The sequence below is a fragment of the Anas acuta genome, chromosome 8, assembly GCF_963932015.1.
Source record: "Anas acuta chromosome 8, bAnaAcu1.1, whole genome shotgun sequence".
Lineage (NCBI taxonomy): Eukaryota > Metazoa > Chordata > Aves > Anseriformes > Anatidae > Anas > Anas acuta.
Window position 1 is genome coordinate 12,793,225 of NC_088986.1, and position 122,078 is coordinate 12,915,302.

General features: G+C 37.5%; 1 protein-coding gene across 4 annotated transcripts; it reads right to left on the bottom strand.

Annotated features, from left to right (window-relative positions):
• Nucleotides 1-1,128: 1,128 nt before the first annotated feature.
• Nucleotides 1,129-78,126, bottom strand: ADGRL4 (adhesion G protein-coupled receptor L4). Of its 4 annotated transcripts, XM_068690109.1 has the most exons (16): nucleotides 77,436-78,124; nucleotides 75,725-75,874; nucleotides 38,832-38,984; nucleotides 32,167-32,322; nucleotides 31,571-31,641; nucleotides 29,585-29,758; nucleotides 29,312-29,495; nucleotides 27,648-27,764; nucleotides 26,294-26,487; nucleotides 24,769-24,939; nucleotides 23,022-23,225; nucleotides 21,271-21,491; nucleotides 21,105-21,171; nucleotides 5,227-5,318; nucleotides 3,418-3,586; nucleotides 1,129-2,889 (listed from the first exon to the last, which is right to left on the bottom strand). In XM_068690109.1, exons 1-16 carry the CDS (start codon nucleotides 77,455-77,457, stop codon nucleotides 2,827-2,829), a joined length of 2,208 nt encoding a protein of 735 aa, XP_068546210.1. In that variant the 5' UTR covers nucleotides 77,458-78,124; the 3' UTR covers nucleotides 1,129-2,826. The 4 variants fall into 4 exon arrangements, with proteins under 4 accessions (XP_068546210.1, XP_068546211.1, XP_068546212.1 ...); XM_068690110.1 differs by lacking the exon at nucleotides 32,167-32,322 and having other exon boundaries at nucleotides 77,436-78,126; XM_068690111.1 differs by lacking the exons at nucleotides 31,571-31,641; nucleotides 32,167-32,322; nucleotides 77,436-78,124 and adding an exon at nucleotides 48,479-48,691 and having other exon boundaries at nucleotides 75,725-75,847.
• Between the last annotated feature and the right edge of the window lie 43,952 nt (nucleotides 78,127-122,078).

Sequence of the window (122,078 nt, forward strand, 5' to 3'; positions counted from 1 at the left end):
AAAGTAGTCATTTTTAATCCAGACATTATTTATTATATTCTGAAGCACACCTTGAAATGCAACACTGAGCACAAATTTCTCTTTGATTGGTTTAATGGAAACAATTTCTCTCTTCAGCAAGCACTTGCTTTCACAGTGAAACCTTAACATTTTACTTTTATCTGTCTTGTCAATCACTGGTATATTTTTTCTTGCTGTCGCCACCTGGAGGTGTCATATACCTCTCAAAAGAATACAATCTGAAAAGATGCTGAGCAGTTTTTATTTTTCAAACCAGACAACTACTTAACAGTCAATATGACAAATAGGTCACAGAAAAATAAACTGTTTTTCCATCAGCTGATGCATGGCACTTGAGCATGTTTCCTTAACTTGCTCATTACTAATGCCCAGCTGTTATTTTACCAATTCGATATTTCATATCCTAGACTCATAGAATAATTCAGGATGGAAGGGACCTCAGAAGGTCATCTCATCCACTTTCCAGCTCAAAGCATGATGTTTTATCCAGTCCTCCAGTCCTAAAATCTCTGAACCTTTTTTTTTTTTTTTCCCTTTAGTTTATGTCCATCATGTCTCCTTTCTGCTAGGGGCTTGTGTTACTAAGGACTGTGACAAATAAACCTTTTTATTTATCACCAGTATTTCTCTGTGCATTAGGAAGGACAGTTACACTATCCTGCAGACTCTAAGTTGATGAATCTAAGAAAGGTTTATTTGCTCCTTATGTACTGTATTAAAACATGAAAACTAATCTTTGCATTTAAAGAAAACAGTTTCAATGAAGATCTGACCCATAGACTGGAGAGCAAAGTCTTCCTATAAAAGATGTTCTTTTATTAAAAAGACTATTGTCACCTAAACACTTCATGATGTATTTTCTTTCCAAAGAACTTTTTCAATCTCACTGAGCACGCTGAACTCATTATATAGGGATGATTCTTTGTCCAGACAGCTTTACTATAGGTTACTTTTCTGCAGGAGATTAAAAATGATGCAATGGTAGATATCAATCTAAAAATACTCCTTTAAGTAACATATAACTACATTTTTGCAAACCTGGAAGAACATATAGAACATCGAAGGAAATATAACAAATAATTCAGGATGAATAATAGATAACCATGAGAACTTTTCCATTGTATTTATTTAAATCAAAGGAAGTATGTTGAGATGTGAAAGTTAAGCACTTCAGTTTATTCACATATTTTACATTCAAAGGACCAACCAAAATATGTTTTTTTTTTTTTTTTCAGAAAAAAAACAAACAAAACAAACTCTTGTGGTTTCCAAAATTTTGACAGAGACATGGAATATACTTAATGAAGTATGTCATTGCAGTATATAATGTGAAAACCTTGTGTATACAGGTAAAATCCAAACAAAATGACCATTACTAAAATAGGGTTCCATTTAATATAAATAAAATTCAGAATAATCCTTTATTTTAACAGACAAAACAACAGTGGGATTTATTAACAACTACATATTTACAGTGTTTGACTGGTAAATATACTGGGCTCCATTTGAGATCCTAGACACTTCCTGAGAAGGCCACATGGGCTAAGGATCGCTCAGCACTTCACATAAGTTATGTGCTAAAATGATGAAATTAAAGCGTACTTTTAAAAATGAACACAATGGCAAAATCAGAACTGCTGATGCAACACGTTCATGTCCTGATGCAGCAAAACTTGCATCACAACAAGTTCTCTCTTTGATATCAGCAGGTTTGTGTATGCTCCTAAAGTTAAACACAGGATAAGCGTTCCAAACTCAGGAGCCTTGGAGGAAGACAACTGCTTGAAACAGAGATGCTACAAATAGAGAAAACTGCTGTACAAATTTTGCACAATATGGACATACAAATTTAAATCTGTATTCTTCTCCATGGTTGATTTCTACCTCTTTACTTTTCATTTGATCCTACAAGGTCTGGATTCCAACTATCTCTATCATGTCAAACTTGTGAAAACGTCTCTTTCCCACAGCCTCCCAAATCATAGTGCCAGTTTAGCAGATCTCAGTCTTTTTGGCAATTAAATTAAATTAAAACAAGAAACAGATATTTTTCAAAGTATTCACAAAATAATCTTTCACTTACAGAATGGCTGTTCCACCATTCTTCTATCAGATCTGATCCCAGTTCTTTAGATCTAAACAGTTCTTTAACAGTTACAAAAATAATAATAAAAAAGATTAATATACAAATATATATTTCAGAGTGATAAGAGAATAATATTTTAAAAAATGTTGTTGTTTTTTTGTTTTTTTTTTTTTTTTTTAAATTCTACTTTAAATTAAAGGAAACGTTTTCAAAAGTCTGGACTGCAGCAGATCTTTATCTATTGACTCTTGAATGGAACTCATTCCCTGCATATGGCCATACAGAACTTAATGTAAGAAACTAATTACTATGAAAAGACAGTGAGCAAGTTTCTACTAGCAAGTGATTCAAAAAATCTGCTGTGCCAGTTGCTTTCTGGTATCTCTTGTTCAAGAACCTCAGATATTTTTTAATATCAGAAAGAAAATATAAGTCATGAAAAGTCCTGAGCTCCTTTAGAAACTTGCTTCTTTCCCTGGTCTTCATTAATACATGTTCTGCAATAATCCAGTTTGTTTTGTATACTCTTTGTATACAGCACAAAATAAATGCTTTGCATGAATGCACAGGTATGTACAAAACCAGTCAGTAATTTAGTTAAGTGTTCACTGGGTCATTTCATACTTTCACAATACCATGTTTTCCTGTAATATCCTCAATGACGTCATCTAGGTTGCTCCCTTTTAACACCATGATGCTCATGCAGGTTTTTCTTCTGTTTACCTTAAGCAGCCAAAACAGCAAGGGACATTTTTGAATAACCTATAATACTCTTCCTGAATCTGAAATGAAAATAAAGAATTGGAACATGAAACAGATATATTAATACGTCTATATGTGTTTTAACTAATTGTGCACTGATCCCTTTGCTAGATGTTTCAAGGTGGAGCTGTTTTATTTTTATTTTTTGTTTTACTTTAGGGCAGGACACTGAAAAAGGATAATCTCAAAATTGCTTGGGTAATATGAATCCTGCTACTAGCTGCAAAGACTGGAATTGAGCTTTGCTGAACCCATTATATTACTTCATCTGGTTAATGATGAGTTCTACATTTTTAAAAAGCATTTTTCCATGTTTCATATTTAAAAAAAAAGGGAGAAAATTTGTGCGAAGGCAAGAATTGGACAGTGGTTCTGCCTCTACCAAAGGCAACAGCAGTATATTTCCCCTCTTCCTTTCCCACCCTCATCAAGGGCACAAGGAATTCCTGCCTTGCTCTGATAAAGTGTTTGCACCACAACTTGGCTTCAAGGCTGAACATGTGCCTGCATGGTTATATGTGACTTCCCCCAAGGAAGGGGACACTTACTTTTCTAGACAACACACAAAGAAATATGAAGATGAACATCCCCTGAAACGCATTGAAGATTGTAAACAGATACGCAGTCACCACAGATCCCTGTACGACATGAAGGACGCCGAAGATCCAGGTAGCCCCAAGAAGGAACAGGAGAGCAAGAGCACCTCGGGCACAGGACCTGGGGAAACATTGCAGACAACATGCAGGCACATGCTGTTTCCCCCACTTCCCTGCTTGAAAAGGGGAATAATACCTAGACAATTGGTTTCAGCTGCCACGGCCTAAGTGCAAATGCATGGGCTGCTCTTTAGGGTGTGCTGTAGAACTGTGCCATGAATAAGCTCACACAATCACTGCAGAAGAGTAAAAGAGTAAAACTGGAGGGCCTTAACACACTGGCTTCTTTAATCTTCCAATATGTTTTCTCTGGTGTACTGCAGCACCATATGATTTTATTTAAATCTACTGTTAGTGTAATTCCCCAAGGAAAAACACATGTCTGTTATGAAGCATTACCCCACTTCTCCTCCCCCCTCTCATTGTCCTCAAAAAATAACCCAGAAAAATGTACAGTATGCTCTTAGGTCAGTACAATTGCGTGACATCAAAGGGTTCCCAGGCTGCCTCTCAGGTTCACTGTAGAAAACAGTGCAAGTTGTAAAACTAGACTTTCTTTCCATCTTTCTCTTTTTAAAAATATATTTTTTGTTTTTAGAACACAAATACTCTCAAATATTTCCTGGGTCAGTGTATTGATACTTTAAAATTATAGGAGCTGATTGGCTATGTTTTTTTGATTGTTTGTTTGTTTGTTTGTTTTTTCCAACATGCTGTAGAGCCCAGCTCACAGACTTGAGCAAATTGCAGCATGTTGTCTTGGAAATGAAACCACTGATTACTTTCTTATTCTTTCTCAGCCCAGTCATTGCAGGACTTCCTTTGAACAACAGCCATTTTTAGCCCCGTTCCTCTGAAAATGAATAATTTTCAACTTCATTAAAACCAGCTCACAACATGAAGCTATGAAGGGTGAGGAATAAGAGAAAGTAATCAATCAAACAATTGCTAAATCCTAACTATAAATCTAGTGCAATGCATTGAGACTGCAGAAGCGTTCCTAAGCAACACAAACAGTAAGTTGTTTTCAATGTTCCCTGTAGTACACTTCAGCTTTTCCTGCACAAACGGTTTTCAAGGTCCCTATAAATCAGTTTTAAAGAGAGTGAGTTGATGGAAAAATCATAGCAGCATGCAAAGTAAAAATCCTGGAGAGAAACACCCACACACACCCCAACACCGTAGAAGCACAATGTCCTATTGTAGATTTTTTTTTTTTTTTTTTTTTTTACAAAAAATATGAACGCCCTGATTCTGTTATCACTGGATTTTTACATGCCTTCTTACTTCAAGGCAAATATTTTGGTCCCAATTCAAGGATAAATTTTGAAATCTGTTTTGACTTTCACAGAGGCTGTAGGAAGTATTTAAGAAAAAAAATAAAAAAAAAAAAGGAAATTATTACTTTAACCTTTCCATCAGCCTTTACCCTTCAGTTGACATGGGCCACTTATTGTGTTCCTTGAACATCTCCCACAAGCCCAGTGTTACAGCATGAAGCACTGCTCAGAAGGAATAAAGATTGCAAAATCTACCTTTAAATCTATGAGGGAATAACAGAAAGAAAAAAAAAGGTGTCTTTTTTTTTTTTTCCCCACAAGTCTTCCAGAAAATTAAATTGTAATTTTTGAATCCTTGCTTTTGTCTCCATCTATATTTAAACTTACAGAAGGTAGAATTTGTATTAAATGGCAAACTTACCTTATATTTTCATAACAACTAACTTCTGGCTTTAACATTGCAGTGTGTCGAAATACTTTATAAATAATCACTCCGAAAGCCAGCAAATTAACCTGGGGGGAGGTAAGAAAAGACCTTTTTTTAGTTCAAACCAGGGTGCTTTTGAATTTCAGTAACTGTTACACATTTAAATGAAACAAGTCAGATATAGTTTCTGTATACATGAAACCTAGAGAATCCAGTGCCAGAAGGGAAAAAAATCCTTTTCTGATCCACGTCTATTAAAAAAATATGAGCCCTTTAATAAAGATTGATCAAACAGGGCTGTAACTCTACCTTATCTCAACAGTATCACTACCAACAGTCTGCAAATGTTTATTGATTTTATTGGTAAAGTTCTTCGATTTCCTGCTGAGATTTTTTCTTTTGTAAGTAGAGATGTTTAAGCAAAGAGAAGAAATGAGAAGAAATAATGAGAAAAAAATGAGAAAAAAATAAAAGAGCCCCCCCACCCCCTTTCCATTATACTGTTTAGATTTGACAAAATGCGTATCTTTTGTTTCTGAATCACATTAATAACATCATATGTTTGGAGATTTTTTGGGTTTGAAAATTTTTAAGTGGCACAAAAAACTTTGAGGTTACACCAAAAAAAAAAAAAAGAAACTAATTTTGGTTGAAATAGTCTTTGCTCAGTATTCTCTCCTCCATTTTATGTTTGTTTCCTTCATGAATAATATTGATGTGTGTATGTGTGCTTGTTTTCTGCCTCCTTTATAATGGCATTGTTTTATTTGAGTTTGAAACACAAAAAAGCAACTAAAAAAGCAGTTTCGTAAATTATGCTCAATTATGGTTCTGAACTTTGCTTGGATAGGATTCATTGGTCATTCACTTAAATTTCTACTGCATTCCTTTAACAATGTGAATGGGTTTGCTCTCTTGCTTAAAAAAAGCAAAAACAAAAACAAAAACAAACTTATTTTGGATCACAGCATTTAACATTAAAACCTATTTACAATGTTAATAATTGAACCAAATTTTATCTGGATGTCATCCAGATACTATTTGTAGATCCTTGGTTGTAATTCCTTGGTTGGTTCCTGTGGGTTTACATCCATAGAATGAATAGAATTAATACCTTCCCCAACTAGTTTCTTCAGAAAGACTGTGTGGTTTTCCTCCCTCCTTCTTTTTTTATTATTTAAAAAAAAAAAAAAAAAAAAAAAGCACCTCCAAAATGAAAACAAAAGCCTGCTATAGGAGCACAGCATCTCTTTAACAAGAATCACTTTCTTTTGTTAACACTTGTTATGTATGTCCTTAGAACGTTTTTGTTGTGTTGAGGGGGAGTATCTGATATTCAATTCAGGCTCTGCTTTAATTAGCTGCATGCTCATACTTTAATATGGCATAATGTATTTACAATTTGATAACACAGGAGATAGAGCTGATTAGCAGTTTAGGGAATTAATCCTTCACTGAATACCTTGTACTTGCACTGATCGTGAGAGCTATTTTGAAGCTCCTTGTATTTAAAATTGTAATCTATAATATCTCCTAAACCAGCAAGTTTTCAAAGTTAATTATAAGTCAGTCAGCAGTTGTGGGTAATTACATACAGACTTACTTTTTATCTTATATTTGTTGGTGAACAATATATTAAATAACATGGTGCGCACATTATAATCTGTGTAACCCAACTAATGTACATATTAAAATAATCTGGAAAAGGTAGGGTGAAATGTAATCAAAGCACCATGGGCACAGAGAATACACCCTGCTACTTCTTCAGAAGCTGTCAGCAAGACCGCAGCATGAACCACATAGCCAACTTTCCTCCCTGCCAGCCCGTCACCGAGATCACTAATGTCAATGAGAGCCTTCCTATTGCTGTTAATAGGCTCTTTATGAAGCTCTGTGGGCCAAAGTCCATTATCCTTTGGCCACAGAAAACAGCTGCAGAACTGGAGAGGTTTTTCTGAGTGAGGACTGGGCTGGCAAGGGGCAGATGTGGGGCCTTGCAGTAGAGGACTCCATTTCTCTTTATCCCAGTGGGGCTCCTTTACACAAATACTATTTACACTGTCTGTTGCACAGGATAATAGGATTTTGCCCTCTGCATTGAAGTAATACCCATTAACTATGATCTTTTCATTCATCAATTCATTCTGATGGGAATAATCTGTACATTTCAGGAGAACGAAAGAGGTTAACACCGGTTCTCGGAGTCAGCTGCCAGAACGCAGTCATGGTGCAATAAGTCTCAGGTAGCCTCACAGGAGGTAGTGTTACAGGGTAATGAAGGTGAGCTTAACTTCTGAAATACCCACTCATTTCCAAGATTTATTAAAGCCTTAAGTAGGTTTTTGCCCCATTTAGAAGCACTCCATTAATAAAAAATACCTAGAGCAAAGTGCATAGACTGTTTTATACAATGTTCAGTGTCTCAAAACGGTAGCTTTTAGACAACTTTTTTTTTTTTTTTTTTTTCCCCCTTTTATTTTCAACCTAAATTAGAGCCCTCTGGCACTGCATTTTGTCCTTTGGAGGACCTCGGTTAGGTAACAATAAAGTTGTTGTAACAGTCCTGAAGTGCAAAAAATCCAGCAACACTTAGGGGAAAGAATAACATGAAATCATGGGTAAAGCTATCAGAAAAAAAAAAAAAAAAAGTTAATGTTAATAATGTGTTAGGTCTAGTCTTTGGAGAAGACTAGAAGCCAAGAAGTCAAGAAGTTCAACATGCTCTGCTTCAGCCTGAGACCCTGCATGCTCTTTACCATGAGCAAACCAGTAACCTCAAAAATTGGATGGTTGGACTGAATAGTGCTAAAAGGGAAATGACCTTCATATAACTGATATCCTCAAAGACCCATTCAACAGCTGGGCCAGGAAGTTGAAACACCCCAAATGTCTGACCCAAGATATGACCGCTTAAGACATATTGCATTTATATTGAAAAGTGACCTTCAAGTGAAAATAAATGGAAGTAGATGGCTACAAAGGGCCTCCAAAATACAAATAGGCCCAAGAAATCCTGGATCTCCAAATTTTCTGTCTGGAATAAAGTGAGGATGAGAGACACTGATGCATCTAAAAAAGCCTCCAGCTGCTACTTTTAGCCAAATACCATGCTTTTTGCTTACTTCGGTTGTAATTGTGCATGTTCACTTTTTGCAGTTAAAGCACAATCTTCAGGTGCTGTTGCCTAAGCCTTTGATGACATTATAATTAAGGCTGCCTTGAGGTGACAGGCACGGTGAATGGGAATAAAATGGCAGGTCCAGAAGCAGCAGGCTGGAACGTCGCAACGTGTGCAGGCAGCTGTGACACCGAACTAGGGCAAGCATCGCACGGGCCTGGCAAGGGCCAGCCTGGGGACTGCTGCTGCCACAGGCTGACTTTGGGGAGAAGTTACCTGTATAATGAGCAGAGCCACTCTGCAGCTTTGGGCAAACCCAAAGTGTGAAGTGTTGCAGCACAGCCACAGTTGTATCAAGTGAATAACGATGTTACAGCACGACAGGGCAAATTCTTGTGCCTTTGTTTTCAGAGTTATTACATGGCTGAGCAGTCAGAGAGACTGCTGCATGTCCTGAGAGAGACTCCTGGGCAACTGTAATAGACTAAAAGGGGACTGCAGTGATTCCAAGCCCAGAACTGAATTCTTTATTTTTTATTTATTTTTTTTTATTTTTTAACAAACCACCTCAAACTGCTAATGAGTAAACACTGCATCCAGTCCTTATTATTTCACAAATCTCAGACTTTGTCATTGCAAGCCCAGTCCCGTGGGGTGCTGAGCATCCTCAGCCCTCCCCTTGCTCCTCTTCTCCCTGAGATATCGATGGAAATCAGATTTCACTCAGTGCTCAGGTGCACTACAAGACTAATTTCAATAATTAATCTATTCCTTTTTTTCTAAGTGGTTAATCAAAGACAAGGGTTGATATAGGAGCAACCTCCATTCTAAACATCTTGAGGGAATCATTTCTCCTTAAAGATATTTGTAAAGTGTTTTTAGCTTTCTTAAATTCTAGAAATGTTGTGGTACATTTATGAGCAAATGGTAGGAAACTTAAAATATGTTTATGTGAAATAGACATTGAATGGGGCAATTCTTAGGATCCCATGGAATCAGGATTTTGTACATATGGGCAACAACATTTATGTATCTATTTCACCCAGAATAATTTCCAGAGCCCCACACATCAGGACAAGCTAGGGTTTCTTGTATGCCTGTGACCATGTTTAAATGGAAGATGGTAAGTACTCAGTACACCTCTTTTCAGATAATCTTTGTGAGGGATCGTGAAGATTTAAGACTTTGGAGGGACTTCTGGCCCCATTTCACAAATGATGAAACTGTTTAATGGCAAAACTCTCATTGCCTCCCATGTTGTCAAGCCTTTTCCTCTACAGTTCACAGAGAGTGGTAGTCCCAAGGGATCTGTAGGCAACAGCAAGCACTGTCATGGGTTTCACTAGCATTTGCGTTTACCATGGATGCACACTGGTGTAGAGCAAAACAGTTAAATTTTCATGCAGTAGTGTTTTGGGGTTCTGCATGGTTCTGTTCGCATATTCAGTACTGTGGTTGTGGTGGGTACCACAAAGCAGGCATGTAAGGAAGAGTACACAGCTGTCTGAAGTGGTACAGGTCCTAAGATCTGATCTGACTCACAGCCACAAGTCAGACAGCATCAGTCTGGATAATTTCCTTTTGTAAAGAAATTCACAGGACAGAAAAAGCAATTGCAAATTCAAAGAAATTTCCCAGTGCTTTCCTAATAACCTTGTCAACAGCAAGGAGGTTTTGCCAAAGGAATTAGTCTGGGCAGCTCTGTTCAATCAATCAGTCACATATATTTTAGGATAGGATGAAAAAATCTGTGTGATGTGTACATCTGTGTACATTTCTTTGCTGATGCCTTCCTGCCTCTGTCTAGATATTACCACAGCTAATTGGACAGAGAACTTCTGCCTAAGCTTCTGTAATGAAGGAAAACTGCTCAACAGTGGGCACAGGTAGAGAAAGATGCTGCTGCTTTGGCTTCTACAGTTCTGGGACCACCACACTAGAATTTCACCCATCTACAATTTGCAGAAGGAAGTAATAGAGTTTTATAGATACCAAAACAAAATATTTATTAGGGTCTCTTTCCAAAGATGAGGATCCAGAAAAGCACTGAGAAACAATCTTGTCTATTGTCTGAGAAAATTACAAACTTCCCCGTTGATTACAAACTGTATTTTGCAAACTAAGTCATAATATAAAAATGAGCACATAGGTCCTAAAATGTTAAATGTTCCAAGCTGTTGGAGTTCTGCTAATAGCACATTGCTTAGCAACTGCTATATTTAAAATAGATCCTTAATTTCACTGTTAAATGTACGTATTTTACATACTGGAAGAGTAGCATAATGTTCTATCCTCAAATAAATATGATGTTAGTGCTTCACACTGCATGAAACACTTTCTGTGTAGGTACGGAATGATAGCTATTTTTAGTTGAGCACTGAATGGTATGAAATACACAAAATTTAATAAAGCATGCAAAACATCTGCCTGCAAATAAAAATATTTGCACTCATGTTGAAGAGTTGTAGTTTCTTTCGTAATTAATTACAATTAAATTGTAAGATACTGAGTGAAGTGATATATCATCATTTTGCCCCATCAAGGTAGCTGACAGCTGTCAAGTTTTGCAACAGAGATTTTTTTTTTCTCTTCCTTCCTTCCTCTCTCTCTCTCTCTTTTTTTTTTTTTTTTTTTTTTTTCAGCAAGACTAAAGAACTAAAGAGCACTTGAATGCTCAGCGGAAAATGGTCCATCTTTAATGGAGGTAGCTCACTTAGCACCTGGACATCTTGCAAACTGAAATAGATCAGGATGAGGTATTCAAGAAAATTTTGTCCAACAGTTTTTTGTTGAAAAATGTCAGTTCATCAGCAGTAAGATATTTATTGGTTTAGATTACATTTTCACCAGAATAGGCTTTCTGACCAGCATAGCTTTTCTGATTTAAACCAGAAAGGACAGTCACTTCTGAACAATGAAAAATTCCTGTGGATAGGACATTTATCCAGGGTATTATCCATGGGCACAATTTTCTGTTGTACTTAATATTCAGACTATAATATGACCCTTCATTCCTATAGCCTCTGTACCAGCTATTCACCACTATCGTTCCATTAGCCCTGCTGGATCCATTCCATGCCATATAAATAATTAAATATTCACTGGAGCAGGGAGACCTGGATCTCCCTCAGCCTGCAGTTTCTCAGCCAGGACTATCTAAAGACAATTCTTGTTTTAACAATGGAGTAATTGTTTAATATGAGACCAAGGAATTTCATGTAATTTCATGTACAATATTCTTGTGTAAAAGATACACTCCAGCTTTTCAAAAGTTATTAAAACACTTTAAACAGCAGCCTTTTAAGGCTCTCCAGTGTTACAAAGAAAGGCCAGTATAAGAAAGAGGCAGCTAATTCTAAAGATTCAGATATACTAGTTCTGATTCAGTCTGAGCACTTTACATTCAAACTTCAAAAAATGAAGCCCCCAAATCATTCCCTTTTCCTTTCTTAGTCCCTGTCTCAATAATTGATGAAACCATCTATATGCTGATGTCAGATCTCACAAAAAAAAGAATGAGAAAATTTCTCCTGCTGCTCTCTTAGGCATATACTTGAATTTTTTACATATATCATATTGAATTTGTCTCTTTCAAAAAATGTCTGAAGTTCAGAGCAGCTGTATCTGTATCAGTCTTTACAATGACCCTCATTATGAGCGTTTGAATTAATGAGCTTGTGATGGTCTGAATTCTGCCACAGAGAGCAATACATTTCTGTCTCTCTGTCTGTCTGGCTAATGGCTGGATAAAATGACAACATTCAGTGGGTCATCGTTATTTCAGTCAGGGGAGAACAGAATTAAGCTATTAACAATACAACAGCTTAAGCTTCAAAATGAAAATGTATGCCATATTAATTGCATAAAATTGGACACAAGCTGGCAGTCAAACAGTCTGGGTTTGTCTCCTCACTGATTTATCTCATTATCATGTCCCCAGTGAATATACCTTCTCGAATGCTTTAGGTATACAACAGCAGCCTTATTTGGGAGTAGAAAATGTAACAAAAACATTAACAAAACCCCTCTAGGCTGTATTTTGGGGAAATATTTTCAGCAATGCAGGATTAGATTTTTATGATTCTAAGATTTTAATACTTTCACTTGTTTAAAAGTGAAAACACAGCTAAATTTGTTTATTTCAGACCCTGTCTCAGGAAATACATAGTTTTCACATAGACTTACTCTTTCTATATGAATACATGAATATTTCAAAGTTGTTCTTTTACATACCTCAAGCTGTAGATTTAGACTCAATTTAATAACTAAGTAGTTTTCTTTATATTTTTAGAACACTTATAGAAAACTCTAAATATATAAATAAGTAGATGGGAGTTTATATTTTTCATCAGAGTAAACAGCTTCTCCCAGTCTTCTGGATTCAGTACTTTTTCTTATTGGATTGCAAAGCTAAACACATACCGACCTAAATATTTTAATTTAACCTCAGTTCTGCAGCCAAGAGCAGGAGAGATGAGCCAACATAGAACTGTGTCTGACCTTGGCCATAAATGTTAGCCCAAGTAGATACAGTGGTAGGACAGGGATCTGTCTTGCTCTCAGTATAATTATAATTAGATATGCTTTTCTCCTTTTCCAAGAAGCTCTGAGAAGGTGTACTTACTTGGGAGTTGGTAATTACATAAATCAGGCTGTTTGATGCACTCATTCCAGGTGCATCAAAGATTCAGACTACATCTTAGACCTCTCCCATGTACAAATGTAAACTTGTCTTACACTCTATCTGAAGCCTTATGCAGGAGCACTGCAGAAGCATTTTTTAGAGTTGAAAAGGACTGAAATAGTTGTATTTTATCTTTTAGCACAAGCAGCTCCAGTGAATGGAAGAGCTACCAGAATGTATACTGCAAGAGGAGTGTGACTGAGATATTGGGTCTGACAACAGGCTACTTTTGCCATTTTTGAGCTATGAATAGTGGGCAGAAAGCTGTCCATGCCTTCCACAGCCAACCAGATCCTGCGAAGGAGTTGGCCCTTTGCCTTTTAGAAGTATTTATGATTCTGCTGTTGATATGGTCACAAAATTGCCTGCTGTGGCTTATGGTTGTACTCAAAGTCACAAAAAGCTCTTTCAGTGACCACTTCTCTTCCAAAATGAATATTCACATGAAATTACTACTGTGAATATGAATTTACTTTTCTAAATGCCTGCAAATGATGAACCAAAGGGGCAGTAGAAGAGTGAAAGAAAATGTGATTTGAGTGAGAAAATATGCAGTGTGGATATAGTCAGTATGTAATTATTAAGTAAGTACAGAAAACATCAGTCTGTTAATTATCTATAGCAAATTTTGAGTCCTCTCAATGAAAAATTTAGGGTAAGTGTATGATTTATGGTAATTGTATTTATATCAAGGCAACAAAGAATCACTGAAAGCATATTAAGGAACATAATAATAATAATAATAATAATAATAATAATAATAAAACATATGACAGTTCAGAAAATTGTGGCATTCTTGCAAAAATCCACTGAGGCTGAAGATACACAGATACATTAAAATAGTGGGATGAGTTCGTTCCTACGTAATGACATAAGAGAAAGCAATTTTCATTTTGTGGACTAATGGTCACAGACTTTTTTCAGGTATTTCCAGGGACCTTAGATCAGGGACTTTAATGATGGTTTTGAAGGTCAAAGGGAAAGAAGGAAAAACCTCTTTCCTCTGAAGGTCCTGGCCTTGCTGAGAAACTGCATCCATTGGTATGGCAGTGTGGAAACTGTGGTTTAGAGACTAAAGCTGATCCTGTCAACAGAACAGGACCAGTACTTTCAGACTCAGTGACTGTTTAGCAGGTATTGCTGTTTGCTGAACAACATTGCTGTTTGAAATAATTTGTTTCAAGCAAAGTTGCAGACTCAGTCTCTAATGCCACTGTGTAATTAATTATTTCCACTTTATCCACAATGGCATAAGAAATGCCATGGAGACACCTTTAACTGAAGCCACAGAGGGACTAATGAAAAAGGACTATTATTTTTTCATAAAGAATAATAAAGCCATTGCTAGTCCCAGTAGGAAATTTATTTTCACTAAAAAGGCAGACTGAGGAACAAGAGTCGATATAAAAAGTGTTTAAAATAGCTATTTTCTAAAACTCATACACTAAACAGTACAGAATATATTTTCCTCATCTAGCTCAGAAACATAATGAGGCATTTGTTACAAGTAACCCTTAGGAAAAACAAAACAAACAATTATTATTATTATTATTAATAATATTAATATTAATATTAATATTAATATTAATAATAATAATAATAATAAAACAGAAAACAAAACAACAACAACAAAAAAACAGGCTATACAGAATTTCCCAAATCATAAATATTCAGTAAAAAGTATGAGATGGTGGTATGATTTATTATAACGGAGGCCAGAGGTCAAACAACTTTTTCCATAGTAGTCCTTAGAATATCAAGACATATCAAGAGTAATGAACATGACCTGCTTCACTGTGAACAGGAATAATAATGTGAAGGAGCCTAAGGAGACAGTGTACCTGATTGCATTCATGTGGGATTATTGGCTTTGAGGGGCTGTTATTTTTTATTTTTTATTTTTAATTAATTAATTAATTTAAAAGGGAGCAATGGACTGTCAGATCATGCTAAATATTGAAGTGTGAGAAAACAGAACAAACTCTTTGAATATTTACTTCTCTACAAGAAAGATGTTCATTTTGAATGGCCTAGATTAGAGTATTAAGTACATGAAAATTGTGATTATATGAGAAAACAGCAGAGTAATGGATTTGCCAGGAAATTTTTCTGCATTTATTGCAGCAGTATTGCTAATCCTGAGTCAACTGAAATGTACAGAACTGAGTAAGTATTAGAGCTGTCCAATAAGATTTGATGAATGCACTATTCCATTAATTTTACCTTTTTTTTTTGTTGTTGTTGAATAAATTATTTTACAAATAATGGTAAAATTAATCAAATAAATTATCTGATGAATATATTTTTTAAGTAATTGACTAGCTCTAATGAATATGCAGGCAGTTCCTTAATGAAAAGCATTACTCTACTGTTAACCTGCTTTCATCACTCATATGTCACTTCTTTTTTATATTTTGCAACTGCAATCTGTATATTTTATTCATTTACCCATTCATTTATAGGTGGGAAGTTCAAAACAGTCTGGTTAATCAATCACTGCAATTCTTAGAATATTTTTGCTTGAAAGTTGATTATTAATTACATTTATTGCATATAGGAATGCTTAATAAAAAGAACCTGGCTTTTTTAAGCCACCTCTCCCAACAAATACTCTTGGCTTGTATGTTCCAAGTCAAGTTTACAAGAATGCTCTGCAAATTGCAGAGTCCATTTATAAGCCAATTTTGTAGTTCCAAACACTACAATTACCAATTGTTTCAAGAAACTGGAGCTTGAAGTTGAGCCAGACACCTTCAAGGTCCCTGAAAACACATACTAGAGGAGTAAAACAAAGAGGAGCATACGAGAGCAACTCAAGAGCATCCTGCACAGTGCTAGGATGTTTGGATAAAAGCCACATACAGGATTATTTGGATGGTGTGCAATTTTGGATGTTCCAACCTCAAAGAACAAGTCTGTATTTTGTCATTACAGAGGTGGTCTCAACAAAAAGTAGTGATAGATTTATACTGTTAAATGGCAAATTACACCTGTTAATGTTACATGTCAAACTTCTGAGTCATGGTTCCTCACAGGGGTATGACAATTTATTGTGGCAGTGATAGTGGGTGGAACAGTCAAGTCTGCACATCTCTGTCAATACTGCAAAAGTGCAAATCAAGTTATCACGTGTCCCTTTGAAATTTTTGCACAAATCTCAACAAAACAGTTTTTGAGAGAATGTTGTAAGAAAGAGGCATATTAAAAGGGTCCTCTATCATTACAGATAGAGTAGCAGTGATTCTCTTCCAAATTTTCCTGTTAATGGCTCATTGTAGTGGGTTTACATGGCAAGGTTTTGGTAGCAGGGGGCCATAGGGGTGGTTTCTGTGAGAAGGATCTAGAAGCTGCCCCATGTTTGGTAAGGGCCCCACTGCTGACCAGAGCTGAGCCAATAAGCGATGTTGTTTTGTGACTCTGTGAGAGCATATTTAGGACAGGGAAAAATATGCTGCACCACATAGCAGCTGGGAGAGTGAGAGGAGTGAGGAACAGCCTTGCAGGCACCAAGGTCAGTGAAGGAGGAAGGGGAGAGGCGCTCCAGGCGCTGGAGCAGAAGTGCCCTGCGGCCTGTGGTGAGGACCATGGTGAAGCAGGATGTCCCCCTGCAGCCCATGGAGTACCACGGTGGAGCAGGGTTCCACACTGCAGCCCGTGGAGACCACAGTGGAGGAGGTGGCCCTGCTGTGGCCTGTGGAAGACCCCTGCGGGAGCAAATTCTGGGCCAGACCTGTAGCCCATGGGCCACGCAGGAGCAGGTGACCTGGCAGGAGCTGCTGCCCATGGGGGACCCAGGTTGGAGCAGTTTTCTCCTGAGGGATGGACCCCGTGGTACGGACCCATATCTGGAGCAGTTCTGGAAGAGCTGCTGCCTGTGGGAAGCCCACGCCGTATCAGTTCATCAAGGACTGCATCCCGTGGGAGGGACCCCACAGCACAGGGGACGAGAGTGACTGAGAAGGAGCAGCAGAGAAGAAGCGCTGTAGACTGACCATAAGCCCCATTCCCCCGTTCCCCTGTGCCGCTCAGGGGGAGGAGGTGGAAGAGGGTGAATGGGGGGGGAAGGTGCTTTTGGTTTCTTCCCTTTGTTTCTCACTTCTCTAGCTTGTTAGTAATAAGCAATTAATCTTACTATCTCCCTATGCAGAGTCTGTTTTTTGCCTGTTACAATAATTACTGTGTGATCTTCTTGTCCTTATCTCAACCTTTGAGCCCTTTTCATCGTATTTTCTCCCCATTCCTCTTTGAGGAGGGGGAGAGAGCAGCTGTGGTGGAGCTCGGCTGCCCAATTGAGCAGAACCACAACACTCAGACTTTGGGTAAGTACAGCTTAATAGTCTTTGTCCAGCCTTTCCAAACAGCATAATTTCTGCCACTGGTTGGACATCTACCATATAGCTGTTCCTCACAGTAGTTATGAATGGAGGTACATATCCAAGGTGTTTGAAAGACAAAGTTCCCACAAATGTCAGCGATGTGGAAGAAAGCCCTTACATGTGTCTGCCTGCACTCAATGCAGTGTATGCCGTCATGAGAGGTGGGAAAAGCCTTGCAGAAGGCCTATACAATGGGAAGGAGTCTCTTTTTGGCTGACATTACATGCTCATCAAAACTGCAGCTGCATTACCCTGCAAAAAAAATGGTTATTTCCATTCTAGACATTTCTTATTGCAGGGAGATTATTATTTTAAGAGTGTATTGCAAAAGAAAATAAAATGTTCTAGGGATTTTTTTTTCTCTTTCCTACCTTTTATCTCTGGAGCTTATATTTATATTTGCCTCAATCAGGCATAGGTTTTGGTGTGTGTTTGTCCCTTAAAGCTTGTGATAAATTCACTTTTCTATTAAAATTTTAAATACTTGTTATAAATAATTTCACCACACTTGTATGCTTTGATCTAATCTATTGCATAGTTTTAGCTAAAATGGTTGTGGTTCTAAAGATTACAAGTATTAGGAGAAAGAAATAAGTTGTGGAAATTATCTTCAGCTTGCAGCTTGCTTTACAAAGGTTTAAAATGCCCTTTCTTTGCTAAAGAGTTTCTGACCCACTCTTTTTCATGTAGTCACCAATCTAATAATAATTTTTAGATGGGATCAATAAGGCCATTGCTTTACACTTAAGAATTCTAATAGGACCATAATATTAATAAGCAAACACCTTCAGAAGTAGTCTTACTGCTTAGCAATCAGAGGAGAACTTAGTTTGTACTCCTGATAAACACTTGAGCTCCTTATGCTTTGCTATTACTGCAGATTTAAAGCCCAAGCATGTATTTGAAACAACGTGCCTGGAGACAGAGAATCCACTGGTTCAGAACCAGTTCTGTTCTTCATCATTTACATGCTGTTTCAACAGCATATTCCAGTACAATCCAAACCACAAATCTCCTGGGGCCCCATTCACAGAAACTGAAAGCACCATTTGAGTACGTGGGCTTTTGTGCTGACAATGATTTTAATGTTTTTTTTTTTTTTTTGTGGAAGAATCAGCTTTGCAGTGAGTGGCTCTCCAGAGTTTTTCTATCCAAACTCTCCAGGCTGTCTTGGAAAACCTGTAGAATCAATGCCATTAGCAGATGAATCTCAGAAATAAAGGTGAGCGTGAAGCTGCCGGAGTTCATGGTTTTCTACTTGAAGTCTTCTATCTGGTTATCACAGAATAAAAATAACATTCCTTTCCAAAGGAATTAGTCTTAATTAGTCTTTTTTTCTATTTTTTTTTTCTATTTTTTTTTCCCCTTCTTTCTCTTTAATTAGCTATGGACAAGTTGGGAATCTTAGAAAGATAGGCCTCTGTAATTAAAAGGACTTCCTGACTGGCACTACCTTGGAAAGAGTTTAGTCTTTGTCACAGCGCCCATGCAGTGAACTCAACAGGAAGGCTGGACAATGGAAACAGAAATAGTGTCACCAGCACACATTCCACAGAGCAGACATTTAACACCAACTTCATCTTCTAAAGTTAGTATCTATTTTCACAAGGTTTTCCGTATTTTCCACGGAGAATAACTTGGATAGGACTGAGGTAGCTCCCTGTTCTCTTTGAAAACTTCCCTCTTGCAGATTAAGCTTCCAGTTGCTATTGCCCCTTAAAAACAAGTACTCAAATCTCCCTCTGAAAAAAACAATCACACAGCAGGCTAAGCAGTTCGTTGAAAATGCGGTGTGTTTCCTCCCCAGTGTAGTAGTGCACATGTATATGGTTATGAAGAGAAATAATACTATGAAAACAAGTATTCACAAAATGTTTCCATTACAAAGCCAAACATAGAAAAACAACCGAAGGGCTGTTCCCAGTCCAGCTACAGCCCCTTTATGTGGCTTAACTTAGGCAAGGAAACCAGAAAAAGACACCAGTTGTCTGCTATTCTCTTCCATAGGAAGAGTTCATCTGTACATAGGACCTGTACCTACTTCTGTTACTTCATAACAGAAGTTAAGTTGTCTGTAGCCTCAAAGAAAGGCTATGGACCTCAAAGCCCAGCTTGCAGGATGTGCCTCTGCAGCCAGCTAGACTTATCTCAGAGCCAACACAGACCTGCTCTGCCTCTGTACTGTGTACCTAGGGTCCCATAGCGCACACAGCTCATCTGGAGCTGAAAACAAGGTTGCAGATGCATACATTTTGGCCATTTTTAATGATTTGATAGCATAGCTTTCTTGTACTAACAGTGCAGTTATATGTCAGTGATCATAAATCTTCACCTGAAGCCAGATGAAGTATAGGAAGGAAAGCAACAAGAAAATATCTCAACCCTGCAAGCTGACTTCATGGAAGAAAGAGATAAGGTCCAAAGATGTAAAAGGAAATTGCCAACTTAAACTTAAGAACTGTAAGAATTTTCAGAAAATGCTAGTCTTTCCCCATATTAACCTGTCAGTGCCATCTGACCCCAGAAGCACAAAGCGGAGGGAGGTTGCAGCACCTTGCCTCTCTGTAATTCTGCTGTGCTCACCAGCAGGGTGAAGTGGGGAGTCATCACCTTCTGGTTGCATCTGGCAGGTTGCTCCCAGCCTACCCCCAGCCTACAGTAGGAGCTTGGGATGAAATTGGACCAGAGTTATACCTGATACTTTATTTATCTTTGAAACATCTAATGCACCGAAATAAAACTGTTTTACTATCATCTTGTGTGTTTTGGGCCCTGTCACTTCTTCCTTATACAAATCCTCACATTTATCACCATCAGCTTAAAAAGGAAGGGTTATTATTGACTTGACCATAGATTTTATAAGGCTTCACCATTGTACCTTCTCCTTCTGTTAGCTCCAGCTATTGCCCAATCACTGTCAACCTAGTCATACAAAATAATGCCCCATTACAGTTCGAATGGTTTGTTAAACTTTATAGCACTTAGAAATGCTCTTGAGACACCAAAAATGTCTTGATTCAGAATGGAACATATAATACCTGCCAAATTTGCAGGTTTGAAACCACTTCCAATAAGAATTAAAAAGGCCTTCTTCACAGCTGAAATAGGGCTATCAATACTTGACTTGTCTGCCCATGTGAAATAGTGGGTTCTTTTCTCTGACGTCGCAATTTAGTTTAAAATAGCTTTGATGATGACAGGGTACATGCGAGTGATAAAACCATAAAGATGACAGTCTAATCTTACAAAGATGACCGATCACTGATAAGAGATTAAGTCATACAACATTTGAAAAACCAGATTATCTGTCTGCTAGTACAGTGTCTGTGTACACCTCCTGCCGAGCCATGCTGAGATGCCAATGACATACAAAGATACTACTTAAAAACTAGAAATGCTTTTCTCAAACCACTAGACTGAAAAAAAGAGAAAGCAAGTGAGGAAAAAAAGCTCTGATCTTATATTAAGCTTTTTTTTTTTTTCTTTTTTTGTCAAACATTCATTTTTTCAGGCTAGTGAAGTATTTAAGCTGTACAGCATATAAACAATTTAGAGACACTATAAAAGGGTCTAAATTAGCCAGTTCTGCCCTATAATTAGCACTCACAGCTATGCTGGCAATGGGTGGGTGATTATTAAACACCTTTTATTATTGGTTTTATGTACTACAATAAAAAATGAAAATTATACTTACAAGAATTATTAGACATGCTGGTCCTATAAAACTCCATATAAAGTTATTCTTTGTGCTGAGCCAACATCTGAAAAATAAACAGCACAAAGCATCTTGAAATGTGCAAGGCTGTTTTGACTATTGCCTTCTCACGTACGCTGATTTGAAATCAAAAACAGCAACTTACACTTCTGTGGTGCCATAGTACTTGTATCCCAGTGCAGCAGAGATCCCAACAACCACAGCTGGACTGACGTAGCCAAAAACATAAAAATTCTTGTGCAAGAAACCCTTGTTGTAGATGACTCCCACAACTATAAGGTAGAGGTGAATGCCTTCAATGCACATCCATGCAAAAGCAGCTAGAAGGAAATAATGGAGTAATCCAGCAGTAATTGAACAGAAGAGCTAGAAATTCAACCAGAGAAAGCAAGAGTTATAATTCTATTAGTATGTCTCTCTTAATATTACAGCATAAGCACAGCAACCTAGCAATGATCAAGTGGTGGCCCAACAACACAGATGTAAAGCTGATTGACAAGAATCTTGACCTGTACCCTCAAGAACACTTGTTCATTAGTGTTTTCACTGTAGTAAATAGTAAAATAAGAGGATAACATTCAACTTTTAAAATGGAAGAATGCCTTCCCAGAAAAACTGTGTAAATAAACTGACAAGGTGTGTTGGGTCTGTCTGAGCTGGAGTCACCTTTTCCCTGCAGCAGCCCACACAGTGCTGTGCTCCGCACTTGTAGCTGGAACAACACTGATATCACTCCAGTGTTGTCTGTTGCTGCACAGTGCTGGCACAGCATCAGGCCTCCTTCCAAGCCCCCAGGAGCCAGCAGGCTGGGGGTGGGCAAGTGATGGGGAGGGGACATTGCCGGGGCAGCTGACCTAAACCAACCAAAGGGATATTCCATAACACCTGATGTCACACTCAGCAATAAAAAGGGGGGCTCTCGTGGGGGAGGGGGCTGTTCCTCCTGAACAACCACTACACATTTTGAGGCCCTGCTTCTCAGGACGTGGCCCAACATAGCTCGTTGATGGGAAGTAGAGAATAATTATTTTTTTCCCTCTCTCTGTGCTTCCGCGCGGACTTATTGTTTCTTTTGTTTCTTTTCTTATCCCCATTCCCTTTCCCTTTAATTAAACCTTTCTCATCTCAAACCTCAAGTTCTCTGTGTTGTATTTTCTCCCCTTTCCTCTTTGAGGAGAGGGGGAGTGAAAGAGCGGTTGTGGTGGAGCTCAGCTGCCCACCTGAGTAAAACCACCACACAAGGTTGATTCCACAGTTACACCTTAGTAGTCTACATGCTTTGCTGATCTAGATAAAGCTTATTTTGATGATTTTGATAGTAACACAAATAGGCTTCACAAGTTTTTTATTTTTATTCATTCTTATTATTTTTTGATAACTTATGTATAATTAAATTTCCTAAAACTAATCTGAGATGGAAGAATTAACAATTCTACTTGTATGTAAAGTGTCAACGATTCAACCTTACATTTAGAAAGCAAAAGTTCCTCATCCAACAGTGCAATGTTTCAAAGTCTACCTTGAGACTCCAGCTCTGGTCTGGGTTTTAGGGAAAATCATCATCCAGACAGCCACCATCATTGGTTTATACAGCATTTAAACAGATGGGAAAATGCCAAACACATTGAGTCCACAGTCTCGGTTAAAGTGACAAAGTTTAAATGAAACCCATGGAGCAAAGTCAATTTACATCAGCTCAGATGACAGCTCTACTCCAGATAACAGCATGCTCAGGTGACTGTTTTATATTTCCTGTTACTAGACTTAAGAAGCCAGTGTCACTGGAATATTCATATTGATACTAGAAGGAACTGGAAATAGGTGGAAGATGGTATCTCATACAGTATATTTACTTTCCAGCACTAAGTCAAGCCACAACGAGTGAAAAATACCCACCTTATTATTGTTCATATTAATTCCAATCAGAAAAATAAGTTCTGCCAGGAAGAGGCTGCAGCAGAGGTTTTTGTGAATTGTCGTTCTAGTGCTTTGAATTTCACTGAAGAACCAGAATGTAAAAATGCACATGGAGAGGCAAATCAATGAAATAATTATTCCTAGCTGAGTGATTCTTGTAAGAATGTTATAATTTGTAACACCCTGGGGGAAAATTATAATATAATATTTAAAAGAATAGCTTTGTACATTCTCAAGAAAGACCACATTCTATAATACAGATTTTTTTCTTCTTTTTGCACAAAATATTAATCAAAAATGTTTGTAGAGCTTCATTGTAAATGCACATTTTGGATAATCTAATTTTTTTTTTTTTGTGAGGCAGATATTACTGTAGGGGAAATTAGTAATGAACTATATACGTTACTGTTCTTGCATTTTCTGATATTTTCTACCAAAACCTTATTAACATCAGTATCTCCTAATATGATTTTAAAATCAGATCATTTTACTGAATGACAAACATGCTGGCAGTAGGACATATATTAATATGACATGAACATTTTCTAATATAAAAAGACTTATCACAGCAGTGACTTAGATAAACAAAATTGAATAACCGTCTTACTGAATTTACAACATGATCAAAACAAGACTCCAAAATAACAATCACTTCAAACAAATGCTATTCCAGATATGTAACATGAATGTTCTCTAAACAAACACAGGCTATTTTAATATTGGATGTATTTTCTGTATAGAAACACAGTTACATTTGCTGCTTGGTATTTGCACAAAGAATCTCTGAAATACATGACTGTTCATCAGCATAAGGATAGCATTCAGCCATCCCAAAATACATCTAAGTATTTTTTTTTCCTAAATAAAGGACCAGAGATTATCCTCCTCCCATCCTTCCTTTTCCAAATAACTATATAAGTACCTGAAAAGGTCTTAAATTTGAACTGAAGACTTAGGATGCTATTTAGAAAGCAGGAAACAGCCTCTATCAGCATGAAATTCACAGCGTGAGAGAACTGTCTCAATACAGTGTATTCATGCTAATATTCTGCTTGCAGTCAGTTCTGATAACTTATAAAGCTGCCTCCTGAGGCAGGACCTAAGCTCCTGCAGATCCCCACATACACCTTGGAAATCTATGGGGCCTCTTAAAGTACGATGGTCAGAAACTGAGTACTCATTCTCACAAATTGTTAGTCATGAGTGCCCATGTTTAATGGTCATAAAATTCATTCCTTTTACTGTTGATTATGCTCTTCTGATAATGCTATTGCAAACTCTCAGGAGAGCATTTAAAGGAGTTTATAGATGCCAAGGTTAGACAAATGGGTGGCAAAGTTTTGTGCGAGAGAAATTGTGGACCATATGGTTACTGACCACCAATGAATGCCAGTTAAATCCCAAGATAGTCTTAAAGTGGGATTTAAAAATAAAAGCAGTGCACCAAAAATAAGCACAACAGACTGTGTATTTGGAACAAGATCCATTGCTGCATCATTGCTCTATAATACTGCAGAGAGGACGTACGGAAATTCAAACACATGTGGGAGGAATTTTGTTTGCCCTGTGCACAATAAATTGTGTGTTTGTTGAACAAAAAACAAAGAAACAAACAAACAAAAACAATCTAAAGGGGAAAGAGTACATAAATTGCACTGCAATAAAAAATAATGAATGAAGATGGAAGAAAGTTTCGGGTAAAACACTAAATTAAAATAGCACTTACAACAGAGCCACCTGAGGACATCAAAACAGCAAAATGAGTCAGATGATTACATTTGCATGAGATATGAGTGGAGTTGGAATGTGTCAGCTCACAGCCTTCTGTAGCCCAGTTGCCATTCATTGTGTCTGCTGAGTAGTTCCAAAACGCACATTTAATATCTTTATCTGCAGTCTGGAACAGAAACAAGATGTTTTACTGATGGCAAAAGGCAGGATATTTCCCACCAAGAGACCTTTCTTACATTACCCAGCACAATTCATTAAAAATTGCATGTTGCTATTGGAAGGTTGGGAAACAAAAAGCACATTCAGGAAGGCCTATTCCAAGCAATTAAAATATGGCTCAGAAAGGAAGCATTTTATTCACACAGCTAACATCCCACCAAACATGCAGGCTAATCAGATTACTGAACCCTTCTGGCACTTACCAAGGTGCTGGAATTTTTACCTACTGAAAACCATATACATGTATACTCCTGCACCTGCTGAACATGGACTAAACTGCAAGGTTACAGCCACATTGCTTGTCCTGTTTGTAGCCCCTTCCAAATGAGCAGTTCAAAAATTGAGACTTATTCTGTGCATTTTACAAAAGAATATGGGAGAAAGCCAGGGTCACATCACACCTGGTGTATCACACCTGGTGTATCAGGTGTGATGACAGGGATGAATAAGATCATTAATCTTAGGGATGAATAGGATGAATAAGATCATTAATATTATTTATTAATGATAGTGCATACTAACACTAATAAAAGATCAGGTCCCCACTGTAACAGATGCCATATAAATATATGCACATTTATAGAAATGTGATCACTATCTCAAATATTACAAGGCAAGTAACTCTAAAAGCTGGGCAAACAAGGTTAACACTTTGTCCTTATGTCCACCTCCCCGCATAGAGTCACTTTCTTGTTATGTTTGAGATAGGTCTTCATTCCATGTAAGAATGTTCTCCACATACAAGTAAAGCCAGAAAAATCTTTGTATACTGGAAGTAAAACTTTCAGTTTTAGAGTAATGTATTCAGATTTCAGAAGTTGCAACGGTGCTATACTATTGGTTTTGCTATTACCTCCTAGGTGCAAGATAACTTTTCGAATTAGTTTTGAAACATTACTTCTTTCCTTTTTTTTTTTTTTTTCCCCCCAGTATATATGTTTAATTATCTGATAAACTTTCAGGAAAAACAAAAAAAAAAGACCTACATAATGAGGAACCTGTAATATTCTCTGCTTCAGGCAACTACATTTTATTCATACTGCAGTCCAGCAAAGATGGTATTGTTCTCCTTGCTTTAGTCTAATAGAACCTTCCAGCAGTATAGTATTTAGTATATTGCACTTAGGATGCCGCATTTGAGATTATCATTATTTCTCTAATATGATTAAACTCACAAGAGCAAATAACAGAATTATGTCTCAATATATCATACACTGCAGGTATGGTTACATAACACACAACAATTATCTGTTGTTTTGTTTTGAAGTTGATAAAAAACAAACAAACAAACAAAAACTTACCTTGGCATACTTTAAGGTAAATGTTATTTTCTCGAGCTCATAGAGTGTAGGTGGATTTGAGCTAATTGCAACAGCTATAACTGATGAGCTTACTGTCTGCCTCTGTTCTGAACTATCTTTCAAGGAGCGGTTTTTAGGCGATGAAAGCAAAGAACCAATATTGCTATACCGCAGAAAGACAACTGCAACAGTGCCTATAAATCAAACAGACCATGTTTAGTAGTTTGTGGGTTTTTTATAGAAGAACAAAATTGAAGACATTAAGGAAACAATAAACAATAGACATTATTACTGCTATTGCATAAAATATGCAAAACAGATGGAATCTTTGTAGAATACTTATAAAAATGTTTTAGAGAATGAAATATAGCTTTATTTAAAACAATGCAACTACCATTAGAATTACAAATGTGTGTTCATGCTGGAAATTCTAATTAGATATATATGCATTTTTTTTTTCTAGAGTAATATATATGCTTGCTGCTGTACAACAATTCGATGCGCACGTGGTATCAGGTCCCATGAACCAAAATAGCTCAGACCTGGACCCCTCTGAAGTACATGGCTTGCTTTGACTTCCATTACAGTCAAGCTAGAAGATGACACAAGGAAACAGAAAGCAAAATTATTCTAGGGTGCAATACTGATCAGAGAAAATGTCATGCTTCTCTTCCCTATACCAAGATAAACCTTAATTGTAGGTGCTGATAGGTAGAGAAGCTTGGATTATCTGGAAGATTAAGAGTTAATATATATATATGTGTATATAAGTGTGTATATATATATATATATATATATATATATGGTGTTTATTGGTTTAGGTGCATTCATTCTGAAGCTTTTTAAACACATTCATTTTATTTTAGTGATAGACTATCATGAACGATAAGCCATTTCTGCAGTACTTGGAGGTCCAAGCCAAGATCTGAGCCTCTTGGTTTTAATACTGGGGAACACATTCTTGTATTAATGAGCTACTCTCTAAATAAAAAAGATGGTCCAATTTTTGGAGTGACACAGGGAGCTGAAGGGGCTGGTCCAAAGTTAGACAGTAGATCCCTGGGTAAGAAAAGGATAAAATTCAGAACCCTGGTACCGATATCCAGTTATAAAACGAATGGGTCATCCCTGTGAGACATTCATTGTGTCACTGGAAATAACAGTAGAAATAACAATGTTGAGATAAAAAAGGGGTAGGTGAGATGGTGATAAAAATGCCTTGACTGTAATCAACAGGGCTGCTTCTCAGTCTTGGTAAACTGCACATTTGGGTAGTAGGTACAATCTATCCAAGACATTTATTACCTCCCCCTTCCCCCCACCCCCCCCCAGCTCTCTAATCTTTGTTTCTTACCATTAGGATGAGATTCCTCTCTCTTTTTTGGGGAGATTTTTACATAATCTCCCCCCGTGTATACATGAGGGTGAATGTGTTTCATGTGGTGTGAATCAAAAGTGAAAACCTTGAGTGCTGCAAAAGAAAAAAAAATACTGTACAAATCACAGCTACATTATGGTCTAAGATAATTTACAGTTGGGTTAATAAATGTTCTATTGCATTGTATAATTACTGTGAATTTTAAGAATATATCACGGTGCCAAACTTTTCAAGAAAAATGCTATTAATATAGCATGTTTGCTTAAACCTCTAGATTTTGTGATTTCCATGCATACATTTTGATCTCATACTTTTTACTCTTTCCATGAAAAATATAGTCTTTTATTTACCTTGCATTAAATTAGGCACTGGAAAGAATAATGTAAGTTACTTTAGGAAGAACTATTGCTTTATTAAAAATGCATTTCTGAAAGGGACCACAAATCACAATTATAAAAAGCAAAGCATAAAATTCTCTACTGAATAGTAACTTTTGATAAAAGCCAATTTTTGAAATGTATATATTTTATAGTTATCTATCCATGATACCAAATGCACATTGCACCATGAAATAATGATATGTCTTGTCAAAAAGCAAACAAACAAGCATCACCCCTTAGGACAAAAACTACATTAGAAGACATCTAGCTCTTTACTTGGTTCATTATAGTGCTGAGTTTCAATCACCCAGGACAGGAACAAAAAAAAAGGCAATCAGGTCTTTTTTAAAAAACAAAATTAAATAACAATAAACAAATCTAAAACTTGACTGATGGAGGACTATCACTAAGCTAGACCATCTGCATTGCTTATAGCACAGCACACAAAAGTAATATGAACTATTCGATAGACCAGCTGTCAGAAAATGTTTGCGAGGACATAAGAAATATTTTTTTTTTGCAGTTAAGAGTTTTGAAAAGCTTGTAGTTCAAGAGCTTGCACCATAAAAAGTAATGGAGAGAGAGAGAGAGAGAGAGAGGTAACACTGTAGTCTTGTCCCAAAATAGATGTGTGGGACATATATGAGCCCCACAGAAAACATATTAATGCTGAGAATCAATAGCAAACAATTTTAGTGTTTGGGACTAATTTGGAAAAGAGAATAAAATAAACCCAAGATATATATTATATTAAGATATAATATACCCAATTCTTGTCCTCGAAATTTCTCTTACAATTAGAAATTTCTTTGAAAACAAGGCCACAAAAGATCTGACTCACATTCTTATTCCAAGTTTATTTAAAATTCTTTCAATGAACCAAAAAGAGCCAAAAAGCTTTAAAAGAGCAATTCCAGCTTCTGCTGCAGTTTCTCTGAATATTATGTTCAGGATACTTTTGTGTATGTAAGATGAATCCATACTTATTACAACAGTGTGACTATAATGAGAGATTGAAAGACAATCTGAAAAGACAACTTCCCACTGCCTCTCAAGGTTGTTTTTTTTCTGGGCTTAAATGTTCAATCTTTGAAAATTATGATACCTATAACTGAAAGTCAGGTGTTAGTTATGAAATTTATACAAATTAACACCTGTGTGTTTCACATAACACCATTTCTAATCTTATAATTGTGCTGAAAAACTCCTCAGTGTAATTCACATCTAAAGTATACCTTAGATTAATTTTCTTTATCTTACCTATGTCGCTTGCATTAGCATCTAGCTGTGTTGTCTTTTTGAAGTTCTGTGACATGAGAAGTGTTGCTTGTTCTGCAGTATGCAGAAGCTTAGTCAGGCTCTGTCTTTGGTTATCTACAGGAAGGGCTTCCCAGACTGTGATTTTGTCTTTTTGTAAAAAATTATTCACAGTGTTAACCAAAACCTGTAAATAAAATAGTATTTTTAAGTGTAAGAGTCATACACTACTTGTAAAGGAAAGAAGAGCACATCTTTAAGGCTTGATCCACTCACAGTAATGGTTGTATTACGAAGTGCTTCATTGTCAGGAACTGAGTAATGCATGGTATTCAGCGATGAATAAGATAATGCTTCAACATATGAAATCACATCTACAGGTAACAGTGGTCCCAAAGTATTCTTATTAATTTCTTGAAGCATTTCCAGGGGTGTTTTTAAATGACTAATCTGAAAAATACAGGAACCTACAAGTTAATAAAACAGGTAAAGCCTCTGTGTGTGAAAGTAAGCCCTGTACAAATAACTGATTTCTGAAAATTAAAAATAACAGAAGGCATTGTACATAAAAAACAACACTATTTAAAAAAAGAGTTTAACAAATTTGAAAAAGAAAAAGAAAACAAAAAAGAAAAAGAAAAAAGAAAAAGAAAAGAAAAAGGAAAAAGGAAGAAAAAGAAAAAGGAAAAGAAAAAAAAAGGAAAAGGAAAAGAAAAAGAAAAAAGAGAGACATGTCTGGTATAATCCTAACAAGCAACTATGGTAAAAAAAAAAAGAACTTGTGCGCTATCGTTACACTTTTTTTTTTTTCTTTTTATCACTACAGCAGCTCAGTTTTATTTAGCGTAATGCTCCAAAACGGACTAGTAAATGTTATGCAAAAATAATTAAATGTCAATGATATGATAACTTAGTTGACTCTTTTCTGTTAAAATTTAGTTGAAGAGCTGGGAGCAGATGGGCAGTATGTTTTTTTGTTTTTTATTTTTTCAAATGCAGATCATAAAGCATTGAGTTCAGTAGAACTCTACTGCCTGTTTCCCCCTCACCGTTTAAAATTTATGAGCTACTAAATGTACTTACATAAAATGATTAGTTTAAGAAGTAATAGGCTAAAGAGGGTGAGATGTAGATTGAGACTGCAATTTCCAGTGTCATAGATGAACAAGAAAAGAATTCATACTTCCTGATACTGAAATCTAATGAGATGTTATTGATCCAAAAACACTCTCAACATAGAATTTGCTAAGACCTAGTCTCCGCTACTGAGTAGCTTTTGTGGGTTTTGCTTTGTCTTTGGTTGCATCTGAGTAGAACTAGAACACAGGCTAAAAAACAGGGTAAAATCTGGAAGAGTTATTTACATAAAACTGAGGTATTTTGAGTTATTGCATTGATTTGACTTCAGTTTGACCACACATTAAGAAAAGTCTTACTCTAATGATCCTGATGTTGGCATTCACCATGTCTTTTCAAGTAAATATAGTATGCATATTAATATGATGTACTATATCCTTGGTTAACACACATTTTAAGAAAACATAGGCAAATAAAAGCTTTTAATTTAATATCTTTCTGAATCTGGTAACTTAGGCAAACAGCCTAATATAAAATGCAAACCTATGCAATCGGTTTTAATTTATTTATGCTTATGTTTCATTTATCATTTTAAATTAGACATTACTATAGTTGTAGACTAATAAATACTATTTTATTTATTTATTTATTGTATTTGCATCAGGAAATCTCAGTTTCTGTTGAAAGTATCTAGAATCCTGAGTCTTTGAGTCTATAAAGTCTGTGCCACTTTACATACTATACTTTGAGAAGGAAATATAGTAGCATACCAGAATGTTATTCTATTTTGTCACTTGTTGACATTGCTTTTGTAAGCTATCTTGCTGCCTTTCACTCTGAACAAGCAAATAATTGCACATCAGTACATGCAGCAATGTGTAACTTCAGAAATTACAGAAAGAGTTGAGTGATTACCACACTTCTGAATTTTTCATGCATCATGACTCACTTTGTTTGAAACTGAACACACAGATTCTGAGCAAGTTATTACCATGATTTGAACATGGAACCCAGTTCATAATAATTTGAAATTATTAAAAAGACTTCTGTAAACATGTTTAAGTTCAATTGTATGCTTCAAGCATTCATTAAATGCTCCTTAAGAACTACTATAATTGAAATAAGAGTTTCAAACAGAAACAATTAAAGGATTTGCAGATTAATCTATAAACCAATGTTACTTACTCCAGCTAAGGTTCTATTAATATGTTCAGATATACAGTCTTTGTATAACTCACACTTGGCCTTCGGGTTTTCTGTAAGTTAAAAAGAAACTAATTATATATTGCAGTTTAATTAATATTCAATATATACTCATCGTAAAAACTGTTGTCTCAGCAACTCCCCAAACCACCAGCATTCTGAATCCATGCACATGCTCTCCTTTCTCAAATTCAACCACTAAGACTTGGCCTTGGCCACATGTGCTACTTGTTCAACAGAAAGGAACATGGGGATGGAACCTGAGCTTTTGTTTTGCTCTGGTGGAGAGTTTGGCCCCTTTCTTTGGGACTCCCACAAATGAGAGAGAGCTCAGTTTTACAGAGGAATACAGGTTTGATGACTGTGAGGAGACATCCATTATTCCAAATGGATTTCACCACTCTGTTTAGCAAAAATACATTTATAAAATGATTCTATTCTCAGGAAATGTAGATGTGACTGCCTTGCCTCTTTTTTATGTCTCACTGATTAATCTAACAGAAGATAAAGAGACACTGGTGGGTTTCTCAGAAGATGTAGCTCTATAATAACACATAAACCTTTATAATATCATGTACCTTGGCAGGAAGTGCCATCACTTGGCTTAAACTGCAATTTTCCTGTGGATGGTTGATAACCTTCCTTACAGGAGCAGTTAAACCCTCCATCCACGTTTTCACATTTTGCATGAGCTCCACAGGCAACAGTTCCTTCATTGCTGCACTCATCTATATCTGCAAATATCGTAAGAAATTGAATTTTTTATTAAGTATTTACAGACTAACACCTTGCTGCTTTGTTGATAATAGCCCTGCATACTGCAAGCGGTTTCATAATAAAATTTCATGGAAGAAAAAAAAAAGCAAAAACTAAAAAGGAAAACTTAATGGCAAAACACCTGCCAATTATAATACTTACAGATTAGAAGGATAAATCATAATTGATCATATTTTTATACTACCACATTTATTACTATAAAATACTGTATTGTTCATATTTTAAAACTGTAAGTTTAAATGTTAATTCTATCGTAACAAAATGCTCGGCATGATGCAAATCATCTGAAATCCATTTTCCAGAGATTAGACTAAACAGATTTTCTCAGCCTTACTATTCAGTTAGTAAAGAGAAAAAAAACAGTTGTCTTTTCTTTTAAGTCACAGCTTTAAAAAGATGCTACAAAAGATCACTGTATACATCTCGTTAATCTAAGATTTAAGCTCTGCGCCCTTTAAAGCACTTGCCATGTCTTTTTTTTTATAATTTAATTTAATTTTAATTTAATTTAATTGCATATGCCTAAAATGGCTTTTGCCCTTCTAAATAATTTGCTGCTAGACATGTTCACTAACTGTGTGAGGCACCATCCAAGAGCAAACCTCATGAATTCTGGTAAGGGAATCCACAAACTGATCAGTTTAGAAAGGCTGGGCACTAACTGGCTGCAGTAGGGATTATTTTGCATTATTTGGTTGGCTGATGACAGAGATCAAATAACTCAATGGATTCACTGGAGAAAGTAAACTGGGAACAGCACCATATAATTCTGATGAGTGAAGTAATGGGCTGTGAAATGCTGTGCTGGAAAGGAGAAAAAAGTGAACAGTGTTGGGACAGGTATATCTGACAAAAAGAACGGAAAAATGAAGTGACAGATGAACAAATATTAAGGAGCAGACCGGGAGGAAAATAGGCTGAGAACTGAACCAAGACAAGGTAGAAGAAGAGAGAGGCAAACAGATGAACTGGAGAGGAAGACAAACCACATTAAGATCTGGATTGACAATGATCTTGGGTAAGAAATTGGTGGAAAAAAAAAGGAGAACTGATAAGCTGATTATTGGAGGATAATAGCTACATGAATTGATAGGAGGCCTTTATGCAGCCAGATGACTTTTAAGATCAAAAAAACAGAAGATACAGGGGGCTGGAAATGCACCATTTGCATACAGGAACTATTTTCATACTCTTGGTACAAGATTGCCGGTGGTTTTCAAAATGAATGTTCGAAATGTTTCAAAACAAAAAGAGCAATAATGTATGTGAAATAAGGTTGTTAGAGAAACAGAAATTGTGGGAGACTAGAAAAATATACTGCATGCCTGTGGATGTATCCAGGGAATGAAGAAAGATGTCTGAAGGGTACCTGGGGGCCATCTGCTTTTTTGGACAACATTTTTGGTAAGTTTGTAAAACATTTCTTACTAATGGCAAGAGAGCCTCCAGAAACAATCAGATTAATTTCCCCCCCCTAATATGAGGTAACTGCAAACTATGTTTGAAATTTTAGTGGAATATCCCAACAACCTGTTGTTTTGTGCTTACTTTTCCAGCTCCCTGTCTTCTGCTTTTAACCATATATGTCTCCCAGGGGTTCAAGGAGATGGCCTGAGGTCCCACCTCACTTTCACATCCCTGTTTTCCTCACTTAACGGTAGCTCCCCTTTGCACCTGAAATGCTGCATTTTCAACCAGGGGTTCAGAAGCTTCCCTTGAAAAGCTGTTGAGATGCCAGCATGGTGCAGCTGGAAGGGCACTGAAGATTGAAACATGGTAGGGCTGGAAGAGCATTTCCCTCCCCAGAAAACCACCTCTGCTCTTCTGGGAGAGTCACGAAGGAATCTGTACTTGAGTGGGTGGGCACAAGCACGAAGCTTACTGAATGAGTCTAAATTATTACTATCTGCACTAGGATAATAAGTTGTTTCGATGACCCCAGCTGCTTATGTTTCACTTCAAGGAGCTGAGTTTTTTATTACACATATCTGGACAGTTCCTGTGGCCTCAGTACTCATAGTCACAGGGCTAACCATGTTATACCTCAATGAATCTGGCAAAAGTGAAGAAAAGGGGGAAAAAATTATGACACAGGCTACCTCATAATTAAATGCTGCCATTTAAAGATAAAGGCTACAGTTCTTGCTCCTGGCATTTAAATAACCTCTCACATCAATAAATTATAAAGCTCCTTTTGAAACAATTGCCTCTCAGTGCCCTGTTGCATGACTCAGTGTGAAGCAGACAAACTTTGAGTGAATTGAAGTGCCAAGGGTGAAAAACATGACGATACCAGTTTGCATAACAAGGAAATACATCAGCTTTATGTTAAGATTTCTCTGGCCTTGTCAGCTATGTGAAGGAAGACCAATAGGTCTGAACAGAATATTCAGTATGTATGTAACACAGTTCTAAAACATCAGCAAATGAAAACAAGCTCTGCTGAAACTTAAAATGACTTCCAAATATACAAATATTTGGATACTTTCCAGATTGCCATTGCTAGGTATCAGGTTTCCGTGTGATTTAATGTTCCAAGTATTTCAAAATTATAATGATAATTTGTTTTTCATGAGCTTAGTTTGATAAATCATTTATTTGTCATTATTGGGCATTCATACAAATTACCCTTATTTTTGTAATTATTTCACATATTAAGTGTAATGGAGATTTTAATGAGAAAGCAGGATTATCCAAAATAACAGGAGAAACTCAAGCACCAAGGCACATCTCTGGCAACAGGATGGCTATTTAAAGTCAGATAGAGACACCCTGTCGAGTATATGCAAATAGACTTTCTGCAGTTGAGTTGTCCATATGGAATGAATCCATATCCTGCCTACCTAATTTACTATTTCCCAGAGAAAAAATCTTCTGGATGACAAAATTAAAAGGCAATATGCCTGATCTTGCAAGGCACTAATCAGCTTCATATTCGTTCTAAATCAATGAGATTTTCAGGGGCAGCCAATGATTTGTGACAGTTGCAAGAATGCTGCTTTTAAGTTCCTGCTTTGAAATATTCCATGCAGTAGCTGTAGTTTTTTGTTTCTTTATATTTTGTAGCTATGCCTTTTTAAAGAAATATGCAATTGTTGGACCACACATGGACAACAGCTTGTCAGTGCTTTCAGCAATTCAATTTCACTGGAGCTTTCAGGCTAAGATCTCAAACCATCCTCCTTGATCTACTATGGGAGCAGGACTGGGCTGCCAAGGCTTGTGTGAGCAGTCTTCACAGACAACATTCCTGAGCAAAGGTTGAAGAATAGCAGCTTTTGAAACAGAAGAGCATTTTCCATAGCTCTGCAAAAAGCCCTGGCCTTTTAGTAAATATTCAAAACAAATCCCGGAACTGAACTTTGAAGCTTTTATAATAGCTCTGATCAGAAAATGATATCACCAACACCACTTAGGCTAGTGTGAAAATAGATTTATAGCCTTTTATTTTATTTCTGTGCTTTGTCACTCCTCATTTACTGCAGCAGGCAAGGAAATTCCAATTAAATTAAAAGTACTGAGAACAGTTATTATGTTCAGTCTTGCCAATTACTGGATTGTACCTACATCGCTTTGATTCTTCACCAGTCAGTCAAGACAGCTTGATGTCTACATTATACCTTCTGCTTATTAGTAGCTTGCAAGCGACTGAAAAGTCTGATTGCAAAGCACTAGATGTCCCTCCCCATGTCTCCATACTGTGGACGGTAGCAGCATACACAAAGTAGAAATGAAAAAGCCTAAGAACAGCACAAGTAAAAGAAAACTTGGCAGTGTGGCGTAATGCTATATCCTATCCGCTGTACAACTCTCTTGTCACAGAAAAAGATGTGATAGAGAATGGCTGCCTTCCCAGTACTCTCAGAAGAAGCTGATAAAAAGCTGAAGAAAACTAATAGCACATTCCTGGAAAAGGCAGAGCGGCATGGATGTCATGTTCATTTTAAAGATGGCCATTTTCATATTTTTACTTTGATGACTGAGGTGAAAAAAGTAGGGTAGTAGTTTTTTAACTGCAGCTGAACATTCAATAAAATGTGACGTCTAAGAAAAAACATGGATTTTACACAGCAAATAGATTTTAATAGCTCATATTTAGGACAGCAGAAAAATGTCATCTTCAGCAATATCATATATTTGCATTTCTCCCCACCTCCCCAGCCCTTCATTTCCTTTCTCCTCTTTTTCCCTCTCACTCCCTTCCTACTCTCCAGTTCCTCCTCTATCTACATCTTTCATTGTCATCTCGTTACCAATTCTGCCTGATAACATATTGAAATACTGGCTGATGCTCAATGCAAAACCTAACGTTCTGGGGAACTGACACTTCCCAAAATTCTTGAACCGCTACCTTGAGATTATTGTCACTTTGTAGTTGGAAGATTAGTAATAATGACCAAAGAGTAGAGGAATGAAAATGCGTATGCACACAGATTTTGAAATGGACTCACGTAGTGATATCCCAGGGAAGTGGTCACTGCACCGAGCCTGTCTGAATTTAAGAAGAGATTGGACTGTGCACTTAGTCACATGGTCTGAACTTTTGGGTAGACCTGTGCGGTGTCAAGAGTTGGACTTGATGATCCTTAAGGGTCCCTTCCAACTCAGGATATTCTATGATTCTATGATTCTATAATATACCACAGTTGTACCACTAGGAATTCCAGACAGGCTTGATGTCATTTGTTTAGAAACAAATAGATTGCGTAATGGTGCTTTCTCCAAAATTGAATCACTGTATTTTTAAAGTTACTGCCATATACATTCTATATCTCTGTATGTATATACACATACACACTCAAATATTAAAAAAGAAAACTTAAAACTTTGCAGAATCTAAAAATACTTGAGTGGGATGTATACCTGGTACCTTTGTTGTTTTCTTTGTACTGTGTTACTTGTACTGTGGTAAGAATTATAACCTTGGTATCTGCTTCAGCTGTGTTCAGAACAGCCTGAATACACTTCTGTCAGCTGCAAGTCATATCTACTACCTGTAGCAGCAGATCCATTGGGTACAAAATATCTTTTTATGGTTTTCCTGACTGATAAAGTGGAAACTTAATTGTGGATCAAAAGGTTGTCTTTAGGACTTACTGCTTGGTAAAGTAATTGGTACACTCTTTTAATGAGAAAAGGTACCCACAGGTAATTTTTTATTTCAGTGTGAATTTTGGAAGCTCTCAGCTCCTCCCATATAAATTTGCAAAAAAACAAAAGAAATGTGGTAAACTAACCCTCAGTCTAAAAATATCAGTCTGTCTGGTAAAGGAAAAAGGGGGATGAAAAAAGGAAAAATCAAGTTAATGGTAAAAAGCTAATGTGACACAAGAACAGTCAGAGAAATAACTTTGAAAACTTCTGAGGCTGAGGAAATGTCATAACTGGTAAAAATCAAAGCGTGGGCCAGAAACCATGAGAATATTTACAGCTTGATGTGCTAACAGTCTCAATCTCAGCTAATTTATGAACGATTCATAGTGACTGGGTAAAGCAGAGCTCTTTTAGATGGATGTGAGCAATGGGCCAGAAATGTTGATTAGATCACTTTCTGGCTTAATATGCAGCCATTCTGCTGATATTAAAAACAGTAAGAAGAAGAGAGGTTGTCAGCGCTCACAGGAGACATATCTCGGATGAGAGACAGTCAGCATAAAGGTGTAAAGGGCAATAGATTTATTTCCCATTTTCCCATTCCCTGAGGACTGTTGCAACACATAGAGAAAATTACCAGGAGTTTGAAAAAAAAAAAAAAAAAAAAGAAATAGTTACAGTTCTTCCATTCAAAGGAAATCCTAAAGGATTGCATAGATGTTCACAAATAACATTTTTTCCAGAGAATTTTTCTTCCTCTTTAATCTTGAACATGATCCATCCAACTGTTATAGAAACAGAAGCTGATGGATGGATGGGACAGGAGGAAGGAGTACTACTGATTTATTTATTTACTGCTTTTGGTCAGACTGGAAAAATTACTGAAAATATCCAAAAAAGACCCAAACAAAAAAATATTGGGAGCAAGCAGGTCACATGTATAGGGAGTTTTGTTGGTCCAGAGTGACTTGAATGAAGAATACTTTGTCACTCTGCCTTTTTTTTTTTTTTTTTTTTTTTTTTTAAGGAATATGACCACCTATCAGTGAAACTATGGCTTAAATGGGAGGGGATTGGGGATTTCTATGTTAACTTAACTATATACCCATTCTCTAAAACTATGATAAGTGTATTAAAAATATTTCACGCGGAGTCAAGTCTGAAGTGTTACTGAAAACAGTCATAGCTGTTGTGTTATCAGTGTGCCTGAAAACAGGAATTTTAAATTTGTACTAGTCTAAATTGTGGGAATTTTACATTCAGACTCCAAACTTAATAAATCTGAATGCATTTTGCTAGTTTTCTATAATTAACAGAAGCAATAAGAGAAGAGTGACAATGTAAAGCTAGCTGGTAGACATTAATAACTTACCCACACAGGAGGTTCCATCATTAGGTACAAAAGTTTGTTGACCATTGCTAGATCTGAAACCAGGTGCACACATGCAGAAATAACTTCCCACAGTGTTTGTGCAATTGGCGTGTTCTCCACAAGGCTGAGTAGCATTTTCACATTCATTATCATCTGTCAAGACATAAATTACAGAGAAATATATTTGCATTTACCGATTGAAGAAAACAGCCAAGTAAACGCTTAATTTGGCCTCCGGAATTTTACTTATATAAGTTTTGAATGCTGAGCTGGCACTCTTGGTGTTTGTCTGTACAGGTTTCCCGTTGCCAAGGAAGTAAGCAGGTGTTCAGCAGCTCTTCTCTGCCCTCATCCTGCATGAGCCAACAAATGAGAAAACTGATGGGATACTGAAATGAATGTCTTAATTGGATATTCAGTTGGAATAAAGGATTATTGCAAATGCATATTCTGCCATGGTTGATTTTGATAACATTTTTGGTACCTGCATGGCCTTCACAAATGTAGAGGTAGGAAATCACACTGAGGATGCATCTGGGAATTCAGAATCATAGAAAACAGATATCAAAAGGACATCAAGAAGTAACCCACTTCACTCCCTAACACTAAAGCAGGATCAATGTAGCTTACTTGACAGTTACTTCATGAAGACTTTCTGTGGTATTTCTCAGCAATCCCAGACAATAAACTTATTATTTGTCTTACTTAAAATTTGTCTTACTGACTTGAGTCTTCATATATATATTTTTTAGGTATCCCAAAGATCTTAACAAATGGATGAGCACGATTCATGGCTTGGTCTTTACATTTTAGTGAGTACTGTGTAAATCATCAATTTTGTACATACAGAATTACGTGATCTATTTTACAGGGCTAGTCCCAGGTCTGTAATGATACATGAAAAAAGGAGCCATATGCATGAGTTTTAAGGCTACTTCCCCTCTGCAGAGTCTCTGCATATGCCATCTTTGTGAACATGGGGATCCACTAGCTTGATCAAAGGTCAAATGAAATCATAAAAACATATTTTATACCATACAGTTGATCTTCTGCAATGACTCAATAAAACTGTTTCCTCTCCAGAATTTTTCAAGGTCCCTGTTGTCTATTAAATAATTTTCAGACCAAACTTGAGAAAATTTCAAAAGCTTCTTTCTCCAGAAACACTATCAAACTAGGAATAACACTCAATACCAATAATGTCATCATTCAAATAGCCTGTTTCTCCCAAAGCACCCCCAAAACTCTGAGGCAAGCAAACAAACCAAACTCTCCCAAACAAGAAGACACTGAGTTCTCTATTTTCTGCATCCTGAAAAGGGAAGAGTTAAAGGCTTGTTGAACTCTGTTGGGATTTTGTTCCTGTTCTCAAGCAAAAGGTACTCGTAACACAATGAAGGACAGGAAAGAATTCTAACAGGGAGAGAAATAACAATTTATTGCAGAAGAAGAACGATTAAGGAGCATGACAGGGAGAAATATGACTTCAGAAAAGACACCCAAGGATGAGTATCAGGAAGGTGCCTTCTGCTTCCTGATGGCCAGTGTTCTTATAAGGTGTTTGCAGAGATAGGATACAGATAAGTATAGTGTCCTGTAAGTTAGGGAAGGTGTAAGATTAAAGTACATCAAACACTGTAAAGCATTACAGGAATACATTCCTGCAATGTAACTTAGTCTCAACCCACAGAGTAACCCTGGGACAGGACATTTTTCTGAACTGAAGTCTGACATGATTTTGAATGTTATACTGTTGAATCAAATATCAATTCACAATGTTAGCATTCCTCAGGAGAATTTGGGTCAACAATATTAAATAGATTATACTCATTATAACTAAAATTGAATATACATGTAATTTAATGAGAAATCCACTAAGTATAAAAAACACTCTGCCAACACATGCCATCAATGTTTATTTTACAGCTTTGATATTCATGAGAATGCAGCAGAGAAGGTATATAATTTGGATTTTAGAGAATGCCAAGGTAAATCCAAATTAGTTTAAATGAAAGTAAGACGGGAAGAAAAAATGGTACTAATCTAAGTTCAGAAACTGAGCATGGGAATACGGTAAGTCCAGTCTGGCATATGATGTTGGGAAGTTCATAGAGAGCAATACCTGCTGGCTTTGGAAAGCTCTTGGGATAGGAGTCATGGAAGACAAGAAGTGGAAGGACAGTGATCAGTGGCTTCATTCAAAGCAGGGAAACTATAGAGCTGAGGAGATAAAAGCTACAGGATACATTCAAGAACTCTTCTTTTGGATTTGTTTCCTAGGAGCTCAAATATAAGAATGAAGGTCCTCAGCCCATCACTATTACCTTTCCAGGTGTCCCAAAGAACTTACAGACAATATCAAATGACTCATGCAGTCATCATCAATAAAATCTTTACAATTCTGCCTAATTAATTACTGGATTATTGGTATTTTTTTCCTCCAAAATTAAGAATACCTGTAAGAATTTTATTGGTGACTAAATTGTCTTAGAAGGCTTATTGAGAGAACCTTAAGGAAAAGGTTTTTCTTATTTTCCTAGGAGAAGACAAGTATCTTCTACAGCTAACTTAGAAGACTAGCTTGTCTACATGCATGTTATCAGTACCAAATAGCAGGATACTTTATCAGTCTGTTCCACAAAACAATAATTCAGGGTATTTTATAAATGATCTTTTAATCCTAAATAGTTTATATAAGAGGTGGGATAGCAAAGGAAATATCAGTCATACACGTGTACCAGATAAAACAGGATGGATGGAGTCTGCACAACGTAAAATTTCAGCAACTCTTTACCTGCTTCAGTGGCTTTAAACCATAGAATTGGCAGGATTTAGACTTGAGGAGGAGCTTGATAGTTTATTCTGTAGTACTCTTATTAATGACCATGGATCATAGTTTCTTGTCATGCTAAGGGATTTATCCCCTTTTCATAATAAATATACTCATTGTGGAGGAACAACAATTAGAAGTCATACCATGAACTGTCACATTCAGAATATGTAGACAAATGCAATAAGGTATAATTAAGAAATACGGGGATATATAAAATGACTGAAAATTTGGGCACATTCAGAAACAGAATGGAATTTTATTCCATTTTCAGAAGTGGAAAATAAGATGTTTAAATAATAGAAAATGAAGTCCAGCACATCTTTACTATGGTATGATTCCCAGAAGCCAGCTGTACATACTGTTAAAGATGTGTGTTCTTGTTTATTATCAGACAATTTAAGAAACCTCAAAAACATCTGAGAAGAATAATAACTTAAACTTCAAGCACAAGAATGGATATTTTAAGGAGTTAAATTCAGAAGGAACTTTCTTTTCACTAGTCCAATGGTCTAATATTATACTGAGCAGACTGTGCTGGGGGATAATTTACTGGACCACATCCTGCTTCCATCAAAATTAATGGTATAAAAGTCACTGATGTAAGTTGGCCCAAAGTGGTGCTCACTGTGGAAAAGTACTGGGCTAATGAGAAAGGCAAGTAAGGGAAAGGTTTCCAAAAGAAACAAGTTTCATATGCAGTCTGACTAGATGTTTTTAAATAATCTGCCTGACTTTACACAAAATATTTTACAATGGCAATGATGACCATATATCTTCCAGTTCTCTATATAGACAAATAGATAATATCTACGCAGTATTTGTGCCAGCACTCATGGCAGGCAGCTTTGGAACCCATCACATTGGAAAGCCAGCTCTGCAGCTGCGCAACCCTTAACATCAATGCTCCTGGCTCTTCTGCAGGAGCTGGAATTCTCAGAAATCTTAGATCAAAGTTAGACCTACATCTCCCAAAGCTACTAGGGAGAGCTCCCATATACTAGGGCCTTGGCTAGGCTACAGGCTGAGCTCTCAGGGCTCTCTGGCCTGCACTACTTCTCTGGCAGAGGCCATATTCCTGGTTCCCAATGCAGGGTAATCAGTGCTGGTGACAAGGTGATTTGCAGGCTGTAACGTGGATAGCTGTGGTGGTTCCACTCGAGTGAGCAGCCGAGCTCCACCACAGCCACTCTCTCACTCCCCCTCCTCAAAGAGGAATGGGGAGAAAATATGATGAAAAGGGCTCAAATAGATAAAGACAAGAAGATCACGCAGTAATTATTATAACGGGCAAAACAGACTTAATATAGTGAGACAGATTAATTGCTTATTACTAACAAGCTAGAGAAGTGAGAAACAAAGGAAAGAAACCAAAAGCACCTTCCCCCCCCATTCACCCTCTTCCACCTCCTCCCCCTGAGCGGCACAGGGGAACGGGGGAATGGGGCTTATGGTCAGTCTACAGCGCTTCTTCTCTGCTGCTCCTTCTCAGTCACTCTCGTCCCCTGTGCTGTGGGGTCCCTCCCACGGGATGCAGTCCTTGATGAACTGATACGGCGTGGGCTTCCCACAGGCAGCAGCTCTTCCAGAACTGCTCCAGATATGGGTCCGTACCACGGGGTCCATCCCTCAGGAGAAAACTGCTCCAACCTGGGTCCCCCATGGGCAGCAGCTCCTGCCAGGTCACCTGCTCCTGCGTGGCCCATGGGCTACAGGTCTGGCCCAGAATTTGCTCCCGCAGGGGTCTTCCACAGGCCACAGCAGGGCCACCTCCTCCACTGTAGTCTCCACGGGCTGCAGTGTGGAACCCTGCTCCACCGTGGTACTCCATGGGCTGCAGGGGGACATCCTGCTTCACCATGGTCCTCACCACAGGCCGCAGGGCACTTCTGCTCCAGCGCCTGGAGCGCCTCTCCCCATCCTTCTTCACTGACCTTGGTGCCTGCAAGGCTGTTCCTCACTCCTCTCACTCTCCCAGCTGCTATGTGGTGCAGCATATTTTTCCCTGTCCTAAATATGCTCTCACAGAGTCACAAAACAACATCGCTTATTGGCTCAGCTCTGGTCAGCAGTGGGGCCCTTACCAAACATGGGGCAGCTTCTAGATCCTTCTCACAGAAACCACCCCTATGGCCCCCTGCTACCAAAACCTTGCCATGTAAACCCACTACAATAGCAAGGCCAGGAAGTGAACATGTTTCCTGAGGCAGCAGAAGCCTGGCTGCTCCAGGTGAACTCTTGACATTTTGAAGAAATATTTAAATGAATTAAAGACTTCTGACCAGAGCTTGAGTTTGTTTGGCAGCCTGAGTTTCCTAAAGCCATACCTGAACAAGCATAGGAGTGATTTTCAAAAGTTTAATGAACACTTGATGTTACTAAGGACCATAAACAGCTCATACCAAGGCCATTACAGTATACTATAATACATTCACAAGCTGCTCTATTCTTTGCATTCCCCAGGTGATGTAAAAAGAAGCAATTAAAACATCTAATTTTGCTCCAATCCAGACCTTTTAAAAACAGGGTGAGAGGCCTTTCAGGGATACCTGTCCATCAAGCTTGGGAGTGGCAGCACAGGGCTGGGGACCAGTACTGCATATAGTAGTCTGAAAAGTGGACAGCCCTGGGTAGGAAGAAAATGCAGCTGGAGCAGCTGGGGAATACATTGATTCATTGCATTTGGCTGTTCTCTTTCGACAGCAGCCTCTGCTGCCAAAGCTGCTATGGAGCCCCTGGGGGAAACTAAAACTACCCTTCCCTAGTGTAACTCTCATGGGAGAACAGTACTTGAAGTGCCTCACTTAACCCCTCAAAAGCAAGGAAATGAAAGGCTTCCTGTAAAACAAATTCCAGTGCTACTCACCCTGCTGTGCTTAGCTTGTCTGGAGGTCTCAGAACAGTGGGTGATCTTACATACATTACTTCTGTGCTGCAGGACTGTGTGTCTACAGCCATCACAGCCTGAGTTAAGAACAGCAATACCATTAACAGCCTTGCCTTGCCTTCCTTGTGATGTGTTTCCATTAATGGTAATTTAACACAATTTGTTTATGATTCTCCAAAGATTCAGCATTCAAGTTTGGTCTAAATCAGCATGAAAGAGCAGATGCTTAGAAAAACCACTTGAGACTGCAGAACTGGGCTGAAAATCTCATTTAAATATGAATTGCTTTCATAATGGGCCCGATTCATCTTTGTCCTACCCCGGGGCAGGGGACCATGCAGTTGCTGAACAGGAAATCTTGCCACAGAAAACTCCATCTTGCTTGAATTTCATAGCTCTCTACCTCCTTGTAAGAGCCCTTCACAATGCCTTCTTGGGACATTTGAATAGCTTGATAGGAGTTTTTGACTGGTTTAAACTTGATGGCTCTGCAGCTAGCTGGTACTCCTAGAAGTCCTTGGATCAGCAAACACACTTTCTTTCACACTCTTCACAGACTATGTGTATATATAGAGGTGATTTCAGATAAAGAGTTTTTGTGTGTCTGGATGAACTACAAGTCCTCACAAAAAAAGTAAAAAAAAAAAAAAAATATCTTATGGCCCCATTTTAAGGAATGGGTCAAAACAGACTAAAAGGAGCAAAGACATGTTCCTACATATCAAAATACACTTGGGTTGAGTTTTAAAGAAGGGACAAGGTAAATATATTATTTAAGCTGCTTCCTTCATGTCTTGCTAGTATTTTCAGACATTACAAATTAAACATGAAAAACTATTATTGGGTAAGTGCCAGTGATGAGATTGTCACTTGTTTAGCCACATAGAACAACCTGCTTTTTCAATGCTTGTGAAGTATCAAAAAAGAGGAGAAAAAAACATAAATCTGTAATTTGTGATCACTCATATGTGAAGAACAAGAGGAGGAAAAAAAAATGTCTTTAGAAGTGCTAGTCATTGACTGGAAACAAAACATATACATACAAGCATCTGTAGGATTTTGAGAACAAAAAGGAACAGGGTGCTCAGATCAGTGAAACAAAGGGAAAATGGGGATAAATAGCTCTTGAGAGGCCCTGTCAAACCCTTTTCCCAGCATTGTCTCCCCTCCTTCTTTGGAGAGCAGGAGTCTTCAGGCATATGCCTTGCAGACAGCAGCAACGTGACCCACCACTCTTCCCATAGGAGACCTCAGAGCTGCAGTGACTAATGGAGATTCAGAGTTGTACTGCTGCAAGTGGTTAGCTTCAGGTTGGGTGTGCAAACCCCAGATCGGTGCAGCCTATCCAGATCCTCCTGCAGAGCCTTCCTACCCTCAAGCAGATCGACACATGCACATAGCTTGGTGTCATCTGCAAACTTACTGAGGGTGCACTCAATGCCCTCATCCAGATCATTGATGAAGATATTAAAGAGGACTGGCCCCAGCACTGAGCCCTGGGGAATGCCACTAGTGACTGGCCTGCAACTGGACTTGACTCCATTCACCACGACTCTTTGGGCCCGGCTATCCAGCCAGTTTCTAACCCAACAAAGCGTGCGCCAGTCCAAGCCACGAGCAGCCAGTTTCTTGAGGAGAATACTGTGGGAAGCAGTGTCAAAAGCCTTGCTGAAGTCAAGGTAGACCACATCCACAGCCTTTCCCTCATCCACCCAGCGCGTCACTTTGTCATAGAAGGAGATCAGGTTTGTCAAGCAGGACCTGCCTTTCATAAACCCATGCTGACTGGACCTGATTGCCTGCTGGCCCTGCAAGTGCTGCGTGATGACTCTCAAGATAATCTGCTCCATGAGCTTCCCTGGCACTGAGGTCAAACTGACAGGCCTGTAGTTTCCCGGGTCTGCCCTCCGGCCCTTCTTGTAGATGGGTGTCACGTTTGCTAGCCGCCAGTCAACTGGGACCTCCCCCAATAGCCAGGACTGTTGATAAATGATGGTAAGCGGCTTGGCCAGCTCCTCTGCCAGTTCTCTCAGTACCCTCAGGTGGATCCCATCCGGCCCCATCGACTTGCGCACATCCAAGTGCCGTACCAGGTCACCAACCATTTCTTCGTGGATAGTGAGGGCCACATCCTGCTCCCTATCCCCTTCCACCAGCTCAGGGTACTGGGTATCCAGAGAACAACCGGTATTGCCGCAAAAGACTGAGGCGAAGAAGGCATTAAGCACCTCTGCCTTTTCCTCATCTCTTATAACTAAGTTTCCCCCCGCATCCAGTAAAGGATGGAGATTCTCCTTAGTCCTCCTTTTGGTGTTGATGTATTTATGAAAACATTTTTTGTTATCTTTAACGGCAGTAGCCAGATTGAGCTCCAGATGAGCTTTGGCCTTTCTAATTTTGTCCCTGCACAGCCTCACAACATCCTTATAGTCCTCCCTAGTGGTCTGCCCGCTTTTCCAAAGATTATAAACCCTCTTTTTTCTTCTAAGCTCAAGCCACAATTCTCTGTTCAGCCAGGCCAGTCTTCTTCCCCGCCAGCTCGTCTTTGGGCACGTGGGGACAGACCGTTCCTGCACCATTAAGATGTCCCTCTTGAAGAGCGCCCAGCCTTCCTGGACTCCTCTGCCCTTCAGAACCGCCTCCCAAGAAACTCGGCTAACCAGTGTCCTCAGCAGTTCAAAGTCAGCCCTCCGGAAGTCCAATACAGCGGTTTTACTGGTCCCCTTCCTGGCCTCGCCAAGAATAGAGAACTCCACCATTTTGTGGCCACTCTGCCCAAGACAGCTCCCGACAATCACATCCTCCACCAGTCCTTCTCTGTTTGTGAAGAGAAGGTCTAGCGGGGCGCCACCCCTGGTAGGCTCACTAGCCAGCTGTGTCAGGAAGCTATCTTCCACTCTCTTCAGAAACCTCCTAGACTGCTTTCTCTGGGCTGTGTTGTGCTTCCAGGATATGTCAGGGAAGTTGAAGTCCCCCACAAGAACAAGCACTGAAGATTTCGCAACTTCTGTCAGCTGCCTATATGCAAGTCCTGGTTAGCTATACTGTGAACTCAAACAACCCAAGGCTTCTATCCAACAGGATATGTACAAGTGAGATGTCACCACTCAAATCTAAACATTTTGGTCCCAAGCGAAAGATAAGCATGAGGAAAAACAGCTTAGCAAACAATTTGATAAAGGGGAAATGTTTCCAGGCAGCACTTTTCCAAATTCCAGAGCAAAAAGGGAAGATAATTATCCAGATTCTGAACAACACAGCCAGGAAATGCATCACCACATTACAGCTTACATATGCAAACCACTGTTGTGCCATTATGGTACGCGTAAAGCAACATGTGAAAAAGGGGGTAAGTTAGTGATAATACAGCTTGAATGAGGCAGAGGAACATTAAGCACTATCTAATGAGCTTTATCAAACACCCTACAAGCTAGCAGTACAGGCTTTGATCAGAAATAACACTTTTTTGTCAGACAAAACTGGAATATTTCCGGGGTCTTCCAAAACACCACATTGCGGCAGCAACACTGGATTCCAGCTGTGCCCAGATGTCCACAGAGGACTGTCACCACTCTGCTCAGGGAGCCCTCCACCGAACACAAAAAGTAGTTTCAAATACTTAATACCAGTGATACAGTGAAGCATGCAAGTTCACTACCCAGACAGGATGTAGTGGCAGACATGGAAGGGAAAGTATATGGAGCTCTGTAAAGATTTATAGAGGAAATATCCAGATAGGTATGTGCTTAAGGGTGCTTTTAATTGGAAATTATGCAAATCACTGATGGTCATTTCATATGGGGGTGGTTTATATTATAGACTTGGGAGCCAGAAATTAAAATCCAGTTGTGGAGAGATGGCTATTTGAATTAAAGGGTGAGTTCAGGTTCATCTCCACCCAATTCTGAAGAAAGTTGTTTGTCAGCTCACCTGCTCCATCACTCCTCCTTGTAGTGGACTTTGAAACAGCAGGGTTGTTTCTGTGCTTATTTGTGAGTGAACAGAACATCACACCCATGTTTTGCTGAGGTGTGAGAGCTCTTTCCATAATCAGGCTTGACCTCAAGCTCCCTGATGTCAGAGGAGTGGCTCCCATAAACCTACATCTTTGCTTTTATAGAAGCAGAGTCTTGGAGGGAAAACCTGTAAAGAGCAGAAGTAAAGAATGAAAACCGCATTGCTCTTCCTATCCTCACCCTACACAGATCTAATTACCAGAACCCAACCTCAACACCCTGGCAAGCACCCTGTGTCAAACCTACTTCTGCAGGATTACACAGAATGTAACTGAGACACATGATCAGTTTCTTGATTTGCCTCCATCAGAAACACTGAATTAAAAAAAGGTGAAGTGCAGCTAAATGCAAATATGCTGGATTAGAATTGCCAACAGTGTGCAGGCGTCAGTGTTTTTCCTTGGTGCTACCAACAGAAGGATTTTAGAAACTTTCCAGTTACTATATTATGTCATTCTCTCTCTCTCTTTTTTTTTTTTTTCCTAACTCACTTGTTTTCACTAAAACTCATCTTTTAACTGGAAAGTAAAACAGCATACATACAATCAGAGAATAGTTTTGCTTAAAACAGATTGAGCAGAACAGCAGTTCCCTATTGACAGGGATTCATCGGTAGATAACCATGCCCCTGTAGAACTGAATATGCAGCCCAAGAAAAAGTTCTGTTTCAGCACTGAAAATGGAATCAGATTTTATTAAAAATAATATCAAACCTATAGCCAGATATTACATGCATTGTAATTTCTTGTAGACTTTCCATTACATTTTCCATGGTGTTGATTCAGTGCCAGTATTATGAAAGTACATGCATCAGAATGTTAGGCTGAAATCTTGATTACATTGCTTAACACTTTCCATAGTTTATATAAATAAATGCTGAATACTGCTGCATACTCATATCCTCACCTATACCACTCTACTGCAGTAGCCATTGCCTAATTACACTCAGGAAAATAAGTCTCAAATTTGTTGTTCACTTTGTAGCATATCTGGCTTTTGATATTTTTTACACTCACTTCATAAAACTCCAAATGCAGAACTTTTTGGACCAAAATACATAAACTCACTATGACACATTTTGGTATTGGTCTAAATCCAAGCTTTCTTTTCCATTTCACAACAGAAACTTTGAACTGGCATCTTTTGGAAGAAATAGTTCCCCAGTAGCTGCAAAGCAGTTGAACACTATCACGCACCAAATCTTGGTATCCATTGAATTGTATCTAACAGATGCTAAATACATCTAAACAGGCAGTATAACCATGTTAGCATTACTCTTTCCATATCGAATCCCCAATGACTCTGTGATGGATGTTCCCTGTTGCCAGTTACACATAGGCCATCACTCAGAGGTCTTGATCTCTGGCTTATTCAACAGCACCCCATCTAACAACAAGTGAAACATAAGGCTGGAAGTCAGGATGAACGCAAGTTTTCATGACTCACATGATCACACTTCTTTCTTGGTCTTGGGGAGATAAACTCTGTTAGCTTACATTCCCCACTTTAGTAGTATTTTTGGAATGGCAAAGGAAATGTGAACTCTACCAAAATGGTTTTGCTAAGTCATGGAGTAGCATGATTTAAGAGCTTTAGTAGGAAGTCTATTTGGGCAACAAGAACAGATCCATACGTAGAAAGGAAAACTGGGTTCATAGGTGTTTATCTGGAAATCCCACATGATTTTGATTCTGCTACTTAAAAAAATTATGTTGATAGGAAGAGCAATGTGGTTTTCATTCTTTACTTCTGCTCTTTACAGGTTTTCCCTCCAAGACTCTGCTTCTATAAAAGCAAAGATGTAGGTTTATGGGAGCCACTCCTCTGACATCAGGGAGCTTGAGGAAAGGTTATGGAAAGAGCTCTCACACCTCAGCAAAACATGGGTGTGATGTTCTGTTCACTCACAAATAAGGTGATGTGTGATAAAGTACAGGTGCGATTCTACCCCATTATCTTCAACAAATTTTGTTCTTTGAAAATTATTTTGCTGTAACATATTGAAAACAGTATTAAAAATGCTTCTTGCTTTTAGATCTGTATCACTGTCTACTTCGGATTTAAAAAGCAAAATATAATAAGAGATGTGGTAAAATTGCTTTGAAAGAAAGAAGTAATAGCTCAGATGGTAAGGAAGGCCATAGAACAGTGACTACAAGTCTCCCCCCCCCACACACTCCCGTTGTGGAACAGTGTTCATTGATTTCTGAAACCACAGGCTAATTATGCTCTGAGTGGACAAAGTACTTTACAGAGTCTAGTCTGGGCATCAGAGACATTGAGTTCATGATGTACTTTTGTCAAACCTAAGTTACACTACTCAAGACAAGAGTAGCTTGATGAAATTTGATTGCTGGTACTAGTCAGGAGGTGACCTAATGTTAGTCTATGAGATGCACAGACCTATATTGCTTTAAGTTAATATCAGTGTTGTGTAATTAAAAGAAAATAACCCCTACAGCAGACAATGCCCTCCCTCTTCCTTCCCCTCCCCCTGTATTTTAATATCCTGTTAATTCTTGTCAAAATTTACACGTGAACTAAGCATCTTCTAAAATGCCTCACATACCTTTCACATGATCTGGTGAAGCAGTTTTTTTTTTTTCCCCCCTCCATTTTTTTTATTTTTAATATTATCTCCATAATTTATCCCATTTAAATGCTCTGCAATTCAATAGCTTCACTACTGGATAACAGACTAATCCATGAAAAGAAATAATTTTAAGCTATAACTGAGAAAAAAAACATTAATTACTGGAAAACATCCAGTCTCCAAACTTGAAGATATCAAATATGGTCTGGCAAGGAGGAGACAATTAGACTGAGGAATTCTACCCAAAGGGAAAACATGCCAGCATTACTTCAGTTCGACTAATAGCTTCAACAATAACCACTGAAGTATTTCCTGCTACCGTCAATGCTTTAAGCATTTAACTCCATAGTGAAAATGTCTTAACTACTGGCAGTCATATTCTGACAGACTGACCCTAGCAGTTCATTGTGGATAACAAAATTCACTATAAAAATATATAGCTTTCATTTATTGTCTTCTAATGTCAAATAGGGCTAAATATAATGATGCAAGTGGAATTATAGGTTATAAAATACAACAACCAGGTCTATTGTACTGCTCAGTCTCAAGGGTTGGAGATTTTTGTATACTCACAAAAAGTTTCCCATATAATAATCAAATATCTTACTGAAATTTATTTGAAAAGTATGATGCTTCCTTTGTGGAGCAACATCTTCCTAAACTTACTGTCACAAAGCTTGAATTTCTTCTTACATACCTTCTTACTGAACCTTACAGCTTTAGAGTGATGGAGCCTGTGGTCTCCTCATGACACATAGTCTTAATAGCTCTTTTTAGAGCTTCCTTTCTAATGCTCACAATCCAGAAAATTCAAATGGCATAACAAGCTAATGCACTGAGATCCCTTAATTAATTTTGACTGTGAGAGGACTATAGGATCCTGACTCAAACTAAGGTGACTTTCCCTTGGTGATTACACCAACCACTCTGTTTTTCAACAGTTATTATGTACTAGTTTGAAATATTTTGTTTATGATTGACATTGTCTACATAACTTTATTTTCTCTTGAATATATGTACACACAGCAAATAAGGACATTCTTAGACCAAAGATGTGAAACATTTGGCAGGCAAAAAATATAGAAGTTCCTTCTATTAAAAGAAAAAGTAAAGAAAAAAGTCCTCAGGTTGGACAGAAGTGGTACTTTTAACAGGCAATAACACTGAAACGAGGCACAAGACAGAAGTGAAAACAGTTCAAGTTTACCTACCATAATAACACTTCACATGGCAGGTTGTATTAAGTGCATTTGCCTGGGAGTACTGACAGCTGGGAGGGTATATATGTATTGTATAAAAGCTGTGTATCTTCGGTTAACTGGATCCTGTGTACCACACCGGTGAACTTTTGGAACTTTTGGCCTGTGCACCACACAGGAGAGCTGCATGGAGCTCAGAAGTAGGCTGGACTGCAAGCATAGGTGCTACATTAGTGCTGCTCTCTATTTAAACACAGTTTTTTTTTTTTTTTTTTTTTTAGCCTGGATGTAGCATCGCGCTGCAGAACAGCACAGCTTGCTGCTACTTGACCTGGCTTAACCAGTTCTGCATTGTGTCATTTCAGCAGACTCTGGGAGACAAAGTCCCAGTTACAAAATACAGAGAAAACAGTGCTGCCACTAATTAAATTGAGGGGTATAATTTACATACTAAGACGACAGAAGCCACAGGAAAAGAGGATTACTATAACATAGCGAATAAAGCAGTGTAAAACACGCAGATCTCTACAGACTACCACGCTGGGGACCTGTCAGAGAGGGAGGCACCACAGAAAGCCTCACTACCAGTATATTAAATTGCTACTCATGAGCAAAGTCCTCAGCTGGAAACGGCAATGACTTGTTTCCCCTGCAAATCACTCAAGAATAAAGTATTTATTCTTCAGTTATTAAAATAAAGCTTGAAAAGTAAGCACCTATATTTAAGTTCAAACACTGATAAATATCTTAATTATCAAATACACTAAACTTCCAGAAACATTGGGTTAGATGTACATAGCATGTTCGGTACATCCTGATAACTATGCCATTTATTAAATATTCAGAAAAGCACTATAAGTTTCTCTTCCAAGAAATGTTGAATAAGAAACTGGTTCAGCAAAAGCGGTAGCAAAGATAGTTTCCCTGAATTAAAAATAAACAATTACATCATGCATCAAATGTTTTGTTCATTAAAAATGTCATGTCCTTTTGTCCTCTGCTCCTGTCTCTGTATGTACCAGCACAGAAAGTTCTATAGGATATCCTTAGTTTTGCTCCAAAAGTCCCAGTTCAGTCAGGATACTGGAGATTCCACAACAGTTTGATGGGAAAGATTTTTCTGTGCTTAGATTTGTTGTGAACTTCATATTATAGTAAGCATTAAACATTTCTCTAATTTATTCTGTAAAGTGGGGTAGGTTTACATTCCAAATGTAAATGCATACTATACACAGAGAAAAGTAGTGTTTAAATGATTTATTTTCATATGGTCAAGCTGTTAAATACCAAAATACTGGATTAGAGTTAAATTCTTACTCCAGCTGCCTTGGCTCCAAATCAGGCACTGTAAAGTCAACCTCCAGGACCTCCTCTGGAGACCCGCTGAAAGATCTGGGATAGGGGACAGCTGGAGCCAGGGAAAAAAGGCATGTTGGGTATAAGACAGCAGCATACAGCATCAAGGAAAGGATAACATCGTGGTTTGGAAAAACTATTTTACAGGCTATTGCTCAGAGGGATGCTTTAGCAGTCTTCATATCCACCTAGGGATTCAAATAAGGAGAGGGCAACCCTTTCCTCTCAACTGGACATCTGTGTTACATCTGTTAGAGGCAAGTGGCAAAATCACCCTGTGAGTTAAGGTCCAGGGAAGAAGAAAACATTTTTAAAGCTGGCCCACTTTTAGGCTAAACTGCAAGATAATGATGGTTTTCTTGAGGAGCAATGAACTTTAGAACTTCATTTGGTGCCTGTTTTAGCCAAAGAGTACACTGTTGTGTTATTTTCTGTTTAAACATACCCTACTCTGACAGGCCACTGAAGCCTTTAAAGACTTATCCTTATTGCAGAAAGTACTTTGATCTTAATGCCAGAAAAGGTCAACACAAGAAATTCAGAATTAGAGCTGTTTACATCCAATATACAATACAAATAAGTGAATGTGGCAAGGACATCCCTGGCAGATTAAACAAGGCTGTGTTTTCTTAGTTTTGCTTAAAACATTTTTGTTTTTGCCAACCGTTGTGCAAGCAATGTCATAATGAAATCTAGTGAAATTCGCTTATTGAAGCTCTTTCCCCCTCAAAATGCTTCATCAATCATATCCCAGAAAGGCGCTGTCATAAGATAATTGTGACTTGGCGTGCCAACAAAGAGCAACCAAACATCCTCAGCTTCCTTATCTATACAATGGGCAGGGATGACAGCCATTTTATTAGCTGAGATATTGTTACCCCCATCAGATAAAATACTGTGTTTTGTTGCTTTGATGTTTTCTGTCACCATAGCAGAGCTGTCTGTTTCAACTGCATGTTTAAAAACGGCTGCAGTGGCAGCTTGTGTTCCTTCACAATAACACTGCCTACAAACATCTTGTGGAAAGAAGCAAGCAATGTACTAATTGCATTTTCTCAGAAAGAGATTGGGGAAAGCAAACAGGCTTTCTGATGCAGTTATTTCTAGTCAAGACATAATTGTGAAGCCATCTCTCTTGTCTACATTTGCTTCCTCAAGGATAAGAAGATCAGACAGTGAATTCTCTAGTTGGACAACCAATTGAGAAGCCACCCCAAAATGATTACAGCAGAGGTTTCCTGCCTCTACGCACAGTATTATTATTTTAATCTACTAAATATTCTGTGGATTAAAATAACATTTTAGCATAACTGCTTATATTTAACAATTCTCTACAATAACTACAACTATTACAGCACTCAGAAATATGTATCTTACTTCCACATGCTTGGTTAGATCATACAGACCTTGAAGGCTAACAAAAACCCTGTCATGCAGAGCAATATGCAAGCCCATTTAATTTTCTATTTAAATCCTTCCTGACAGAGTAGACTTTTCTTGAATTCCAAAACAGCAAGTCTGTTAACCAAACTCTGAAGGTGGATAAGTCTGCTTGTCGACATCAAGCTTATCTCACTGTTCTATCATTTGGGCAATAATTATATAAAGTGTTGTAGACACAATTTAATAATTCAACATTTGCCAGCTGCTACTGAACACTTCCCATCTATACTAAGCACAGGGAGAGGCTGTGGACTCTCCAGTGAACTGCATGATGAATACTGTCCATGCCTTTTATCTCAGCTGTGCTCTAGCACACTGATTTCTTCTGAGAGACAATGTTGAGATGGTAATGGGGAACAGCGCAATTAGAGGTCATCAGCCTAGCAGGACGTCTCATCTTTGGTGGCGGATCAGCAAGAGGTTGCCCCGATGATAAAGGGCAAAATAGGCAAGTATACATTGTGCTGCCAAGTACAGGCTTCTTTGATTGTTGAGCTTTGTAATTGTACACATTCTATACACCTTTGAAAAACCACAAGGCATTTTGATGGGTGACAAATCCAATAGCTCTGGAAAATGAACGACCCCAACTCCTTCAGCCTGTCTTCACAGGTGAGATGCTTCAGGCCTTTGACTATCTTTGCAGCCCTCCCCTGGACTCATTCTAATGTGTCCATGTCCTTGTTGTGCTGGGGGCCCCAGAGAATGCAGTACTCCAGGTGGAGTCCCATGAGAGCAGAGCAGACATGAAGAATCACCTCCCACAATCTGCTGGCCATGCTTCTTTAGATGCAGCTGAGGACGTGGTTGACTTTCTGGGCTGCAAGCACACATTGCTGGCTCGTGTCAAACTTCTCATCAACCAACACCCCAGGTCCTTCTCCTCAGGGAAGCTTTGAATCCAGTCTTCACACAGTGTGTATTTCTGCTTGGGATTGCCTTGGCCCAGATACAGGACCTTGTGCTTGGCCTTGTTGAACTTCACAAAGCTCACATGGGCCCACCTCTCAAGCATTTAATACCCTGGAAAAATGACACATTGCATGCACTCATTTCTAAAACTCATACTGCTGTTCCCATTGCTAAGAACTGGTGATCACCTGGTGGTACCCCAGCCCACAGTCAACAGCCCTCCTTGCAGTGAGTGAGTAGTGCACTTCTCCTAATACCACCAAGACCTTCCCTAAATACATGTATATTTTTCTGCTTTGGAAAAAACTGTCTAATGTGGAACTTAAGGTAAAAATTGTGGCCATTCAAAGGCTGTAATAGTATATTTTGAGCATAGTTGTTATTTGTAAGCATAAATGAGTACCTCAAGGCTACAGTGCTCAGTGCTTTAAAAAAGCCTTCAGTATATGAAGTGAACACTTCTACAATGCTTCTGTTTTTTTTTCCTTAAGGCTTTAACTCCTGAAGTCACATTAACTATATTAATACTCAAACCTCATACAAGAAAAAAAGTAAAAGAGAAAACATCTATTAAACTCCTAGCAACAGAGAAAGTCTGTTTTCTTTACCAAAAAAGAAAAAAAGTGTTTTGTTTGTTTCCAGTTCCTTAGTTTTCAGGATACATGCATATGAGAGAACTGATTCACAGAGACAACATTTGTCAACAAAGACTCTGAAAATCCAGAGGTACTACAACTTCTCACATAAAGTTCTTTGGTTTTCTAATTTGCTTACACATCCTGGATGCACCACGTATCAGACTCTTAGAAGTTAATACAATATCAAGAATTACAAAGCTCTGCTACCTCATTTTGTAGATGTATTTTTAAATCCTTCTCATAAGAATCTAACACATATTGAACTAATGAAAAGGAGAATAGGCACTGGCAACTACTAACCATGAAAGTCAAGGGCACAGAATTACTCATTTCATTATCTGTGTACGTTCCCTCAAACTACAGCTGCTATAATACCTCAGACTTACAGTTCTGACTAACACCCATTGGCATCGATGAGCTCATTTCTGCCTAGCTGCTTCACAGGAAGAAAGTAACTACATATGGGTCCAGCTTGCTGGCTGAGTTGAAAAACATAGAAGCACTTACCCTAGTCTGTGTTTTTTAGGTTTTTTTTTTTTTTTTTTTCCCTCTCCTTCCTTAAGTCTTACACTGTTCATTCTGCCTACATCCCAAAGTAGGCTATCAATGGAAAACTCAACTCTGTTTCTACTTTCCTTCTCTTTTAATAGCTAGTTCAAGAAAGAGGTAGTAAATTGTCGTTTGGAGTATTGGGTCCCAGGAAACTATTCAGCTGCAATTGAAATCTGGTGTGTGTCAGGTGTGACAAGTTTGGGGGAAAAAGCAAAAACTTCCACAAACAAACTGTGACTGCCAAAAGCAGAGCACAGTGATATAAGGAGCTCTTCAATGAACAGAGTGCTCCTTGGTCATTTCTAAAGGATTATTCAATTATCTAATAATTAAACCTTTAGGTAATGAAATATGTTTTAAAAAGAGGAAGGGAAAAAACAGCTACAAGGACTCTGCTTCAGCAGATGTAAAACTGACACATCTGCCTCCCTTGATACTAGCAAATTGGCTCTTTCAATATGTTTCATCTGTTCTCCTGCCAATTGCTGATCTCTTGTCAATTTACTCTCAAACTTGGAAGAAAATTAAATGGTTTGATGACATACTGGTTTCTGTATTTTATCTTTGAAATGCAAAATATATATAGCAATGATCTTAGAAATGTTTCACATCTTTGAAATCTTTGCAATTGTAAGATGTTGGGCTTGATCCCCATCTGGAATATAAGGTCACAACTATAAATTAGGCAGTTTACCCCAGCTGGTGATCTTTTCCATAGTTTTTCCACAGATTAACATGAAACATATTATATGCTTATTTAGAAATATGCAGTGTAAAAGGGAGTGACTCCCTATATGCTTTAGGCATGCTTGAAAATGCCTATACAAGATGATTGTCTAAAAATGCTTCCTAATAGCTTTAAATACTCAAAATGAAATGATGGAACTGTCATCACAGCAAATCACATGAGGAAAGAAAAATGATAGCAGCATTAACTGCAACAGCCACCTGCTCCGTAAAGGTTATTAAAAATGATAGAAACAGTATGTTGGCTATGCCACAGTATGCAGGCTAAAAACAACAGCAGGTCCAATATTCCATGCTACACGTTATAATTTATATACCTGTAATTTAGACTATACTATGATTTATACAACATTGATCAAAATGCAGGCTAGAAAGGACTGGCTGCTGACAGGGATACTCATTTCATGCCTTGCGCTACAGACTCTTCCTTAGTCACAACTTGACAAAAGGATTTTTGTAAAAACCTGTGTCAGAGCCTGTGGCTCTGCCAGCTATAAACTGGGACAGGGTCCTATAAACATAATATACCTAACACACTGAGAGATCTGCTCTGCACTCAGCACAGCTGCAGCTACTTTTATTCAAAGACAGGAAGAAGAAAAGGAGAAAGAGAAAGAGAAGGAGGTGGTGGCAATGTCTTCTTCATAAGCAGTTTTAGCATGTTGGAGTTTGAGGTAGTTCTAAATAATTCTGCTCTCCCCTTGTCATGAAAAGCACCCCAGTTGCCTATCTACAGGCAGTACCTAAGCAGAAATGCAACCCATATCTCCTGATGAAGTTATGCCACTTGGAAAAAGGCAATTCAATCATTCTGAGCCCATGAGCACATTTCTCCAGCTGGGCAGGAAGGATCTTCATGTGGGAGTCTTGATGTCAGGTTCCTGCCCTAGGGAAGCCTAATGTATTTTATCCAAGAATTGTTTAAAGTAAAATAATCTGTCATAGAAATGAATGGAAAGAGGCTCATTTCCAGAGCCAGTACCACTATGGATGGCCAATATAGATGAAAATGCTTATGTTTAGGCGTTCTTGACCGAAAACGATGGCTTCCCACTCTTTATGCTAAGTTTACCCATCTGTAAAGCAGACACATTACAGTTTACCTAACTCAGAGAAATGGGATAATGCAACTTTGGCAAAAGAAAGGCTCCATCACAGTGCTATACTAGACATAAAAAGGTAATATGAATATATGATTTTAAATCAACATTAAAATAGTGTAGACTCTGAGACATTTCTGATATTGCTTTGGCTGGATAATATAATTCTTTTTCTAACAGGTCTCTTGCCGTGCTTGATATTCCACAGAGCCAGCCTGTATTACAAGAGGTACGTAGGTAATCTGCTGAAAAAAGAAATCATAAACAACACTTTATCCTGCATTATTTTATTCATGAGAGCGTTATTCCAGTTGGTAAAATCCTGAAGTATGGGTTGGATCCTGGGATCATATAGTCATGATGATATAGCTCAAGTTATTCTATTTTAAACATTCTTTAATTACAGAGGAGGAAGGTGGTTACAAAGTCTTTAGGCTGTCTTATCTGGTTTAAAACTTAAACCAGAGAAATCCAATTACATTATTACCCGTACTTTCCTAAGTGAGCAGTCTGAGAACTAACTTCATTCACTTCTAATGAACTAACTTCATTGGCAGTTAGTTTCCAGGGTGGAAGTGACAGCATTTCTCTCTCTGATTGTCCCCAGCACAGGAAGTTTGGCTTTCTGGAGCTATCAGAGCATATGGCATTCAGCACAGCAAGAAACAGGAATCTCCTGAGTGAGTTCATGTTGTTTGTTTCCAGGAGCTGGACCGAAAATTTCAAAATATGTACAAAGTGTCCGCACACTCCTTACTAGTCAGCCATCATATGTTTTCAGTAGCATTGTTTTCATGGGATAATCCTTACCTATATATAAAATGAAGCCTGTTATCTCTGATGAATGCATTTTAAAGTCCAAGGATAAGCGTGGGTAAGAGACACAAAGAAGATAGGGAAGATTTGCAGAGCAGCGACAAGATCTGGTAGAAAAGAAAACCAGTTTCTTTAAAAGTGACTTCCCAGGTGTTATCTCCCCATATAATTTAGATGTACTAATCCATACTAGTGCAGTATATATAAATTTGTACCAAAACTTCATTAGACACCATCCCCACTTTTTTTTTTTTTAAATGTGGGTGGATTCCACATTGACCTTACTAGATCTTACGAGATCAGATACTGAGAGCTGTCTCCCATGAAAGTCCTAAATACTAAGCCACTGTTAAATGTCTGTCTTGTCACAGATTTATTCTGTATGCGCTTGAAACTGAACCATGTCACATATTTGGCAGAAAATGTAATCCTTCCACAAAGGATTTGATCCTCGGTGTGATCCCACACTGCAGGCAAGAACAGCTCTTGGTAAATCCCGTGCAGTCTGCCCATGTATTTCAGACCCCAAACATGGGGGTTACAAAAGCAAAGTTCCTGTCCCTAATATTCCACATGGCCTAGATGTAATGAGAAGAGATAGGCTGCAATACAAAATACATAGTGCACAAATAAAATGCTTTTATCTGAATTCATATGGAAGAACTGGGTTATTTTTTTAATTATTTTCCAAAAGCCCAAGTAGCATGCAATCAAGCAAACAGAATCACAAGGATTACTAAGGAACAGAGCAAGGCATAGTTCTCAGATGAAGAGGAACAGACAAAATTACTGAATTTATGACAGATTAGGGATCCTCCGCTAGAGCTGATAGCTCCAGGATTCCCCTATTAACTCAACTCCCAGTTCTGAGAGTCCCTCTGACTTCCCCTGCTCCTTTCTTCTCTTCAGATATTTATGGCAATCCTCTCCTCCCTCCTTGCAGCCTTTCTGTCCCTCCTCACTAATGTCTCATCTACAGAGATGGGAGCAGCTGTAATCTGCTCTCAGACACCTGTCTGGCAATACTCCTCATGTGTGACTCCCCATTGCTGAAGGGAATGCATTTGGGATATATTTCCCCTTTTGCCTTAAACTCCTAGCTGTGAATCTCAGCAGTTCCTGAAAGATTTTAAAGAAAAGGAGAAAGGGAGGCAGAGTGAACCTGCTGCTATCTTCTGGTACAATTGTTATCACTCTCCTTTAAAATAATGGAATAAATATTATGAGCGTAATAATCATCTAGAACAACAGGGGAACCATGACCAATAAATAGTTTGTATTTTCAAAGAAAGATCATGCCAGACAAATGTAATTGCTTCTCCACCATTTTCTGGGTTAGTATATGGAAGGAACAGGGTGGCTGCAATATATCTGGGCTGTAGCATTTGATACAGTGACTCACAAAATCTTATTAGAAAAATAATTTATAATGTCTTGGATAAGAGTGCTGTCATGTGGATTGAAAACTGGCTGAAGGAATGTAAACAAAGGATAATGAGTCATGACAAACAGCCCTGCAGTGAGCTGTGAAGAGGTATCCAGTTGGGTTGCCACAGGAATTGGTGTTAAGCCCAGTTTTATTTTACATATTTATTAATGCTCTGGAAAAAGAGATGAACAGCCTGAGAATTAAATTCACAGATGATGCTAAATTACTAGATGTTGTTAACAATAATCAGTACAGAGATATTATATAGAGGGAAGGCAGAGAGGATGGAAATGGGAAGAGTCAGTGACCAGATTTACTTATACAAATATGTGAGGAAGGACTTTACATTGCAACTGATATTAACACGAGCCCACAGACAAACCAGACAAAATTAATTTGCATCTGGTCTATCAAAGGCTGGACCAGAGAAGTAACAATAAAAACAGCAAACATATAATTATTAGCACACAAAATTTTCCAAAGGACCTGAAAATGTTGAGACATAGCTTCCTACCATTTTACATCTTAATGTATTGACTGTGATGGCTAGTGAAATGCAAGCTCAAGGTCACATTTTCTCATTATTCAATCCAAAGAAATATTATGCTACTATGTGGATTCCTTAGTAAATGTGAATTCAAAGTGTACACAGTGTAACTTTCCAAATGAGGTTATTTAAAGAAATCTTTCAACTTTATTTATTTATTTATTTATTTATTTTTGGTTGGTTTGTTTATTTTCTTGTCTGATTCAGTGGAAGACAACGAAGTTAAAGGGTACTGAGGAGGACCACATTTCAATGTCACTCCTGCAGAAAACCTCATCATATCAGCTAAAATAAAGCCTCCCATTAAAGATTTTATTACTCTCTACCTTCCCCCCTGGCTGGTAAGGACTGATATGGAAAACTGGAGAACCAGCAACCTGTGAGAGTGTTAGTGATTCACACATGGATGTCTTCAAGTTGTTCCAAATTATGACATAGGATGACTTCAGCTAGGCACTGAAAACCAAGGCTGGATCCAAGTATAAATCCTGAATGCTTGAAGATCTGATTTCAGGCACTTAGCATGGTACTGTGCAGAGTCTCTCAATGACTGCTGTGAAAGATGAAATGATTCAGCCTTTTGGATCATCTATCACTGCCAGTGGCCACTATGCTTTCATAAAAGTATTTCCAAAGAGACTACTAAGGGAGCAAGGTTAAAAATATCCAGGAGGATTTTAGTTGTAGCAGTATCCAAGTAAATATAAATTTTGAGTTTATACAATGCTATCATTTGCATGACATAAAACAGTACTGTGTGGATGCGCTATTTTTGAAGGGATTGTTACATCTCATAAAATTCTTATGATTGGCAAGGGAATAATCCCTGTGCCTGAATCTTATTTGATGATAACAGGTATAGTTACATTGAATTTAAAGAATGCCTATCAAAGATACTGAATTGTACTAAATTCTGTTGAATTATATTTTTCCCTTTTGTCTCACGACTTCAGCACATGTTATCTATGGAATATTTGTAGAGACCTTTCCTTCCACCAAAATTTGTACAGAAGATAAACTCAAATTTGCCTAGAAAACTTGTGTTGAGGTTGTTTCTGGCAGTGATCCGGCAGCTTCTTTATCTCTGTACAGCATTGTGATTATCTAACAAATTCACAATACTTAAATTCTGTACCATACTATTTTCCATAGAGGCAATATCCTCAATGCTACTCTGAATGCTCTGAATGTTAAGTGTCTGGCTCTGGCTGAATTCTCCACATTTTCTGTCCATGAACACGAAGCACATGGCCCTTGATTACTACTTTTACATTGATCTGTGTCTGCTATGAAAATATATTGCTTTATAAAAGTCTTTCAGAGTATCAGCTTCCAACTTAATGATTTTTCTCTCAAGCTCTGACTTTGAGAGCTTACAGTACAGCATCGTGCAGTCCAGCTACTTGAATCAAATTGAAATCCATCCATCTGCAATTTAGATCCAAATTCTTTCAGTGCTGTTGGCACATCTCTAGGTAAAGAGCAGCTGTTGTCCTGTTAAAGTGACTGTAAATAATTCCAACTTCAAGCTCAGAGAGTGAAACTCACCCTGTTTCACCAGGGGCCACTTAATCCCTGGGATGTTCCTGGGTTCAGTCTTCAGGTGGTGGGAGCTGCTTAACTCTGCTGTCATCAGCAGAGCTGTGCTGCTGTATGCCAGGTGAAGACCTGGCCCTAGGAGAGCCTGTGCACAGAAGTGCCTACAAGCACTAGGGCTGCATGCCAGCTCAGTGGCAGAAACATGTTATTTGCAGAGGGATGCAAGGTCATTGCACTGAGCCAGGAACTCTGACTTATGCTAATGGCACAAGGCATTTGTACCCAGATCCTCCTGGTAAGAAGGTAAAAAAGGTTAGTGTTTCTTTCTTGTTTTCTTGTGCCATGACCAATGGCCATCTCCCTCCCTCCCTCCCTCCCTCCCTCCCTCCCTCCCTCCCTTCCTTCCTTCCTTCCTTCCTTCCTTCCTTCCTTCCTTCCTTCCTTCCTTCCTTCCTTCCTTCCTTCCTTCCTTCCTTCCTTCCTTCCTTCCTTCCTTCCTTCCTTCCTTCCTTCCTTCCTTCAGTGGGGAATGGGTTACATGTGTTCTGTAGCCCAAACAGTGCAATACCAGAGAAAGACATATTTACAGCAGTAATTCAATATGTGTCTAAAGGAAGAATTTTCCAATGAAAAGAGATGGGCCTTAACCATGAAGGAAGGTACTTGTTAAAGCAACTATATCAGAATAGCGGATGACTCATGATGTGATAGCACTATTTGAAAGAATGTTTTGAATGGAGCTGTCAGCAAGTATTTTAATAGCAAGTCTTCAATTTCTGCTTTATGGAGTTTTTAACCACCAAAAAGAAAACATAAGTAACAAGGAGGGATTTAGGAATTGTTTAGTGTTTGGCTGTTCAAAGAAAGAAAAAGAGCCCTCCACATGCATTGCAGTTAATGAAAATTGCCATCATGATTTTATTTTTTTTTCCTCCATTTGCTGATGTTAAACACTGTAATAATGCAAAGTCCTCATGATTTTCTAAATCTCCTCAATGAGGAGGATATTATCTACTTCTTTAATTACTGAATCTCCAATGGCAAGGAGCTACTACCACCAGCAGCGCCAGCTCATTCAGAGTTCCCCACCTAAGTAAAGGGTTTCCCCACCTAAGTAAAGGGTATTTACAGTTAAAAATAAAGTAATAAATCAATCAAAAGCCCAAACTGCCAACAGATGATAGTTAAAAAAAAAAAAAAAAGGCATTTCACAGACAGATTTTCAATTGTTCATCACCCACAACTGAGATTATACTTTTGAAACAACTCAGTCCTTCTTTAGGCACCTAGGATAGAGCCTGACAGCTCAAAAGTGCTCAACAAATATTTCTTGGAAAATCCACCCCTAACTGTTGCTTTGTGTCCTACAACTGCTGTGGCTTGCAAAAGTCAATTGCAAGTCCCCTCTCTATCAGAGGAAAATCATCAACATCACCCTTTCTACAGAAAACTACAATAAAGCATATCATTATACTCATCTGTGCTCTTGACATTGCTTGTTGCAATGAGAACAGAGGCAGCAGGTATTTCAAGAGACTATTTTTACTACGGTGCCAGCAGAAGCAGCAGTAGTCCAGCACTTGGGTTTCTGCTGCGGTACGCAAAACCAGATATCCGTATTACAGCACAGCCCCATTCTAGTTTGAATATTGAGCTCCAATGTGAATGCTGCTGTCTGCATGGCATTGCCTGGGGGTAATGTGCCATTGTTAGTTTAAAAGTTTTTAGAATTTAGATAATTCTAAGGCCAAATCTTAAGCAATAATTCAAGAGCACTTTACAGCTAATAAAAGCTGCAATAACTTTCTCTGAGAACAGAGAACACAGCCCAGAGACCTTTTAGCACATCCCTCCCCAGCATTTGGTGGTATTAGCATACTACCTGTTTATTCAAGATGATGTACAAAAAGTTCAGTTAACAGTTCTTTTCTTTGCAGCCCACAGCTGTGTAAATATTATCTCAGCCTCCCCTTTGACATTCATCTAATTCTCAGACCTCATGTGCAAAATGATACAAACTGAGCCCACAGAGTAGCCCACTACTCTGTCCCAGCACACCTAGGCCATGATATCTAGCTTCTCCTGTGACAGCTGTGGTACTGTGTGATGCATGCCTAAAGTGACCTTATCTTCTAACGACAGTTTCATGTAGAAGCTCCTAGATTTTAGCCACAGAGCTGAGTATGGTGGAATCAATGTACCACAACTTGCATCACTACTCTAAAAAAGCAGCCAAACTGCAGCTCTGCGCCATTTAAATCTGTTATCCAATGTCATTTCTATTTTGATTACCCCAGCTCAAAAGCTGTGTTAAGTTTTAGAAACTTCTACCTACCCCTGCTTTCAAGTCAATACTCTTTTGAAGGTTATTTGCCTTTCCTATTTTCTCTGTGGTTGTTAAAGAGATGAAATTCTTTCTGTATGCACCAGGTATCCCTTGCACAATGGGACAGAAATATCGACATTTTTACATTGCACAGTGGGTCATATTTATGAATTGATGCATGCTTCATCATATCTCTGAATAATGAAACATTTTGGATAGGTACAAAGGGCCGAACTGTTTGCCTGAGTACCTCCAGCTTCCACTGATCTCCCTTCTGAACTTTTTCCAAGCTGATTTTAAAAAGGCAGAGGTTCCTCAGGATCAATGCTACCCACCAAAATGATTTATTCAAGACAAAAAGTAAGGCAAAGCCTCCACTGTAATATGACTTTCCACCTACTCTTGTTCCATAACCACAAAGAACTAATGTAAGGCTTGAGCAGCTCAGAGCTCCTATTTAGGTCCATGGAGCTTAACTGAATTTTCAGTTCACACCAATATACCTGGTAGCTGAACTGTAGTGGGAAATTTCTCTGGCATTTTTTTAGGACCTCTGAAGTTACAGAGACAGTGATGAAGATCTTCATGCAATGCAGATATCACTGTGGCACTAGCTCCTGGCTCCCATGACATCCTGATGCAATCAGCGAAATGGAACTGTACTACCCTCAGCCCACTTGAACTTTAGGTATACACAAAAATTGTCATTATGTTAAGAGGGCAGTGAGGATTACAGTATAATAAACCTCGGAGCCCATGGACTTTCTCCTAAGCTGGGATCGAATAGGAGAATATAAGGTCAGGGGAATGGACCTGCAGATCCTCTGCAGTGATAGGGCAGGGGAGAAGGAGCAGCAGCAGTCTCCGGGTGGGTGATAAATTCACCTTTTCTCTTAGTCTTCTTTTGGTAACTTTCTGGGAATGAAAACTGCAGTACCTCAGCCTGATTTCACATTCTTTAAAATTGAGATCCAGATGCTCTGCCACAAATAAATACTAAATATATAAACACGCAAGTCACCATCTATGCTTATGTTCTCCCTCAATGTAACTTATGTAGATTGCTGCCTATGTGCATAGCTTTCATTACAAATAAAACATAAAAGCCAATGCATATCCTGAAGAGCTATTTTTCTTTATTGCAACACCATTACATGAAGCCAACTAACATAAACAAAGATTGGACTCGGCTGTTTTTGAACAAATAACCATTTATTGTCAAGGCTTTTTAGGAGCTTTCATTTTCCTTTTCGAAAAACATGATCCTGTGCCAACCTAACAAATGTGTAACATTAAATAATAAGCAAAATAATGGAGCACCCTGCTACACTACTTTATAGAAAACTCTAGACTGTCACAGTTGTATAAATCTAAACTAAGACAGAAACCCAGCTAAATAAAGAAGACCTATTAATGCTAGAACTGGCATTAGGATGCCTAGGAATACCAGTCCAAGGACAGAACAGTTCATGTACTGTTCTCTGATACAGCTTGGGGAAGCTTTTCCCTGGACCACCTGGTGCACACTGGCAGAGAGCACAGGACAGAGCTGTCTTATCCCCAGCAAACAGCCATAAGAGTGGTGGTTGGCAGCTCCACAGAGCTGTGAAGACCTGCCTGCTCGTGCCATCCTCTACCCCACACTGGGTGAAGCTCTGGCCCCGGGTGCTCACTGAATGGTTAATGTCACCAGAAGTATCCATTTTGAAGTTTGAAGTCTGAAGTCTGAATCTCTTAAACCTAGCCTGAAGTAATCACACAACAACCTATCCATTAGACAAAGAACAGAGATTATTCAGCTTCCTTGTAGAACAGCTAAACAGCAGCTTCCTTCCTGCCAGTGATTATGGTAGTGATTAACTGCACAGTTCAAGGTGAAAGAAGAATACAGTTCCAGGCATATATGGTTTCCTTTAACCTCAGCAAAACACAGTGCCAGATATTTCAATTAGTGTGTACCAAGGTCACAAAATCAATTTCTTATCACCCCAAAACACACATACTGTAAATTTCATTTTCAAGCCATAATCTCTAAATTAAATCTGTGTACCTAAAATATATACAGTGCAAAATTGTAGTCCTTCAGCACCCTCCTCCTCCTGCAGCCAAGCAGCATTTTCACAAACATCACCTGGCTTTGTGCTCTATATTTAGAACACAATGTTTGGTTAGATTCTAATCTTCTTGGAGAACGTCATTATCTCTTTCTTTGGCAAATAGAGGCCCAAAGTGTCAATTACCTTCTTAAACTCTTTTATACGTACAGGGTTGAGCAGGGTTTGATATTCTGTCTGCCAACAGCTCAGCCGGCAATTTTTCACAGTCATACACAGAAAAATTGTGCACCAGCATATCATCCTAGATAAATTACACATTTCAAATGAGGTTACAGACAACTTCACCACTCCTGGCCAGTTTATGTTGGAAGGGGTGGGGAGGGGGTGGAGGGGAAAAGCAACAACAATCCTATGGAGAACACTTTTCCATTATTAAACTATGATTTATTCAACAGAGACAAAAGAGTATGCCAGACTGGTGGGATATTATATGGATATCAGTGTAGCTACACAAAGATGACATCATTCTCTCTTAGGTGTGTAATTCTTTATGATACTTTGTTAGGTGACTTACACTAAATTCATAGCCCCAAAGGCAGATGCAGAATCCGATAGGTGTAGTGAGCTCTACTATATGCTTTTTATTCACATACACATAGATCAGTGTGTATACATTTGTGTACATGTCATATACCTGTAAGTATATCCAGAAGTTCTGGAAATATCTTCCATCCCTTTACTTTGGACCAGTGAGTTAGAAGAACATATTGTTATTGCTGGATGTTTTTGGATTGTAGCATTGTAGATGCTAGAGATATAGAAGGTCAGTTACGTCTCTGGTAGGCACAAAGTGAGCAGACTTTGAGATTATAAGTTTTAAGTTCTTTAAATGAATTTTTCCCACATCCTCTAAACGTGGACCATATTGATTGATTCCTTGGACTATAAATCAGGATGAAAAGACTATTTTCTCAAGAAAGGAAGTCAGCATTATTTGGCAAGGGTTAAAGCACATTTTGAATTAAACAAATAAGAAACTATCCATGTGCAGCTGATCAGCTTAAAAGTTTGGGTACATTTTTGTGAGAGACAACTATTTTTCTACTACCACATCATCTACACACATTCAAAAAAAAAACCTTTTAGTTGCAAACAGGACTAATTTAAAAAAGAGACTGGATATGATTAAAGATATAACAAGAGGAAGTTTAGTTTAGTAATCCATTACTATGTTTTAGTCATGCTCAAAGTAGCATTTCAAAAAAAAAAAAGTAAACAGAAAACATGGAACATTTTGTTTTGTTTTGTTTTGATCTATTAATGTTACAAGTCTAATATGGGCTTGATCCAAGCCTTATTAAAGTCAGGGTCAATTTTACAAATGATTATAGTGAGCTCTATCTCTGGCCCAGGAATACAGTATTTTCTGCCAGTAGGAAGCAGGGCTATCCCTCTGAAGATTTCTCTCTATCTCATTCAAGTGAGAAACTGTAAGATATTTTTTCATACAAGTAAGCTAACTGAATTTGGCACTTTGAATGCATAAAATGTTTATGGACTTTTTATGGACTCAGCCATTTTAGGAGGTAAGACAATTGGAGTAGGATAGACTCCACTGTGTCTTATTCAGCATGAACATTTTGGTACTTCAAATATCCTGCATTGCTTTCCATCTGACTGATGTTCTTATGCATAGCCAGGCACTGCTGTAATGCCCTCTTCCCTTTCAAACTCCTGATCTACTCTTAAAAGCTTCATGTAAAATATACGTTCAATACTAGCTTGTTACAATAAGCAATTTCAGTTATAAAAAGTAAAGTCAACTGTACAAATACTGTTTTGATTAACACTTTTAGCAAAGAGTATGTCTATTTTAAGGAAGATAAACATATGTCAGTCCTTTGCAACTGGAAGACAATCATGCAACTGCTGGTTAGTCCCCAGCAACCTACACACACCACAGCTATCAAACCCTTCCCAAAATCACACAAAAGTGTAACTTATGCATGAACAGCCAAAAGTCATACACAAAGAAAGGATCCACAAAACAAGAAGTGCCACCAAAACTGTAGGTCCCCAAATGGCCAAGAACCTGCTATGCTAACTTAGAGTCACAGAATCACTTAGGTTGGAAAAGACCTCCAAGATCATCAAGTCCAAACATTAACCTAGCAAGTCCAGCTATTCCCAGGCAAGTAGACCATTATGCACAGGATAGAGAATAAAAAATACTCCAGGCTAATTTGCCCAGGTTTTCCTATTTCATAATCTGCCTACAGGTTTAATAATGAATGTTGAGCAAGATACCTCAGCTGGGTAACAATGTACGGCACAGCAGTCAGTCTCTGTGTTTCGGGAAAAGGTGAAAAACATTCACCTGTGTTATGACCAATGCAGATGTAGATAATAAGTAAATTTCTTGTTTCCCAAAGAGAAACACTGAATGTATGGACTTAATTAAAAGTATAATAACTACATATACAACAAACATGATGCGGCCTTGTAACAGTTCTTGAGACCACCAAAAAAGCCAGACACCTAAACACAGAGTATGAATTCTGAATATGAAGATGACCTCTGCCCTTTCATACAGCCCAAATTCTGGTTTTACAATGCACCACCCTGAAACTGGAAAAGATATGGCAGAATTTGGCTGTAGAACAGCAGAGTCTAGAAGACAGAGGGGCAAAAAGGAGAAAGGGTAATGAAAAATGAGACAAGCCCAGAAGTTATGAGGAATGTATAAAAAATAAGGGGTCTGCTTTGCCTTGCTGTGTAGCATATCCCAAGTTTTCCAAGCTGTCACCCACTGTGTTGAGCGCCATCATTTGTGTTTGGCTAAGGCATATTTCTCTCCTGCTGTGTTATGCTAGAGCAGCTGCAATTTGCCTTTTTATAGCTTGTGGTAACTGATAGCAGTGAAATGAATTTAGGAGGTATGTGGGTTGGATCTTCCGTATCAGTGATTTCAGACTATTTGGTAAACACAGAAGTGACATCCAGTGATGTATGCCTGCTGGTAACAACAGAAAACTCTCCTCTGGTGAACCAGCATTTGGATCAGATCATCTGCTACCGAAAGACACTTCTGAATATAATGAAATGATTGTACACAGTGTTTTTTACAGGGTCTAATTAATTTGAAAGGTAAAATTTCCAAACTCTATATAGTTTCCATAAAACTATAGACTACTTGATATTTTGTGTTTTATTGAGTGCTATAGAATGACAATGGTGACACTGGTTTATCAAAACAAATTCAGTGAATACAATTGAAGTTGACTGTGGGACACATCAACATCACCTTATAGTAAGAGGTTGGAATCTCACAGGAAAGCTCCTTCTAAGAGCTGGCAAAAGCCAGAGAGTTGGTAGTATGACCCTCAGTAAAATAAGAAAATATATTTATGTTCAGATTTTGAGTAGGCTTTCATTTTGATTCAACTGAGTTTACATAAATTGCTCTGAGTTCTCAGAGGGATTCCATATTTTGATATAAAATACCACTTTTCACTGATGTATTTTTTGCCTCTGGAAAATGATAAATCCTACTGTATTGGACTCAAAAAGAACGTCAGCGTCCTGTTACAGTGCAAAGTCGCCCTGATAGCCTAAGTCCCTGCTCACTATTTCAGGAAGAGCTGTAACTATTTTACAAGCAAGACTGACTAATTTTTGCAGTATAATTTGCAAGTGACTTTTATAAGGGAATACGTGCAGGGATATCTGGAAGGGATATTTTGTTAAGGTTTTTCCTGCTTGCCTGCCTACCCTCCTGGAACAAACAACACTGCTTCATTTTCCTTCCGTATTTTACAAAGTTAAAGTAAACACTATGATCACACTGTTTACTTTAATTTCCTACAGTGTGCCAGCAAAGCAGCAAATTGGCAGTCAGCAATCAAGAAGCAGCCAGTATTGAAACAGCAGAGCTGCTTGGGAAAGCATCAATGATGCCAACTCATTTTCCCCTCTGTTTTAAAAATAAAATATTAGCTTCTTTGAAGTCTTACTTCCACTACTTCCACCCCAATCTTCTCTAAAGGATCTGTTTTTTTTTTTTTTTTTTTTTTTTTTTTTTTTTTGAGAAGAAAACTGGGATTATGAGCAGCACATAAAGAAATAGATTACAGAAGTGGAAAATATATGCTATTTGTCTGTACAAAACCCACGGCCTTTTTTTTTTTTTTCTTTTTTTGACAAAAAGAAGTTAATTTATCTATAAATCAGTCTTATTTTTTATATACACATATATACTTTTTTTTTTTCCCCAAGAGCTTTAGCTATGAAACTTCATTTACATATATGATAATGTAAAGCTAAAGCCTCATACATTACATTCAGAGTACACATCTGCCCAAAAAGAGTCCTAAAAATAAAACAGTTTTCAGAGGCCATTCTCTCTCATTTTATATTATATAAAACAAGAAATATAAATAAAAAAGAAGAATGGGATATTATTTCATACCTCAGAGGTGTAAGGCTTGACAAGATGACTCATTTATCTTTTTCTAGAAGATATTCTACAGAAGGAATTTATGGCGATGCAAGTTATAATTCCAATATATAAAAGAGGCCAGATCCTACAATCGGTTATTCTCCTGACTATGTGCATTCCTGCACATATTCTTAGTGAGGACAATGAGATTATGAAGAGGATTAGCTTTTTGTTAGATTGGCAAAAGTATGCCAAAGTCCAAAACATGACCTAATTTAAAGTGGTTGAAATCTTATGGGAAAGATTGTAAGAGGATAATTATTTTAAAAGCCATGACTTTGACACCAGGAAATTAAATTCATATCTATATGTCTTTATCTATACACAGCAAATCCAATAATCTTGAGCTCTCTACAGTCACTTATCCAGCTGGCAAAGGGAGCAAAGTAAAAACTAACAAACCCCATTCCTAAGGTATGCTGACATCAGTGATTCATGATTCATCAATAATGGTGCTAGAAAATAAATGTAACAGGGCATTATTGCCTTTTGCAGCACAGTAAACACAAGGGAAAATGTCTAAGTGTATCACATTGAAAAGACAGAGCTAGCAAACAAATAACTTTTACAAGTATTTAAGAGGTGTTACAAACAAGTGAAAGTAGAGAAAAAATAGTGAATCCTCTAAATACATTGAGAATGTCTCTATAAATAAAAAGGGACATTTTTCCAGCTATATAAGCTTAATAGAACTAAACTGAAAACTAGTATGTTTTTCTTGTTCAACGTTTTTACAAGTAGAAGGAATTTGAGTTACTGGTTTCAGAATAAAACGTCAGAACAACCACTGCTGCAGTTTAACTGCCTACCAGGTAAATGCACTGAAGATGGTTATGTATTATGCAGAATTATTAATGTTGATGACAGTAATTATGACTCTCTCAACTCATCTAAATAACAAAAAGGGCAAACACGCAAACATAACACAACATATATAACACAACATATTTCTTTAGAAAATGCCTGTATTAGCACATAATTGATGATCTCCTTTGAAGGTGACTCGACTATCATTGTAAAAGCCTAAGATTATTAACTGAAGAAAAATGGGTAGCTATCTGTAGAAGAGCAGATACACCTGCAGCATTCCCCATACAGAACAGCAAGATCTAATACATCATTAAATGTCTGAGGCTTTGCTTTACATTTTCATAGCTTTAAACTGTTTATGATAGGGTTTAGCCTATATTTCTAATCCTTTTTAGTGCCTATCCAATTAAAATTCAGGTTACTTGTTTATGCTATTAGAGGACTACTGCACAATATTAATAACACACTCTATAATATGCTGCCCTAGAGAAATGTAGGCTCTCTTTCAGGGACAACAGCCATACTTTTCTGATACAAGCTTTGCTACTTAGCTTGAGGGTAAGTGACTTTCGTGGTTGTTGAGCTATTTTACCAGAGAAAATGTTGGTCTCCTGACCTGAGGCTTGCTTCAAACCATTGACTCTTAACTGCAAAGCAGCACATACAAATCTAGTAACTGGTTCGCTTGGACAGATATTGGAAAATTTGATAAAAAGATTAAGTTTCCAAACATTTAGTACTATTTTTAATAAACAATTAGATGATTTACAAGTTCTGTAAGTGACTGACACTTCTATTTCACCATACTGAATTTTGTTTAAATGACCAATGTGTCCTTCTGATTTTTAATGTATATTTCCCCAAGAAAATGAAAGAGAAAATGAAAGTAAAAAAAAGATACTGGATGAGGACAAATAACATGGAAGGCAAGATAAATACATCCTTACATGTGTAGATTTAAGAATGCCATACTTGACATACATAATTTATGACTTTAATAATATCAATGAGGGACAACAGTTACTTTTTTTTGTAACTTAAGTTGATGACGCATAATCACAACTTTCTAGAAAATTACTGACAATGTGGTGTATACAAGACTGACCTATATTTATGGCAAGTTTAGCGTTGTATTAAAGAAATATATTTATTGACTACATGGCATGTGATGCAAAGAAGCAGCTAGGAAAACAGGGTTTGTTCAGACTTAAGAACAGGCAAAGGAGAAATCTTATTGCCATCTACAGGTACCTAATGGGCGGCAGTCATGGAGTATGAACTCCATGAAGCTGAGAAGTCCATGAGAAGATGAAGCTAAGCTGTTCTTGGAAATTTAGTAAGGGATGAGTGCATTTGAGAGCAGAAGTTACAACAAGAAAGACTCCAGCTAGTATCGGTTAAAAGTTTTCAAAGTTATGGTAGTCAGCCAGTAGAACAGCCAGTCCAGAGATGTGTGCAATCTTCATCCTTGGAGATGCTCAAAACTTGGCTGAAGCCCCAAGAAACCCCAAGTTGGTCCTGTTTTGAATGAGAAGTGGACCAGATGACTTCTAGAGGTCTCTTTCAAACTAAATTATTCTACAATTTTGTGATTCCTTATTGTTTTTTATTTTAGACTGCAAAACTTCTGTCTAAATATTCCAAGCTTATAAAAGGATAGTCAGCTTTCTTATGAGGATGTCTTTGCATTCTAAATTTTCCAGTAAACAGGCTTCCAAATATACCATAGTGAATGATCCATAAAACAAACAAACAAACAAACAAACAAAAAACTAAAGGTGGGGAGCTTGTCTCTGCTCATACTAAACTGAAGTGCCCATTACTGCTTGATCTCCCAAGATGCATGAAACACAAAAACTAACTAAATGGCTGTTTAATATTCATAACTATTTCTCAGGACACTAAAAACTGACAATATTCATTTAGCAGTGGAAATAAGTATTAGAGCTACACATAATAGAGGACAACTCAAAAATGAAGGAGGGGAAAATATAATTTTATTTGGATGGAAGACAAACGCATCCAGAAGCAGACCCCTCTGGAGGATTTCTGGCATTTTTCCCTTGCTAGCAGCTGAAGTGGAAAAATGAATATTGGCTTCACATGTGGGCATTTCCCCATGGTGCACACACCTCTTCAGTCTTCTATCATAGCTCAGGAACAGTAGTTTTTTAATCATGATTAGTGGCTGGGAAGAGTGAGCTACTACTGTGTGTATATGGATGAGATGTGCGGGTTATAAAATAGCAGTTGTGTCAACCCCAAGTTTTAGAAGTCTGAAGTCACAAGGGCAATTGCTGAAGCTAAATCAGAGAAGATACATCAGCATCTCTATGGAACTGTAATGCACCAAGACTGAAGCTGGAAAACAGGTTGAATACAACTGAGATGCATGGTATGCCGTATTAAAATAGTACCTTGAGGCTGTAGAATTTCTGTAGAATTTCTCAGAAACTGCAAAGACCTTAATTTTTGGCATTGACAGCACGCTATCATAAGGTGTCGTACCATGAAGTTTAATCCTTGAGTTAATGGGCTCTTGAGTATTCTTTTCAAGCAAGCACATCACAGAAATACATATAGGTAAAATCTATTTACCGTAACAGAAGGTTATGCCATTTCCTGTATATCCTTGGGCGCAATAGCAACCTTGTTTCCCACCCTGAACTTCACAACGTGCGTCTTTGTGGCATGTTATGTTGCAGCTTGCAGTAGTGTAGCTATAGTCCAGCAGACTGGAAACCAGAACTGGAACAAAGGAAAACCATATTTGTTTCTTTATTTGAAAGCTTCATACTGACCTCTAAAATCAAATCTGTGCAAAAGGTTTCCATGAAATTGGGAAATTTCTATAAATGTAATGTCATCACAGAGTCAGCTGTATTGCAGGATGGGGCTATGGCCATGAACAGCAGTGGACTCTAGTGAAACTACTCAGGGGCTAGCAATAGCAGACATGGGAGAATAAGAACTTGCGTATATGTTCAGCTAGTATTAAATTGGTAAACAATGTAGAAGTTACTCAGTGATCTGAGGAAAATGTTTGAAATGCTTTCAAATCTTTCTAGTACTTTCCACTAAAGCACAGACATTTATTTGTACTCTGAATTATGTATGGAGTGTAATACAAACTGCCCTACACATATCAAGTGAAAATATCACAGAGGGTTCCCAAGATCATTTAATTTTTATAAGCATTTCCATACATACGTTGCTTACACACATGCATGGTCTGAGAGATTAAATTGACATGTCACAGTGTTTACAACATTGTGGCATTAGGGTTTAAAAATGTCTCCAAATTATTTAAAAGCAATCTCTTAAAATACCATTTCTATGTTATAAAAGTACTGCCTTCTTTTTTCTATCCACTGAACAATTCCCACATGATATAACTACTTTCTCATTGTATGAATGCATATAGTTTCCAACACAAAGAAAAGAAAGGAACCTCTCCCTGTGAGAAAACTAACAGCTCACTGAATAATTATACACACCCCATAATGGGTTAGAAATGAGGCAGTTAACTCAGAAGGGAAAGTAAGTTTCTGAATTTGCTCTTTATAAATGGTTAGCTAGGCATAATGAAAGTTGCAGAACATGAAGCCCATTTTAGATGCTGTCTTCCCCTGCAGTTCTGCTTTTCCCTACCCAAATATTATTTTGGATATTTGCTAGCCTAGTGTTACAGTTATAGGTTTCATTGCTTCAGGAAATCTCATTGAGGTGTTGTTTTCTTGAACAAATTAAAATTTCATGAAAAATTCAAAAGATTAAAAGTCACACACATTTTTTTAACAACTATATATAATCCAAATCAATTTATGTATCACTAAGTTTCATCTTCTCTGTTTTTGAAAGAGGAGACAATCTCTCAAAGATTAAAACAGAAACCTGTAGGATTCTGTTGCCATTTTAGTGTTCATAACAAGTGAAATCTAAAAATCTCCCAAGCAGAGAGTGAGAGAGGGATTTAAGATAAAACCAAAACCAACAAACCAGCCAAACAAAAAACACTGAAACCCACAATATTTCTGTTTTTACAGAATAAAACCAACAATGAGACAAAGACTGGCATTTGTGGGATTTGGTTTTGGGACAACCATAACAGTGGGATTACTGAAGCCTGTAGCAACCAGCACAAGTCACAGCTCTGTGGACCTTGAGTCCTTGTACAAGCAGCCTTCCATTACCTCCAACACACTAATTTCTCTCCAGCCCCAGCACAGCTGTCCCCATAGATTGTCCTGCCAGACCCCACTCCCTTCCCACTTGCCAGTCAGTCCCTTGGGAAGGAGATTTTACCTACCTAGGAATGGAAGCAGTTTCATTGGTGATGCCGTTGCTGCGTGGCGCCTGGTGCAGAGCCCCTGTGTCACAGAAAAAAACTCTCTGCCTTAAAATGTGCCACCATGTGCAAAATATGCACACATGCCTATTAGGAAAATGATGTCTTGGTGCAAGTGCTGCCCTGACACTGCCCTTTATCCTGAGCTTCGCGTTCCCAAAAGATACTGAGACTCACAAGCAGGACATGGAGGGCTGGGAGGGGCTGAGAACCTGGTGTTCTGACCAGTAGGGAATAAATGAGAAAGGAGTAAATGAGAAAGTAAAAGAAGCAGCAGTCTGAATCTCACAGGAGGTGTCAGAAAAGATGCAGGAGTGAATGAGTTAGAGGAGCACGGATTAAAGGAAGTTTTTGGGAGAGTTCTCAGGATAGAGGGAGGAAGAGAATGGAAGGGATGAGCGGTAGCCTCCTGGCAGAACGAGTGAAGGAGCCGTAGAAGGATGGTGAAACAAATCAGGGAGGGTGAGGAAGATGTGGAAGAGATTAGTAACTAGCCAGGGTTTACGAGCTCAGAGGTAAGGGGCTACATGCTTCCTTCCACCTTTTCCTGGTGAGCTGAGTATACGTGAGCCCCAAGACCCTTTTTTCTTTTTCTTTTTTTTTTTTTTTTTTAGGCAATCCTGCCTGACTGTAATTTTCCTAGAGCTTTCTTCAGTTTTGAGATAGATCCTTTCTGCAGCCAATAAATGTTGCTTTAAGGGTAATGGCCTGTAAGGAGGTACAGGAAATCCACTGAACTCTGCTTTGTGAGGAAAACAAAGACATATTGGCAGGGAGGAAAGAGGCAGGAAAGCAATTGTATGGCCGGGAATCTCAGGAGCCGAGGAAGAAAAAGTTTCTGCAGATTCATGGAACTGGAGTGGGTTGTTGTATAAAAATATAGCAAATTTGGTAAAGCATTTGGCATGTCTTTTTGTTAAACATGAAAGCAATTATAGCATCCTAATCAATGATACTTGATACAATGATACTAATGTAGTTTTGGATGACGTGCATGCCATCATTTCCCAGCTTCCTGGGGATGACAACTCATGCACTGAAACGCTGTAAAGCTTCAGAATTGATGTATGTCAGTCTTCATAGATTCAAAGCAAAGGGAAACGAACAAACAGACATGCTCCTGGAAGACTGGAGAATCTCTCTAAGTAAACAAAATGGATGAAGCTGTAGAACATCATTGTGGTTAAAATATCTCACGTCTGACTATGAATTTTTCAAGTTGAGATTTTGGTAGGCAGCAGATGGGGAGGCATCAGCTTGCTTATAAAAAATATTCATGGATGTGGATCTGGCAACATTTTTTTCTAGCTCTGTTATGAATTGTTTACTCACTATTATTTTCCCGCGTCATTATTTTTGCTGGCTAGAGTTGAATGGGTTAACATCTGCTCAGGCCAGGGAGGAGTGAGGCATGTAGAAACAGCACGTAGGTGTCTAGCTGGCACAAAGTACTTATGTAGCACCTTGGCAAAGAGAGAGGAAGCTCCAGTAACCGGATGTTAATTTTCGATGAACCACAGAATAATGAACAAAGGGTCCAGGCGTAGGAAGGGTGTTTTTCTCTTGTTTGACTTTGTGTGTAGGGGGGAGGACTTAAAGGGGAAAAAAGGAAGGAGCTTGTTAAGCTTTCCCATAATCTAATGTGCAAAGACACAGAGGAACAGAAAGTCAGATGAATCAACAGAAGCTTTGATCTGCTTGTCCTGTCCTTCATGCTGACATGTGCTGTATCGAGAGCTTGGCTTGTCTGCACTAACTTGCAGATCCTGGTGCCAAATTGCAGTTGACTCATAAAGATTTGGTGTGGAAAGCCTATAATACAGCAATCTATTTGTTCTGTGTCTTTTTACTCCCTCAAATCAAGCTAATCAAGATGTTTAAGAGTAGGACAGACAGCAATACATTACAACCTAAAATTCAGACCTTAAGCATTGAAAACACATTTTTGGAAAGTCAGAGACAAATGTTTCAGTTTCTCCTTTCTGCAAGGGGGTATTCAGAGAGACAGGTTGGAAAGCAGTTTCTTGAATCATAGTGTTAGTAAATTTATAGTAAGAATTTTAATTCATATTATGATTCAAGGCTTAGGCATATAGGAGAAATTGTAGATGACAGACAAAACCAAAACCTCGGTATAAGAAGGCAAACAGCTTTAATTTTTACAAGAAAAGTATATGCTAACTTGCTTTTTTCATAGTCCAAGGTACAAACCTTTTGTCAGGACCCTTTCCACCTGCAACAGCATTGCTGAATAACTCTACTGTCAGGTACAGTGGACAAAGTGAAAGAAGGTGCACAGGTCTAATTGTCAAACAGTTTACATTATAACTGGCAATGGGTGAGGAGGAAGCAAGTAAAGAAGAAAGATGAGGAAGAACAGCACAAGAAGGACACAACAAAGAAGGTTAGGTCAAGAGGAACTTTGGGTGATAAAAGGAGCTTTGATCAGATTTGGAAGGCAATAGGGAGACAGTAAAGAAGGGGGATTTAGGAATATCTTAATGAGATCTCAATACTGGGAGCAATGGATTACTTTTGCATGAGACTACTTTAAAAACAGGCTAATGTGAGTGTCAGTTAGAGTCTGAAGACAGCAAGGTCGCAATAGGCATGGATGTGGAGAAGGATGGACTTGACAAAGATTTTTTGAAGAGAAGAGGAAAGGGAAGATTTCTGAGACATTTTGGAGATTAAACCAGGAGGATTTACTGATACTATCTATTGGCATATAGGGATAAGGAGTTAAACAAGCAGGTGAACACATGAGAAAGCAGACACTTTCAAATTTGTGTTGTCAAACTTTTCAAAATATGCTCAGAAAAAAATATTGAGATGTGACAGAAGTGAAGTATTGATGGGTGTCTGTCTTTATAGGCAGGGAGAAGAAACATGCACAAACATGCATATTCCTGGAAAACTGAAGAATATGTCAAAACTAAATAAAATGTATACAGGAATGTTGAACATCAGTACAGAAGAATCCACCCCGGTTTGCGTTAAAATAAAGAAGAATTAAAAATAAATGGTTTGTGGAAACACTCCAAAAAATGCCTTTCCATTATTACACAGTGGAAACAGAGACCTGATCCTATACTTAAATGTGCAGTTCGTTTTACAAATGGGCTAATTTGTCTTTGTAAGGCTGAGTTAGGAGGGTATAAATAAGTGAATATGCACATGTTAACATGCTTGACTTCAAATCACACATTTTTGATTACTGATCATTGTGATTGCAGTATCTTATGTCTGACTGTAGATTTCTCAATTTGGGTTTTTACTGGTGAACTGGTAGGAAGACATCAGCCCACTCACAGAAATTACTGGATATTTTGCTAGCTTTGTATCCTGAAGAAATGTATTCTCAATGATTTTAAAGGTAATTGGGATGCTGATTATGCAGACAATGCTATGGAACTAACACCCACAGCTAATGAGGAAGGGAAGTTAACACTTCCAAGAACCTAGTCATAAAAGATAAAGGTAGAGCAACTCCTTTCATTACTGAAGCTGCCTATATCATCAACAAAAGAACAAAAACTGAACAAAGCTAGTATTGTATTATTGCCTTCAAATGAACGTAATCACAATCTACTGCATTAAAGACAGATTTATGCCTTTGGAGCGATCAAATTTGGACTGCTTAGCTGAGCATATACCTAAGAGTCTCACCACATTTACAGTTTTATATTACAATGGGGATAAACAAATGTGTAGGAAGTATATTTCTTTCTCAAATTACATGTTAAGTATGTATGCCACTGGATACCTAGCAAGAGCCAAAAGCTGTCATCTGATGGGCATCTTACAAATGTATCTGCCATAGGTTGCTGACCCCACTTTCAGACCACTATGAATTATTTTGAGAGGGGTTGGTGAGAGTGTGTATCACACTGAGAGATCCTGAAAGCTCCAGGTAAGGTTCATACATCTTCAGCCTCCTTGCTGTTCAGCTCCACATATATTCAGTACCCTCAGCCTCTGGTATCTAACCCATCAGCAGTATACTTCAATATAATCCACTCAGTATGTGCAGAACAGCCACAAGCACTTGCATGCATGCACTCACGTATTTATCTCTATCACATAAGCACATATACGCATCTGTTACTGAACTGGGCTGATGAATACATAATCCCAATAATAAAAAGATGACCCTGATCTTTCCTTTTGGCCTTTACATTATTTTTGGCAAATGACTGTTTACTTGAATATCCTAGTTTTCTGCCAAAAAGAAAATGAGATGTAAAACAGATTGAGGATGCCCAAATGTCTTAGATAAATCTTTATCTCTGATACTTGCTGTTTTTTCTTGCTGTTTTTTTTTTTTTTTTTTTTTTTTTTCATTTTTTTTCTTTTTTTTTCCTTTTTCTTTTTTTTTTTCTTTTTTTTTTTCTTTTTTTATAAATATATCAAATTAATTTATTGTTTCCAAACCAAATCCTATCACTTCAAGAATTTAGATGGTTTTAAAGCTACTTCAGATATGTTTCATTTATCCTAGTCACTAGAGCAATTATAGTTTGTTTCTAGTCAATAAAAACTGGATACAGTTGAAAATGCACTTAATGTCAGTTCCAAGTAACGTATTCCTGTGGTTGGTTAAAATTATATTCAAATAAAAAATAATCCAGGGAAAACATTTTTAGAACACAGACTAGCCTATTACAGAGCATCCTACCTCAGGTAGGACTCTGCCAAAAGAGCAGTGTTAGCATCTGCTTTATAACAGCTTCACCTCACCTTCCTGTCTGAGTGCCTCACGAATCCTTATTATTTTGTGTGCAAACATCATATTCCATCTGAGCATGCAGGTCTGAATATATCTCTTGGGAAGATGCAACTCTAGGCAACTCTGAAGCTATAAACACACAAACATATGCGTGCACACATCCTCCTAAAGCTGCGTAGCTATGTTCGTCTGAAAGAAATTAAATATTTCAGTGTTCAGAGCCAGTTTCTTGCTGCTCTTTGTTTTACCTTGGGTGAAGTCATGAAATGAGGGATTTTAAACTGAATGCAATGTTTCTAAAAGCCATATCAACTACCCTGAAACTGGGCTCCATTTCCACATTTGCTATAATACAGAAAAGATATACATGTACAGATTGGGTAAAAATATCTTCACAGCTATAAGGGATAAAGTAATTTGTTTCTCTTGTCTATTTATGTTCTCCTGGGACTGGTCATTCTATGGTAGAGCTAATGATAGTCACATCTCTTCAGGAGCAAGAGAACCCCATGAATAATTACACAAGTGAAATGCCTGATTACCAGTTGCTTTTAATCCACACTCATTTTATATTAGAAGTGCTAATATATTAACCACCAGACAACCAGAGTAGCTCCTAGAGGACAAGTGCCTCTTCTTTGTCTCATTACATGGGATAAGAGTTTTGACTCTTCTTGTTATTCTAACATGCAGTCTTAGACATGAAGTAATGACAGTCATTGTCAACCTGTCCAGGTGTATACCCTTTCAACATTTGGATCAATATTCCACACAGGCCAATATCCTATAAATACCCCAAGTCTTTCTACTTGTCAGGCAACAGACTGCCAAACAAGGTTAAATTATAAACTTTATTATAAATTTCAGTCCTTCTTGAATTAACTTCTGTGTCTCTTAACTTCTGTGTCTATAGATCCTAAGCAAGGATATTGGGATTTGGTCCAGTACTTCCCAGGAACTTCCATCTGCCCTGGGCCTGTACCTTGCAGAGATGCAAGCCCACAAGGAGCAGAGGAGGAGGTGTGGCCAGCTTGTTATTGCCACAGGGACTCAGAAGGCTGTGATCAGATGAGGTATGCAAAATTCTGCAATGAAAGATGCTCTTTTTCATCTCCTCAGCTCCTCACAGTTACAAATGTCTCAGTTAACATCTCCTGGTAGCCCTACCTGTTTACTGCTTTTGTGTTCTGTGTGTCCTTTCTGTATGGCCAGAGCCCTCTTCCCCTTGCCCCCATTCCCGCCTCACCCACCTCCCCCCAGCTTCTTCCTTCCTCTCAGTCACTCCTCAGGAATTTGTGCACTTCCTATCTGAGAACCCTTGCAAAAGGAAAAATGCACGAGGACTGTATCTGGGGAACAAAATAATACTCAGAGGAGGAAAATATTGGATGACCATTTAGGACTTAGAGTACATCCTATGAACTGCCAAGAGTGCTATAAGTCAAAAAAAAAGTGTTAAAAACAATTACCATTGCTGACTTTTTCTGTAGGCAGAAAGTTCTCTGTGATGTATTGGCCAAGACACCACTTATTTTGTAATATTTTTTATCTATGATATCATCCCTTTCATTCCAGGTTTCAGGAACGTTGTAGCTCACTGGGAAGCTTCAAGGTTAGAAGGAAAGTTGGCACCACCCCATAGAGCACAAGTCACTGCACTCAAAGATGATGTGGACGATGGTCTGGTGGAGAGAAAAGCAGAAGGAATGGAAGGGACAGGTCCTTAAGTATCCCTGTAATTACTTGTGTGATTGCTTTTCTAGCATCCAAGTCACCTGGCAAGCTGTGATGTTCATGTGGACTGGCTCTAGAAAGGGTCTCTTGACCCTTACTATGTAGCAGTGAGTTGGTAGCAGTTGCAGAAAAGTTTACGCTTTGTTGCTGCCTGGGGACAGTGATGTAGAGCCATTTTCTCATATAATTCTTCAGGCTACAGGCTCATGTTCCTGCAGTGTTACTGCACTGACGGTGGAGCTCTGGCAAGTCCTGTTGAAGCAGTTTAGAATTAAAGCCTGCAATATACTGGTTTGACCCTCTGCTAGAGACCACCACTGCAACAATTTGTTTCAGTTGCTTCAATGAAAAGCTTAGCATCTGAATTTAAACCTAATTATTAATTGCTAAACCTTTCTGTTTGTTCTCTAATCCTAGCTACTGGACTGTGGCATGTGTTGAAGAAACTCAGATTATGCCCATCACAGATTTGCATATTATTTTGTATGTCACTGATGCTCTTTTGACTTCGAAAGTAGACTGTTTGCTTAACTTGTATCCTTCAGGCCACTTTTCATGTGTTTGCCTTTTCTCTGGGCGTTTTTATTTGTACTGTGTCTTTTCAAAGCTGTCTTTTAGATTAACTGTGTGTAATTCAGTCCTCAATAAGAGAGAGTAATTATAAATAAATAAATCCAGTGATTTTTCTTCTCAGTTACATCCCTGCATAGAGGTCTAGAGGTCTCTACTTCTGTGTGAAATTAGGCCTGCTGAAGTAGGACCAAAAGGATCCTTCTGATGTGGACTCACCCTTCCCCAGGAGAAGATTGCAGCCTTTTATCCTTCCTTGCTGCTGCTGGACAGTTCATCTATCCTAACACCAGGATCTCCCACAGAGAGGTTAGAGCTAATTCATGCCACATCAATATGTACAAGTAGTTCAAATGATTTCTTCCAATGTTCATTGTCTTGTACTTGTCTGCACTGAGCTTAATCTGGTACCTTGTTACTCAGTCACTCAGGTTTTATTAGTTCCTCCTGAAATTCCTATTTTTGCACCTTGGTTTATATTAACTTAAATAATCGTGTATTGTCAGCAAATTTCAGCACCTTGTTATTCATCCCATTTCCCATATCATTAAATATGAGTGGTGAGCAAATAGCGGAGGAAATTATTCATGAATATTCATTTGAAGTTAAAAGCAAATTCCATTTTGAAAGCATTTGTGACTACTCCTTGTTCACTTTCTGCAAATGGTTAAGTGCTAAAGATTTACTAGTGCAAATGCATGCAAGAAATTCACATGTTACATCCATATACAAATAATCCCTCCAAACAAAATTCAATGTGTATGTTTACAGGCAAATCTCACATTTCAGGGACAGAAGGGATTTCACTAGATAGGGAGTAGAGTCTCAGAAACTGTTTGTTTTGGAAGAGCCCCCCCCCCTTCTCGTGCAGAGGTAATCTAACACAAGTCATGTAAGCAGAGAATGGCATTTCTGACACATCCCATTCACCATCTGTATCAGCATCCACCCAGTGCCAAGTAAAGACCTGTAGTCCTGACCAGCCCTTTGTTGCCGTCTGTACTGGCTCCTGACCAGTCCCATATTTCCAACTGTTTTCACTTATAACTTGACTATTCCATGCATCCTGGCATTCTGGTTCAGTCCCATCTGATAAAAGATTATGGGGTCTCAGCAGGTTTGGTTGTATGGATACTACCTGGTACAGGCTGCCAGTTGATGCATCTCTGCTGTCTCCTGCAGTTACACAGCCAGACAAAGCCCCAGGGAGGTAACTGGGCTTTGTGGGGCCCTGCTGATCTTACCCAAATAGTAGATATTGCACTGCTCACGTGAAGCACAGCAGCTTTTAAAATGTGACCCTGTGTGTTTCTAAAACATCATCGGATGTGTCATAAATCAAGGTCATAAATGAATGAGATATTTTACAATAACAGTTAAGAATGGGTGCTGCCTGTTACTGGTTCTGTTATGCATTGTACAGCAGCAGTAACCTAGATCAAGGTTATCTTTGAAACCCATATAGATACTAGAAAGGGAAAACAGAAGCAAAGCTGGTGAATAAGGAAGGGAATATGCAACACTGACACAGTGCATGGGAAACATTGCTATAGCAGAGGGATTAAATTGATTTGACTTCTGTAAACCAAGAAGAGGTTAAACAGATGTAGCTGGTAAGAAGTTTTGATTCTCCTCATCCTTTACTCCTTACTATTTTTAAGTAGAATTGATATTGTGTTAAGTACACATATAAGGACAAGAAGACTCGCAAATTCATATCTGTGCTCCACATTAAGCTCTGCTTATAGATGGTGCCAAAGTCCTCATCCACCCACCCACACTCACAGAGGACCATTTAGCCTTTCGGGTGATTAGCCTAAATTGTTTTAAGGTCTGTTCTTCACATTAGTATAATGATGAAAACAGAATGGAATACAGTCTGCAATGCTCAAAAAGCAGCTAGAAATATGATTTGCTTCAGTCATATATAGTTCAGTATGTAAATGCCCATGTATACCAGGGCAGTTACTGAATAAATTCCTCCCTGCAAGCTAAAGCTAACAGAAATTTTGCTTATGCATGGCTATAGGGCTTGTTCTTTAAAAGAACTGAAATACAATGAAGCTATATATATACTGCTTGAGCTTGTACACTGGAGTCTTCGCTTAGTAATTTGAATGTCTTTGGATAAACTATTTTAAATAAATATTATTTCCAAAACCCACTGCTGTATGCATGTGGCATAGTCAGTGCTGATTATACCATATGACACAGCTTTTTCATAAGGTTTCAGGAAAGCAGACGTGCAGGTATTCAAATGCAACTTCCTTAACAGAAATGCTTGTATTTAAAGCAAAAGGAAATTAAAATGGGTTTCCATTGTTTAGATGAGAAAGTGCAAGGGTTCATGACTAAATTAATATAATTCTGCATTCAACCTTTAGACAAAGCAGTTAAGAGCTCTCCAATAATGACATCATATTTAGTCAGTGCCTATGTCTTAGTATACGTTGTTTAAATTACTTAATGAAAAAAACAGCTATAGATTTATAGTATATGCACAATATACTATATATGTTACAACCTAAACCCTCATCACAGTTGTTTTAATTCAAATGATGATATGCTGGATTTCAGATCACAAATCCCTTCCTGACAGCATTACAGCCATGATCCTGGAAATATCTGGGCACACAAATAGATGTGTGCATTCCAGTGTGTTTTGGGGAACTACAGGGATGTAGAAGATGCACATGTAAATTTGCTCTTCTATATTTCACATTGTTTGCAATCTCCATCCTTTAAAATTCTCCCCTAGGTATCTGAATTTATCTTTTATTTCAGTATTTTCAAAGCCTCAGTACCAAGATGAGAGTTTCCTTGGAGATTTTGAGAAGATTTTGAGCTCACTGAAGTCAAGGGAACTGCACTGCTTTATGCAAGCTGAGGATCTAGTCTGATAGTGTCATCTGTGTGAATACAGAGCAGAATGAATTTATTCAAACTTATGAAAGCCACATGAATAACTTTGTTTGAACAATTCTGTTGTATCCCCTCTGCATTTACAGTGTAATTGAGCAGACTGAAATTAATTTTTCTTCCCTGATTATGTTTTCTGCAGACACAGGAAAGGTTGATGAGTACAATATAGTTTTAAATGATGTGCCTTGTTTATGCTTTTTCTTTATGGTCTATTACTGTAGGATTTGAGTGGAACCATATGATTATAGTCTTAGGTTGTCATGCAAATAGACTCATTTTGTTCTATTTCCCATTCCCCTTACTGTCCTTGTCAATGTGGTGGATAAATCTTGCTCTGTGTTCTGTTCCTCATAGACTTGTAAGGCTGTCATCAGAGTGGATTAATCTTCTGCCTGTGTTATCACAAAATTCTCTGTCCTAACAATGACTTATCACTGAACTTAAAGCCTGATATACTTTACACTCAATCTGTAGACTTAGTCTTGCAACAAAAATTGTAATGAGAGCTAAAAATGCTACAAAACTAATCCATTCTTATCACAGTCTTTGAATTGTAATTTCATGGATTTCCTTGAATACAACGTTTTACTGAACAATACCAAGAGAGAACATTGTAGAATAATGCACTTGAAATTTCAATTTTAAATGTCACTTAAAGTAAACTTCCAAATTGTTTAATTAAGTGACCACAACTGTAGTAGAGATTATTGCCAGCAAAAATGCTGCTAAAGCAGTTCCTTCAATAAAAGCCAGGATGTGGACAAACTATTACTCAACAGCATATAAAAACACCATTAAAAATAATGATAATGTTGGGACTTAAACCTAGAATAATACAGATTTTAGAGTTACTGTTTCCACATATAATCCCTTAACTCTCCCCTTCATGCTTAGCGATTGTACAGTTTTTAAACTGATGCGTGGTTGTTATGCATGCTTACAACTTATTCTTTTCTCAGGGTTCTCACATGGGTCTATGTTATGGGAAAAAAAGATGCTTTAAGAACTTCTGTAAAATATATATTTGTGTGCATGCTCAAGATGATAGATTAAATTTGAAACACTTAATATTTCTTGCTGTCTGATTTAATACATAAAAGGCCAAAAAAACCTGATTTAAACAACTCTGGATTAAAATACAGTTTTTTACACTTTAAGTTATCTTGATATTTTATAACCATATTAGGCTTGTCTACATGGGGTTTTAAAGTGAGGAAAAGAATGTTAGATTATGTTAAATGGAAGTAAGTGCTTCCACACTGCTTTCTTATGCTGATGTACAGAAATTCCCATGTTAACCATTTCAGTTGCAGATTCCATTTGACTTCATAGTTAGCAACTTTGGCCTGGAAACCAGTGCAAACTTTTGCATGCTTGCTCTGTGATTTTCCTCGCAGTGCTTTGTGAGATGCTTCCTACAACTGGCAGGAGGCCTGAGACTTGCTGTATTAAACTGCCACGATTCTTCTCCCATAACTCAGCTGTGTTTTGCCAGCTTCATTTCTAAACTGCCATGAGAACAGCCTGGAAGACACACTGCTCACTTACAGCAGTCTTTAATATAAACAGGATAATGTCTTGTATTGGCACTCACACAGTCAGATGGATTTGGCTTTGTAGCTTTGGAGGAGTAGCATTATGGTTTCAGGAGAAGGAAATCTGGAGGATGAAGGATTTTTTTATATATTTTTTTTCCCGTTGGAGGCATTTCTCTGCAAATGTTTTCAAAAAGTGCATCATTGCTTCTTAACTTGGCGAGCAGTGAGAGTGCCTGGTAGGAGACAATCCTGGGAGGAAAGGCAGTGCTGAAGAATTTAATGCTGGAGAAGGTGACAATCCTGCTAAGCCATTTGGCATTTGTTTGAAGTGACAGAACATCCACGTGAAGACCCTTTTTCTCCCCAGAACCTAAAGCAGTGAAATATCCTTTTTGCCTACAGTACTGAAAAATGAAAATCTTTAAAGGCAGAAGCAGCAAGCAGGGAATGTACTGGATAGTTTGAATGTTCCCTATAGGCATTAAGAAAATTCAGCCTGCAACCAGGTGAGAAATGACTCCCTCAGGAATGGAAGAAAACCTGATTAGAAGGACAAGTCTAAGGATAAACCCTGTCTTAAAATGAGCTTTCTAGGACAAATCATTGACTTTACCATAAGCTCTCCTTCACAACATCTACAACTACAGGTCTCTCTTTGCACCCACAATGCAATCTATGTTTAAAAAATATTAAAATTTGTTAAGAATTGTTACTAAATTAAACATTAACCTATCAACGTCCACATTTACACACTGATTTTTCTTTCTTTATCTAAGGTTGAAAAGATTTTGTTCAAATCAGAGCAGAGGTACTGGAGGATTGTGATACTGGAGGACAGCCTGCCACATTGAACGTGGTTCTGCAGGGAAACAAGAGCCTTGCTGTAACTGTGTGACATGCCCCATCTCAGACATGTTGGGAAGAGCAGGAGATGTCTTCTGAGTGAGAAGAGGGACACTCCTATAGCACCCACCAGGATGGCAGAGTGGCAGTGGATACCATGCAGTGTTTCTATCCTAGTGCTCTCCCTGCCCCACTGTGCTGATGTGCAGATCAGTATCAGGACTCAGATCCCAGATCCTGTTCCTTGCTTTTACATTCTCTGTGGCACAGGATCAGGAAAACCTGTGCACAATGAGCTTCTGCCTGCCTGCTAGGTCACATAATTTTAATTGCTGTTAGAAGTCTCCTCCCGCACAGGCATCAGCATGTACATAGAGAGGGTGTATTTTTATTCTTTATGGTCCCATGGGAGCCTGACATGCTTTATTGGGTGCCTGTCAGGTCAGAGCGATTTGTGAAAAACTTTCCAGCACACTGCATGCATGTGTTGGTGGAACAGCTTGCCAAACTACTCCGTTTCCCATGAAGATGGGGAGGTGTTGGGAGCATTGACTGAGGATCTGTACTGCCCTACCTTCAGTCACTATCACAGAGTATTTTTCTTTTGACATGGCACCATGAGTCGGAGAGGGAATTACCATCTCAGTTTTATTTTCTTCAGCGGCATCTTGTAGATGTTTGCATTTGTGACAGTCCTCCAGATGGGACTGAGCATCCATCTCTTTGATTCCCAGAGCTCTGCAGATGTCCAGATGGAAGACTAGGGAGAGCAGCAATCAGCGTGTAATTGGGTAAGCGATAGACCTGCTGCAAAGCAGCATTACCTCAGCCTTAAGGAGGATTAATTACAAAAGACCTATGATGCCAATTAATTCTCTTTAAAAAGTTGTGTGTAGATTCAAGGCACTTTAAGTCAAAGAAGCTGGAGTTAATTCAACATAATGTGCCTACATAAATAAGCAAGTGTTGCAAGATATTAAGCACTTAATATATTACACAAATGGAAATATCTGAGCTATTTCTTTGTAAGCATGTATTCTTTAGACAGTAATAAACTGATCCCTTTCCACCAGAGATGGTCCTCCTAAAGCAAACTGTAACCTCCAGTTTTGTCTCACAAACAGCACCCAGTGTGGAATACTGAATGTGAAGTTTGATCCCAAAGTGCTGATAAAATACAGCTGATTTCTCAGCTTAGGCTGACAAGATTTGTTCATGCTTAAAAAAATAACATCTCAAGTGACAAGCCCTCAAGATTTCAAAGGAAGCCTAAGAGAGTTTTGTTCAATCAGAAGGTAACAGAGATGCTCTTCCTGACACATTGTTGCTGTCTCAATGGAATAAGACAGACACCAAGAAGGGGGAAATACTACTGATCAGGTTAACATGAAAACTGTCTATGTGAGTGCTAATTGGAATGCAAATCTCTGTACCATAAAAAACCTGAGCTATGAATAGAGCATGGGAGTTTAATTGATTAAATCTGTCAGATGCTAAAAAAGCAAGAGATAGTTGCTCTGATATACGTGACTCTCAACAGTTTTATTAATAGGCTTTGGCTTCCTGAGTGATGCAAGTATAACACACTGTATATTTTTACACTTAAGTGGATTTCCTATGAAAGGCACACAAGTAAGACAGAGATCCACAAGCTGCACTGGTACATGCCTGGCAATGGCATACTGGCATTGAAGCCATCAGCCCAACTGCTGGGGCAACAAAAGCATGCAACTAAAAGAGGTGGGACTGGCAGCAGCTTAGTGTCATTGAAGTACAGAGGTTTGATATTATTCCACACACACACAAAAAAATAAATATATATATATATATCAGTAAAACATATATTTCAATTAAACTATAAGCTTGTGCAATACAAGGAAATCAAAGAGAAAGACAGAAAAAATACATTAAGGTAATTGTTGTTTTAATTTCATTGCCAAATAAGTTTGACCACTAATATAATGATATTTTTTCCCAGCTTTGGGAAGCTAACAAACTTATGAATCATGTCCTGAGTTATACACTCACTTTTGGATGATCTGACAGAGTGTACGGGTATATGTGTGCAGGGAGAACATTGGCCCATCTGTACAATGCTTATCAGTATGCAACATGACAGATTCCCCCACAGCTGTTTTCTCATTATAACCCAAGTGGATTATTTTCAAAAATCGTATCCAGTAAGTCACTCTACAGATGTTCACTTTCACCCTATGAATCCTTTCCCTGCTTTACTCCAAATAGATTATATTTTCCTCAAATCCTGGACCAACATTTATCAGAGCATGAATTGGAACTTTTTTAAATTACTATAATTAATGGAAAGCCTGTAAAATCCTTAACTATCCAAAAGCAAGTATAAAATCCTGTAACAAAGTGACATTAAAAACTATGGTATAAATTAAAGCAGAACTAGAATGTGAATCTTCCCTCTACCTCCACTAAAAGGATAAAAAAAAAAAAGGGGAAAAAAAGGAAAAAAAAAAGTTCACTATCCCATAATCCAATATAACAAAACTTGGGTATGTAGCATGATACATGGTATCATGCATATTCATTAATATGACTACAATATGACTTGTGTTTTATTACTGGAATAATATTAAATACATTATCCTTGCTTTTTTTTTGTTGCATACCTGGTCTCACATTATAGCTTGGAGATTTATTTATTAAAGAAGAGAATATGAAAAGAGGAAATAAGAAAAGGTAAATCAATAGGCTTATGTTTGTACTTTGTGTATAACCACATGAAGCTTTTCTGGTTTTCCAGCAACTCCAAAAAGCCTGAAATAGTTCCAAAAACTTGAGTCAAAATGAGAAAGCATGAACGGACTGAAAACAGAATGTATCATCTTCAAAATAAAAATAATAATAATAAAAAATATTCAAATAGAAAAATCCTTTATATTTCACATACTGAAATGTCCAGATACTGCATCAGTGCAAAGCATTTTGACTCCTGTTTCATATTTTACTTTAATTTCCATCCATCCATTCTTGTTACAAGCAATTCAGAGAAATTGCAAGGGAACCAATGAAAAATTCTTGCCACCAAATCTGTGTTTTCCAACAAAAATTGATCTACCTGTAGCTTTTTTTTTTATCTTCTTTCTGATTCTTGGTGAGGAAATTAATTTCCCCATTCATTTTTCAAGTTTATTTTTATTTTTTTATTTTTTTATTTTTTTATTTTTTCCCCTAATAAATAAATAAAAAGATTTGTGAAGAAGTACCAGGAAAAGTCTATTTGAAACTCAGAGAGCTAGGTTGCTGCTGTTAATCTTTCTGGATAGTAACAGTGTAAATCTGCCCTGTACTGAGTCTTTCTTCTGAGGGTATGAACAGTTAAGTTTGGAGAGAATATGTAAAAAGTGACTTGTTACCATGCTGTTACACTGAGGTTTTGTGGGTGTGGGGAAGGTGCTGGTGATGCCTGGGGGACTAAAACTCAAAGCCTTCTTGGGAAACCTTCACAGGAAATGTCTGGTCCTAGCCAGAGTTTCATGGCCAAAGCAAACACAGCAAGATGAAATTGCCAAGTAGCCACGCAGCCCATCCCTGGCCTCACCTAGAGGAATGCTCTATGGCCGGGGAGGTGGGTGGGTGTGAATCCCATGGGAAGGCAGCAGCAGCAGAGCTGGCTGCACCCTTTCTGGCAGGGCAGCATGCTCCTGGAGGGGATGAACAAGACAGAAATGTGACATATGAACTGTGCCTCCCTGCTTAGGGAAACTCATCCTGAAGCTTGCATTGTGTGACTTTGTTCAAAATGTCAGAGCAGTCAGTTTCAGGGCTCAGAGCATTTCAGCAGAGGAGCAGAGGGTATAAATATTGCAATTTAATTAACATTATACAATATGTTTCCTATACAAGCTGACATAACTGTCTATATTTCAAGTGATAGGTTTATACAGTGATAGTTGGAAACTAGCAGATTACTGCAAATGCTACCATAAATAAACTTTCCCAAACCAACATCGGCAACACAAACAAATGATTACGTCTGTTGTCTGAAACACAGCAAAAAGCAAAGTTGTGGCAGGTGTGACACCTGATAGCTAAATTGAAATTTATAGAATGCATATGGCAGAATTTCATTTTTCTTTTTCATTTAGTGATCAAAAACTAGATGACAGACAGTGTAAAATGAAAACAGATGAAATGAATTTCCGCACGGATCCTGCCAAGTTTCATTTTCTCTGCAAGTTCTTGGAAAGCCCAAAACCTATTCCCACGTGCAGAGCCAGAATTTGCAGATTCTGCGCTTTACCTCTTCATTCTGCTGTCTGACAGTTTGCCAAGTCCTGTGTGCTGCAAAGTGATTGTGAAGACAAGTCTGTTTATTATGGTACAGAGATCTTTCTGTCAGACTTGATAGCCTAATTTTTATATGGAGTATAAATAAAATATAATAATGTATAAATGTATGTATATACACACACACATATACACTAGTTATAAAATTTTTCAAAGTCACAGTCATTATAATGCTTTCTCTGATGAAAGCAGAAAGACTGGATAATAAATGAAGTGTAATGGAAATTTGATATGAGTTTTTAAATGTGTGCTGAGGTAAAAGGTGAACCTAGTTAACTAAGCAACAGATCCTTTTACTTGTCTGATATAAAACAAGATTCTCTGCGGAATAAGTTTCAGACAGGCATGGAGAATTTATTTTTAATCAGCTTCAAAATACAGTCTATAATAAGCATACCCTCAGGCAGTTATACTGTGCATGCCATCATAAAAAGAAGAAAAAAAAGCTTACAATGAGGCTTAAGAAAAGTGGTCAACTAGATGCTTTTTTTTTTTTTTTTTTTTTTTTTTTAAATCTGTGGTTGTCTTTGCTCCCAGTGGGATTCCTATGTCATCTTTTCATCAAGAGGGTAAGGCAAAGCCACTTGATGGTACTGTATGTTGGGATCCACAAAAATCAATATAGGGGATGTAAAGGCAATTTTTAAATGCTAATGTGTGAGACATTAAATATTGGTGCAGTATAAACTATATATATTATTACCTGCTCCACAGCTCAGATGAATCAAATGCAGCAGAAATTGTGGTATATAATACAATAAAGTGAAATAACCTTTAAGACTGAAGATTGACTCTTTTGGGAAAATTTTAGCAGTGTGGTATATTAAGCACTTCAGATAAAAATATCTTGTCTTCTCATAACAGGGAAATATACTTTTGAAAGAAAACAACTGGGAAGTGATCTTAGGGGCTAAATGAAAGGGATTAAGCTTACAGGGGAAAAGTTCAAATTTTATGTCCTTGGTACAGAGTAGAAGAAAATTATCAAATTGTTTCCTTTTCAGAGTGTAATTTATTTAATTCCAGCTTTGTGATTATGACATACTGGTTAAAACATGCTTAACATCTTCTTGAAGACAACACAACTCAAAGAGCATTAAAATTATTTTGTTCATATTCATCTTAAACAGCTGATGAGTTCTATTGTTAGGAAAAAAAAAAAAAAAGCCTTTGATAGAGTTTTCATGCACTGAAATTATCCCACTGATGTCAAGGTGGCCATTTTGGGGAAAAATCAAGTGAAATACATAGCATGTTATAATCTCCCCAGAAAGAAGAAAGATGGGGAGTATTTCTGTCATGGTAGAGTTAGCTGGAAACCTGAAGAACAGAGAGGTAAGGGGAGTGGCTACAATTACATAGGAAGCCTTTGTCAATGCAGGATGTAAATATACGTCTTGGGAGTCCTAGAAGGCATGATACTGTGTCATTTTGAATCTAAGTACTCTAATTCAGTTAAAACTTCCAAAACAATTATAGCCTAGAGCATATTCAGAGTATCCCTTGGAAAACAACAACAAAACAAAAACAAAACAAACAAATAAAAACACACAACAAAAACCCTATGCATTTTGCATGCAATTCCTAGCACAATTATCCTCCTAGTATTTCTATAAATCAATAATGAATAAGGAGGTAGGTTAAAGGAATTATGTAGGAAGCGTTAAAAAAAGGAAAATATTCACCAAAAAAAAACACGATCAGACAATGAAAGTAGCCATTCCTACACTCATCCCTACTGGATTGTCCCTGTACAGGCCTACTAGATCAATGATGCAAAAGAGTCAAAATATAAACTTAATTGGAAATTATCTCAGTTCCTGTACCAATACATACACAATGCCTCAGAATGGATATACTTTGTAAGTTTGTTTTAGGAATAATATATTTCATGGGCCGTTTTTATGTTATTTCCTTGAAAACTGTGGAAAGCCCCTGTTAAATCTTTTGCTCTAATGTGAAGTCACAAACACTTTTAATTTTAACATTTTAATATTGTGGGTTTTGTATTTGAAGAATTTAAACTAAAACAATAAAATTCTTCTTCAGAACAGAAGTGTATTAAGTACAGAAGAGATTTGCAGAAGACATTTAAAGAAAGAGAGAGTGTGATTAAAAATATCCCTAACACCTGAAATATATGCTAGCAGTAAAAAACTGAGGGAAGAAAATGAGATTTTTTAAAATATAATGAGCTCCTCTGTGTTGTAGTAGTAAAGAAGTAAATTAAATAAATAAATAAATAAAGATAAGAGAATCTTCAAAAATATCTAGGGGAAAAGCAAAACAAAAGACTAAGTAAGATTTCTGAATAACAGAGAAGGGGAAATAATCAACAAGGAATTAGACATGGCAAAATTTCTGTGTAAATTCATCCCCTCATGTTGAAAGAATCAGGAAAGAATCATCGGGAGAGATGTACTGGGAACAAAATCGAAAACGACAAAGTGAAAATGTAAAACTTGTCTTCAGTAAAGATAATGTACATGTATACTTAAAGAAAGTTAGCAAAAGACTTCAGGATCAGAAGGGATGTGATCCTTGTGAAAAGGATCTAGCAGAGATATTAGCAGGAGCATCTAGCAGATTTTACAGACAAAGATCCACTGCCCAAATGTTGAAAAAAATGTAGTGCTCCTGTTCAAACAATGAGGAAAGGACGAGTGACCTGGACACATAAACTTTTAACCTGGTATTTGTTCCAGGTGAAGAACTCGAAAGGATCACAGAAGAATTAATTTATGAGAACTGATGGAGTGGAAAACATCTCACTGGAGCTGGCTTGATTTTGCTGAGTTCAGGCTAACATTACCAATTGACTTTTTCCACATACTAAATTGGGGAAAAAAGGATGAAGTAAAATTAATCTGGACTTCAGCAAGATGTTTTGATCTAGTTGCAATCAGGAAAGCCACTGAGATAATGGAGATGAATTCTTGGCTCAAGATGATGATATGCTGGATGGTGATTAGTTTTCAGATAGAGTATTATCAGGTTGAGTCATGGTTCAGCTCAGCCAGCACTGTACTACATAATCTCTAATGATTTTAAGGCAGTGATTAATTTGGCCTTGATCAAATCTGCCATTGGAATTGGAAGAGCAATAAGTAATTATTTCCTTAGAGTTGATGTTATATACATTAAATGCTTCTGAGGAGAGCTCTGGATCTGAACTGAGCAGCCGTTATAAGCTCTTATGTCAAGGAATGGAAGAAAAGGGTGGTGAGTAACAATTTACAAATCCATTTTAAAGTGTTATTTAGAAAATAATTGCAAAGATAGTGATGGAGGGAAAAGCAGTGGATAAAGCAGGGGAAGATTACACATAAAAAAGGCCATTGAAAAGTCAGTTTTCTCCTGGGAAGAATACATGGGGACATATCTTGTGTTTATAGCATAGCAATTCATACCTGTGTGAGCTCAGTACAAAATGTTACCAAGCAGGAGCAGCTGCAGTTTCTAAACACTTTCCAGAGCATGACAGACTGCTTGTGATATGGAGTGGGAGAATCAGATCAGCAGCATTCCTGATCAAGAGAGAAGCTTCAAAGCAGTTCTGAATTGCTTCAATTATATTTAGAATACCACAGAATACAAATTTTGTCCAAGTGGAATTTTTGTAAATGACATCACAAGAGGAGAAGCATTTCATGAAACACATAGAATCATAGAATCATAGAATCATAGAATATCCTGAGTTGGAAGGGACCCTTAAGGATCATCAAGTCCAACTCTTGACACCGCACAGGTCTACCCAAGTTCAGACCATGTGGCTAAGTGCACAGTCCAATCTCTTCTTAAATTCAGTCAGGCTCGGTGCAGTGACCACTTCCCTGGGGAGCCTGTTCCAGTGTGCAACCACTCTCTCTGTGAAGAACCCCTTCCTGATGTCCAGCCTAAACTTCCCCTGCCTCAGCTTAACTCCATTCCCGCGGGTCCTGTCGCTGGTGTTAATGGAGAAAAGGTCTCCTGCCTCTCGACACCCCCTTACGAGGAAGTTGTAGACTGAACACAAAGCCTTCCTTCTCCACAGCCGCTCTACAAAAGCTCTACTGTGCCTGCCAACAACACCATTCCACATAGCCATATCCTTTATCCTCCATTGCAATGCCCAGGCTAGGATTTCACGATGACCAAAATGTATAATTTCTTGGAGAATCAATTTATTAATTTACACTTGTATAGGGGGAAGGTTCAACATTGCCTTTTGCAATTTCCTGCTGTTGTCTCTGCTTCTGTGGATTCCAGGTACTTCTCCCTAGGTAAAGAACAGCTTTCTGGCCTGTTGGTCTCATTCTTTCCCATAATGGTCACTGTTCTGGTGTGCCGGGTACACCCAGAGTAGCAGATCGCAGCTCACAGGAGTCACTGATTATTATATGAATATTCATAACTGGCCCTGCTGCCTTACAATTGGATCAGTTTGGTGGGGGAAGAACCTTTGAAAACCAGAAATGCTGTCAGGAGGAAAATTGTGCTGATGTGCCTTGATATGGTCATACAGATCTCAATCATTCCAGCTCCAGTGCAGATTTGCTGGAACTAGAATACTAATTTTTGTTTTATGTTGCCTTGATTTTTTTCTTTGTATATACAGAATTTTATATTCCTATCCCTCTAAGAGGATATGGTTTTACTTTTTTTCCAGTCTCCTCTGCATGGCAGGAAACCACAACAACCTCTCTGTATTTAATGTAAAAAGAGATTAAAGGGTAAACACTGTGGCTTTGGCCAATATTTTGCCATGACTTATATTCTCAGAGGTTGCTGCTCAACAGCAGGCACCATTTCCAGAGTATTTCTCCCTGTTCTCTTTAGTGTCTTTTCTCCAGGAAAATGAAAAGGAATAACAACATTTTCTTTTGGAGTATCTGCCATCCTGACAACAAAAGAGAAAGAAACCAAGCTGGCCTTATTTTAGAAAATTAACCATATGCCTGACATCAGTGGGAGATGTACCCCATTGAGAGAAAAGAATAGCCCCTGATTTTATGGAGATCTTTGCCAGGCTACAGGCTTGGCTTCTGATTTGTTCACGGAAGTTTTATTGACACTTACAGATCTGTCTGAACATTTCCTCTATGCTTGTGCTCACAAATACCATGCCAGCTGAGAAGAGGAAGAAACATTAGCTTATCCATACCTACACAGAAGTGACCTATAGTATAATACACTGTAAAAAAATGGAGTAGCATTATAAACATGATGTTACAAGAGAATACATTATGTCACGGTTAATAAGTTCCAAAATATGGTAATGTTCCACATTTCATGATACAGCTGAAAGACAGAAACATCTCCTTCTCCTACCTTTGAGGACAGATAATCCAAAGATTTTGACCCCAAAAGCACTTGTGCACATATTCAACTCCTTCTACTAATAGTGATCACTCCTTTCCATTGGCCTCATCACATATTTAAAGTTGAGTATAAGTCCAATGAATTCACAAGGCCAGAAATATGAGTCAGGGTTTGCACAGAGAGAACTGAGGTCCAGAGGGATTAAGTGAGTTGCCAGGAAGTGTCAATATATCAGAAGTAAAATTGAATTCAGACGGCTGAGACCCAGTCATCCAACTAAATCACAAGAGCACATTTCCTCTAATCATTAGATAAAAGTGAGAATGGAGAAAAACTTAACTGCAATTTGTTTGGAAAGATTTTTTTTTTTTGCCTTCAATTTTTGGGCCAAATTTCAAAAGTAGTATATTTTTTTCTGTACCTAGACCTATGAAATTCAGAAGGGTAAATGTGCATGGAAAGTGTCAATGGAAGACTGTAATTTTCTTTCTTTCTTTTTTCTTCTTCCCTTAAAAATAATTCATAAAACAAAAAAAAACTTCTGATATTTATATCTGAAGTAGAAAATGGTTTGAAATATGCATACCTGTTTCTAGCTAGTTGGTATCACAATGTAACTATGATTTTATTACCATATCTTTTGTTCTCTGGGTTTCTATTTCAAGGGGTTGATCAAAATTAATGTGGTCTCTCTACCCAGTGGCGTTTATTTTGGTTATAAGATTAGAAATGTAAATTTGCAATAAAAGAAGAAAATAGGAAACTGTTTTTAATGAATATTTTACACATGACTAATTAACAGAATCCCCTACAGGAATTTGGAAGTAATAAGGAATTGACTGAAAATAAATTAAAAATTAATAAAGGGGTCTCCAAACAACTTTGTTTATGAGCATTACCAGTTGCATTCTTAGTTATGAATATTTCAAGCTGCTTTACTATTCAGGATGCTTTATTCTTGGAGTGTTCATAATTTTAGAGGTGATTAGACAAAAAAAGAAGAACAACACAAAACAAAATGTCTTGAAATGATAAAGCCTACCTGGGGAAAACTTGCTAATGCACAAATAATGGCTTAATATCCATTGTTTTTGTCTAATAATACCTGCAGTATGATACTCCTCTTAATTTTCAGCTTCAAAAGGGAGTGAACAGAAATGCTCACTAATTCATTGAGAAAAATGAAAAACTTTTCCAAGATACTATCTTAAGAACTGCAGACACTCAGCTTAGCATAGCCATTAATACTTGTTAGCTGAGCGCAGAAAGGGTTTTTGGGGCATGTATGGATGGCTGCAGCAATCAGAGTTTTTCCAACAGCAGGTTGTGGATGGGGTGCAGAATCAGAGCTGAGATGCCAGGCAGCCATGGATGAAACCTGCATGAATATTCTTTGCTAATGGCTGAAATTGTGGCTACCATGTAATTAGCTATTCTGTTCCTTTTTTTTTTTTTTTTTTTTTTGGTAAGTCAATACATCAAAGTACCTTCAAAAAGCAATGAGACTGAAAAAGTATTAATATATACATAGATTTTCTCTTGTTTAGAGCATATCTTCAATTATATCAGTGTAACAGAAGTGCTACAGAGGGAAAAAAGCAAATTAATTCCATTTTTTTTTTTCATATCTCTATAAAATTTAACTTGTTAAAAATATGAAGTAAAAGTGAAGTGAGTAGAATTCACAGGTATTGCCTCTTATACAAAAAAATGATATAAAATTTTCTTGGAGAACTTAAGCTAAACCAATACTATGCCAACATTAGTTGTGGAAGATCAGAACATGAAGAATAGAAGAGGAAATAAATGACTACTTCAAACTAACTAAAGGTCCACTTATCCATTTGATGATCTGAGTGCAGAGAATTGAGTTCCAGAAAAGCAACACAGAGGATATTGTTTTTCCTAAAGTAACGATGCTTCCTGAGGTTATCAAATGTTTATAATAAAAATAATTGGGGACATATCTTAAGAAGTAAAAAGCCAATACATTTTAGGGTGATCTGTGAAGACCACATGTATTGAGTACCCTTAATGACAACTTGAAGCTCACTGCTTGGCATACTATTTGTGTGAACTTATACCTCCAGAGTAAGTATTAGTAAAAACCTTAGTAGTAGTGGTAATGATAGTATGGATACAGATGTAGTCCTATACAAAAAAGAAAAAAATCACTCATCTTAAAATTTTAACTCCTTATATCAGTGGCATGGTTTCTCTGTAAAACAGAACTAAAATATCATTCCCAGCTAAGCTTCTGTAAAATATATGTGTATGTACCAGTCTAATTCCACTTTAGAATTCTAGGCAACTACAGCTGCCAGAGGGTGCACGTCACTATTGTTTGATGGCTCTCTTTATGTATCAGATGTATCAGACAAGATGTATATGTCATCTCAGCTTTTTCTGCCCACCCAGATACATAGATGAATAGCAAGAGGATGCTGCTACCTCCCATGAGAAAATTACTTTGACAGAAAACAGGACTAAAATATATACATATAGGAAAAAGCAATTCCACCTTCTTTCAATTCACTAATTGCTTTTACACTTTCACTGCCACCTCAGAAGTTTAAGGTAGCTTAAAATCATGAATTAAAATAAAGGGTCTGAATTTTTTTCTTAAAGAAATCTGCAGATCTCTTGAGAATAAAGAAAATGATGACTCCATTGTGGCTGAATGCAAAACTTCCATTAAAGTCAATAAGACCCCATTACATTTCAGGCACAGCACTACTCATCAAATTGCAAGTTTCTGCTCCAATGCACAGAGGCACTGGAACTTCTCTTTCACATAGAGGAAGGCCATATATTTCCCTGATCAACAGCACAGACTAATTATTTTTGCTTAAGCTTTCTAAAATAGACCGAGAACTTGCCTGTGCCTTTCAGGATGAAGCATACAATAATCATGGACATTTTACAACAAGATTTAGCTTTAGGTGGAATGTAGAAAAGCTCCTTAGACTCTGAATTCCTACCCGAGCATCATGATCTTTGGATATCAAGTATTGGTAGTTGGAAATAACACTATATATACTTGAGAAAAAAAAAAAAAAAGAAAAAAGAAAAAAAAAAAAAGCCAAGGAATTCTCTCCACATGTGAGGACACAGATTAGTCTTTGGTCTCTTTTTCCATTGCCCTCATCCAACAAAGAACCAACTAGGAAGTAAGTGTTTGAACAGTTTTCACCAATCTAGAAAAGCAATAAGTCTGATAAGGTCTTTTATTAAGGACTTCTGAGTTGATTTGCTCTTTTCTTTTGAAGATAAGCCCCAGAACAATACATTTGGATATTCATTATATTTTCCACAGCCTCTAAATCATTTTTGCCCTTCCTAATGCAAATATTCCCTTTTTTTATTATCATTATTTATTTTATTAAAGGTAGGAAATCACCTTGAGTGTTTCTGATTGCTTTGCGAAGACAAAAAAAAATGGTTGACATTTAAACATGGATGCTTGTCAGTGAAACATTGGCAGGAATTCCAAGTTTTTATTGAAGAAATAATACTCATCTCCTTGTTGGGAATTAAGGCCTGTAAGAGAGGAGTGGTGTGGCAGGAGCACACCAGGAGCACGGTGTAACTATCAGCATTAATAGGGACGCGATGCTAGAGGAGATGGCAGGTAGTGAATGAACAGCTGGGGAACAGTTTGATTCGTAGATGCTTCAATATTGCTAGAAAGGCCTGCAGTGAAATTCATGGATGTTTTACAAATAACAAACCCATAGCTATTCCAGCTGTGAATAGTCAAGTTGCAAATAATAGCTGGAGGGTCTAGGCCAATTTTCCCCAGAGCTATGAGATATTGGAGTGTATCACTGTGGGGCTCCACAATACAGTTTCCTCAACAGGAGAGGTGGAAAGAGGGAGGTGCAGTCTCTCCTCCTCTCCAGTTAGCACCCCAGACCATGAACAGTCCCTGTTGCATGGCAGGTAAGTGCTGAAATCAACTATATATTTACACAGCTATATGTCAAACCATAAATATGTCAAGTGTCAAACATTTCAAGCCATTTTACTAAAGAAATAATTTTTCTTTTAACTAAAGGAAAAGCCAAGTGAAAAGATCAAATACAGTTCCTGATTCACACTTTCTGAATAGCCATTTTTCAAAACAAAAGAGCAAATTGTATATATTTTCTTAGGTTTTGATGTATAAATTCTTGAGAAAACTGTGGCAAAACTTTCTCAGAAGAAAGGTGTAACAGAGAAGTGAACACAAACGAGACTTCCCAGGCAAAATTGCTTAGCCCAAGAAGAGAACAAATACACAGAATAAACACTGAAAAGTAAATGACATTTTTGAAATCTCCTAGGTATTATTTCCTCAGGTTCTCATCTTACAATAAGTCTGCATAGATATTATGGAGCCAGCCTCCATAATTTGCATGTATTAAACAGGAGCAAGTAGGTGATCAGCAGAGGTAGCAGTAATTTGCATGAGCCATCGTAGTAATGTTTACAAAATATAACTGTGATGTTCTTTTGAACAAATTATTAAATGCTGGAAAATGGCATGCAAAACAGGCTTATAGGAATATGCTAACCATATATACACCAAGTCATGTTCTATAGAAACAACATAATTCTTTGCCTAAAAATATAAAAATAAGTAGTAGTGATTTGAACAGCAGAAGCCTGCCTGTTTATAAAGAGCTAGAGATTATCAAAAACAGATTGAAAAATGTATTTAATTGACATTTCTAGCATCTGTTTTATTTTTGTCTTCATTTAGGAACCAAATCCAAAGAAAATAAGTGTTTGGCTTTGAGTCAAGTGAGATTTTTTCTGGCTTTAGTTCATTTTTATCAAATGTAAGTTTACTGATTTCTATGTATTTATTTATTTATTTTTATAGCCCATTGTTTTAGTAGCACATTTTTATCTTGCATATGTGGGTGAATTTTTTATACGTGTTATGCATTAATATTTCCAGCTATTGAAATGACATGAAACCCTGACATTCCTTTCACCCGTTCCTCCTCAAACCCCAAAGAGCAGTAATTTACTGTAATTATTTGGATGTGTTCTCTCTCCAAAGCATAAAACGTCTTCAGTGTTGGCAAGAGTGACAATAAGAAATAATTAAGTAGCCTTTTACTTTAGTTGCCCATCAGAGCTCTCCCTACAACAAAATGAACATGATTTCCTTCCATATTATGAATCTAGCCCATAATAAGCTGATATCTCTGCAAACACAATCCATCCTATCTTCTGTTCTTTCCCCAGAAGTCAAGATCAACCATTCAGGCTATTTCCAACCCAGGGGTGTTTTCATCTTCTAGTTAGTTTTCTTAAGCTTTGTTCCACTCACAGACTTCTCTCCCTAAAATTTTGTGGATTCAGATGGTGAACTGCCACTGATCAGGGTGGTGGCTGTGATGGAGAAGGGAGCTTGTCAGCTATCATTAGTAATACTCAAAACTGTCTGGAATTCTACAGATCAAAATTCAAACCTTGAATGTATTGAGCAGCCAGTAAGAACCCAGCAGCTATTATCTCATTAGTACCTGGAAACCTTGCTAGATAGGCAGCCTCCTGTACACAGCAGCTTGTATATGAGTTAACTAAGACAGATGTATGATGGTTCCGTGCAGGAACTAAGGTTGGGATCTTAGAATCAGGATCTTTATTTGAAAAGAAAAGGTCATAAATTATGAGCAGGTGCCAAGCAATTTTTGTCTTTAATCACAGTACAGTGACAAGGACAGAGCTCTTAAACCAAAACCTACCATTCACTGTAGCAGCGAGTTCAAACAAGCTGTATTTTATTGCTTATTTTCCTTGTTGTATTACTGTAACATAATTTCCTAGTGCCACTTGCCCTATTCAAATACATAAAAACAAGGATTCTTTGCTGTTTTGCAAAGAACATAGCCACTTTGTCCTTTGATCTCAAACTTTTATTAAAAATCATGTTTGAATATTTGAATTGTTTTTACAATGAGTAGGCAGGCAGTGTTTTGCAGTGGGTTTCCATAATCAGATATTCACTTCTATCATTCACTTTTAAATAAAGTATAAAGTGTTGGCATGGAGGGAAAGTATAAAGCTATTTTAAAATGAAACACTCTGATTAAAAATGAATAAATATGTTCAGATAATGAATCTGACTACAAAAGAAGCTGAAATCTACATTCCAGTGCAGGAACACAGAAGTTCACCTTAAGTTTCTATTTAACTCAACTAATGGCTTTTCTCAGTACTACTGAAATAATGACAAACCCCTTTAATTCTTCTTCCCTTATACATGTGCATATATATATATATATATATAATGGAGAGATAAATACTAGTAGTGGTATCTCTTATAATAACTTAACTGAGATTCAAACCTCAACCCAGTAGCCTGGGAAACTGATTTACCTCACATCAGCGTTTCACATTACTTTTGCACTCAAAGGAGCTGAATCCCAGGAATTAAACTGAGCATGATGTTAAGTGCTTACACCTGTCTTGCCTGGGACCATCCCCCTTTGGTACTATATTTAGCTCCATATAAAACAGAATTAAGACCCAAAGGTATTTTCATGGGAGACCTTCAAGCATTCACTTAGATCAGATCAGGTCTGGAATATCTGGCTGGCTGATTAAGTCTCTTCCTTTCTCTCATAACATTATTAGTTTTTTTTTTTTTTTTTTTTTTTTTCATGAACAGTTCTTGAACTGCTCCTCTATCCCCTAAAAGCTGTAGCAGAGTCCATTAGACTGTCACATGAAATCGATTGGGCATTAAACTGAAAAATCTACATTTAAAGTCTTCAATTTGTGCTGGTTAGCTTTACACCTGGACTGACCTATAGCAATAGTCAAGACCCTAAGAAATGGTATAATGGACCCTTGTATAAACAGAAACTTGCAATCAATCAGAAGAATTTGCACTTAATTGATCAGCTAAGATGAGAAAAAAAGATCTGTAAGTGCAGTGCTGAAAGTCAGAGGAATGCTCACATGTCTTGTTTACCTGAAGTAGAACTTAAAATGCCTGGATCCCTCAACACTGTGGAGCTGAATTTAAACATTCAGCCAACCAATGAAATACTGCCCTAAAGCAATCTGTAGCAAAAAAACTCAGACAAAAGAAAGAGTTAAGCATCTGACTGTCCTGGACATTTCTAAACCGTTGTGTGTTGAAGAAAATACAGCTTGCATTTCACACCAAAAACTGAATTACTTTTTGCATAAATATTGGCAATTCTAAAGTTCTAGAATAGATACAACTGCTATATACTTGCCGGCATGAATTATGCTTTCAAAAATATATAGTAGTTAAAATATATCTACCAGAGGAAAAAGAAGAATTTGTTAGAAATCCTGTATAAATGATAAGACTGGGGTTTGGCCAGTAGCATCTCTTATCCAGCACCTTATCAAATAGAAAGCTCTCCTTCCTGGTGACTGGCACATTCCAGCAGGAAGAACGGTAGGAAAGCTAAGCCCTGTAAATACACTGCATGGTTTATTTTATAATGGTGTGTTGCTAATGTTTCCTGAATTAAGATTGGGTTGAGATTTGCATTTAAATCAAGGCTGAAATCCCCTTGTTTCATACTTCAATGGTTGAGTAGTCTCTAAATTTGACACAGCAAACTGCAGATGAGAATTCTCCTTGTTATTTTCTTTAGTAAATATTTACTACACAGTTATTAAATATTTGCAAAGGAAACTTGCAAAGGAAACAGCTCTTCTTTTGTGTCTTGTTTTCTTGGGCTTTACAGCCTTCAAGCCCAGCAAACTACAAAAATACATGGATGCATTTATGCATACATCCTTTCATGTCTCTTTTACCTTGTAACTTACTGTCTATATAGACCATTCTGAATATGAACAGCTGTTTTGCTAAACCAAGCAACCTACTGGAGCTGTACTTACAGGAGACCCTTCATCCTGCTCTTGTTCTGGTAAAAAATAACTCCTATATCCTCTGGGTTTGCTACTTTTGTTTTGCCTATTTTTTTAAATTTTTATTTTCTGTGTGGTGCTGAGCAGCTCATCACATTTATAATATTATTTTTGCATTAAAGTTTGCTGTTATGCATCATGCATTTTTGTGATTGCTTACTTTGTTCTATAAAAATGGAGCAATCCTAACTGTCACAAGAAAATAACGTTTCTCATACAGATACATATCAGGGTGACAGAATTTAGAGAACTGGCCCACAGCTGATCACAAGGACTGTAAAAGTTGGTTCTAAAATTAGATGAAATCTGAGTCAATTATGTAGTTCTTTCATTCCTGTTCTGAAGTTGTTTTTGCAGACCTGCTGTTAATTTCATAACTCTTTCACTTATTTTTTTTCTTTATTTTAAAGGGCAAATTCCCCACTGCAGGACAGTTCCTGCCCACTGGGTTTCATCACTGTGATGTAAGTTGAGTTTCCTTTGTACTAAGCTGGAAGAGATTCTCTAGGCTCAAGCCAGGCAAGAGGTGAGAAGAGTTAGGCTAGGTTAAGAAAGGTGGGGAGGGTTAAGGATGTGGCCAGGAAGAGAAACGATGAATAAAATGCCAGCAGAATATTAGGTAACTTCCAAGCTTATTTGCCTTTCAGAGCTTGCATTAGTGGGATGTACAGTCTAATAACCCCATTCATGGTGATATATATATGTGTGTGTGTGTGTGTGTGTGTACTCTATACAGTATAGCAAATACTTGGCTTAATGTATAATACTATAATTGGATTATGAATGAAGAGTGGAATTTCTCTTTGATTAAGTAGAGCTGGATTAGTAAAGGAATAGACTAGGATCAAAGAGCTTCTGGAAAGACTTAGCACAGTTCTTGAGAAGCATAGCAACTAGCAAAAAATGAGAGAGGAACATTTAAAGAGAACAACAAACAGTTCCTGACTTCAGAGGGAGACAGCCGGCCTCCAAACAGCAGTGAACCCAGGGTGCAAGGAAGAGGTTGCCACATCCTGCCCCCTGAGAAGAAGCACTGAAAAGCTATGCACTGGAAGGATTTTCCCGTGACCATTGCATTTCCTGTAGTTCTTCTAGTGTTCTTCTGTGTGAAAGACCCTTTTTTTCAATTACATAAAAGGACAAGAGGAGATAAAAGCTGGGTTCAGGAAGTTATGCTGCCCAGATAATGACCCTTTCTTTGTTAAAATTCCTAAACGTGAAATCTCAAAGAGAACAAATTCAGACTCTCATCTTCTATTTCCCTTCCTCCTTTTGTTCATGTTGCTGTCAGTCTCTTTGACAGGTTCTCCTTCAAACACTCTCTATCAACTGTAATATTTCCCAAGAAGGAGGCTCTTTTATATTCTTCATCATCATGGAGACACCATATATTTCTTCAGGTCAATGAACAACTTTCTTTCTGACCATTCAACCTGACTAATAAATTATACTTAGACTTCAGAAGAAAATAATATATCTATGATCAAGATCAAGCAAAAAAACATACTAAAAGGATATGATTCAACATGAGACCTTTACTCATTTCAGTTTTACTGGGAATATAACTTATTAATGTTAACTAAACTAAACATTTTTGTGCTTTTAAAATCACATAGAAATTTTAAGACATGTTATCTCTAGTCTTCAAAGCCTTTGATTTTTCTTTACAGATTCCACTGGTATAATAGCATATAAAAAAACTGCCAGGCCAAGCATAAAGCAAATGAGATATACTTATCCATCCAGGAGCCTTAACAAACCATGTAAGAGACACCACCAGTGCATGTTATTTGTGTCCAAGTGACAATGAAGAGCTGCAGATCATGGAAGGGAAGGCTGGTGACTCTTAGAGAAGAGACTGATGATATAGCATAGGCAAAGTGATAGACAATGGAAGCAGTGAATATTTAGACACAGGACTGTAAATAAATATTTCAGTAATTAAAAAAATATATATATTTTAAAAACATTTATTTTATTTTATTTTTAATGGAAACATTTGAAAACTATTACATTTGCAACAAAAACTGTACTGTAGGTTTTTCTTGAATCCTTTATTTAGGCTCACAGTTAAATTCCTATCCTGTATTGTATAACAAACAGACAGCTAAAATGAATGTGTTGCATGCTTGTCTTAACATTTGAAGGATTAGGGCTATAAATGGTGTGGCATACATCCTTTAGGTAGGAAATAATATGAACTTAAGAAGGTAAGGCTAGTTGTATGTGGGATTTTTACAGCCTGAAGAACATTTCACTGAGATGTATATAGTTCACCCAGCTATTCTACAGTGCTAAAAAACTAACCAGATTTTCAGATACCATTTTTCATAGTCTTGTACAATGCTACTGATAATGAAGCATTTTGTTTGGTTTACAAGAACAACTGTTACCTGAAAACAGTTTCTATGAAATAATCAATTTAATATCATATAAAAACATAGAATGGTTTGGACTGGAAAGGACCTTAAAGACCATCTAGTTCCAGCCTTGTTGTCATGGTGAGAGGCACCTTCCTCTAGACCAGGTTGTTCAAAGTCCCTTCCAACCTGGCCTCTTACACAATTTGTAAACTGAACCAAAAAAACCCAACACCCTGACAGTTAAAATACAGATATTTGCATACAGCTAAAACAGGTAAATGGAACTCACAAGATAATAGTGAGGACTTAACATTCGATTTTGCATCTTCTTCCACAACAACACTCATAATGAAACAATACTAGTGGTTCATACAGTCACACAGAGAGATCCTCAACTACTGGGATTTCACTGCTAACATTTTCCCTGTGAATATTTTGAAGATGTGAATCTTCATGAAACATTTTAACTCCTAGGGATTTTTCAGCAAATTGCACTAAAAAAAAGTTTCTGCTCATACTTTGATAATCAAAACATTCATTTAGCCTATCTCACCTATTGTCTTTTTCAGAAAACTCTTCAGAAAGAGTTAGCTTACTAACTCTTGATTGTGTGTTTTACCTTGTTAAGTAAAATAATATTTTCCATACTAAACGTCACACACATGTAATCAAATCTGAAGTTGAAAAGAAGTATAATAAATTTGCTAAAAAAAAACAACAAACAAAACAAACAAAACAAAAACCTCCCTGAGTAGGAGGAGAGGACCTGTTAGGAAATTCAGGCTGAATTATTCAAATAGTTTTAGACAAATAATGATGCATTTAATTTTGACATCTTTTGAAACTGAAATGTTCCATTTTGGAAATGCCAAAAGCTTTCACTTTGACATTTTCTAAATAAACCTCTCTGGATTTTTATTTTGAAGTTCATTTTTCATTTGAAACTAATTAAAATAAAGCATGGATTAAATAACCTGGAAGGGGGAGCAGAATATTTTGCTGAGAGTAAAAGAAAAGTAATTTTTTCTTACTCAAAAGAAAAAAACAAAGGTAAAGTTTTTCATTTTTCAGCTTTCCTAGTCTTATACTTTTTCTGCATTTTTACATTTACTATGAAATTTACATTGTAATCAGTTAGGTTCAGAATCTACAATTAATGCTACAGTACAGGACCAGTGACTTTCACTGGGCTCTGTTTACTTCAGCTGAAGTCCTGGACCATGCTGTTTATCAAATGAACAAAAATTAGGATCCTCTCTTTTCTCTGTTTAAAAAAAGAGACAAATTCAGAGAAATACTGCAGAGAAAAAGGATATGTTGTCATGTGTGTGTGTCCAACTGTCCATCCATTCCTCTCATAGCTGAATCCCCATTTTCCATCTGTTTAATTTGCTTAAGCAGCTAATTAATTTATAGACAGCTTCTGTCAATACACTTAGTTAGCAAGTAGCTGTCACAGGAGTATCCCATCTTTCTAAAAATGCCAAGGCAGCCACAGATTAGTGGGAAGCTGATTTTTGTTCAACAGATGAGGTGAGAATTTAGTGATGTAAAAGTTGGTATTTTGCCAGAAATCCTCCTTTGAATTCTGATAAAAAGCACAAGATATTCTATCTAACTTTTGCTTATAGGAAATGGATAGATAGTCATATCCCCACGGGAGCTGCCTGCCAGAGAGGTGAAGTGCTCTTTTCTCAGTTGGAAGACCTCCTCAAAGACATACCTGGGCAGGTTTGTTGCTGTTGATACTTTTCAAAGAACAGTCCTAGAAACTGCCAATGCCCTTGTGAACTGAGTACTGTTTTCTTTTAATTTTTACAGCAAACGAGAATTTCCTTTACTGATTCTCTTAAGACCTCTCCTCCCACTGAACTCTGCCCCCATTTGATATTCCATACTTTCCTATTTCATAGGTATTTTTTATTCTCTCACTAGAGTGGGCCATTCATGCATGGAGACATTTATTGCCAAATCAGGCTTGAAATGCCACTGCGCTTTTACTTTTATTAGCTGCCTTTACATGATGATCATCATCTTGCTCGCTGTGACTCAGCACTGAGCATTAGAGATCTATGTGCAGCAGTTTACCGTAGTTGGTCAAAGATTTGGTCTTTTTCCTCTCCTCCCTAATAACTGCAGCTTCACTGAGATGGAGAGAGAGAAAATATTAACACCTGGAACAGAGGAAAAAACAAACAGAGCATTACTGATCTTCACTGTAACTACGAGCTTTAGTACAGGGAACATCAGTGCAATTAGGGTGAAATCCAAAGCCCATTAAAGTCATTGGGAATCAGTCCACTGACTTAAATGGGCTTTGGATCAGGCTCATATTGCATATCAGAAGGCAGAGCTATCTGAAAATATTGCATTTTGACGTGTGAATAACACTGCTGAACACAGCTTTGCTGTTAGAAATTCCAGCTTTGTTACATTTTCTGTTGCTGGCATCCTCCTTTCATCAACATTTGTCTTGTAGCAGATTGTGGTTATTATTCTAAATCCAAAATGCTTTTTGAAAAAACATCATCATCAAGGCAGATTTGCTGAACACAGTGGGCATGGCCACGGTTGACACAGCATAGTAATAAAAAGACACGTTGGAAACATGTCACTTCAATGTCCTATCAGTTTGATAGATTTCTAAAATGTTTTGTAGATCTGACCAAAACCGACCCTGTATGCAGACAAACAGAATGATTGGGGTTAATTGTTGAAAATGCCTTAATGTTTTGTAGAAGTGCAATGTCAAAAGGCCTCTAAATAAATAAATAAATACATTCTCTCCATGATGCTGCCAGGAGAGGAAAGGTGGCAGAAAGTATTCTAATCAATAGTAACAACTTTGTCCCTAAAATCATTACCAGTATTGATTACTGGCCCAGCTAATTATGGTGTGTCAGGACAGTACGGAACATTGCATTTGCTGAATTTAGGACAAAAGAAAAGGGATATCTCTAAGGGAGTTGGTGGTAAACATAACCCCGTTAACAACTTCTAGCACACACCAGGGTGGCAGCTTTCTTCTTTCTGTTTCCAGGTAGATGAATTTACAGGAATTTTGTTCTCTGTTAGCTACACCTACCACCATCCATGGGTAGGAGACTTGTGCGGAACTGTCATGGCCCAGGAGATACTCAAGGCACCCCTTCTATTTGTAGTAGGGAGCTTTGATTTCAGTTATACACCTTTATGGCTAATCCTACTTTGAACACGGGAGTCATTGTGGGGAAGAAAATATAAGTCTGGATGGAACAAGTAACTTCAGAACAAAGGGAAGGCAGTTTTTTCCCCTCACTGGGCATATTTCCAGGAAGGGTCAAAAACAAGAAGTGGTGTTTGTAGGAGAGGTGCCATAAAAGCAAGAAAGTGATGTTCACTGTATGTCTGATAAGGGACTAGGGGATGCATGAAGAAACACATGAAAGAGAAGCAAATATGGTATCAGAATAACTCTAAGGAAATTCATGCAGCTCACAAGACGAGGAAGTCCTCACATAGGGGATGTTATACAAGTCTTGAAAAAATTAACCTTGATATTTCAGGCCAAATGAGGCTATGTTAATATTACAGCACTTAATATTAATTGTTGTAATTATTTATTCATAACTCCAAAACAGATTTAAAAAGAAGATCAGTATTAATATCTAACATACATAGAAAGCAAAGAAACAGTACGTGAACTACACTTGAAAAGCCTGAACACAGTTTGGACAACCAGGAATAAAAGAGAGAAATAATGGAAAATATGCCTTTTTTTTTTTTTTTTCTCTCACTCATTTATGGCACAAATCAAAATAATTAAATAACTATTAAATTCATTTTAAAAGCAGGGAATATTCATTTATCAATTCCATGACTGCAGTATTAACTCTAGTAATATGACAGCTTAAAAAAAAAAAAAAAGACGACCTTTGGAACTGCTGCTGCTGAGAGCACGAAGTAGCAAACATATAAGAAAAGCATATAGCAAGCAATAAAAAATGGGAGGCCAGCTTGTAGAGAGTTTGGTATTTGTGTTATAAATATGTATCTTCCTTCACCCAACGGAGGAGATAAATTTAAATTCTTAGTTCTTCAATCCAGCTGCATCATTTGGAATTAGTTTCCCCATAGAAAAAGCAAGGGATGATACAAGGTTGATCTCCGTTACAGTCACTGAATAAAATTGAACTTGAAGCCAAATATCAATAATCCTTGGTAACCAATGGTAGCAACAGTACATTTCTGACTCAAGGCAAAATGTGTTAGCCCTTATAAAAAGTCTTGGATTAAAACTATGATCTGATTTGCATATGAAACATCTAACACAGTTATATACTGATGATCTCACATGCAGAAGTAAGCTATCTTTTCTGTTATCAGATTGTTTTGTCACAATACTCTCTGTCCTTCTTGGAAGAAGATAAGAGTTTGTACTTCTGTAGCTACCTTGTTTTGAGAACACCAGTATGTCCTAACGTCATTATCTTATTTATTCAAACAAATGAAGATGGAAAATTCCAAACAGAAATAAAGCTGTGCCTGGTGTGAAAATCAGAAACACACCACTAAATGTGAACGGTGGGAAGATTATTTCCAGTGGAAACAGAAATTGCAGTTAGAAAACACAGTCCAGACATGCTTACTTTTATGCAAAGTGGTCAAGACCTCAATTTCACATTTTACATTAAGATTCACATTCAATAGCTTATTATCCTGAATGCATTCCTGTATCTTTAATTTAATGATAACCAAATACCGAAATGATGTTCATTGAATAACCAGTACCAATTCCAATAGCATATTTCTAGGCCCATTTAGAAGGCCTGATAGAATTACAGTAGAAGTAGCATAACAAAGCGTTATCTTATTGTGAAGTGAAGGAAATCAAATCAAATTAATGTCAATGAAATTCTGAATACAAGTGTCCACAATAGGTGATTTAGCTCCATTATTTTAATGCATAATTCAGATTAATTTTCTGGTAATTGTATAGATAGCTCTTATCCAGTAGTGTTTCAATGACAATTTAAAAACAAGAAAGGTGTTCATTAAAATGTGATGTATGAAGAAAATTTGGTTATGCCGATGACAAAGCTCTGGAGAGAACTGATTTTCATTACTGATAAAAACAACAAAAAAACAGAAATCCTAATTTTATTGTCCAATGACATGTATTTGTGGTGAAAAAAAAGACAAATAAATTGTCAGAGGATGAACAAAACATTTTGTCTCTATTGAAATGGCATTTATAACTCTGATTTTTTATTTTTATTTTTTTTTAATAAAGAATTTTTCCCCTCCAGGACACTGACATTTTATTTTTAAAGTCAAAGTAAAACTATACAGCTTTCTTGGAATTATTCTTTTCTTTGTACATGGAAAATTTTTTTGCCAAACATTTGGGTTGAATATGCAATTCTGTAAGAAAAAAGCTTCAGCTAAATAGAAAAGTCTACAGTTCCAGGTTGTGTAAGAAGTGCTGATGAGAATGATCAAGGCTTGCAACAGTTACCTGTTTTATCTATTAACTGAATAATTTATCTAGAATGAGGCAACAAGGAGACTAGTCCAGCTAACTTTAAACTAATGGTAAGTTCCCCAGTCACAAGCAATAGAAAAAGTGGATGAATTATCATGAGTTTCTCTAACTTGTAATAATAATAAAGGCAAAGAGTAAATACGTCAACATCTTTGAAATATAGTTGAGTCAGAGAGATCATTTTGCAATTTTAAACGATTTTGGTTTCCATTAAGGGCAGCTTTTGTCTTTAATTTTATCTACTCTGAAATGAGCTATTTGTGTCACTATCAGGCATTGCCCTTTTAGAAATTTTATCTGTTAGATGAGCATTAGAATGTACCCACATTCTCAGACCACATACATACTGGCATTCTCAAATTGGTTTCACGAAGAAAATAATTTAAGCCATATTTAAACAGAATAAAATTAAGTGATCTTGTATCTATTCTGTGTATAACACAAATTCATTTTAATGTTGCTTTGAAGCACGTACATCACTTCCGTGTAGTGCTTCCTTTGGATTTTCACCTCCAGCAAAATCAACAAAGACAGAATAATGCTACCCATGGGTGATAAAATGTTGTCTATGATAGACATAGGATTCATGTTCAATGTCTGAATTGTCATACTTTAAAGATATTTTTGGTGAATGCTTTTAATCACTGCACTGTGCTATTAACATCTTTTGAGTTTTCTGTCCTCCCAGCATTTTGGTTTTCATATTAACAGACCTGAAATAAATTACCTATACTTATCTCCATAAGGACTTATCTCCATAAAGTAAAGGGACTAAGATGGAGGTAAAAGAAAAACAAACCAAGCACCTTTCATTTGCTGTTCATGAGCATTTCTATTTAAGAGGTCTTCACTGTATTTCAAAAAGGCAGTACTCTTGCAAGAATGCATAAAAAGAAAACTTCATCTTCTTTCTTTCTTAAAATGTTTTCCCAAGGCAGATGAAGGAAACCAGTGAAGATAGAAATATAATTGTTTTGATTTCAATAAAAGTAACCAATTTCACCTCTCAGGTCAGGTGTTATGGTGTGATAATGTCATTTAGATGCAGAGTCATTTGTAAAGCAACAAGCATGTTTATAGCCTAAGGAACAGTGGCCCAGCTCCTTAGCTGGCATAAATCAACACAGTTTCACCGAAGCAAATGGAGCAACTCTGATTTACATAAGCTGAAGACATGGTCCTTTATTTCTCAGAACCACATTTCATAATATCCTGAGGATATGGGCTGAAATAAATAAATAATTGAATGCTGTGTTATTCACCTGGCAAACTCCACTCTCTTTGCTGAGCTAACTCTCGAACACATCACCCCTTAGAGCAGGCAGGTGCTCTTAGCTGACGATTTCATAGCAATATTAATAAATCTTCAGTTTGACTCACAAATATTATGGATACCATTTCTCCACCCCAAATTTCTCTTGTGGAAGAAAATCAAATGAGTACTTAACATGAGGGTTTCTTCTGAAGACATTAGACAGTGGATCAACATCATCTCATGCTTGCAGAGTGCACAACAATCAAAATCCTACTGCAATTAGTGTTTGATGAAGACACTATCCCCAAAGCAGGGCAAAACCAAGGGAAAATACAACAATTTTATAAATAAAACTTGTTTATCCTAGTTATCACATGAAACATTTTAACAATGTGAGAATTTTCTATACATAACACCAGGAAGTATATAGGAACCCTTAGCAATTCCCCTCAGGCCCACCTGTATCCCATACTTTAAATTAAAGAGAGAGAAAAATACATTGGTTTAAATTTTACAACAGTTTTGGCCTGAAGCAAACCACATATTTTCCCCAACACAAATCAGCTGCATTTAATTCCTCAGATAGCTGGCATGAACACAGCCTCTCCACAGGACACCTGAATTACAAAATTAGCACATTCAGAACTCTAAATCACATTCCATTACATTAAGCCCTAAGGTCCAACATTACAGAGAACGAGAATAAATTGCAGAACTTCTCCTGAATTAACCCTCTTAGCACACTCTCAAAGTTAGATTGCCCTTTCCTCCCCTTTAAAGAGACATGGAAACTTAAACATTCCCTCTTGCCCTTTCTAATCTATTTCTCTTCTTGCCAAGTCGCACAGTTTATGGAATATAAATTGAACACTTCGTTCAGAAACTCACATTTGTAAATTAGCCCATCACAAGCTGTTTTGACTCACTTAGAAAATTTGCAGGTTAATGTTTATGTCTGGTCCTTCAAACAACACTGACCCATCTACTTCACTCTAGCAGCACACTATATTGCAGTGTGATGGCATGCCTCACTAGAGCAAACGTACTGCTCGGTTTTTGTGGTGTGCAACCTGCTGCCAACAAAGTATGAATTTCTGAGAGAAGTGATGCAAACTTACATGACAGTTTTGCTTACAACTATATAGTAGTGACCTGATCTGATTAATGCAAATTTGCCAGTTTTTACTATTTTATGATTATGTTATAGTTCTGTTGCAATTAGGAGGAATTTTGAAGTTAGATATTATACACTTAAAGAACAGTGTTTACAAACTCAGTTCTTAAACTCATAGATACTGATGATTAAAAAGACAATGAAATAGTAACAGCAGGCCTTCAAAGAGGAAGCATAAGATAAAAAAAAAAAAAAAGTCAGCTGTATTTTTGAAGAAGCACAGTATTGTATTTTGAAAAGAATAAAAGAATGTTTTTTGTTGTTTTTTGTTTGTTTGTTTGTTTTTTTTTCTCTCCAAATTTTAGAAATTCTTCCAAACGTTAATTACAGAATATCAATACAGGGCTAAGATATTTCAAACTGGTATAAAATCATGTGTTGTCTACTCTAATTATGCATTACCAAAATGCTGCTGCGTGATTGAATGTGCCTTGAGCCAGCAGCATAATCAGGATTTACTGGTATTTGCAGGGATGTTTTGTCATTTTTGTTCCCTTCTTCCAAAGAACTCAATTTGCAGTGTGATAGGGACAGGACCAATCTGAATCTTTACTGGCACACCTGATACTTGTTGTTTGAATGACCTCACATCAAAACATTGGCCATATCTGCACAGAAATGCCACTCTGCTCTTGAATCTGTTTTCCTCCGTTTTTATTGCATTTAATTTCCATTCATACTTTGTTGACTGTGACGCAAAAGATAATTTTTAATGGTGGCATTCATTATTTATCTGCCTGAGATGACTTGTGTTAACCCCAATCAGTCAATGCTGTCTCTGCTCTGAAGGAAGATAAAGTTATGTATGAATTTCTACTGTACTCTTTCAACTTCTTTAATCACTTAAACCAATCATTTCTGAGGAGCTTTTGACTAAATAGGCATACAATGCATCTTTTCTTATTATTCCTTGCTGCAGATTTTAAATCATTGTTATATAACATTCCAGAAAGTCACAACAGCTATGGCAAGGGACACTACCTTGCAGAAACTTTCAGTGCTTGGTGAACGAGAATAACCCAGTATTTATCACCAGAGTCTCTCTGGATCCTTCTTTGTAGAATGCATTTAGAAGCAAATAACCTGTGTATTTTAAATTCTGTCTTAAAGAGTAGATGTAAAGCTTGTGATAAACAGACTGAAAAAAAATCGTTGATGCTAAGAAAAAATCCTGCCAGGTCAGCAAGGAATTTTGATCTTTTGTAAGATTGAAAAGAGAGCTGCAACAGTTAGTTATTTATTCATAGATGTCTGATTCAGAGACCAACTTTTATGTAAATGTAGGCTGTCCAGAAAAGACTCCTCCTTGAGGAGGTCTTGAGTTGGAGCTACATTTTACAAGGCAGGTGGGATGCCAGGAGCCTTGTATTACACTTGTTCAAGAAGGTCACTAGTTCATCAAGATCTGGAAATCAGGGTTTTTTGAGATGAAAAGTTTTGCAAGTAGGCAGCAGGTGCATAAAAGCCCATTATTTCAACAGCAGATGGAAGAGACTGTATAGACATTTATTTTACACAGGTAGACAGTGATAGGATAGGGGGGAATGGTTTTAAACTATAAGAGGGGAGATATAGATTAAACGTTAAGAAGAAATTCTTCACGCAGAACGTGGTGAGGCCCTGGCACAGGCTGCCCAAAGAAGCTGTGGATGCCCTATCCTTGGAGGTGCTCAAGGCCAGGTTGGATGGGGCTTTGAGCAACCTGGTCTGGTGGGTGGCATCCCTGCCCATGGCAGAGGGGTTGTAACTAGATGGTCTTTAAGGTCCCTTCCAACCCAACTCATTCTGTGATTCTACAATTCTATGACATAGCCATTTTGGACAGAAAGTCACACAACAGATGATAGCCACAGTTTATGAATCTCACAAGCCTGGGGAAAAATTGAAGATCCCTGGCTGTTTCTACATTGTTGGACATGTCATGTCGTGGGCTCAAAGGGGAGCTTTGCTTGAGGAACTTGTATTGCCTTAACCATTAACATTAACCATTACCTTAACCATCCTTAACCATTAACAGGGTTAATGCACCAAAAGGCACACGACCTCATGACTATATTTCCCTGCTAAGGGAACTATATGAATTGCTTCAGGATCAGGACACATGGTAAGCAAGAGGTAAGTAATGCACATGCAAATTTTGTATGAGGAGGGTCAAACAGAAGGCATAGTCTCCAATTTTAAAAAGTCATATTTTAGCAAAGGAGAAGAAAAAAAATAATGGTGCAATAGTTGCATGAGGAATATAGACAATTGTCCCCACCCTCACTCCCCCTTGCAACCCAGATGTTTAAGGAAAATAGCTGTTTAAGGAAAATAGCTACTGGATATTAATTTATAGAATAGAGGGATTAAACCATGTTGTCATTTGGGCAGGGATTAAACCATGTTGTCATTTTTTTTTTTTTTTTTAAATAAAATCTAAGGACATAGAAAAAGTAGTGAAAAGAGACAGTTTAAATATGTGCATTACTGTGTATTTCAAGAAAGTATTCATAGATTTCAAAGAGCTTAATGGAAAATAATAACAACGAAAGAGAACAATTTGCACTAAGTGGAACAAATAGAAAATAATGAAAGCAAACTGGATTCAATCTAATCTACTGAAACTAAACTCTTAGCTGAGTACATGATAATGGAAATAATTAAAAGTACTGATTGTATAGAGGTCAAGAAAATATCTATGAAGAATACTGAGCTGAAGGATAGGAGAAACAGATGTTTTTGCAAATACTGTGTGTGTTGGACTTACTGAGAATACAAAAATGGCAGCATATTTGAATATATACAAAATATCTATCATAAGCAGTGTTTCTACTTTTATTTTCTGTGTCTTTTGCTGTCCTGTTAGTCAACTTAGCGAGACATTTTTCCTTGGACCTTCTTTTTGCCTTCTTTGTCACATTGCCTCAATTATACTTCACACTGTACAGTGACACTGGATTGAAACATTGTTTTATGCCCTATTCCAAAATGTATAAACAAAACCCCACAGAACATATTTTATAAAAGTAACTTTAACACGTTTAACCACAACTTCTCACTCATGGTGAATTTTAATGTCCTATATTAGTCACTGCTAAGGACAGTGATAGATTATAGAATTCCAACATCTTTTCCTTCCCCTCTGCACTAAGTCAATCGTTGCATCTTCAAAGTCCATGGTATGTGTCAGCTCATGCTCAAGAAGCCAGCAGCGACAGAAAATTGAGATGTGCTGCCTTTTTGCATTCTTTATCAGCCTTGCCTGGGAGAAAGAATATTCTTTACTGCCGTCCAGTAGCTATGAAAACACAATTGAGTATTCAGTAGGCATCTAACTAACATTATTTATGAAAAAATAATTCAAAGAATGCCTACAAGAGGACAGTGTTCAGCACGAAGTCTGAGGGTCAGAAAGCTTATGATGTGTAAGTGATTCTGCCATCTACTGTTGTGTTCATACCTTCCTTTTCTGTGCTAGGTTCCTGACATCTGGGTGAGTATAGATAGAAATTACTCTGAAGATATGTGTTGTGACAGGTCATTATTGCCATCATTATATCACTTGGATAGGAACGCTGCAAACCAACTCTTTTGTCAGCTGAAACATATTTTACCTCTGCATGCTGACTTTGCGATCCAGCTCTTCATTCTTCTACTGTTGGAAATACATTCTTACATCTGAAGTATAATCAAATAAGGCATTGGTAAAAATATTACCTAATCTGTATCTCTTTACTCTGGGGGAAGCATGGGTGAATTCACTTATCAAAGTGAAGATCATAGCTCTCCAAGAATAACATTTACATGGAAATTGTTAGGAGAAATGGCTTCACCATGCCAATGCAAAAAATTCATCCTCTGCAACCTCAGAAGGCTCCAGGGATGTCCCATTCTCCCCAGAGAAAGGCATAAGTTTGCCTGGGACGTGGTTGTAACTGGTCTCTAATTTGCTAACACATCTATCTCTCACTTTAATAAATATCAGCAAATGGCCATAAAGATGATTGATGGACTGGGGCATCTGCTGTATGAGGAGAGGTTGAAAGAGCTGGTAATGTTCAGACTGAAGAAGAGTTGGCACAGGGGGCTCTTATCCATGTGTATGGATATTTCCCCCCATCCTCCTGAGCCAGACTCTTCTCAGTGGTGCCTTGTGACAGGATGAGACCATGGGCATAAAATGTAATTTTTAGTATGTGAGTGATAAAATGCTGGAACAGTTTGTCCAGAAAGAGTGATGAAAATCCATTGTTGGAGATATTCAAAGTCCAATTGTCCATGATGCTGAGAAACCTGCTCTAGCTGGCCTCCTTTTAGTGGGAGGTTGCACAGGATGATCTCCAGAGGTCCCTGCCCACCTCAACTATTCTGTAATCTGGAGATCAGAGTTTACCATGTATTTTTGAAAACTTTCCAGAAATTTCCTAGGTGAAAGAAT

Bases quoted from the DNA above. Each gene is read 5' to 3' on its own strand.
- ADGRL4 (XM_068690109.1), bottom strand. From the start codon at position 77,457: ATGAAACTGCTTCCATTCCTAG. The intron at 32,323-38,831 runs GTAAGTTATTAA...CGATATTTGCAG, and splicing joins TGATGGAACCTCCTGTGTGG to ATATAGATGAGTGCAGCAAT. The intron at 21,172-21,270 runs GTAAGTTGCTGT...TTTATTTTTCAG, and splicing joins TACTATGGCACCACAGAAGT to ATGTTGGCTCAGCACAAAGA.